The sequence below is a fragment of the Pelobates fuscus genome, chromosome 3, assembly GCF_036172605.1.
Source record: "Pelobates fuscus isolate aPelFus1 chromosome 3, aPelFus1.pri, whole genome shotgun sequence".
Taxonomy (NCBI): domain Eukaryota; kingdom Metazoa; phylum Chordata; class Amphibia; order Anura; family Pelobatidae; genus Pelobates; species Pelobates fuscus.
Window position 1 is genome coordinate 399610982 of NC_086319.1, and position 142714 is coordinate 399753695.

The 142714-nt window shown below is 41.6% G+C and overlaps 4 protein-coding genes across 4 annotated transcripts; all 4 read left to right on the forward strand.

The window, feature by feature from the left end:
* The first annotated feature begins 1059 nt into the window (after positions 1–1059).
* LOC134601909 (extracellular calcium-sensing receptor-like) lies at positions 1060–22120 on the forward strand. Its single transcript, XM_063446414.1, has 7 exons — positions 1060–1112; positions 2732–3023; positions 5396–6226; positions 10507–10545; positions 12719–12946; positions 19517–19640; positions 21198–22120. The coding sequence occupies exons 1-7, from the start codon at positions 1060–1062 to the stop codon at positions 22118–22120; spliced, it is 2490 nt and encodes an 829-aa protein (XP_063302484.1).
* A 10342-nt stretch (positions 22121–32462) lies between these two features.
* On the forward strand, positions 32463–67108 carry LOC134601910 (extracellular calcium-sensing receptor-like). Its single transcript, XM_063446415.1, has 4 exons — positions 32463–32822; positions 34495–34786; positions 61007–61079; positions 66849–67108. Exons 1-4 carry the CDS (start codon positions 32539–32541, stop codon positions 67106–67108), a joined length of 909 nt encoding a protein of 302 aa, XP_063302485.1. The 5' UTR covers positions 32463–32538.
* An 85-nt stretch (positions 67109–67193) lies between these two features.
* Positions 67194–85145, forward strand: LOC134601911 (vomeronasal type-2 receptor 26-like). Its single transcript, XM_063446416.1, has 4 exons — positions 67194–67394; positions 72129–72356; positions 72753–72876; positions 84088–85145. The coding sequence occupies exons 1-4, from the start codon at positions 67194–67196 to the stop codon at positions 84987–84989; spliced, it is 1455 nt and encodes a 484-aa protein (XP_063302486.1). The 3' UTR covers positions 84990–85145.
* A 13694-nt stretch (positions 85146–98839) lies between these two features.
* Positions 98840–121463, forward strand: LOC134601912 (extracellular calcium-sensing receptor-like). The gene is made up of 6 exons (XM_063446417.1): positions 98840–99060; positions 100847–101138; positions 105497–106327; positions 108606–108833; positions 118965–119088; positions 120559–121463. Exons 1-6 carry the CDS (start codon positions 98840–98842, stop codon positions 121461–121463), a joined length of 2601 nt encoding a protein of 866 aa, XP_063302487.1.
* The last annotated feature ends 21251 nt before the right edge of the window (positions 121464–142714 follow it).

Genomic DNA, 142714 nt, shown 5'->3' on the forward strand with positions numbered 1-142714 from the left:
AAAAACTGTATTTTTACTGTCTGTGATAATTATGTTAAACCATTGTGTAACATAATTATATCACAGGCAGAGGGGAGGATTTTGTGTGTAATTGCTGGGAGTGTTTCTGTAATATACGTGTATGATTGGTTGTATTGTAACACCCTGTGGGTGGTCCTATCTAAGGGAATCCGTCATAAACGAAGGTTCTTTTGGTGCCAATAAAACAGACCACTCCTTGACCCTCAACACAGAGCTCTGTCTCGTCTTTTGGGGGATTTACTGTATGCTGTTAGAGACTGATAGCAAGGAGTGTAAGCTGATTGTCTGCTTTACCTGTTCGTCTGCTATCAGCTATTCGTGAGGTTCCAGTTCGGGAGTTTGGAGTGCTATTTTGTATCCAGTTCGGGAGTTTGGTGTTCTGCAGTAGCTGTGCCTGTATCTCTGGAAGGTGAAGATCTACTAAACGGCGGTTTAACCCCTTTTATGCCTGGGGGTGCCGTTACAGTATGTATAACTCTGCACTACCATAAAAAAAATGTAAAAAAAATCCAATATATACATAAATAGCAAAATGTAAAAAAATAAAAAAATTAAATATATGGAAATCATTTGGAAAGCTTATCCAAAAATATAAAGTTAAGACCTATATAAGTATTGACAGATGTAACCCTATGCGGAATGCCTGCCACATCGGATATTACTAATGTTCTGACTCAGACACACTCCTATAACAATCCTTTACTGTACATTGATTACCAGGTTTGTTCCAACCAGTGGGAACCCTATACATGAAGCAGCTTAGTAAAATCACATATTATAGTCACAGTGAGCGATACAATTGCTTTTTTTGCTTGCAGTAAGTGACACCATGAAGTATAAGTTGTTGCACTCTTTTCTTCTAGTGGAATCATGGAGTTTAGTGTATATATAGTGATCTGGCACTTAATTGTGTTTGCCCGCATTCCGGTGTTTTACTCTGAAACCCAGCGATGCAGACTGCCTGTCACAGAACTTGGAGGTATGTCACAGCCTGGGGATATAATGGTAGGGGTGATATTACCTCTGCATATGGACAATATGAAGCAACAAGTCTTCTTCAATGAGAGGCCACCAATGACATCATGTAACAAGTAAGTGCTATAAATACTGCATGCATGTTTATTCATTTGGTTTAGTGTTAATTACACCAGTGGTCCCCAACCCAGTCCCCATGGACCAGCAACAGTCCAGGTTTTGTCAGTATCTCCATTTGAATAAAAATGAAAAATACATAAATCCTGGACTGTTGGTGGTCCATGAGGACTGTGTGTGGGACCACTGAATTACATCACTCCACATACTGTACTGAGTACTTTATCACTATTAATGTTTTTTTTCTGTATTTATAGACTATAACTGCAAACACACACATCCAACTATTTTATATTCATAAACTGTTCCTCAAGCACAAGTGAATTGTGCAAAACACAAACACATGATTTTTAAGGTTAAACCTCTTTAATTTAAAAAAATGTCCCTTGAGAGAGGCCATGATAACTTTATACAAATATATCGGGGGCCAAACCATTGAGTGGAAATCTATTCACAAACTGGACTTTACATAGGACACGAGGTCATGTGTTTAAACTGGAAGAAAGAAGATTTCATCTAAGGCAAAGGAAGGTTTTTTTACTGTACGAACAATGAGGATGTGGAATTCTGTATCCATTTTTTTTGTTAAAAGTAGTGGTAAAAATCCTTAGCTACAATCAGTTTTTATAGGTTTAAAATGCAGTTATATAGGGGCGTATAAATAAGGTTGCCTTACTTTAAAATAAGTGGCTATCATAGAAAAAGGGTAGTGGCTTAGTATCATTTGAAATGTATTATTAAAGCCATACATTATATTTAGGCGGTAAAATAGAAGTTACACAAAAGAAGATCTATATACATGGTTAAATTAATGAATAACTTTAGAAATGTGAGCCTTGGTAATACACAGAGAGTCTGGCTTGCAAAACTAGGTCAAAGGTTACTATAAACAGGCCTTCATCACTCTATCTTAACATGAACCATATGTGGTGACCATCCATATACAATGAACGTCTGTAATACTAGTTACATCCTGTGTCTAAAAGAAGTTTGAATAAAGACTTTATAATATTCATATCACAAAAACAAGATTCTACAACACATCAGATATTTTAAAGTTCATTAAATATTTCAGGGTGCTGTGAAGTAGCGGTGAGCTTAACACAAAATGGCCGTATGGTGGAACAGAATCCCCATAGTTTAATGAGATAGGTGATTTTTAAGTAACCTTATAAAATGTAAAACTGTATTTTCATGTGTGCACTGTTCCTTAATCTCTATTATGCATGAATTGTAATCTCTATGGGAGCAATACTACAGAGAAATGCAAGTTCCGTGTGTGCACACCATTCCCTTTTTGTCTTTGCTATTTACAAGAGCCAGACTTCTTTGATGCTGACAAAAAGTAAAGCCATATTTCCATTTACTGACTGGCATAAAAAAATCTCTTGATAGAAAGCTATAGAAACCAAACAAGAAGGCTCTAGGGTTACCCAGGTGTTAAAGAGACCTTTTTTGGTGTGTTTTTTGGGACACAGTGAGGTGTATTAGATTGCACTTTTAATTACATTGTACACCAACCTAGTATGACATAATTTCTAACCAGTACCCAACTGTTCCTCATCTGTCTCCAATACTCATCATATCATATCTCCTGTTATTCTCATTTGCCTTAAAGTTTCTACTATGAGAGCTATCAACATCTTCAAACCGTGATATTCGCTATTCAGGAAATCAACAGCAATCCAAATATTCTCACTAATATTTCTCTTGGATTTCAAGCATATGATGCTTGCAACAATTTGCAGCAGAGCATGCAGGGAACGTTTCAGGTACTGACGGGACGCAGTACGGCCATCCCTAATTACCGGTGCACTGGGAATGTCCCTTTAAGTGCTGTCATTGGTCCATCTGCTTCTACACAGTCTGTTATAATGGCACATATTCTAGGGCTCCACAGATTCCCACAGGTAAGAAATAAGAAAAAAGCATCAAATTGTTATATATCTGCATGCATTTATCCATAGGGAATTCTCACTGCAACTGTAGGAAGATCCTGCTCTACAAGGATAAGTGGTTTAAAGGGACACTGTTGTTCCAGGAATACAAAGCTGTATTCCTTGCACTACTGATCCCCCTGCCTCCCCCCTCCCTCCCGCGCCTCCTACCCAGTAAATAAAAGGCTAAAAACCCTTTATTTACATACCTTACCCAGCGCCGATGTCCCTTGGCGCTGGGTCAACGCTCGCCCCCTCCTCCATCCCACGATGAGCGGGGTCTAATGCCCATGCCTGGCAAATGCTGCACGAGCATTAGACCTCCCCATAGGAAAGCATTGAATCAATGCTTTCTTATGGGGAAAAATGTGACACTGGAGGTCCTCATGCAGAGCGTTTCGATTCCGGAAGCGTGCCCAGTTGCAATGTAAACATTGCAGTTCTCTGGAACTGCAATGTTTTACATTGCAGCACTAAGTGCAGAAAGGACACAGCACCCAGACTACTTTAATGAGCTGAAGTGTTCTGGGTGCCTACAGTGTCCCTTTAAGTTATCTCTATCATATTTAGAATGTGGAGGATTATGGCACAGATGTTTAATCAGAATGTAAAGTAATTATCCAAATAAGATATGTAATTTTATAATCTGTGGTATTTAATTGCAATGGGTCAGCTCTGGTTGCAGTTAGTTACTATTTTTCTATATATAACATACTGCATTCCATGTTACAATATATTCCACCTCCTGGTTCAAAAATATGAATAGCCAGCAGATACGGAATGTTCTCATAGACTATTGTGATGTTTTGCCAACTAAACAAGACATGACTATAATAAGTAAGTTTAGAGAAAATTAATGTTTTATCTTAAAGGAACATCCATTGGTAAAACAAAATCTCAATTTAGTATATATACTACCAATGAAAACATGCATGCACTTTGCAGCCCTCAACTCTTTCTTCAGCACAGACATCGAGTCATTGCTGCAGAATACTCCAATCAGAGGCTCCTCATTGATTGTGCCTTTTCTATGCCACTCAATGAGCTGTGTTACGACTTATTGAAAAGGAGCCTGTGACAAACTGTCATTTGCCACTGGCTTTCTATGTGCCAAACTGCTCTGCTCCCCTGGCTTATGGAGAAGCCTGCTTGCCAGCCTCTTGCCACATGACTATGGCCCTGGGGTGTATGGTCCTTTAAAACCATTACTTGGTCTCATGGACTTTTATTTGGACTAGTGCTGGCCCTTTAAAAACAGTGTATGGACATATTCAAACTTTTGGGACACTTTTTCTGCCCCTTTGAATCCATGGGAAGGTGTTCCTCTTCCTCTTCCCCTCCTCCTGTCCCATTGTTCTCCAGCAGGGCGTTGTCCCAGGGACCATGCCAAATCAGTTGGAACTGGCTGCTTTGCCCCTCCTCTGTCAAAATATGACTTCCACCTATCTCCTGAACCACTTAACCGATTCAAGTGAATTATGGATATGTTGGTCCCCAAATTATGCTGGTTATAAAAATATAAGTTTTATTGATATCGCATGTAAACTCACAAAGTTACAAAAAGTGCATAAAAGTATGTTTTTTAGCTTGGAGATAATTGAGTTGATACAGTAATTAACTCAATTATCTCCCAAGCAGAGGGGAGGATTCTCATTGTAAAAAGTAGTGTGCTTATCTTTTGTTGGTTGTTAGATTTACAGTTCCAGTGCCCCGCAAGGTCCACGTGGGTGGTAACCTTGCTGGGAAAGTTGTATATAAGCAGGAATAAATGCTCATTGGAGTCAGTTCTTCTTCACCCTCAATCTAGTGTCCTGTCTCTTATTGGGGGTAACCAGCTATATCACTACAAGGGATTGCTATGCTCTGCATGCTCCCTTGGATAATCACTTATAAGCTCTTTTAAGAGCTTGTTCCTGTTTCCCTCTCTTGGAGGAGAGGTTCACCCACTGGAGCCTGGAGCCTTGTCATAGGTCCAGGGTGGGTAGGAGACGGCGAGACCCCAACCAAGCTACGGCGGTTCATGGGGTCTGCGCTGGTTGTTGTGTCTGGCAGAGCACTTAGAGCCCTCTGGAAGCGCTAGGAGCATCCAGTAATGGAGGTACCCAGTCGGGGTGCCAGGTGGTCCGTTACAGAGCCACTACTTTTAGCTCTGTGGAGCTAGCAGAAGGAAGCCTCCACAGCTGCCTGATTGACAGCTGGGAGAGGTTTGTGCCCCCAATAATGAAAGTCAAGATTTCTATTGAACTTGTATAAACTGTCACATTTGTGATGTGAAATGATTTATGTTTATGGAGTGGTCTTGTAAACACTTATTTATTTTTAATTGCTTTCACATTTCCCAACAGATTAGTCACTTTTCAACTAGTCCCCTTTTGAGTGACAACAATAAGTTTCCATCGTTCTTCAGGACTGTCCCCAGTGATACCTTCCAGTCTGAAGGTATTGTTCAGATGGTATTGGATTTTGGATGGAAATGGGTGGGAATATTGGGTGTCAACAATGATTATGGTCAACAGGGAATTCAATGGGTGAAACAAGAAATAGTCAAGGCTGGGGCATGTGTGGCTTTCACTGAGAATATTATTACAAGTCAACCAGACCGAAATGCTCCCCGAATAGTTCAAGTGATGAAGGAGTCAACAGCCATGGTTGTGATAATCTTTGCAAGTGACCTAAATGTAATTCCTATTCTGGATGAGATGTTGTTAAGAAGAATTTCAAAGAAAATATTTGTTGCCAGTGAAGCATGGTCCACATCCACTCTTTTTAACATGGAGAAGTATTCTGGGTTTCTCATTGGCACTCTTGGGCTAGCTATTCCACTTGGGACAATACCAGGACTTAAAGGGTTCCTTAACAAAGTTCACCCATCTATGACTTCAGGAGGGAGCTGGGCAAAGCTTCTCTGGGAAAAATCTTTCAAATGCAAATATTTAGATGTTAAGAATGTTACAATGTCTACATACACTGATATAAAGCCATGTACTGGAGAAGAAACTTTGGAAAGCATCCAGAACAATTACAATGACGTATCTCATTTAAGAGGGACCTACAATATCTATATTGCAGTTTATGTTTTGTCCAGGGCGCTGGAAGATCTTAAGTCCTGCAAAAAGGAAAAAGGTCTATTTGTTCTTGGTAAATGTGCTGATATTTTGACATTCAAGCCATGGCAGGTAATTTTACACTTTAATTTCTCCATGCTCAGGAGTAGGATGAATTTTAGTATTACACATTATAAGTTTTCAAGATCAACATGTTAAATGTAAATATTATGAGTTGTAGACAGCTGACAAAATATCTGATGTCTCCATATTTACAAAAAATGTCTTCCTGACTATGAAAGAGGCCAGAATATTTTTGACATGTTTATTCTCTGTATTGGAGGTATTTTTTTCTATCTGTCCAGCTTTAAAGGTGAACCTGGAAAAGTTGGAACTTTACCAAGGTTCTATTTAGCATTTGTCAGCAGCTAACTACGACAAATCAAATTCTTACACCTCTCCTTACTCCATTCTTTATTTGGACATCTATATTACATCTAATCCCACCATCATATATAGATCCAACTACGCCTCTACAATAAAAAAAAAAAAAAACTTCAATGCAGATTAAAAACTTTGAATAAATAAACTTTCTCTAGAATTGGCAAAGTACACAGTGTGAAAACAAATATTTGAGTAGACATGTGTATATTTCAGGCACTGTCTGTAGCCCTCACTTCACAGGACCTATTAGTTCAGTAGTCATGTATAGGTTAATGTGTTAATGGCTAGCATGCAGGCACAAGGATTTGAGCTATATTGTACTGTACATATACCAAATCTATTGGGAAGGATGGTGGCTCCCAAGCCACATTTCATAATACCTACCCAAATGCAACCATGATATGTACTAATATGTATTTGTAGATGTGAATACCTAAATATCTGACTTTTGCCCCAAGATCTCCAACAATTTGGCTGTCAAGATGGAAGTTTTACACACACATTGCACATCTATACCCAATTTTAACTCAAGCTATCCTTAAACTGAACTTTTCTAATTGTCTCCCCTATATTCGGAAAGGAGTCACTGTTTCCAAGCCTATTACTGATGCTTATGGGGGGTGGGAGGGGACGACTAGAAAGTATGGGAATCCAAAAACTAGGACCAGTACACAGAAATGATGCACAGGTCAAATTTAATGATCTGTCACCTAGATAACGTTTTATTCTAAACAGTATTTTAATTTCATTCAAATCACCAAAGTAGGAAAACATTATTTAAAACTTTAAGCCATTAATGATATTCAAAGTTAATTTTAAGGTCAAAGTATCTAAATTGGAAATGTGAAATAATCCACAAGGCAACTATTCTTCCAGTTTGTCTCAAATTGGCTTTCAATCACCATAGCCACTAACGCACACAGTACTGTTTATGGCATCAAGAAAAAACTGTCTAGTAATGGTTTGACAACTTACTCAAGTCCATTCTGGTGCACAGTTTTCTATTTCAGATGTACATTTAAACATGTGATAGTATTCTCATGTTTGTTGTCTACTAATTGTACAATAGAACTGTTGATACTATATTTGCTGTACCCCCTCTGTAACGGACATGCCTTGTTATTAACATTTCTGCAAATATAAAGTTGAATAAAATATAGACATGCTATTCGTTTAGTTCCGAATTTAATTTCATCCAAAATTCTAACAAATTCAGCAATTTGGAAGCTCCTGAATTTCAAAATATTCTTAACAGAAATAAAAGGAAAACAAACAAATTTGTATCAAATTAAAACAAATTATTTCAGATCCATTAGTTTTCTTAAGCATAGCAAATTAGGGACTTATTTGGAAAAGGGCTTTTTTTTCTTAATTTTGATCTTTCAGCTGTTTAGTAGTTGGCTCATTCATTTGGTAACATTACATGGTGTCATTACATGAGATTGTCATGATTAAGGGTGCCAAATTAGGGACTTATCAACTGAAAGAGCAAGTTTAAGAAAAACTCCCTAATTGGTACCTTTACCTGGGATCGCCATATTTAAGGATAACAAATTAGGGCACTGTTTAGCAGATATCTCCTTTTTCGGTATACTTTAATAGGACATTCCCACATAATGACAGAATATCAAATTAGGGTGCTATCTACTAGACAGCTAAAGGACCAAAAACAAGAAAATCTCTTTTTCTTTCAAATTTGCTCTTTCAATTGGCTCCCCTCTGTCAGCCACAGCAATTCTGGACTTGCTGTCTGTTGGAGATAGGAAAATTCACCAAAAGGCAGGTTTCATCACTTGAGAGGTACTGGTAAGTCAATAAGGCAGCCTGAACAACCCAGGCAAGAGTTTCTCTTAACTGGAAGAAATATGATGTAATGGAAAGAGGGGAATTGGAAGTAGCATCTTGGTAAATCCTCCATTGATATATGCAAAAAAAAAAGGCCAGGAGGACAGAAGAGGTAGCAGGAAGATAGTGTAGTATTGAACACAACCATAAATGAAGTAGAAAAAGAGATTCATTAAAGAAAATGGAACTAAATAGCTTCTCTGGATAGTGCCTGAGCGGTATAATCCCCACACAAGGAGGTTCTGGTGCGTCACTTGATCTCAATATATGCTCCAGGAATATGGAAGGGAACACAGAGATGGACACTATATAGGGTAGTACTTTTAAGTGCTGTTGGTACCAACTTCCAATCAAGATGATAATGAGTTTAAGGAATAATGGTATGAACAATTGAAGAACTGCATTTTGGGACCAATGAGAATACATAGTTACATAGTTACATAGCCTGAAAAGAGACATGTATCCATCAAGTTTAGCCTTCCTCACATCTGTTTTTTGCTGTTGCTCCAAAAGGAAGGGAAAAAAAAAAAAAAAAACAGTTTGAAGCACTTCCAATTTTGCAACAAACTAGGCAAAAAATTCCTTCTTGACCCCAGAATGACAATTGAGCACAAGATGAGCTAAAACCAGCTTGACCTCTGAGCGGGGACCCACCAAAAGGCAGGCTATTTCAGCTGCTGTCCGTTCTCAGTATACTCTTGCGCCCTGTTTTTTTTTATATCTATATATATGTATATGAATCAATACACAATACAAAATCAAATATTCCCAAAGACAAAAATGCACAATTAAATTGTTAATTATACTAACTATTACATATCACCCAAACCACAGAGGGAAAAGAGAATTATTGTCAGAACAAACATTTTGAAAAGCGAAACTCCAATAGACAAAGGTTAAGAGAACCAACATCTCCTAACAAACTAATAAAGAGGAATCGCTTGTACACCCTGTCATCTGATTAAACTACAGATCTATAATATAATAAGATGATAATCTTTTAGAAATATATACCACCTAATACAGAGTAAGAAAAGAGCCCTATGCCCAGAAGTATAAGAAGTGGAAGAAGACAACAACAAAAAAGGAAGACTTGAGTAATAAAGAAGAGTATCATCCAACCATCTTCTAAAGATGCCTCAAACACTTCTGAAATACAAGATAATATTAAAGAAGGAATTTTTAATTATTCGCAAAGATCGCTAATTGTTACAGAAATAGCTGTCTCAATTAAACAATTAAAATATACTCCAACTTGAAATTTTAATAATTTTAAGGCATATATTGATAATAACAAAAACGTAAGACATGCCACCATTAAAATATTCTATGCATGCAACACTACTCAACAAGGAATATTAACCGCACTAATTTCAAGAACTCTCAGAAATACAAACAAATCTCAGACCCACATCAACATTTTATCTTTCCACCAGAAAATAAAAACAGCAAGTTTGATGAAAGTTATTTAACAAAAGAAGAAAAAGCAGACATAAAACTATAAGAGATGAAACTGACTGATAAAGATGGGTGTTTAGTAATATTGCCAGTTGAAATGTTTAAGAGTGAAGTATGTAACCAACTAAATGATATTTCAGTTTATAGTTACCTTACCTCAGACCCCATCTTAAAAACAAAAAGTATGTAAAAACAACTATTAGAAGAAGGAAAAAAAAATCAACAAATCTTAAACAATTATGAATACCAATACATAAAAATTACTCATCCATTCACTCAGGTGATCTATTTATTTTTTTTACAGAAAATTCATAAAAATGAAACCAACACCCAAGGTCATCCAATAGTTTCTGGGAACTAAAATCTTTTATCAAACTTCTCCAGCTACGCCAGTTTATTTATGGAGGAATGGAAAGACTCAGTCATCTGGATGAATAATCAGTGGGCAGCAAACTTGGTCCTCTAAAAATGATATAAAGATGATTTATTTATTTTTTTGGAACGGTCCTGAAAATTGTCTTAATAATATATATATATTTTTTTAATGAAATAGAGGCATAAAATTAAGTTCTGAATTCAATAAAACTAACATCAATTTTTTAGACTTAGAAATATATATTAAAAATAACATGATACCACACTAACATGTTTCACCTTATTGACAGGCTTTCTCAAAGTGTTCACTTGAGAAACCTGTCAATAAGGTAAAGCGCGTTAGTGTGTTACTCTTTTATGCTTTTACATTTTTTTGGGAACTCCTGTACACCTGCGTTTGTGGAGTACCTCATTACGTGTGCATCACAGAGAGCCAGTTGTGGGCTCAGTAAATTGTGAGTGAGCATCCTTATAAATACTTTTTTTATTTTGGTGTTTTGAACATACTACACTATATTGGTTCTTTTTGTTTTTGTTCTATATGATCAAGAGTTTCCCCATTGGATCAAGACACCAAGTGTATCAAAAGGTGGGGATTGTACTGATGAGGCACACACATTTTGAGCTAGTTATCAGCTCCAGAAAACTGTAAGTGAATTACTATTAATTTAATTCTCCTTAACTTCAACATACTACACTTTATTCTGCACTTTATCCTCCTTTCCTTTACATATTCACCTATCTGAATTTGGATTGGTGGACACCCTTAAGGCGCTGCTTCCCTCCCCTTTTATTCTACATTCTCTTTTATTGTTTTATTGCACTTTAAAAAAGATAGTAATACTCTGATCATCCTGGATCATCCTGTTTCATTTTGAAACCCAAAAATTTCCTGGACTTTGACCTCACCAAAGCCTTATGAAGTTAGCAAAACTTTACTTTGCTCCTGAAATAGTAAGTGAATTTTCATCTATTTCACCTGTCATATCACACAGTGTGCACTATTTTGCTGTTTTTTATCTTTTTATATATACCACGGAAAGGATACCACAGCACCAACATATCCTAAGAGTGGCGACCATACCACTCCACGCTGTTTGACGGAGCCACATTTTAGGCTCCAATAAATGTGAGTGTATTTCCTATTTTACTCAGTTTTAAAATACCAACATCACTGAAAAGCACTAAACTACACACTATATAGTGTCCATCTCTGTGTTCACTTCCAATTAAACTGTAAATAGCTCGCCCCTCCCCCGCACTCTAATTCCTCTCTTGCAACTGTCATCAAAACAATAAGTCTTCAGCAAATACTATTCTACCAACCTACTTTTCTACTCCTTCCCTTACCTTGTGCCACTCTACCCCACTCCATCTAGCATGTAAGCTCATTGAGCAAGGCTCTCAACCCCTCTGTTCTTGTGCGTCCAACTGGTCTGGTTACAATTACGTGTCTGTACCCATTGTACAGCACTGCAGAATTTGTTGGCGCTATATAAATAATACTAATATACCTGGACCATATATGTGATCAAAAGACATGCCAGGATATCCTCAGGCAGGGATCATACAGCTCAGGCGCTATCTAGAGGAGCTCTTTAGCTTCATTTCATGTAAGTGCATCTCTTATTCTTGTTCACTTTTGGTTGTGTTAATTACTACTCTATATTACCCTACCTCTCGTACCCTCTTTTTATTGTTGCATGTATCAGTGGAGGATTTACCAAAATGCTACTCCCAAATTCTCACCTTTTACTACCTTGTCTGTGGGAGACTCAGAGTGTCTGAATCAGCACCAATCATAGTGTATTAGTAATGTCATAGTAATGTCATAATGAAAACAGCCAGTAGATGGCGAGAACATACCATGCTCTGTTGCTTTATCTTAGAATTCCCCATGCCAATATCAGTACTGGTATTAACAGAGTGAAACCATTTGGATTAGGTTAAGGATTAGGATTAGGGTTTGGGTCAGGATAATGATTAGGATTAAGGTATTTGTGTGGAGTGTTATTGTACTCTGGAGATTTTGCTTAGTCAGTTAATATAATTGTATTATGGTGGCACAAAAGAAATTTAAAAAATAAGCAAAAATACAATATGTATGTAAAAATTTAATGTTATGCATTTTTGGAGTAATTTGAATATGTGCGCTACTGTAATCCCCCAAAATACACTGTTCACCAATCTTCCATTTGCTATTTAAATTGCAATGGGCAGGTTGTGCATTCAGCCCTGTATTAAAAAACTTGACAGGGGTATGTGAAGGGCTCATTCTGTAATTAGGAGATATATCTGAGCACAATGACTAATGAATGTCCTTTAAAAACAGTATATAGTATGGGTTGGTGCATTAAATGAGGAAGATGTAAAATGCTGTCATAGATGCTCACAGCAAAAAATACCAAAATGTCTTGTATCCCAAAGTACAAAACAAACAAACAAACAAACAAAAGCGGTGTCCATAAAGGGTTAATGAATTCCATATGCCTTCACTTACAGCTCTTGAATTACTTGAAGAAGGTGAAGGTTAAACTGAGCGACAGCAGAGAGCTTTACTTTGATAGAAACAGGAACCCACCTGCTGTTTATGACATTATAAACTGGCAGCTTGGCCTTAATGGAACCGTAAGGCATGTCAATGTTGGCAGTTATGACACATCAGCACTTCTTGGACAAGTCTTCACCATCAACACAAGTGCCATAGTCTGGGGAACTGAAGACCAACAGGTAACAACTAAATTCTTATCTGTACATCTTTTCCATTACTCATTGGGCATTAATCATTAAACCAGGAATTTTTACTTGTCAAACAAATTACAAAATTTAGGAAACAATTCACAAAATCAAATCCCTTACACCATCCAAATTGGACCTTCAAAACTTACCTAGAACGCTTTGGGAAGAATATGTATTCACTGAGCGATTTCTCTTATTACAGCATGTGGCAAAAGTAACCTCGCCAATGGGTTTTGGAGAGGCCTGCTTGCCAGCCTCTTGCCCTGTGACTATGTCCCTTGGGGTGTATTGCCTTTTACAACACTACTTGTGCATATTGGGACTTAGCACAATGCCCCTTTGAAACATGTGGCGGCGGCCATCTGAAATTGTCCAGCAGTGTTTTGTCGTTGAGTGTATGGAACTGTTTTGGGCATGGGACCATGGGCACGGTGGGACAAAAATCAGACTTCCAGGATATGTTATTCACCCAGATCGGGGCTATCAGGGGATGTGACTTTTGTGGGGATATGTTGCATTTCCGGTACTTTTGGGGGTTTGTAAAAATGTATGTTTTTTTCTGTTTAGCGTTAATTGAGTTAGTCCATTGTCTTTGTTAGTTGTATCACAGGCAGAGGGGAGGGTTTGTGTACATTATCTGGGAGTGTCTAACTGTACAATACTGTTTTGATTGGCTTTGTGACTTTGTGTCCTATGCTCCAAAAGGTCCATCTGGGTGGTAACCTTGTGGGGAAAACTGTATAAAAGACAATAAACCCTCAGATCTGCTGAGTTCTTGTTTTACCCTTAACATAGAGCCTCGTCTCATGTTTGGGGAAAAGGCTGAATCTACACTGGGGGACTCTGTATACTCCCCTGGACTATAATCACTAAGCTCTTTTAAGAGCTTGTTGCTGCTACTCTCTCTTGTAGGAGAGGTTCACCAATTGGAAACTAGAGCCCTGTCATACATCCAGGGTGGGTAGAGGACAGCGAGTTCCCAGCCAAGATGCAGCGGTTCATGGGATCTGCAGTGATTATGGTGTCTGGTGCGGTGCTGATGGTCCTTGGTAACCACTAGGAGCATCGATTGACGGAGGGTCCATCACATAGCAATTATATTCTTTAGCCCTAATAAACATCTTTCTATCCTGTTGTTTTATGCAGCAAATCATTAAGATACACACACTTTACAAGGATACTCAGCTGGACACTAACCAACAGCGGCAAGGAGTGGGTGCAACTGGAGGCAGACAATACATGTGTGGATCGTGAATTGATGGGGCATGACTCACAGATATCAACTCATTTGTGAAGGCTCACTGTGGCATTGCTGAGGCCCAAAATTCTTCCTGATGACGACCCAAGCCCACTGCTCTCCTTGAGGAACAACCCAGCCTTCCTGGCTGATGCCCTGGACCCCATGGGGAAACTACAAGGCGACAACGCTTACCCTCATGTAAGCATTGTTGCCTTGTAGATTCCCCATGGGGTCCTGATAGATCAGGAAGGGAAAGTGAGCCAAGTAGAGGAGCTATTCCTAGGCACGAACTGCATGTTCCAACATTCCATAGCAAAATCACAGATAGCTGATTATATCACCTCCATCCCGCAGAAACCTTGCCTCACCTTGGATACAACAGAATTAGAAAATGTATGCCTACAGGATTCAATGGGGCCCAAAAGTATCTCCACAATCTAGAACATGTTCATGGCTAATCTGTACCAACTACCCCCCCCCCCCCCCCCATGCCACAGAGGATGGGAGGAAGACCTACTCGTTTACAGAGACAGAATGGGACACGATGCTTCTCCTGATACAAAAAACCTAACATCAACACGAGTACAGGAGAACTCATACAAAATATTTACATGCTAGTACCTGACACCACTGACCCTCAATAGACATGACCCTACCACACCGGATACCTGCTTGTGCTGCAGTTGAATTTGGCTGTCCTGGGAGGTGATTAGCCAAGTAATCACAAAACTCTCAGAGGAGCCACACCTGGAGAAGCCTGCCATCTACTTGCTCCACCACTCCCAACTGGGGATGCAAGGCTACAAAAGCTCTGTGATTCCATGCCTTCTGAATGCTGCAAGAGCAGTGATTCCAATATACTGGAGACAACAACATACACCACCGCTGCACAAGTGGGTGGAGGAGGTCAAGGACATTAGACAGTTCGTAGACCGGAACCTTATCTCCACCGAAAACGATAAACCCAATGATGGCTCAACTGGATTGAATTCCTAACATCAGCCAAGAGCAGAGTAAGACCCACAACTATGATACAGAATAAACCTGTCCTGAAGAGCCATGATGGCCAAAGAACACTTCCCGATCAAGCCCCTATTCCTCCCCCTTATTTTTTTCTTCTTCCTTTTCTCTACCCCCTCCTCCCTCACCTTATCTATTTCTGCAGCTTTCCCCACCCATATGCCCCTTACTATAATTCTCATGCTGGGCAGCCAGTCGCTGCCCCTGAGCGGCACTGGAACACTCACAGAAGCAGACAGGACATCTTGAATCTCTGACCATAGGCATCCCACATAGGGAAGTTGGGTAGGCTGAGATTTGAGACAGGGAGAGCCTAAACTAGGGGAATGACTTCCTTACCAGAAGGTGGAAGACACTGATAAAATAATCAATCAGAGTTGAAAACATTGTGCTGCTTTACCACTCAATCTACTTTTGCATTGTGTTAGCGTCATTGCCAGTATGAACTAATTTCCATCTCCACATATGTTTCCTATTGTTGTACATTTCTCACTTATCACCCACTAGGGCTTATCATTACTCAGCACCCAACAAACATTACATATGTTCTGTCATATTATAATTTTGTGATGTGTAAGCGTTTTACATGCATACCGAAATTTCCACTTACAAACAAGTAATGCTCAATAAGACCACATATCACTCTGCTACAACAACCATGCTTACTCAAACGCCTACATTAGAATACACAACCAACCTAATTTGATATATGATTACAGGAAGCTGTTATATTCATTTAGGATTTCTCCTTATTGATATATAAATATTTGTTTTCTGCTGACTCCATTAGCCTCTGCGTGGGCACTTTTTAATTTCATTTCTTACTGTTTTTATTACAAACTAAATAAAAAAAACATTTAAAACAAATCATTAAAATAAATAATACACAAATATTTTGACACAATGGTCAGACTTACTAAACCTGTCAGTACTTTTGGAGAGTTTACTCCGCCAAAAGTTTAGATGTGGCAATGTTTGCAATGTTTTGCTTCTAGGCACACTTTATTTTACCTTCATTGTAAACATACCCCAAGCATGTAAAGGTTTACTTATGTGTTTAGTTTGTCAGTCTAATTTGTTTAGTTAATTCATCAAACAATCAGACATCGGCACTCCAGTTGTTTTGGACTGCAATTCCCATGATGTTTGCCACCATTATGGGTGTAAGAGCATTATGGGGGATGTAGTTCACAATACCTGGAGTGCCGAAGGTTGTCTATCCCTTCGCTAGACGATGCTAGTGATATATAACTGTAATCACAAAATTCCATCGACATCTTTTAAAAGGCACCTGTCATGCCCCAAATAACATATGCTCATTAGATTGAGCATAAGATTATATCTATACATTGTTCTAGCAGTTTTGCTAGCAAATGTATATATTAGGAGAAAGAAAACTATTTAAAAGTCATTTTCTCCCAGCTGTCAGTCAATGCCTGGGCTGCTGAGCAGGCTGAGGCATTGACTGACGAGGGAGAGCAGAAAAGACTTCAGGCAGGAGGTCCTTCTGCACTCCACCCATAGCAATCAAAGCGCATGCACTGTGGTTGCTAAGGAAGCTTCCTAGTCAGTGCTTTAGACCTGACATTACTCTGTTCAGATTCAGGCACACGGGAAATACAGTGTGTCGATGTTACTGATGAGATTTGCCCTGCTTGGGGATGCAACACATGCAGGCCAAATCAAAGAAGTCTTCGAGAGAAGCGCAAGTGGAACAGTGGATGGTCCGAAGGTGGTTGTTGCACAAAGAGTAATAACACGAAGCGGCGCTGGAATAGAGGAAAAGTGTGTAAATCAACATAGTTTGATTAAATACATAGTTTGATTAAATACACCATGCATTCAATGTATATGGGAGTGATTTCAGGTAACTTAACACACTTTAACTACTCTTTCTGTAATAAATCCATTACATCTACTTATGAAACTTCTTTGTAAAAGCTACTGTGTTTAAGGTATGAAAAAATATATACGCATTTACATATCATGGGTTCTCCATAAAATTAAAGATAACTTCTTAAACTGCTGAACATCGACCATAATAGATTTACTAACATTCAGACAGACTTCTTGGTAAAAGGTTTGTAATTTTTTCAGTAATTGGTGTATGATAGAAATAAATAGTTGGGGTCAAAGTATACTGCTGGGCAAAGCGTTCCATTCACTTTATTATTGGACCGAACGTTCGGGGAGAGCCGTTCAGTGATACACAGACAACGTGTTTCAAATTGGGTTACTACCAATGTATTAAAGGTCAGGCAAACATATTTATGGACAGAAGTTATAGCAAAAGTAACATGGCAAGATCTGGTCTGTAACAGGTTTCATGCTTAGCCGATATTTAACAATTGCTATTTCTAAAATAGTCTGTCCATTTATATACTTAATTTTTTAACCCTTTCAAAAATATTAGCTCCTCAGAAACACATCAAACCACTAATATTGTGCTTTCCTAATTGAATATAGAATTTTGCTGAATTCTTTGGGATTATTTTACATAAATACCGAATACATGTTCATGAATACAAAGCTGTTTTGCAAAGACTGTTCGACAAAAAAAAATTCTGCCAACCTAACCATTGGAGGCAAATAGATATTGTGCAAACATACATTCCTATTTTTTCAATTGTTATCAAATCCAGGTTCAGTGTGGTATGTTACATAGCTACATAGTAACATTAATGGTATTGAAGTCTCAAGCCCATCATGTTTAACTTGAAGTGATTGCCAATTATGTCACACAACAAGGAAACTTATTAACTCCATCATTGAATTACATTTCTCAATGAAATTTGCAATCTGCTCACATACATTTTGTTTCTAAAATTATTCAATAAGACATCCTCTTTGGAGGAGAATTCCACATCTTTATTGTTCACTCTACAAAGCACCATTTCCTCTGCTGTAAGTGACATCTGTTGCATTATCCAGGTAATGAGCATGTTAGCACATGGCAGTTTGTACTGATACTACATATATTTGTATTGTGCTATCCTATTCCCTCTAAGGTGCCTTTTTCTAAAGAAAGAAAACATTTTCTAGCCTTTTTTCATTACTAATGTTTTCCACCCCTTATTAATTTTCCAGCACACCTCTGCACTTTTTCTAGTTTGTCAATGTCTGTCTTTAAAACTTGTAGACAAAGTTCCACCCCATATTCAAGGCAGGGTCTTACAATTGATTTGTAAAAAGGCAGAATTATATTTTAAACATGTGATTCATTGCCCCTTTTAATATATGAAAGCACCTTACTAGCGTTTGCAATCACAGACCAGCATTTAATTCTGCATTTAATTCTGTTGCCTCGTTTGTGATCTATAAGTGTTCCTTAAACCCTTAAGGACACATGACATGTGTGACATGTCATGATTCCCTTTTATTCCAGAAGTTTGGTCTTTAAGGGGTTAAAAGTATTTTTCATTTAATGTTATCCTTAATTCAACCCTTATTTAATGTATTAGTGGCTCATTGGATCCTTATTCTAAAATGCACAACTTTGCATTTATCTGTATTGAATCTTATATGCCACTTTTCTGCCCAGTTCACCAATTTGCCCAAATCCCATTGAAGAGAAGTTATATCATGTTCAGACATCTTAGTTTTGTGTCAACTACAAACCATGACACATGACTTTCAATGCCCAATTCTAGACCATTTATAAAGATACTAAAGACAAATATTCTCTGCATGTCATAAGGTCAGTCCAAGGTGGGTACTCATAGCAGTATTTGATTGGAGAAGCACAATATTCTGATGCGCATGCGCTCTTCAATCCAATGCTTCTCTATAAGAAGCATTGGATTGGACAGGATTGCAGGTGACATCAGCATGCCTGCTGACATCACCGAAGGTGGAGCTGGTGGCTGAAGTAATGGAAGTGGAGTGAGCAATATTTATTTAGCCTAATTTTTACAAGGCAAAGGGAGGTGAACATTGCAAGAAGAGGGCCTATAGTCCCATAATAACAATTGTAATTTTCAAGGCTATAGATTCCATTTAACATGGTTATCTTATATTCTATATCATAACACATAAGACCTATCAAACTATTATTATGGGTGTTCTTTATAAATGTGTAGTGTGTGTTTACAACTCATGGGTCAGCAATTTCACTTCTGTTATGTTATTAGTTAATGTCTTGTCATTCTTCTCCCACTCACGTTTTTTTATTAAATTATTTAAATATTATGGTCAAACAATACATCCTTGACAACACATGCACAGCCATCAGTCTTAAACTAAGATGTCACTGATAGATATAATAACAGAAATAGATATTAATTAATATTCCTCACCTCCAGATCCCTGTCTCAGTCTGCAGTCAGAGCTGTCTCCCTGGTTTCCGCAAAGCACCTAAAAGAGGAGAGCCGGTCTGCTGCTTCCAGTGTGTCCCCTGTCCACAAGGCGAGATCTCCAATCAGACAGGCAAGTAATGGTCAATACTCCATTCTACACCTATATTGTGGGTTCAGAAAGTAAGATAGGCAGGAATACTTCATTGGAAGCAGACAGTTATTACCATTTTTATAGAACCAACATATTCCTTGGAGCTTTACAATAAGACATTGGGGATATAAAACAATATTTTTTCAGCTCTTCTTTTTTTTTGCTCTATTGGTTATCTTTTTCAATTAATCAGTGTACGGCAAATTGCAAAATATGTGTATCATTTTATATTTTGCAGTGCACTGATCGGAACATTTTTGCGTCCATTTAGTTTTCTTGAATTGTTATTCACCAAAGCGACTTCATGGTTGAAATTTGTTCAAGAGAAACTCTACATGGACGAATCCCAAACTGTCCAAAACTATTTTTTTTTTCAGACGAATCAATTCAGACGAGCCATAGTTTACTTTGCAAGCATGTTACCACCAAATTAGTGATCATACCAGGTGAGAGAGAAACACACTCCCACATAGTTTCACACGTGTTTCATGAGTACAAAACAGAATAGAGGTATTGACAACAGCAGCTAACCATGTTGCATCAATGTACGTTCCAGAGTTGCAACTCACAGGTTTGAGTCATGCTGTGCTTATATCCTGCGATGTGATGTCAAATTGTGCAATACAGGACTTAATAACCTGGTATCTAAAAATACCAGGAGAGCATAAAGAGCATGCAAATAAAACACAGACAGACACCTAAAGCTATTTATCAATAAAGGCTAACAGAATAGTAAAAAAAAGTCAAGAATGCATATCCAAAACAATAACCTAATGGTAAAATATTGTATTAAAAATAAAGATTGTTTTTAATGGTCAAGCTTCTTCTAATAAGCCATTCCTCTTACCATACTTTTTACCCTCTTCTGTAGGAGCTCATTATTACTTGGTGCTATAAAGTGATAATACTCACAGTAATGTATCTTTGAACTACAATAAACATGTGCAGAATACAGTCTGTGTAAATGCGTTGTATTGTTCTAAATGATGTTATAGTTGTATAAATTGTTATTATTAAGTCACCTAAAATTTCTCAGAACAACGTCATCCCTGGCCACATCTAACATGTTACGTGGTGTGATTTATTATCTTGCCTTCAGTGTCCACCAGATATTTATTATTTGTTGTATTATTAATATTTATTATATTCTTTATTGAGATTACAAAAGTCATACAATATTGAACACAAAGCAGATTATATAGAACAAAGAAATTGGGTCATGCACGCTACGTACATGTAGCAGGTGGTAGATAAGGTTAGAATATCAAAGTATGTTGATGATTATAGCATCTCTACATTTGCATTTGATGTATATTGCATTGTATCTATCATATTATTAAATATACTGTCTATCTCCTCCACATCATACTAGAATAACCTATTCCAGTTAATTATTAATTTACATTTATTGTAATATAAAGAGAGCTTTAAAATCATGTTCATTGTCCAGCAGTACTCCTTAGCAACTCCACATTGGACATATTGCAATATTGTGTTTGAAATATTATTGTGTAACCCTGTATTCCTGAATTAAAGATTCTATCAGCTGCACCAAGTGTCCGTGGGATCAGTGGCCAAATCCTCAGAAGTCGCAATGCCTTCCAAAACCCTTGGAGTATCTCTCCTTTGGAGACCCAATGGGATTTGCTATAATGACTGGGAGCATCACTTCCTCATTGGTTCCTGCTTGTATTTTAAGACTATTTATCAAGCATAAATCCACCCCCATTGTAAAAGCTAACAATTACACATTAAGCTGCATTCTTCTAGTATCTCTTTCACTTTGTTTCCTATGTGCTATGGCTTTTGTTGGTTACCCTCAGCCAGTGATGTGTCTTCTACGCCAGATTATGTTTGGCATGGTTTTTGCCCTCTGCATCTCTTGTATTTTATCCAAAACTATCATGGTGGTTTGTGCTTTCATGGCCACCAAACCAGGCAGCAATCTGATAAAATGGACCATGCCTTGGGTGTCTTACATTATAGTTAGTATTTGTTCTCTTGTACAATTCCTCTTGTGCATTACGTGGTTATCTTTTGTTCCTCCATTCCCTGAACTAAACACAGAATCCCAACCGAGAATTATCACTGCTGAGTGTAATGAAGGTTCACCCATTGCATTCTGGTGCATGTTGGGATATCTTGGCCTCCTGGCCACCATCAGTTTCATTGCTGCCTTCTTGGCCAGGAGACTTCCTGACAGTTTCAATGAAGCCAAGTTCATCACCTTCAGTATGCTGGCCTTCCTCAGTGTCTGGGTGTCCTATATCCCAGCTTCACTCAGTGCCCGAGGAAAATACACAGTGGCCATGGAGATATTTGCAATCCTATCTTCTAGTTGGTCCCTTGTAATCTGTATGTTTGTTCCGAAATGTTTTATTATAATGTTCCGGCCTGATAGGAACTCTAGAGACAATTTAATACGAAAAAGCAGAGATAAATTTATTGTAACTAAATAAATGTAGATTTGTGGATTACATCTCATGTTCTTATTTTGTATGATAAATTATAGATCCAGAATGCACTGCATTGTTATAATATGGTTCAGGCAAATATTAGACTTAAGTTTAGTTTCAGACAGAACTGTATTCTGTCTGAATTTTGACCAGTCTGGTGTCTGGCAGTATACCCAAATTTCCAAATCGGAAATATACCTGAATTACACATTAATTGAAATACACAAGGCTGCCCATGGCTCCAAAGACACAGATGATTGATATGGAAAAAAGATGATTGCTCGGAGACAGTAATATACTTTTAATCACAAATCAAGAGAAGTGAGCAAAGGAGGGAAGAAAGGGAGATGCAGCAAAAAAATCAATGTTCATTTATTTATATAGTATAAATTTAATGCATAAATATTTAATTTCAATTTTTTAAAAGCTCCTCCTGTTTTTTCCTCTGTTGCTTAATTTTTCTTAGTTTCCCAACCGGTGGGAAAATTCTCCTGTCAAAAATGTACTGCAAATTATATACAAATGTCTAAAATAAAAGGGAGGCTAGAGATCAATTGGATCAATGGTGAGCAGAAAACAACTAAGTATGTGCGCACCAAATGAATGAATATAAAAATATAAAAATGAAATATACTTTTTATAATAAACACAGAAATATGTCATCAGCATCCAGAATCACCATCCAGAGATGAGGTCTCACTTAGTGCCCATAAACACAAAAAACATAAACCAAAGTAACAATATGTATATAACAAGGAAAAAAAAACTATAAAAATAAATATCTCAGATGAACTTTCTACAGTTTCCAAAGTAAGGAAACAGCACAAAGCGGCTGTGTGACGCTGCCCCCCCCCCCCCCCCCTACAACTGGCTCAAATAAAAAATCCAATGTGTTTTTTCGTTAATGCCACATTTGTGCTGTTTTGTGTTGTAAAAATGAAGGTTTGTGCTGCTTTTATTATTAAAGGGACACTATAATCACCTGAAAAACCTTAGCTTAATGAAGCAGTTTTGGTGTATAGAACATGCCCCTGCAGCCTCACTGCTCAATCCTCTTCCATTTAGGAGTTAAATCCCTTTGTTTATGAACCCTAGTCACACCTCCCTGCATGTGACTTGCACAGCCTTCCATAAACACTTCCTGTAAAGAGAGCCATATTTAGGCCTTCTTTATTGCAAGTTCTGTTTAATTAAGATTTTCTTATCCCCTGCTATGTTAATAGCTTGCTAGACCCTGCAAGAGCCTCCTCTATGTGATTAAAGTTCAATTTAGAGATTGAGAGATTGAGATACAATTATTTAAGATAAATTACATCTGTTTAAAAGTGAAACCAGTTTTTTTTTTTCATGCAGGCTCTGTCAATCATGGCCAGGGTGATGTAGATTAATTTAGAAATAAACAAATATGTTTAAATGTCTATCTGTTCCTGTCCAAATCTGAGATGATTAAATTGCGTATACGCAGAAGTAAGTTCACACTGACACACGAGAAAATTAAAAGCACTTCGAGAAAATTTAATGGCATCTGATTAAAAGCGGGCTCGCAGACCCTTATAAGAGCAGAATTACATCATCATTGAATATCGAGATTACAGTAAATAAACATCATTAATTGGATTAAGTGTTAAGTGGTTATGTCAATGTCCACCCATCAATATTATTAATTGGCTCAAGAACTAAGTGGTTAGCTAGGTGTCCTCCCACCGGGAGGTGGCGTTATTCTGGACACGGGTGTGGACAGATGGCTCATGCGCCATCTTACCCAGCACGAGGCTTACTCGGTGGGAAGGGGGGCTTGGGCGTCATTTTGGGTAGTTAGTGATGTCAGACTCGTGGTCAGATTCAGGGTCCTTTTTATGAATAGAACATTTCATTAGGGCAGCTTTCTCATGGCCTTGGCTATACTTTGTTGCATGTTACAGGAGCTCAATAATTCCGGTGTTAGTCATGTCTTTCTAGAAAATACAGTCTCTATTCATTATACTAAATGCTGTTAGGAAATTCTGTCATGTAATGTAGTCAAGATGGAAGATCTGTCAGGTAATGAGATTAAAATGGAGTTAGTGCAAAAATTCAACACAGGTTTAATACAGGGTTTTAATAATTCTACATCAGTCCCCCCTATGAAATGTTAGATTCTAAAAAAAAGATAAACTTTATTGTGTTAATACCAGAAGACGTGTTCGCCTAAAGGCACAGAAACCCCGTGGCCGCTAGCTAGGTGTTATTGCAAAGTGCAATCCTGTCCCTCAAGCTGACCCTAGTAGGCTATCTCATCCGTCAGTACGGCTCTCGAACGCTTCACTCCCATGGGTATCCCACGGTGGCTAGCCCACCACTTCTCCACACGGTAGACTTTTACCTATACTGACGGATGCTATCCCTAAGCTGGTCCCTACCTAGAACTCTTGCACTTTATCAGTATAGGGGATAGTTTGCAGCGGTATACAGGGTGAGTTGAGATCTTGGAAATCTTGGTCATCAACTGTTAGATGTGCGAAAGTGGGTGCCGCTTGGTCTACAGTCTTCAATAGGAATTTTCTCAGACAAGGGAGGACACAACAAACGAGAAGAGCAAAAATAAAAAGAGAAATTAGTATTGCCATACCAATATGCATTAAAGCTTTTTGCCATCCCGTCATCCAACCAAACCATCTTTCCCAGGGATCTTTTATCCCAGAATTCCTTTTAACTCTTCAGAGAGCTCATTTAATTTTTCTATGGCTAAGGTGACTTTACCATTAGGGCCTGTGTTTTCTGGGATGTAAGTACAACATGTCATGGTGTCGGGCAAAATTTTACATACACCCACTTTTTCAGCTAGAATCATGTCTAAGGCCATTCTATTCTGGAAGGACATTTGGGACGTAGCCTGCAGCTGTTCGGCTAAACCCTGGAGGGCATCCCTGGTGTAGTTAACAAAGCGTTGTTTGTTGTAATAAATGTAATTTATCCAATTTAAATTCTTGTTTGCAGTAACTATGGTAAAAAGTGATTCAAATCCTGCTGCAACTTCATCTCTTGCTTTAAATTCATTGGGTACACCCCTAGGCACCCCAATGGCATCAATGTAAATGTGAGGGTCAAAACTGCCTTTTACTGGGGTTTCACGCTTAACCCTGGTTGGTGTGTGTGTGGACTCATGTGTGTCAGGGTGTGTGTCAGAGATGATATGTATGGGCATGATGGCTTTAGCCAGAGTACACTCCCCCCACCATTCTTTGTCCATCCTGGATCTTAATTGTAAATCCCCACACAACCAGTAAATATCCCCCAATGACCTAGTATGAAACTGTAACAGGTACATAGGAACAGTTCTGTAGGTGGCACAATACCCTTTAGAGAAGTTACCCAAGAATTTACCAATTCCATCATAATTAGCATAAGAGGTGTAATTACCTTTATAAACTGTAACACCTTCTGGGGGTTTGACATCCTTGGTTAGGAGAGGGTACTCCACTGTCCATGCTTCGCAGAGGGACCTATTATAGTTGTAATGGTAGGCAAAAAGACTCAAAACACATTCTTCTATATCTACTGGTAAGGTTAAAGGTACGGTGCCGAGGTGAGGCCGGGCACCACCACACACATAGCATGCAGTTCTGTTATGTTTGTTGGCATTATATTTCATCCATTCTAACCATAAATTAACATCATTAAAACCTGTCTCAGCGGCCATGGTATCTTCAAAGGTGGGGTTAGCAATGGCCATCATGTCTTTAAAGGACTGGATGTGTGGTTTTAATGGATTTGGGACCATATGGGTGGCCCTTGCCACTCTGGGGAGTGGCACATATCTTTCAGGTAGAAGTGCCCTAATTTGTTATAGGAACCTTTCTTCCAATACATTCCCATTACATACTGGTCTGCATCTGTTGGGCTGGGATGCTCAATATTTAGGATTAATTTCATGGGTGTACCTCCTCCAGGCTTCCTTAGGGTCATTCTTTGGAGGAGGGATCTACCATGGTCATCTACCTTAGATAAGGTACTTTTGGGTTTGTAACCCCAGGCAGGCCCAGCATTCCACCCTGCAGCCCCCCAATGGTTACAGTTATGCCCCCATTGTTTGTCAACTACACAAACATAGGGGTCCTTTACATGAGGGATATCTCTATAGATATTTTGAATTTGTGACGTAGGGAATGGGCAATCTACAATGTCACAGTAATCAAAAGTGTATGTAGCCACACGGGTACATGAAGAATTGTACCAGAAGGTATACCCACTGGCATCTTTGGTGATGGCTACTTGTTGGGCCTTAATTAGGCTAATTAACGAGATGATGTACCAGAGGTACATGGTTGTGCGGTATCTGCTTCCTCTGGGGCAGGAGTCTTCTTGCAATGGGAAGCGTGGATCCAATGTGGCCTGCCAGCCAACTTGACGGAGGTTGAAGTGATCAAGAGAACTTGGAATGGTCCGTCAAATCTTGGTTCCAGGGTGTGTTTCCGCATAAAATTAGGGATGGCCGTACTGCGAACCCAATCTCCGGGAAGCAGGTTGTGAGTACCTGTATCAGATTCAGGATCTGGAATTGAAGAGAAAACTTGGGCATGTATTTTGTTCAAGGCACTTGTAAGTTCAGTTACATAGTCTACTAAAACATCAGTTTGAAGCTGCAACTGTTGTGGGTAATAACAACCTAGTCTGGGTGCAGTCCCAAATAGAATCTCATATGGGGATAGTGAGTGCTTCCCTCTAGGTGTGTGCCTAACGCTAAATAAAGCTATTGACAGGCTTTCTGGCCAGGGCATCTTTGTTTCTTGTGACATTTTTAACATTCTGGCTTTTAGAATGCCATTCATGCGTTCTACTTTGCCACTACTTTGTGGGTGGTAAGGGGTGTGAAAATCTAGAGTCACTCCCAGAGCATTCCACATTTCTTTAGTCACTGTTGCTGTAAAGGCTGGGCCCTGGTCACTTTCAATAACTTCTGGTAGTCCAAATCTACATACAATATCTGTGAGTAGACGTCTTGCTGTTGTTTTGGCAGTAATATTGGTTACTGGATAGGCTTCTGGCCAGCCTGAAAACATGTCCACTATTACTAGTGCATATTCATGAGGCCCACTCTTGGGCATTTGTATGTGGTCAATCTGAATTCTCTGGAATGGTTACATGGGCTTAGCCAGGTGTTTCAAAGGCACTTTGGTTGGCTTTCCTGGGTTGCATTTTGCGCAAATGACACAGGCCCTACAAAAGCTGTTGATCAATGTTGTGATTCCAGGTGCTTCATAATACTTTTGTATGAGGGCGGCCATTGAGTCTTTTGACAGATGTGCAGGTCCATGTGCCAATTGGACAACTGCTGGATATAAATTCTTAGGAAGGCAGAATCTAAAGTTGTTGTAATATACTCCATCCTTTAGGACTGCTCCTTTCTTCTTCCATTTCTGTATTTCTTCGGGGGCAGTTGTTGCTTGCTGTTCCCGTAGGATTCTTAAGTCAGTAGGAAGAGTCTGCAAGGTGAAAATTGGAATTTCTTCGTGTCCGGACACTTCTTCATCCACTTCCTGCAAATTTCTTGCTGCTTGCTTAGCAGTTTGATCAGCTAAGTGGTTGCCCTTTGCTTCATCTGTATCCAACTTCCCATGTGCCTTTACTTTCAAGATGGCCACTTCTTTAGGGAGTAGGAGGGCATCCATTAGTTCCTTGATTGCAGAGCTGTGCTTGACTGGTGTACCGGCAGTGGTAAGAAATCCTCTTGTTTTCCAAATTAGTCCGAAGTCATGTGCCACACCCAGAGCATATCTTGAATCTGTGTAGATGTTGGCACGTTTTCCTTCGGAGATCTTGCATGCTGAAGTCAGGGCTTGCAATTCAGCTTCTTGTGCAGACATTGCTGGTGGTAAAGATGATGATTTGATAACTTCATCTGTTGTGGTTACGGCATATCCTGTGTGGTATTTTCCTTCTTCATCAGCATACCTTGAACCGTCCACAAACAGAGTGAGATCAGGATCTGTTAATGGATTCTCATGTACAGTAGGTAGATGTATTGTCTCCATTTTCATCTGTTCAAAACAGTCATGAGGTGTCTCTGGGTCATAATCATTCACTATGACCAGATCTTGAAATTCATTTTCCAGGAAGTGGCGTGGCCATGCTTCTAGATGGTCAGTTGTTGGGTATTTGACAATGCCATTTTCCTGTAGCTGTGATTCATCCATGGTGGCCCATAATTTTGCCATGGGCCCAAGATCATTCCATGATTTTGTTTTCAACTTGGTGACAGGGACATGTGGAATAGCAGTATCCCAATGACGGTACAAGTATTTGAGTTCTGAAGGTAGTTGAATCAAGGCCATGCTGTTACCTTCAGAGTCACAGTAGAAGTCTTGTGCAGTGAGTTTCACCTCCACCAGGTGATAAAGCTCATCTTCGTAGCAAGGTTCAGGAGTGATGTTTGGCTTATACCACATGGTACAGAAGGCATACCCTGGTCCCTCGCAGAGAGGAGTTTGTTCATCATGAAAGGATAAATCAGGATGCATTCTCTTGATGGTCCCAGCAAGAAGGTAGATGTAGGTTTCATCCATGATAAATCCATAGTGGATACCCCCCTCAGGTAGTGGGAGAAGAGTGGACGGATTGAGAACTTGACATCTTTGTATGGTAATGTTGTCAGGTAGCAGGAGATGACACTGTAGACGTAGGTGTCTTGCAGGAGACACATGCTTGAGTTGAACTTGGTTGATGATGGCAGAAATGTCATGAGGTACCAAGACAACTAGAGGGTGGCCAAGGACCAGGTCTGCAGTTCTTTCAATTAGTTCCCTGGCTGCAAAAACAGCCCGAAGGCAAGAAGGGGTCCCTCTGGCCACAATATCCAGCTGGCAGGAGAAAAATCCAATAGGCCTTTGACGGCCTCTTAAGTCATTTGTTTGGGTAAGGACTCCTGTAGCGTGGCCTTGTCTTTCAGAGACAAACAACTTGAAGGGGTTGGTATAGTCTGGTAGGCCTAGAGCAGGAGCAGATGCAATGGCACGTTTTAGTGTGCTGAAGTTGTCATATGCTTCATTGGTCAGGCAGAATGGGTCTGACTTGAGTGCATCATAGAGTGGTTGCATGAGCAGAGAGGCTTCTGGGATCCATGCTCGGCAGTAGGAAATGAGGCCTAAGAAGGCATGTAGAGATTTTGAAGTCCTTGGAGGTGGAATATCCAGTACTGCTCTAACTCGGTCACGAGTGAGATGTCTGGTACCCTGAGAAAGACAACGTCCAAGGAAAATTACTGTAGGTTGACAGAATTGCAGCTTGAGAAGTGAAGCTTTGCATCCCTGTTCTGCTAAATAGCAAAGGAGACTAATTGAACATTCTTCAGTTGTGGGTATGTCATCTCCTCAGAGCAGCAAGTCATCCACATACTGGAGCAGGACAACTTTTGGATGGTCTGCTTGCCATGGATCAAGGATGGAGCACATGGCCTTTGCAAATTGACTTGGAGAGTTTTGTGCCCCTTGGGGCATGACAGTCCATGTATACTGTTGCATTTCATGTGTGAAAGCGAACAGGTATTGGCAGATTGGATCCAGGGGTACACTGAAGAAGGCATTGGCCAGATCAATGACTGTGAAGTATATTGCAGAGGGTGGGACCCCAGAGAGCAGAGTGTGTGGGTTTGGCACAATAGGGGTGTCCAGGACTGTTGCTTCATTCACTGCACGAAGATCCTGAACCATTCTGTACTTCTCTGGTTCACCTTTTGGAGTTTTCTTCTTCACAGGAAATAATGGGGTGTTGCATTTTGATTCACATTTCACAAGAGCACCCTTCTCCAAGAGTGCTTTGATTTGAATTGAAATAGCTGCAGCTTGAGCTGGTTTTAAAGGATATTGTGGTTTCCTTGGTAGTTTTGCTCCAGGAATGAGTTTTACCACCACAGGTGGAACCTTTAGGTGACCTATGTCCTCTGGGCCTGAGGACCACAGTTTTGCAGGAACTTGTGTCTTCAGTGAATCAGGAAAATTGGACCTCGGTTCCTTTGCTTCACCATGGGGTTCTTCTAAATGGAGCATCAAAGGCAGGGAGCACAAGGCTGAGGTGTCTGATACAGATAGAGGGGTGGATAGTTCTACTTGTCCGTCTGGAGTGAAGGTGATAGATGCCTGCAGGCGTGAGAGGACATCTGCGCCTAACAGGTTAATTGGGCATGTGGAGGATACTACAAAACGAGCAAGCAAGCTAGGATAGTTGCCAACTCGTAATGGAGTTGTTAAGGGGTTGTGTCTTGGTTGGCCATCCACCCCTACACAAGAGACATCAATATTTGATAGAAATGATGGGTCTGGCAGGTCTTGTTCTCGTAGAACACTTTGGGCTGCACCTGTGTCAACAAGAAATGTAGTAGGTTGTCCTTCAATTGGTAGAGTCACAGTGGCAAGTGGCCCTCCCTTATCCCCTGAAGACACTGCCATGACAGGGGTTAATGACACAGGCTTGCCAATTTCCTATTCATCAGGTTCCTCAACTATTGGAACTGTCTTTGCGGCCTTGGGGCCAGGGGCAGGCTTGGACATCTTCTTGGGTTCAATCATTTTTGAAATGTCCTTTAGCTTTGCAATTGAAGCAATATCCATCCTCGGGTTTGGTGCCTTTATGGACAGGTCCGGTGCGGGACACCATGAGAGGAGCTGAAGTGGGCCTTCTAGGAGTCTGGGCAGATTCCAGACCCCTAGCAACTAAGAGTAAGGTATCCAGAGGGACTACCTTATATTCAGGGCGTGCAGCAATGATTCCCTTGCGTATGGAGTCTTTAACACCTTGGACAAAAGCACCAGACAGCATTTGAGAATGGATCTTATCTGTGAGATCAAATCCCAAATCTGTAAACAATTGAAACAGTCTTGCATGAAACCTTTCCACTGATTCTCCTTTGTCCTGTACAATATCAGTAAGGCCAGCAGCCTCATCTGCAAGTTTGTCCTTAGCCCACTCTTTTAGTTGGTCGCAAAAAGTTACTCCGGAGGGGTAACTATGTATATGTGAACGCACAAAAATATATATATGTGAACGCACAAAAATATATATATGTGTTACTGTGCATTTATATGTGTGTATATGAGTTCATGTGCATGTATGTATATGTGTTTATTTATATATACATGTGTTTGTGCGTTCACATATACATATTTATGTGTGTGTGCATGTATAAAGTGTACCATCCTCTGCACTGTCTGCTTGTTTGTTTTTCTTTTCCCTCTCTACCCCCTCACTCTGCTCTTCAGAAAGATATTTATGACCCTCTACAAAGATGGTGTCTATTTTCTACCAAACCTGTGTCTTATCTACACTCATGTCGCTTTAACCCCTGTATCACAACTCAACTTTGAATTCTATGTGTCGTCTTGCTCAGAAATGCTTCAGACTTGTGAAAGGGAGGTTATCCCGAAAGCTTGTCATTAAAAAATTCTGTTAGTCCAATAAAAAAGGTATTACAAGATACAAATTTTATCTGTTTTTTACATCTATATATATATATATATATATATATATATATATATATATATATATATATATATATATATATATACAAAGCGCCCATGTATGTATGTTGCAAACAGGAGGATGCGGAAAATGTGTACACAAATTGCACGCATTTAACATTTCCCCCCCCCCCCTTTTTTCCCTAAAAATGAAAAAAGCCACAACAAACTGGTTTCAACTGTCGCATCATGTACTTGCATTGTGCACTGGGGCAATAGAGGAGGCAATGTTATTTTAGGAGAAATTACTATCTACCTTCAACTGTATATCCTTAAGCCGCTGGATGTTCAGAAACCTGCTGTATGCCTCAATGTTTGCTAAAACAATGTATCCTTGTTGCTTGAACTCAATATAAACGATAGATGAGAAAGAAAAAAAAGCAGTTTCACTCTGGTTGGAAGGATTTTTTTTTACCCTCATTCAAAGAGGGAAATCCCATCTGCACAATGAATAGTATAATTTGCTACAAAGGGACAGTCTGGTCCCCAGCATTGAGACAGTAAATGTCCATTGAGTATCCTGTTCTTTGGCTCTTGGGGATACAGATGGCGATTGTGTTTATAATGGGCTGTGTGCATTTACTGAGGACATAAAATACCTGTATTATCTCACACCTTAAAAAGGACAGACTCTGCAAAACAAAGAGCCAGTATGAGGTATTGTGAATACCAACAAGACACAGATTTGTCCGTCTCCTTCCATTATGAAAACTACTATTCCTGTTTTTCATGCACATTATATTACTGGGTGCATCTTCTTGTTACTGCAGTTCCAGTACATACATCCCCACAATACTCTCTGATCTTCCTGTGCTGCTAACCAATGCACTCTGTTATCTCAGTAGTGACATCCACAAACCTATTCTGCTATTCCAATCCTGACAACCCCAAAATACACACTACCATTCCTGTACTGACACCCTAACAAAGCAAATGCACACTGCTGTCCCAGAACTGAAATCTATGAAATGCACTTGGATTTTGTCTAGTGTAAGCATGAGTCTCGGTCTGTACAAGGCAACCAGGAACTTGATCCTCTTACTCCTTATTCCAAAATTCTCTTCGGAAGACCAGCAATGCAGACTGCCCGGCACAGAGCTCAGTGGGATGTCACAGCCTGGGGATATAATGGTCGGGTTGATATTACCTGTGCATATGGATAACTTGTATCAGCAAGTCTTCTTCAATGAGAGGCCACCTGTGACTACATGTACCAAGTAAGGGCAGATTTAACTGTGTGTGTCATTATTCATCTGGTTTACGGTTAATTACACCACACCACACACTGTGCTGAATACCCTATGACTACATCCCACTATTTGACATCTCTAAATTATTCCTTAGGCACAAGGCAATTGTGTAACACACAAATACATTAACTGAAAGAGAATCATGGCTGTAGTCATTTAGAGATGATGATGTGAAGTATGAACATGTAATGTTTTTATAAAAAAAAAAAAAAAACAGTGTTTAGCAGGATGGAGTGAAATATTGTTTCATCTTACTAGCAAGAGTGATTAGTGTAAAAAAAGTTAAAACTGAGCATGAGAGAAGTGGTTAGAAAGGGGGAGAGTTGTGGCACAAACAGAAAAAGATTAAAGGAAGATATTCATACACTGATTTAAGTGAGCCAGGCAATTTTTATTTTTGGTAAAACACTCTTAACTAATAACTTGATAACTGCGTTGTGAGATCGGACATCTAGCGACAGTGATATTAACCCTTTCATTGCCATTGTGGGAAATAAAAGATGTTAAAACAATACATGCTGTCATCTTTTAGAACCAAAGCATAAAATAAAAAGAGTTGACTATTGGATCAAAGTTACCGTAGCTTTATTATTATTATTGGTTTTAAATTGATATTTACAAAGCGCCAACATATTCCGTAGCATTGTACAGTAGGTACATTGTGAATCATTTTCCCTAGCACCTCTCTTTCATATCCTACTGTCCCTTACCTGCACAGAATGTTTCCTATCGAGGACTTTGGGGGGCTGAAATGACGGATGTGAGACTCTTTAGCAGTTTACAGTTAGGGGAGTGTGCAGGCTGATATTAGTGTGTTTTTTGTGTGTTTTTTTTAAAATTTTACATCAAACTTCTGCTTCTCAAAGTGGCCTCCTATTATAAAAAAGAACAATCAGTACTATTATGGTGGAATCTCGGTAAAAAAAAATTTAGTAGGCCGAGATTACCACGTGGCATGTGTACGTGCATATGCTGACGTATCGATCAGCACGAGGCAAGATACGATCAGTAGTGTACGGAGCATGTGCAAGAATACAGGATGTAGTATTCCCCTCCTCCATTGTGCTGGACAAGCCATGCGGTCAAACAGGAAGTTAATTCTTATGTGTATTGATTGGTCAAGAGAATGTGCGGGTGGAGCTTAATATGGGAGGAGTTATGTGCCTATATAAGGAGCCTGCACTATTGTCCGGGGCTCAGAACTTGTGGTATTTTGGTGACGCTAGTCCCTCTGAGTCCCGATCGGTGATCCAATAAAGAATCTCTTCCTTCCTGAAGAAACCTGTGTCCATCTCTCTGTGCTTCGCTTCCGTCAGTTTCTCCGGTATCACTATAATATTCTATTAGGCTATGGAATGGTGTAGGGTGGTGGGGGGGGGGGGGGGGTGCAGAGAAGATGACTATCGGGAGGTGCTGTTAAGGACCTGAACTTTCCAGCACACCCCTCTTTTAGCTATGTATCATGGTGTGCTTGTTACCATAAATGCTTTCATTCATCAGTAGCACATGATAGATGTGGACCATAGCACAGAAACGTGGGGATATGTCACCTCTTTAAAGGTGGAGAAATCATCTAACATTGCTCCTGCTCACCTGACTTTACTGCTTATTAACCCTATTATTCTCATTGGCTTTAAAGCTTCTACTACGAAGGCTATCAGCAGTTTCAAACAGTGATGTTTGCTATACAGGAAATCAACAGCAATCCCGATATTCTCTCTAATATCTCCCTTGGATTTCAAGCACACGATTCTTGTGGCCTTTTACAGCAGAGCGTGCAGGGAACCTTTCAGGTACTTACGGGACGCAGTACGGCCATCCCTAATTACCGGTGCACTGGGAATGTCCCTTTAAGTGCTGTCATTGGTCCATCTGCTTCTACACATTCTATTATAATGGCACATATTCTGGGGCTCCACCAATTCCCACAGGTAAGAGCTGAGATAAAGAGATCACATTATGACATGTCTGCATGCAGCTATGCATATGGAAACCCCTACTGTAACAACATTAAAATGCTGTCAGTGTTAGTGTTTCCAGAGCATTGTCAGATAATAAATTGGAGAATTATAGAGCAGGTTTAACATATTACGTTATTTTATTATCCAGGGTATTTGCCTGTAGGTCAGGGATGAGCTATTGTCCGGGCTAGTTACCGTTTCTGTAAATAAACATAGCTTATGTCACCAGAGAATTGAACAATGCAGTGAGGCTCAGCAAAGCTCAGGAAAGCTACTATTATCATAACATCCAATTGGAGAGATTTGTCAGAGTGTTTCAGTAGAAAAGGCCCTTTCCAAGGTGTTCCCAGCGAGCAATGACCCTGCTAAAGTTGCCTCTGCCACCAAGCGTGCCCACTATCGGACTAAATATGATCACTCTGGCTCCTACCAGGGAATGTTTGTGCGAACTAAACACCACTAGAAGGGCTCAACTTAACCCCTTCAGGACGGAGTCAATAGTGCACGTTCTGATCAAAACAAAACAAAAACTGGAATTTGCGCTATGTGTCTGTTCACCCAAGTTCCCCTCTTTCAAATTATATGCACCCACACTTATTATATATCATTTTGTTCAGGAGAAACAGGGCTTTAATCTATCATTAACTATTCATATATGGAACATCATTTATTATGAATAAAAGTAAAAAAAATGTGAGAAAATAAGATTTTTTTTTTAAATTTGCATTTCCGCCTGACATTTTAACTGTGAATGTCATAATACTGTTAGGTTTTACTGCAAAAAAAATGCACATATTTGTAATCAGCGATGTCTCACGAGTACAACAGTACCCCCCATTAACAGGTTTTATGTTGTTTTGGAAAGTTACAGGGTCAAATATAGAACGTTCCATTTTCAAATTGAAATTTGCCAGATTAGTAATGTTACCTTTGAGACGGTGTGGTAGCCAGGAATGAGAATTACCCCCATAATGGCATACCATTTGAAAAAGTAGACAAGCCAAGGTATTGAAAGTGGGGTATGTTTAGTCTTTTTTAGTAGCCACTTAGTCACAAACACTGGCCAAAGTTAGCGTTCATATTTGTTTTTGTGTGAAAAAAGCAAAAAACAAATATTTGGCCAGTGTTTGTGACTAAGTGGCTACTAAGAAAGACTGGACATACCCCACTTGCAATACCTCGGGTTGTCTACTTTTGCAAATGGTATGCCATCATGGGGGTAATTCTCATTCCTGGGCTGCCATACGCTCTCAAAGGCAACATAACTAATCTGGCAAATTTCAATGTGAAAAAATGAAATGCAAGCCTTATATGTGACTCTCTAACGTTCCAAAACACCATAAAACCTGTACATGGGGGGTACTGTTATTCTCGGGAGACTTCACTAAACACAAATATTAGTGTTTTAAAACAGTAAAACATATTACAACAATAATATAGACCATAAAAGTGCAGTTCGCTTGTAAAAAATGCAAAAAACGTCACTTTTACTTAAAATATCATCGTTGTAATACAATTTACCAGTTTGAAACACGAATATTTGAGTTCAGCGAAGTCTCCCGAGTAAAACAGTACCCCCTATGTACAGGTTTTATGGTGTCTTGGAGAGTTACAGGTTTAAATATAGTGCTTGCGAATTAAATTCTCTGCACTTTCTCCCTGTGTTGTCATGCATGTCAATCAAATTTTAATTAATCAAATCACATAATTACGTTAAAAGATTATTTAAATATACATGTAGAATTTTAATATATATGCATTTATAGGTATTTAAATTCTACGTGTATACTAATGTAATCTTTTATGTAATTATATGTATTTATCTATATATATATATTTGCGGTTATTTGTATTTTATATATATATAGATATATATAGAATGTCATTCTAAGTGTATTTTGTTACCGATATATATATATATATTAATAACAAAATACAGTTAGAATGAAATTACATATGCATATATAATTTATATTAAATTTTGTTTCAATATTTTATTTATTTATTTTATTATTTAATTTATTTATTATTTTAATTATACGTATTTATATATAATATATATATGTACATCTATTATATATATATAATATATATACATATTATATATATGTAACGTCATTCTAAGTGTATTTTAATATTAATATATATACTTATATTAATATTAAAATACACTTTGTATGACGTTACATATATATAATATGTATATATATTATATATATATAATATATATACATATTATATATATATATAAAAATATATTTAATTTATTTTTACACTTGTCTTTTATTTATTTTTTATACTTCCCACCAGCAGGGGGACTGTCTGATATTTTAAACAGTCCCCCTGCTGGCAGATCCACAGCCAGCTATAGGGGGCCATGTGATCGCTCTTTGAGAGCGATCACATGGCCCCCGGGGGCCTCATTTGCCGTGGGAGGGCTGCCTGGGCTGTGAGGCAGTCCTCCCGAAGCGGATCGCGGCGGAGGTAAGTATAACTTACCTCCTGGGGCTGCAAGCCGTTACGGCGTGCTATGCCGTCATAACGGCTTTAAAGCCCACTTAACCCGTGACGGCATAGCACGCCGTAACGGCGTTAAGGGGTTAAATCATCCAAAGGCAAAAAGACCTCCAAATGTGGCTTGGTTGCTGCTTCTAGGTGCTGCTTCAAATTGTGTGCATGGAGATATTCTGGAGAGTTTTACTGTTTCTTCAACTGTCTAAGATTTAGCTTTTTACTGTTAAGATGTTACCGTTTCTTTTTAAAGGTAAGATTCATCTATAAGAAAAGGTTAATACAAATACAAAAAGAGAAGTCCTGCGCTCACTCCCAGAACTAATGGGCCGGCAGCAATATGTGTATTGTAGTCATTGCTGCCGGCCCATTAGTTATGGGAGTGAGTGCAGGACTTCTCTTTTTGTATTTGTATTTACTTTGTATCACACAGCCTGGTTACAATGCTGCCGCCCATCCCATGTGTTCCCTATTAAGGGTTAATAAGTATAAAAAAAAAAAATACCCCTCTCTGTCTCATTGGAGATATCTTTGCCAGAAGCTCAAGGAAGCAGGCTGAAGGGTCAGTGTTAGGACCCGCTTAGGGGGGTCTGCCTTGACGTTGGCAGGCAGGCATTCCCTTCTGTGCCCATTGGAGCAACTAAATGACCTCCATTTGTCTAGATATGCATGGAGATTAAGGAGAGAGCGCAGGTAACTTTTTCTTTTCTTTGGTTTTTACTATATATTGGGGCTGATGTGTACTGTAGTCATTGCTGCCGGCCCAGTAGTGATGGGAGTGAGCGCAGGACTTCTCTTTTTGTATTTGTATTTACTTTGTATCACACAGCCTTGCTACAATGCTGCCACCCATCCCATGTGTTCCATATTAAGGGTTAATAAGTATATAGGGGTGTATATAAAAAATACCCCTCTCTGTCTCATTAGAGATATCTTTGCCAGAAGCTCAAGGAAGCAGGCTGAGGGGTCAGTGTTAGGACCCGCTTAGGGGGGTCTGCCTTGACGTTGGCAGGCGGGCATTCCCTCCAATGGCCATTGGAGCAACTAAATGACCTCCTTTTGTCTAGATATGCATGGAGATTAAGGAGAGAGTGCAGGAAACTTTTTCTTTTCTTTGGCTTTTACTATAAGAAAAGGTTACTGATTGCACAAGCTTTGATTTCCTGTTGGTTATTGGTAAAGTATTTGATTTGATTAGCTAGATTGTTGGTTAATTAGCTATTGTTTTCAAATAATCATAGGCCCACCCAAGTGTTAAACATTCCCAGTGGGTGGTGCTTTTAGGAGTTTTATAAGGGTTGTGGTCATTAGCATGGCTAAAAAAGCTTGGTTGCTGCTTCTAAGTGTATGCTTGGAGATATTCTGGAGATAAACTGGAGGTAATCTGAGATATACAGGAGGACAAAAAAAAAAGTTAAGATTTGTTTGATTTAAATTACTCACCTCATTAAAATGGCATACTTAGTTAAGTGTAATAGTTGTTATGCACTTGTTTCACGTTCCACTTTTTGGAGATTTGGATGCTGTCCAATCTGTAGACAGTTCTCTATATCGCGGCAGGAGATTGTATTTTTGAAGTCTGAGATTTGTAAATTATCCGTTAAACAAACTCAGGAGGGAACTGTTGCAAAGCCACTGGTGCAGAGACGGCAGGTGGATTACTGTAGCATCTGGTAGACTTAGAGTTGTGGATAAAATGCATAATGCACAGTCTGTTGCTCTACATAATTCATTTTCAACACGTTCAGAGTGTAGTGGTGTTATGGAGACAGGCTCAGGCACCAAGTGTAGTGGTGTTATGGAGACAGTCTCAGGCACCGAGTGTAGTGGTGTTATGGAGAAAAGCTCAGGCACTGAGGGTAGGGGTGTTGTGGAGACATGCTCAGGCACTCAGTGTTGTGGTTTTGTGGAGACAGGCTCAGGCACGGAGTGTAGTGGTGTTGTGGAGATAGGCTTAGGCATTGAGTGTAGTGGTGTTATGTAGACAGGCACAGGCACTGAGTTTGTGGAACCACCATCCTCTATGTCAAAGTTGAGAAAGTCTGCAGTCAAAAACGATAAGGTGAGGCCTGATAGAAAGCAGTTGTTGTTGGGGGATTCTATCATTAGATGTGTGGAGCTGGACAATAATGGACGTGTGAGATGTCTTCCTAGAGCTACTGCTCACAGAGACAGGAGCCGTATTTGTAATATTGTTAAGCGAGTAAAGCAGAAAGGGGAATTGGATGTAGTTGTCCATCTAGAGGCAAATGACTTGGGTTGCAATGAGTTTTACAAAGTGAAAGCCTAGTGTAAAGATATCTGGGCAGTGAAGGGGTTAACCCTACGTGGAGATTGGTTGAGAGTTGGCTTGCAATGAGGTTTCAGAAGTAAAGGAAGTTTTTTTGTGCTTTTTTGTTTGTTTCCACACTGTTATTCTCTGGAGTTCTGCCTGTGCATAACACTCAGAACGACAGGTGGATGCGTATTAGGGACTTTAACTTGTGGCTTGGTGATTGGTGTCGGGAGCAAGGATTTGGCTTAATTTCTCATGGTAGCTCTGTTTGGAATGGAAATAAACTGTACAGAAATATGGCTTGCATCTTTCTCAAAAGGGAACAAATGTTCGCAATTCAGAGGTTTTGCCAGGATGTATTTAAACCCGACAGGGGGCAAAAGTGTGATAAAACATCAATCCAAGTACCCTCCAAAACAAGGACAGAAGGTGCCTGCAGAAGGTGCTTCGAGTCATGTCTACAAATGCTCGCAGTTTAGGGAATAAGATCCATGAACTTATGGCAATAATGGCAACTGATAGTGTAGATTTAGTCGCTGTTACTGAGACATGGTATAATGAGAAAAATGACTGGGACATAGCAATACCAGGGTACTCTTTATATAGAAAAGACAGGGAAGGCAAGAAAGGGTGAGGGGTAGCCCTGTATGTGAGTGATAGCATAAAATCTAGCCTAATTAAAGTTAGTGAGGTGAACACAGAGTCTGTTCGGGTTACGTTAGAATTTGGTAATCACACAGTAACTCGCGTATGTGTGATTTTTAGGCCCCCAGGGCAAATAGAAGAGTTAGATAATCTACTAGTTGAGGAAATATCTAAAATGACAATGAAGTCAACATGGGCGACTTTAATCTTCCTGATGTGAACTGGAAAACCAAAATAGCTGCTTGTGCCAGGAGCACACATATTCTAAACTCCCTACTGGGATGGTCTCTAAAACAAGTCATTGAGGAGCCAACTCGTAAAGAGGCCATAATAGATTTAGTGTTAACAAATGGAGATTTGGTAACAGATACTACTTTAGGCGAAAGTCAGTGACACCGCACAAAAACAAAAGGTTTAGACTTTAGAAAAACAGACTTTTCTGAAATTAGAATATGTTTAAATGAGTCATTATCAGACTGGGGCAGTTTCAATTGAGTCCAAGAGAAATTGGATTATTTAAAAGTTGCCCTGTTGAAGGCAACAGTAAATTGCATTAGGCTTGTCAGTAAAAGCAAAAAATGTAAGAAACCAGTGTGGTACTGCGCAGATGTGGCCAAAATAGTAAAAAACTAAAAGTTAGCATTTAGTAATTATAAAAAAAACAGAGTGAGGAAGATATACAGATCTATAAGATTAGGCAGAAAGAGGCTAAGAGCTTTCAAATCACACACAGAAGAGAAAATAGCACAGTGAGTAAAAAAAGGGGACAAAATTATTTTTAGACACATAAATGAGAAAGCGAAAGTAAAATAAGGATTAGTTAGATTAAAAACAAAGGAAGGAAGGTATGTAGAAGAGGCTAAAGGTCTAGCTGACTGCCTCAATGAATATTTGTGTGCAGTATTTACAGATGAAAATGAAGGAAATAGACCTCAGTTAGGAAAAAGGACAAATTAGTCATTTGTTACATGTGAGTTTACAGAGGAAGAGGTTCTATTTCAACTGTCAAAAGTAAAGGCAAATAAGTCAATAGGTCCAGATGGAATACACCCAAAGTTATCAAAAGAGCTTAGTGGTGTAGTAGCAAAACCATTAACAGATTTATTTAACTAATCATTGTTAACAGGAGTAGTCCTAGAAGATTGGAAGTTAGCAAATGTTGTGCCCATTCACAAGAAAGGTAGTAGGGAGGAGTCGGGAAACTATAGGCCAGTAAGCCTTACTTCAGTAGTGGGGAAAGTAATGGAAGCCATGTTAAAGGATAGGACTGTTAAACATCTAAAATCACATGGAATTCAAGATCAGAGACAACATGGGTTTAATTCAGGGAGATCATGCCAAAATAATCTTAAATATTTTCTTGATTGGGTAACTAAAATAATAGAGCAGGGTGGTGCAGTAGACATAGCTTACCTAGATTTCAGTAAGGCTTTTGACACTTGCACATAGAAGGGTTATCAATAAACTGCAATCTTTAAGTTTGGATTCCAATATTGTTGAATGGGTAAGGCAGTGGCTGAATTACAGGCAACAGATGGTTGTAGTCAGTGGAGTATATTCGAAGCACGGTCTTGTCACCAGTGGGGTACCTCTGGGATCTGTACTAGAACTCATTCTCTTTAATATTTTTATTAGTGATATCGCAGAAGGTCTTAATGGTAAGGTATGTTTTATGCTGATGATACTAAGATATGTAACCGGGTTGATGTTCCAGGAGGGATAAGCCAAATGGCAAATGATTTAGGTAAACTAGAAAAATGGTCAGAGTTGTGACAGCTGACTTTTAAAGTGGATAAGTGCAAGCTAACGCATGTTGGACGTAAAAACCCAAGTACAGAATATTTGATAGAGTCCTAACCTCAACATCTGAGGAAAGGGATTTAGGGGTAATTATTTCAGATGACCTAAAGTTAGACAGACAATATAATAAAGCAGCAGGAAATACTAGGAGAATGCTTGGTTGTACAGGGAAAGGTATTAGCAGTAGAAAGAGGTATGTGCTCATGCCATTGTACAGAACACTGGTGAGACCTCACTGGGAGTATTGTACTGGAGACCATATCTACAGAAGGATATTGATACTTTAGAGAGAGTTCAGAGAAGGGGTACTAAACTGGTACATGGATTGCAGGATAAAACTTTCAAGGAAAGGTTAATGGATCTTAACATGTATAGCTTGGAGGAAAGACAAGACAGGGGGATATGATAGAAAGAGTTAAATACATAAAGGGAATCAACACAGTAAAGGAGGAGACTATGATTAAAAGAAAAAAAAAACTATCACAACAAGAGGACATAAATAAGTCTTAAGTTAGAGGGGCAAAGGTTTAAAAATAATATCAGGAAGTATTACTTTACTGAGAGGGTAGTGGATGCATGCAATAGCCTTCCAGCTAAAGTGGTAGAGGTTAACACAGTAAAATAGTTTAAGCATGTGTGGGAAAGGCATATGGCTTTTCAAGCTATAAGATAAGGCCAGGGACTAATATAAGTATTTAGAAAATTGGGCAGACTAGATGGGCCGAATGGTTCTTATCGGCCGTTACAGTCTATGTTTCTATGTTAACCTACATGCAACACAACCTGCTCCTCTCCTGTCACTCCTCAGATGAGGACAACTGCCTACCTTAGCCCCTCAAAATACTTGATGAGTAGCAAGCAGATGCCTCTGGATCGGACAATGATGTTTGGGATTTCACTGTGAGGTCAGACTCCATGTTTGTAAAAGAAACCTTCCTGGGTGAGTCCCAGGTGCTGGAGGGTCATTTTAGATGCTACGGACCAATGCATGTTCCACCCACGTAACATACACTAACTCTGCTCTAGGGATTGAACACTGTCTGGATGCCTCTCGAAATGCATGCACATGTGGCTAAGGAAGCCATTGGAGAAGACGGTCTGAATGTCTGCAACCTTCATAGCTGGACAATGATGTCCTGATGCCAAAAATTGACCAGCTGATGTTGACTTTCATGACCCGGGGACGCTGAGACACACATAAAGAGGTTTCAAAGGTGTGCAGGACAAGTTCCTGGACAGTATTGGGTCTCTCGCATGCATAATGTGTCCGGCAGATGATGTCTATTCTCAAGCTGAGTCATTTGATGTGGACATGGTGCATGAATGAGTGCATAATATTAGAGAGTGAGCACAAAGATGCTTCTGTTTCCTAGAATTTGACCAACTGATGTTGACTTTCATAGCCCTGGGAGGCTGAGACCCATGTAAAGAGGTTTCAAAGGTGTGCAGGGCAAGTTCCTGGACAGTATTGGGTCTCTCGCATATATAATGTGTCTGGCAGATGATGTCTATTCTCGAGCTGAGTCATTTGATGCGGGCATGGTGTGAATGGGTGCATGACATTAGACAGTGAGCACAAAGATGTTTCTGCTTCCTAGGAAACACAAATGTAGCACTCTCATCAGAGAGATGCAAAGCAGCACTCTTCCACATTGATAGAAAACTGTTAGATTTAGGGGCTAAAGAACTCTGCCCTCAGGCACAAGGTCTTTGGGATAGCCTTCAAGAAGAGCTTATAAACATGTGAAAGTTTCATGTCCCTGAACAAGGTACAAACTTCCATGAAAAATGTCTTCATGGTTATACATGATCAAGTTCGAGGACATCCCTGTCCAGTGTCAGCCATCCTGACATTTTGCGTTGGCCAACACCAATCTTATCGATCAGAAGCTTCAGGTATTGCGACTAAAGCATTCCATACAACCTGCCTCAGAGGATAGAGGCTTCCTTAGCAATATGTTCATGGTTCTGAGGAAAACAGATTATTTTCAACCTGCAATAAACCTCACATCATTTACTGTCACTTTTAGATGGAGTGTGTGGCAAATGTGCCTATGCCACAATCTCTTGAAGGAGCCTGCGGGCTAGCCTCCTGCCCAAGGACTGTGGGCCATGTAACCATAAACTACTTGATTTGTGTGTTTTCCCTTTTCTGTTCGGAAACCGAACAAATGCACGAATTGCGGACAACCTCTGAGCTTGTTAACCCCTATTAACCTCTCCTGACACCTCCATCATCATTTTCACACTATGTATCCTATGTGTTCGGCTGGGTGGCCGCTATTCATATGCAAGAACACATGGGAACTGAGTCAGCAGCCATCTTGTCATACGAACGCAGGCAGCGGTGTTTGGTTGTCGAGTGCATGGAACTAAATCGGACATATAAACTCGCGAACACCGCTTAACTTTTATGACTATTTTTTTTTTTTAAAACTTTAAGGATGACTTTAAGGAATTGTGCAAAATTTAAAGCAAATGGATTTTTTCTTTAGATTCCTTGGCCCCTAAAAAACTTAATTTAGATTTCGAACTTACTCATTTTTTGTAAAGATTTTTTTTTACTTTTTATTATTTATTTGTTCCCAGATATTCCCTGTCTTTTTCTTGCCTTTGCTTTCTTTTATACATATCTTTTTTATGCACTGAGCTTTATTCCCCTTCTAATTGCTTAGTGATTTTTATTGTTCTTTATATATATATATATATATATATATATATATATATATATATATATATATATATATATATATATATATATATATTATATCAAAGTTTCCCTTTTGATGTATGTTTGAGATGTATGTTCTTTTGCTATATTTATATTGTGTTATGGAGACTTTTTTGCCCTTACCTAAAATGGGACTCTATTTCATTTGCCCTTTCTTTATCGATCTCAACCAGGAAGTGACACATGACAGAACGCTCTCCGGATGCGAAATTATGACGTACGCACACCACGCCGGAAAGAGGAAGTGACACAGCTGAGTCTATCTGAAGCCTTACTAAGATGGAGAGAACATTGCAGCACTTAAGAAGACTCCAGGCTATATGCCTTTTTATACTTCTTTATATTTTCTATCACTGCTTACTTTCCCTTTACATATATAATTTAATAAAACATATTGTGGCAAATCTGCCTACGCCACAAGCTCTGGGAGGAGCCTGCTGGCTAGCCTCCTGCCCAAGGACTATGGGCCATGTATCCGACCCCTTAAAATACTTGGTTTGTGTGTTTTCCCTTTTCAGTTTGTGAATCGAACAAACTCCTGAATTGAGGACAACCTCTTGGCTTGTTAACACCTATTAACCTTACCTGACATAATTTCACACTTTGTATTATAAGTGTTCAGCTGGGTGGTCGCCGTTCGTATGCACAAACATATGGGAACTGTTGGTTGCCATCTTGGCGCATGAATGCAGGCAGCGGATAGAAAATCCAAACCACCAAATCTGAGTGCTTTTTGGATTTGATAGGCTATCTGGATGTGCCTCTTGAGAGTGTGATGTAATTCCAGTAAAATACAAGTTTAGCAGGCTAAGATTGCCACAAGGCATATGTATGTATATGTGTTTGTAGTATCAGTTAGTTAATAACACGTAGCTAAGATACTGTCATCACTGTACTGACCAGGTGCAGGAATGTAAGAACTGGAATTACGCGTCCCTCTCCTTTGTATCAGATGAGCCACGTGGTTAGACCGGATGGATGAGTTTAGACTCTATTTATTAAATAGGTTAAGGGTATGTGTGGGTGTAGTTAATTGTGGGAGGAGCTACAGTGCTATATAAGGAATGTACTCTATGTATTCAGTACTCAGACTTTGCTGTATTTTGGTGACGCTAGTCCCTCTGAGTCCCGATCGGTGATCCAATAAAGAATCTCTTCCTTCCTGAAGAAACCTGTGTCCATCTCTCTGTGCTTGGCTTCCGTCAGTTTCTCCGGTATCATTTGGTGCGTTGGCCGGGAAGCTCATCGTTCAACGGTAGCTGAGAGGCAGAGGCGTGAGACGGTCTATCTTTGCCCACGTTCTCTACGGCTGCACCCCTGAACTTCTGCGTGGACCTCCCTTCGTCTCGGCGCCACTGGTCTGTTGTCCAGGAGATCATCGGCCTCTACGTGAGAAGTGCTGGGGTGTCCCCGTCGATGAGTGTGAACTCAGGTTCAGGAACGAGGAGGTAAGATAACTGCTGTTTTAGACGGCAGGACCCGCTAGGGGTATACCGATTGTGCGGTAGGCCCAAAGGGGTTTTTGAATCTGTATCTGCCCCCTCTGTCGGAGGGAAGGAGCGAAGGCGCACCGCTCGATCGAACGCTCTTTAGTCAGACCGTTTGATTTGGTTAGTCAGGCGGGGTCCTGGTGTAAGATAGCCCTAGCCGGACACCGGTGTCTTGTCTAGACTAGCGTTCTAGGGTGTATATTACGTTCGCTAGGTCGGAGGGACCGGGAGACTAAGCGGCGCCTGTGTAAATTCGGTTCGCTAGTTCTCATCCTATCTGGGCTAAGTGGGAAGGCGTGTAAATTTGGAACCCACTAGACTTTTGATAGTACGACTAAGAGGCGCCTGTGTAAATTCGGATCTCTAGCTCGTTGTATAGTGCGACTAAGAGGCGCCTGTGTAAATTCGGTTCTCTAGCTCGCTATGTATATGTGGTGATTGGGCAGTGTGGCTAACCAAAACGGGTGTATATAGTTTTAGGTAGTCCATTCAAGGTACTGGCCAATAGTTTAGTTGGGAATTGTAAATGTGTTAACGATTGTTTTAGTAAAGTGTATATCTTGTTAGATAGCGCGAGCTCAGCCGTCTAGCGAGAGTGTTAATAGTGTGTTGCTGTATTATAGTGCACGGTACCATAACCCTGTATATTTACTGACATTATATAATAAGTACTAATCATTGTCGTCCATTGCATGTTTAACACCATAACCACTAATAATTGTATTGTGACCTTAACTTGTGCTTTGACCTATGCTAACCGTACTGTAACCGCTATTTGTAAAAGACGATGTTACTGGGGTGTGTTATAGACGGGTAATTCGTATATAGAGAATTATAGCGTGGGTGACTGTGTAGTTACGCCAAAGGGCATAATATTGATTATATAGTGACTGGTGTAGCAGCTGTGTGTGTACGGGAATTCCCTGAGTGTTTATTGTTATTGTGTACGTTTCACTTGGTAACCGTACCACGTGGTGCTGTTGCCAGAGGAAACGGGTGTGACTGTTGAATAGTACGCGTGTATAGTATTCGTTGTCGACGACGTTCCATTGTTAAGTATGGGTGCGTCGCAGTCAACGATTCCGGATCCCTTAGGATGTATGGTTAAGAATTTTAAAAAGGGATTCAAAGTTTGTGATTTTGGGGTAAAGATGTCTCCTGTACGTTTGGTCACTTTGTGTACTAGGGAGTGGCCTACTTTGGTTGCGGCATGGCCGCCACGTGGCAGTTTGGATCCAACTCTGGTACAGCGCTTACACGTGGCTGTATCGGGTAGGCCTGAACTTTACGGCCAGTTTCCTTATATTGACTGTTGGAGACAGGCCGTAAATGACTCGCCAAAATGGCTCCAGACATGCCACGAGGAGCAGTGTCGCCTCATGGTAGCTAGGACTTGCTCGTCCACTAGGACTGGTGTTAGGCCCATTTTGGACACGCCCCCTGAGTCCGAGATCCCTTTGCCGCCCCCTTACTTTCCGGTAAGAGGAAGTGACGCAAATACAGGAAGTCCTGTAACCCTTCCCTCATTACCCTCATCCACTTCCGCTTCCTCCTCCAGTGCAGGATCCACCCCCCCTCGTACTAAATCCCCCCTTCCGGAACCAGATAGACCAACCTCCATTAGAAACGAATATCCTGATTTGGCGCCACTTCAGACTTCCGGTCAAGCTTCATCTAGCTCGGCCCGAAGTGTTCTATTCACTACCTTTTCCCAAAACCAAACTCCCACATCCCCATACCCTATTTCTCCCCGACCGGAACCCATGACTGACGCCTCTCTACGTAGCCCCATCCAAACCCGACAGTTGACTGGTGCCCAACAATTAAAGCACTATCAGATGCCTCTTCGTCTGAATCCCGGGTCAGCTTATATCGATGCCGCAGGTCAAATGGCACACGCTGACCCAGTCTTCGTATATGTCCCATTTACCACAACCGATCTTTTAAACTGGAAGACCCATAATTCCTCGTATACTGAGAAACCACAAGCTATGACTGATCTGTTCACCTCAATAGTACAGACGCATAATCCGACATGGGCTGATTGCCAGCAGTTACTAATGACTTTATTTAACAATGAGGAAAGGACAAGAATAAATCAAGCAGCCATTAAAGCATTAGAGGATAGAGCCCGTGCTTTGAACCAAGCCAATCCAGCAGCATGGGCCGCGACACACTATCCCAACACCGATCCCGATTGGAACGTAAATGGTGCTGATATGGTTCAACTCAGAGCCTATAGAGACGCTATAATTGCTGGCATGAAAGCCGGAGGAAAGAAAGCCATTAACATGTCGAAGACAGTTGAGGTGATCCAGAAAAGCGATGAAGCGCCCAGTGTCTTTTATGACCGATTATTGGAGGCGTACCGCTTGTACACCCCCTTTAATCCGGAAGACGCAGACAATTCCCGAATGGTGAACTCCGCCTTTGTCAGCCAAGCTTACGGAGATATTAAGCGCAAGCTACAAAAGCTAGAAGGGTTTGCAGGTATGTCAATCACCCAACTAATGGAGGTAGCTAATAAGGTGTATATGAATAGGGAAACAGAAAGCAAGAAAGAGGAGGAGCGCAAGATGCGTAAAAAGGCTGATATGCTAGCGGTAGCGATCGCAGGCGTAGATAAACGGGGCCCAGATAGAGGCAATAATAGATGGAGTAGGGAGCCTTTGAGTAGGGATCAGTGTGCGTATTGCAAGGAAGAAGGGCATTGGAGGAACGAATGTCCGCAAAGAGAGCAGTACGAGAGGGTCCTACCCAGGGCAGGCTACGGAAACTTTAGAGGCAGAGCGAGAGGTAGAGGAGGCCCCGGAGGGAGTAATGGTTATAGAGGGAGTAATGGGAACAGAGGAAGTGTTAGGGAAGACAGATATATTCCAGCAGCGCAAAGGTCCCGCGATAGAGAAGGTAGGGACTTCGTAGGATTGGCTGACACGGTCATGGAGGACTATTGATACCGACCGGGCTCCATCCCCCTTGGTCGAGCGGAGCCTATGGTCGATGTATCAATAGGGGGGAAAAGGAGTGCGTTCATGATCGACACTGGTGCTGAACATTCAGTGGTGACTAATCTAGTTGCTCCTCCATCTGGAAGGACTATTACTGTGATAGGAGCAACTGGAAGAAGTGCTGAAAAACCGGTTCTTAAAAGTCGACTCTGTACATTGGGAGGCCACGTAGTAAAACACCAATTCCTTTATATGCCTGAATGTCCAGTCCAATTGCTGGGACGTGATATGCTATCCAAATTACAAGCGCAGATTACGTTCCTACCAAATGGAACAACATCCTTAAAGTTTAATGGACCTTCAGGTATTATGACTTTATCCATACCAAAGGAAGAAGAGTGGCGACTTTATACAGTGTTGACTAGCCAAAACCCTAGGAGTGATGAGACATTGTTTAACATACCAGGAGTTTGGGCAGAGAACAACCCACCAGGACTGGCCCGCAATATTCCACCAATAAAAATTGAACTGAAACATGGGGTTTATCCAGTGAGCCTAAGACAATATCACATTCCGCAGAAGGCTAAGAAGAACATCCAATCCTATCTGGATAAGTTCATACGGTATGGTATCCTAAAATTCTGTACTTCCCCCTGGAACACCCCATTGCTGCCTGTTCAAAAGCCCGGCACAGATGAGTATCGACCTGTGCAGGACTTAAGAGCAGTCAATGATGCGGTTGTTAGCATACATCCAGTTGTACCCAATCCATATAACCTGCTTGCTTTAATTCCGGGCGGGGCTACTTACTTCACAGTCTTAGATCTCAAAGATGCCTTCTTTTGCCTCCGAATTGCCGCACAAAGCCAATGTATTTTCGCTTTCCAGTGGGAGAACGCTGTAACGGGCTCAAAACGCCAAATGACTTGGACAAGACTGCCCCAAGGGTTTAAAAATTCACCTACCCTATTTGGTTCAGCTCTAAGTCAAGATCTACTGGATTTCGAGTCTATCCCAGGAGAATGTGTATTGTTACAATATGTAGATGACTTGTTGATAGCAGCAGTTACAAAAGAAAAATGTCAGCAAGCAACGCACGATCTACTACATATTCTCTGGAAGGCAGGATACAAGGTGTCCAGGAAGAAGGCTCAGTTGTGTTTGCCAACTGTCAAGTATCTGGGATTCCATATCTCTGAAGGTCAAAGGATTATGGGGCCAGAGAGAAAAGAAGCTGTCTGCCAAATACCAATACCCAAGAATAGAAGACAAGTGCGAGAATTCTTGGGGGCAGCAGGCTTCTGTAGGATATGGATTCCCAGCTATGCGATACTGGCAAAACCTCTGTACGCAGCCATCAAAGGTACAGAGCACGACCCCTTCTTATGGACCCAAGAACAGCAAACGGCATTTGAAGATGTGAAGAAGGCTTTGATGAGTGCCCCAGCATTAGGTCTACCTGATCACACACGACCATTCTACTTATATGTACACGAGCAAAGAAGAATGGCTGTGGGAGTATTGACACAGTACTTGGGATCATGGCAAAGACCTGTTGCCTACATGTCTAAGCAACTGGATGCAGTGGCCAGCGGACTTCCACCTTGTCTAAGAGCCGTAGCTGCAGCCGCCCTGCTAGTAGCTGAAGCCGATAAACTCACTCTGGGTCAAGAACTTTATGTACGAGTCCCACATGCAGTACAGACGTTGTTGGATTACAAAGGAAATCATTGGTTTAGTAACAGCCGTATGACCAAGTATCAAGCAATGTTGTGTGAAAACCCAAGAGTGCATTTAGAGACTGTAAACACCTTAAATCCAGCTACCCTTTTGCCACAACCTACTGAAAGTCAACATGATTGTTTGGAAGTAATGGATGAAGTATTCTCAAGTAGACCAGATCTTCGTGATTTTCCCATCCAGAACCCCGATGTTCAATATTACACCGACGGCAGTAGTTATGTGAAAGAAGGGATCCGCTATGCAGGATATGCAGTAACAACCATAGACAAGGTGATAGAAGCTCGGCCACTGGCGAAAGGAACATCAGCACAAAAGGCAGAATTAATAGCACTAACACGAGCGTTACAATTGGCTGAAGGTTTAAGAGTAAATATCTATACGGACTCTAAGTATGCGTTTTTAACCACTCATGCCCACGGAGCTTTGTATAAAGAAAGAGGACTACTGAATTCAGAAGGCAAAGAAATCAAGTACGCAGCCGAAATCCTACAACTATTGGAAGCAGTGTGGGAGCCGAAAGAAGTCGGTATCATACATTGTCGAGCGCATCTGAGAGGAGATGGTGATGTAACCAAGGGAAATCGGATGGCAGATAGTGCAGCTAAGCGTGCTGCTGAATCAGGAAGACAGGAGTATGTGGGGCATATAGCTGCTCTTATACCAACTCCACTGTCCCAATGGACTCCAGTTTATACAGCTCAAGAAGAGGAGTGGTTAAAGACTGAACCGGGAAAGTATCTGGAGAACAAGTGGTATCAGCTAGAAGATGGAAGAATAGTTATACCAGCATCGCTAGCGGTAGAAATTGTCCAAAATTATCACAACGGGACACATTCTGGGAGAGACAGTACTGAAGAATCTCTTAGAAAACATTTCTACATACCAAGATTGTCCAACTTGACTCAGGCCATTGTACGCAGATGTGTAACGTGTGCTAAGAATAATGCAAGACAAGGACCAGTAAAGCCACCAGGAGTTCAGTTTATGGGGGGACTCCCCATGTCCGATCTACAAATAGACTTTACAGTGATGCCTAAATCGGGTGGACATCGTTACCTGTTGGTAATTGTGTGCACCTATTCAGGCTGGGTAGAAGCATGTCCTACTCGTACAGAGAAAGCAGGAGAAGTTGTAAGATTCCTGCTACGAGAAATAATACCCCGATATGGACTACCCTGTTCTATAGGATCGGACAATGGTCCAGCTTTTGTTCATCAGTGCCTACAACAACTGACTCATATGCTTGGTATAAAGTGGAGGCTTCATACTGCATATAGACCCCAGAGTTCTGGTAAGGTAGAGAGAATGAATAGAACTATAAAGAACCAGTTGGCTAAAATGTGTCAGGAAACCCAACTTAAGTGGAACGTTCTCTTACCCATAGCTTTATTGCGAATCCGCAGTACCCCTACCAGAAGGATGGGCCTCTCTCCTTTTGAAATCATGTATGGGCGACCACCTCCCGTACTTGGTAACTTAAGGGGGGACTTGAGTCAGTTGGGAGAAGGAATTACCCGGCAGCAGGTTGTAGAGTTGGGTAAGACTATGGAGGAGGTACAGAAATGGGTACAAGATAGATTACCTGTGAATATTTATCCCCCTGTTCATAGTTATCATCCAGGAGATCAAGTGTGGATTAAAGAGTGGAATAATGTACCGTTAGGGCCCAAGTGGAGAGGTCCTTATGTTGTTCTTTTGTCTACCCCTACAGCGATAAAAGTAGCCGAAGTAACTCCGTGGATACATCACTCCAGGGTTAAACCAGCAGCAGTCGATTCTTGGCAAATTACAGCAGATCCAGAGAATCCCTGCAAGATCCGGTTGAAACGCACTACTCAGTCGGAGTAACGAGGAATTATTGTGGATTACAAATTTTATTGTTACAGGTGTGAGTGAGAAGGCCATAATAAAGCCTGTCCGCTTACCATCACATAGTGTATAAGCCAGGAAAGTCTCGAAGGGACACCTGTGAAGATGAGCAGAACTCCATTCCCTGCAGCCCTCACATCCTGGAAGCTGAGGTTCCATCGCACGGACGAAGACTGAGGATGACGGCGAAAGATGTGCTTTTGATTGTGTTTATTTATATGTGTTTTTATATTCAGGAAGGTAGAGGTACCGACACTCCTAGCTGTGAGGTATGCATTAAGACTACGAGAACAGGTAACCATATTTCCCAAACCCTAATTTGGCATTCACAATACGAATGTAAAGGAGAGGTATCAAGATGTAGATACCTAAATATAGACTATAGTGTGTGCCATTTAGGAGTAGGAGAACCTAAGTGCTTCAGTCCAGAGTATCAACCTCGTACAATTTGGTTGACTCTCAGGAATGGAGATCCTCAGGGGACCCTAATTAATAAGACGGTGTTAGAATCCGTACATTCTTCGGGTGTTCTGCTATTTGATGCATGTAAGGCGATATCAAGTGGTAGAAAACCGTGGAATGTATGTGGGGATCTTAGATGGGAGAGGACGTATGGGTCTAATGATAAATATATTTGTCCCAGTAGTAAAAATAAATATGTGAGTCCTAGATGCCCAAATAAAGACTATAACTTTTGTCCATATTGGTCTTGTGTGGGGTGGGCGACTTGGGGACAGACAGTAGATAAAGACATGATAGTGACTAAGTTGCCGACTAGCCCTTATTGTAAGTCTATGGAATGCAACCCAGTCCATATACTCATTAATAACCCCGACAAGTTCTTAGATAAGTATGGAAATTTATTTGGGTTTCAAATATACGGGACGGGTTTAGATCCTGGGACATTATTGTTTATAGGAATAGAGACTGATACGGTATCCTCCCAGACTCATCAAGTATACCATTCCTTTTATGAAGAGATGAGTATAGATAATAAGATCCCCCATAATGCTAAAAACCTGTTCATCGATTTAGCTGAAAGTATTGCCGGTAGTCTTAATGTTACCAACTGCTATGTGTGTGGAGGTACTAACATGGGAGACCAATGGCCTTGGGAAGCAAAGGAGGTAATGTCCGGTTCTGAGGCAGTTGACCAATTAATATCTACACAAGCCGATTATCATATGAGTGTTAGAGGTAAATCTGAGTGGAGATTAAAGACCTCCATCATAGGTTATGTTTGCATAGCAAGGAAAGGAATAATGTATAATACTTCTGTAGGAGAATTAACTTGTCTAGGGCAAAAAGCTTATGATGATGATACAAAGAATACAACTTGGTGGTCGGCTTCAAATGTCTCAGAACCATCTAACCCGTTTGCTAGATATGCCAATTTAAAGGATGTGTGGTTTGATCTATCCATCACATCTACCTGGAGAGCCCCAGCAAATTTGTACTGGATCTGTGGTAAGAAAGCCTATTCGGAGTTGCCACAGGACTGGGAAGGGGCATGTGTGTTGGGTATGCTCAAACCATCCTTCTTCTTGTTACCGATTGAAACAGGTGAGACTTTAGGTGTTAAAGTGTATGATGTGAATCATAGGAAGAAAAGGGGACCCTTAGAGAGAGGCACCTGGGAAGATAATGAATGGCCTCCCCAGCGTATCATAGATTATTATGGGCCAGCCACGTGGGCAGAAGATGGTACCTTTGGTTATAGAACCCCAATTTATATGCTCAACCGTATTATAAGATTACAGGCGGTGGTTGAGATTATTACTAATGAGACCTCACAAGCACTCAATCTTCTAGCGAAGCATAATACCAGGATGAGGACAGCAGTCTACCAAAATAGATTAGCCTTGGATTACCTTTTGGCAGTAGAGGGAGGTGTATGTGGGAAGTTTAACCTGAGCAATTGCTGTCTTCAAATAGATGACGAAGGGCAAGCAATAGCTGAGCTTACTAGCCATATGGTTAAACTAGTGCATGTGCCTACTCAGGTATGGAAAGGGTACAATCCAAGTAGTTGGTTTGGTAGCTGGTATGAGTGGTTTGGAGGGCTTAAGGCAGTGGTAGGTGGAGTCCTACTGATTTTACTGTTGTGTCTACTCCTACCGTGTCTTATACCCTTAGTAGTTAGGTCTGTGCAAAGCCTGATAGGAAGTATAGCAGAGAGGAAGGCTGCTGCACAGATAATGGCGATATATAAGTATAAGGCTCTAGATCAGGGAGAACCAATGCAGGAAGATGAGTGTTAAAAGATTCACATCATAAGATAAGTCTGGTCTGGTTCATGGTAACCTGAGGTATATGCAAACCAAGGTTAAGTGATGCCTCAAGTAATTGTGAAATATCAGAGGCATCAAAGGGGGGAATGTGATGTAATTCCAGTAAAATACAAGTTTAGCAGGCTAAGATTGCCACAAGGCATATGTATGTATATGTGTTTGTAGTATCAGTTAGTTAATAACACGTAGCTAAGATACTGTCATCACTGTACTGACCAGGTGCAGGAATGTAAGAACTGGAATTACGCGTCCCTCTCCTTTGTATCAGATGAGCCACGTGGTTAGACCGGATGGATGAGTTTAGACTCTATTTATTAAATAGGTTAAGGGTATGTGTGGGTGTAGTTAATTGTGGGAGGAGCTACAGTGCTATATAAGGAATGTACTCTATGTATTCAGTACTCAGACTTTGCTGTATTTTGGTGACGCTAGTCCCTCTGAGTCCCGATCGGTGATCCAATAAAGAATCTCTTCCTTCCTGAAGAAACCTGTGTCCATCTCTCTGTGCTTGGCTTCCGTCAGTTTCTCCGGTATCAAGAGGTTCCATGTATTTTGGGGTGTTTACATTTTTTTAGACTTTTCTGTACCTGGAGATGAGTTTGTACAGTTCCTGACACAATTATTTCTGAGGCACAGGGGAGGAGTTTACTGTGCGTATAGCTTGAGAGTGCTTGCCTGAATAAATCAGTTCTACTCCCAGCATTAAGTCTCAGCTAATGTGTGGGGGGAATGCTATAACAGCTATAATTACTACACAGCTATACTCTCTGCCGGAGAGCTTTGATGAACACTGGAAGCTGGAACCTGTGCCAGGGTGGGAAGCAACATCGAGACCTGCAGTGGCTAGGGGCTGAAGTACGATAGCTTGGAAGCATGTTTTGTGGAGGTACTCAGTTGGAGTACCAGGCAGTCTGCCAAAGAGGGTAAAACTACTAGATGGCAACTGGTTTACACACCTGGACATAAAAAATGCCTCTCTTCATCCATGCTCAGATCAATGCCATCCATTTCTTTGACTCTTATGGTGGGGAAAGCCTTGACAATTCAGTTGCCTTCCCTTCTGACTCAGTTCGACCGCTTGGTGCTCAAAGATCCTGAAGCCGGTGGTCGCCCATCTTGAGGCCTATTGGGATCCACCGCTTAATTTATCTGAGCAATATCCTGATCTTCTGTTCAGACAGGACAAGACTGAGGGGCCGCACCTGATATACCTATTAGTATCTCTAGGTTTCGTAGTGAATCGGTCCAAATCCAGAAGTTTTCTTACAGACAGTTCAGTTGCTGGAGTTTGAGATCAATTCGATGATGTGTACTCTAAGACTACCAACCTCACAGGTCTTGTCTATTTGAAAGGAGATTTGCAGGGTTATCCATCATGATTCCATCCCGCTCCGCATGCTCACATAGTTTGTGGAACTGTTGTCTTCCTCAATTCAGACGATCTTCCAGGGTCCACTGCACTACCGAGCTATGCAGTGACTGAAGGCCAAGTTCTTTAGGAAGAATCTAATTTATGATTAACTGGTCCCAATGACAAACCTGGTGTGAATGGCATTGCCAGCCTTTGGGGCCAGGGAGTGACTAATGAAGATCTCTTCACAGAAGGGTAGTGGATGGCTTAAGAGCTCTCTATGCACAGCAGTTGCTTGGACATCCTAGCGGGATCATTCTCCATCTGTATCTGGTGAAGGGGAGTTACAACTACTGCATTCTGCTCCGGATGTATTTGCAGTGCGTTACATCAATCACCTTGGGGGCGCTGGTTCTGTTGATTCTCACAAAGGAAATTTAGATTTTTGTCTTCCCTGTAGCATATCGTTGTGGGTGGAATATCTGCTGGGGAAGACCAACCAGTGGATTGGTCCTCATGCCATTGGAGGTACAGCAGCGACTGGAAGCCGCATACACTGGGTTATGCTGCCATCACATACTGGAGGGCCTCTACTGGTTGAACCTGTTTGCCTATTGTAACAATCACCAAACTCCAGACTTCTTCAGCTTGCTACTGTATCCACAGAGCAAAGCAGTTAATGCATTTCTACTACACTTTTTCCCCCTTCACAATGCTCATAATGGTCTTTCATAATGTCTTGTCCCAACAGGTGATGTTAACCCTGGTTGCTCCTCTGTGGCAGAGTCAGCCTTGATTCATGGACCTTCTGTAATTGTCTTGTGAGGGCCCGTTCCTCTTACCATCATGCCAGATGATCATGCCAGATGATCCTAGTGGTAGCCACCCTGAGAGAAGAGGGGGAAGATGTCCTTTCCCCCTAGTACAGGTAATGCTGTAGTATTCCCAAGTAGTAATCCAAGCAGTAATAAAGCGAATATAGCTGTTCCCTACAAGCATGAGACGGGGCTCTATGTTGTAGGTGAAATAGAACTGAGATTAATGGGGATAAAACACAGCCTTTTATGTGAATCCCCATGCAAGGGGCCTACTGTTACATATTCCAGGGGCATTCCCCACTGGACCTGAGAGGGGAGTACTACAAAGTACACAGCTTAATTACATTACATCTCCGGTCCAGGACATGTACAGTAATCACACCCCAAAATACACCTTTAACAATAAGGTACCCCTGAAACGCCACCAGGGTATAGTTTAGAGCAACCACATATGAGGCGCCTGCACAAAAAGGTTCCATGGATTAAGGTTGAGCAGTCGGTCTCTTTCGAGAGTACAAAATACAACAAAACCACGAATATAACAGTTTTTGCGTACGCTGGTCATGTGTCCCTTGTTCGGGAGTGTGTTCCCACTGAACGCCGATCTTCCCAGACGAATATAGCCAAACCTGCATGGAGATGGAAGTCTCCGCAGTCTTTGCACCGTCAGGTGCCCGATTATAGTTCCATACACTCGACGACCAAACACCGCTGTACGCATTCGCGGCCAAAGATGGCCGCCGCCACATGTTCGTCCATACGAATGGAGGACACCCATTCTGTTCCGAGGTGGTATCTTATTTCTCTTGTTCCCTTGTAAATATTTTACGTGCAGCAGATTGGTCTTGGGAGGATACTTTTAAGTTAAGTAAAGAAAGATATGCAAAATATTTGCCTACTGTCAATATTACAATTAAAGCAAACATAGTCTTCAATTTTGAGAAATGATTACATGATTATTAGGCCCCCTAAATATGATACACATATGTCCAAATAGAAGCATGTTTTGTTTTTGTTTTTTGTTTTTTAAATAAGCAGGAGATGAAACATGAAAATAAGAAACAGTAACATCTTCAAAGATAATTTTGTTCAATTCCAGGAACTTTGAATATAATTTGTAAAGAAAGCACTGTATGAATGTAATAATAATAATAATAATAATAATTAGAGATGTCCCGAGTAGTTCGCTGGCGAATAGTTCCTCCTGGCGAACATAGCTTGTTCGCGTTCGCCACGGCTGGCGAACATATGAGATGTTCGGTCCGCCCCCTATTCATCATCATTGAGTAAACTTTGTATGACCGGGGTGCTAGGACAGCCTCTGTGGAGCTGGGAATTTTTTGCCACGTTACTGGACGCTCATGCGCAATGCCTATGGGCTCATGCATCCTTTCGAGGAGGTGACAAACCTAGTAAGTCGCACCGAAGGCACCATCAGCGACATCATACCATTTGTTTTCTTCCTGGAGCGTGCCCTGTGAAGAGTCCTGGATCAGGCCGTAGAGGAAGAGTTGTAGTCACCATCACCACCAGAAAAAGCCTTATCGCTTGCTGGACCTGCGGCAACGCTGGAAGAGGATTGTGAGGAAGAGGAGTCAGAGGAGGAATGTGGCTTTGAGGAGGAGGAGGAAGATAAACCACAACAGGCATCCCAGGGTGCTCGTTGTCACCTATCTGGTACACGTGGTGTTGTACGTGGCTGGGGGGAAGAACATACCTTCAGTGAGATCACTGAGGACGAGGAACGGGACATGAGTAGCTCGGCACCTTGTGCAAATGGGGTTTTTCTTGCTGTCGTGCCTGTTGAGGGACCCTCGTATAAAAAGGCTGAAGGAGAACGACTGGGTGACGCAACTAGACTCCCGGTATAAGCAGAAAGTGCCTGAAATGTTACCGAATTACCACAAGTTGGAAAGGATGCAGCAGTTCCAAAATAAATTAAAAAGTATGCTTTACACAGCGTATAAGGGTGATGTCACAGCACAACAGGAATCTAACATGGGAAGAGGTGAAAGTAATCCTCCTCCTCCCACGACGACGCCGGCAAGGACAGGACGCTTTACAGACGTGTTGTTGATGGAGGACATGTGGAGCTTTTTAAGTCCTACGCATCGCCACAGCCCTTTGGGGTCCACCCTCAGAGAACAACTCAACCGACAGGTAGCAGACTACCTCGCCTTAACTGCAGATATCGACACTCTGAGGAGCGATGAACCCCTTGACTACTGGGTGTGCAGGCTTGACCTGTGGCCTGAGCTATCCCAATTTGCGATAGAACTTCTGGCCTGCCCCGCTTCAAGTGTCCTGTCAGAAAGGACCTTCAGTGCAGCAGGAGGTATTGTCACCGAGAAGAGAAGTCGCCTAGGTCAAAAAAGTCTATATTACCTCACCTTTATTAAGATGAATGAGGGATGGATCCCGAAGGGACTGACAGTGGGTGATACATTCGACTAAAAAAGGCCTGATGAGGGTGACGTAACAGGGATTAAACTGATAAGAATAGTACTACTTAACACACCACTCCTATCTGGTGGCACATTAGATTGCACGCGCAGTGCCCCAAATTTGAAGTAGGAGGATCGACCAAGCATCTTTTTCCATCTCCCGGTACCTAACACAGCAGGCATCCCAGGGGGCTTGTTGTCACCTTTCGGGGACCCTTGGTGTTGTACGTGGCTGGGTGGAGGAAGAGACCTTCAATGACATCAGTGAGGACAAGGAACGGGACATGGCTAGCTTGGTCTCCAACCTTGTGCAAATGGGGAGTTTGCGGTTGTGCAAATGGACTGTTTGCGGTTGTTTGCGGTGCGTTAAACGGGGAGTTTCGTCTGTCACTGTGAAGCGGGCGTAACCATAACACTACCTGATCGATACAACATCATACCTGATGTTTTAAAGCATGTTATTACAAACAATTTAGGAATGTTAGGTGATTTATGCCCTTTATGGATTAAAACCAGACTCTGCATCAACTCTGTAATTTTCCATGGGAGTTTTGCCATGGATCCCCCTCCGGCATGCCACATCCAGGTGTTAGTCCCCTTGAAACAACTTTTTCATCACTATTGTGGCCAGAAAGAGTCCCTGTGGTTTTTAAAATTCGCCTGCCTATTGAAGTCTATGGCGGTTCGCCCGGTTGGCACCTTTCGCGAACATTTGCGGAAATTCACGTTCGCCATTTGCGAACGGAAAATTTTATGTTCGCGACATCTCTAATAAGCATAATAATAATAATAATAAAATTAATTATTATTACTATTATAGTTATTATTATTATCATTATTTCATGAGGAGCTTCTGATTGACACAGTGTACTAATTACCACGAATGCAATCTGGTCCCCCAAATTTTCCATATGTAGAAGCATTGGATTGGCTGACATCATCAGCATTCATGATCTTAACCATCAGAGCTGGGTAACTTTAGAAAGACTGGCATGCAAGGGGGAAGAAAGGTGCATAAAATGCTTTTTTTGTACTCAGGGGAGAGGGTGCTGAAGGTAAAATAATATTAAAACACTATAGTATTAGGAATACATGTTTGTATTCCCAACACTATAGTGTTCCTTTAGTAAACAACATATTCTAAATGTCCTTAAATATTTTTTTTATTGTTTGCCTACTAAAGCAGATCTGCTGTAGATTAATTAATAATTGAATCAAATGAGAAATTAATGTTTTATCTTAATACTTGCTTACATTTTACATTTCTGTTTCAGATCAGTCACTTTTCGACTAGTCCCATTTTAAGCGACAGCTATAGGTTTCCCTCTTTCTTCAGGACAATTCCCAGTTGTCACGATTCGGGGAACCCAACACGCTAACATACACACAGACACTCACACAGAAAGTGTGCAGTACCGGTCCTTAGAGTGGCCGGGCTAAGCACACACAGAATAGTCAGGAGACAAGCCGAGTAAGGGGAACCAGAAAACAGAATAACGAGAAACAAGCCGAGGTCAAAGGGTAGGAGAAAGTCACAAAGTCAGTATAACAAGCCAGAGAGTACGTAACCAGAAATCACACGTTCAGCATCAATACTATAAAGCAAAGACCACAACAGGGCAGGGAGGAACAGGAAAGGTAAGTATATAAACCAGAAGGTTAATTCTGATTGGCTAATTTCCAATCAGAATTAACAATCACACGTGGGAGATATCTAAACCTCCCACTGTGATTGAGGCACTGTGCCTTTAACGCCGGGTCAGGTGACTGACCCCGGCGTGTAACAAATTGGCCGGTCTCCCAGCGTGCAGCGTCATGCATGCTGCCACTGGGGGACCCGGAAGAAGACGCGGACGGCACCCGTGGCTGGGAGGATGCCGCCCGCCGAACACCTGGCAGGAAGGGGACCGTGGACGGCTGGAGGGTGAGTGCCGCGAGCGGACTGCAGCCTCCCCTTGCAGCCGCCCGCGGGGTCCTGACATTACCCCCCCCTCGAAGACCGCCCAGAGGGCGGGAAGCAGAAGGCCTCAAAGGAAACCGGGCATGAAAGGAGCGGATCAAAGAGGGAGCGTGCAGATCAGAGCACGAAACCCAAGATCGGTCCTCAGGGCCGTACCCCTTCCAATCCACCAGATATTGCAGCCGACCCCTAGAAACACGAGAGTCGAGAAGGGCAGCCACTTCGTACACATCACTGGGGACAGCGCGAGGGGAAACAGGCCGCCCGAGGGGACGAGAGAACCGGTTGCAAAGCAAGGGCTTCAAAAGCGAAACGTGAAACGTGTTCGGAATGCGCATGGAAGAGGGCAAGTCCAGGGAGTAGGAAACGGGGTTAACCCTACGTAACACCTTGTAGGGACCAAGGAACCTGGGAGCGAACTTCATCGAGGGAACCTTGAGGCGGAGGTTCCTAGAGGACAACCATACCCTATCACCCGGAACATAGGAAGGGGCCGCACCCCTATGGCGATCAGCAAACTTCTTCTGAGCAGCCGCTGAACGGGACAGCGCAACATGGACCTGATCCCACATCTTCCGCAAAGAGGCGAGGTGCTGGTCCAAAGCGGGCATTCCCTTGTCGGAGAACGCACCGGGAAGGACGGAAGGCCGAAACCCATAAGCAACCTCAAAAGGACTTAAGCCAGTAGACGAATGAGACACCGTATTCCTGGCAAATTCAGCCCACGGAAGGAGGCGAGACCAGTCATCCTGGTGCGCATTAGTGAAGCAGCGCAAATACAATTCCACAGACTGATTAGCACGTTCGGCTGCACCATTAGATTGCGGGTGATAGGAGGAAGTAAACGACAAGGAGACCCCCATCTCGGCACAAAAACCCCTCCAAAACCGAGAGACAAATTGAGGACCCCTGTCAGATACAATATTCTCAGGTACCCCATGCAAGCGGAACACTTCCTTGGCAAACACCTGAGCAAGCTGAATCGCAGAAGGCAGTTTCTTAAGCGGAATAAAGTGCGCCATTTTAGAGAACCTATCCGTCACAGTTAATATCACTGTCTGACCATCGGAAGGAGGAAGGTCTACAATAAAATCCATGGATAAGTGGGTCCATGGTTTATTGGGTATCGATAGAGGCATCAGGAGACCCTGGGGTCTCACATTAGGGGACTTACACTGCGTACAGACCCGACAAGCCTGCACAAAATCCACCACGTCTCGCTTGAGTGAAGGCCACCAGAACTGTTGAAGGAGGCCCTTATAAGTCTTGGTAACCCCTGGATGACCAGCAGTTTTGGCGGTGTGAAATAAAGTTAATAACTTCTTTCTGTCATTCACTTTAACGTATAGTCTGCCAACAGGCGTCTCAGGGGGTGCTTGAGTTTGGTATGTCTTAATATTATCAAGAACAAGAGACGAAACAACCAAACGGGTAGCAGCTATTATCTGAGACGCAGGTACAATAGGTTCAGGGGTCGAGTTAACAGATTCTAGAGGTTCATACTGTCGAGAGATAGCGTCAGCTTTGGCATTACGGCAACCAGGTCTATAGGTAATCACGTATTGGAAGCGTGAAAGAAATAGAGACCATCTAGCCTGCCGGGCGGACAACCTTCTAGCATCAGCTATATAGGAGAGGTTCTTATGATCTGTTATAACCATAACTTTGAGTCTAGAACCCTCTAATAAGTACCTCCATTCCTTAAAAGCTAACACAATAGCTAATAGTTCCCTGTTCCCAACATCGTAATTCTTTTCTGGATCAGATAACCTTTTTGAAAAGTAGCAACAGGGATGGAGGGGTTCGTCATACGATGATCTCTGTGACAGTACTGCTCCCACGCCTGATTCAGAAGCGTCCACTTCCATAACAAAGGGAAGGGAAGGATCAGGGTGGCGTAGTACTGGAGCAGAGGCAAATGCCTTCTTGAGAGTTTCGAAGGCCTTAAGGGCTTCAGGAGTCCATACCCTAGGGTGTAGACCTTTCTTAGTCAGCTTCGTTATAGGGGAGATAAGTGGTGAAAAGTTTCTTATAAATTTCCTGTAATAGTTGGCAAATCCTATAAAACGCTGGATAGCCTTAAGACCTTGGGGAAGCGGCCAGGATAGTATGGCTTCTAACTTAGCAGGATCCATACTGAAACCCTGTTCGGAAATTATATATCCTAGAAATTGCACCGAGGTCTGATCGAACAAACATTTTTCTAATTTACAATAAAGTCCGTTCTGTAATAACCTTTTCAGCACCATCCTAACATGATTATGATGTGTCTGCAAATCAGGGGAATATACAAGGATGTCGTCAAGGTACACCACGGCACAGACATGCAATAGATCCCTGAGGACATCGTTTATGAGGTCCTGAAACACAGCGGGAGCATTACACAGTCCAAAAGGCATGACTAGATACTCGTAATGTCCGCTACGTGTATTGAATGCTGTTTTCCACTCATCATTCTCCTTTATACGAACAAGGTTATAAGCCCCCCTGAGGTCTAATTTAGTGAAGTATTTAGAACCTTTGACCCGGTCAAATAACTCCGTGATGAGGGGAATAGGGTAGGCATTTTTAATCGTTATATTGTTCAGGCCCCTGTAGTCTATACAAGGCCGTAGGTCACCCTCCTTTTTGGCAACAAAAAAGAAACCAGCCCCAGCAGGAGAGGAGGACCTTCTGATAAAACCTTTACTTAAGGCTTCCTTTATGTACTCCTCCATTACCTGGTTCTCTTTTTCAGAAAGAGGGTATACCTTACCCCTAGGTGGCATAGTACCAGGTAAGAGGTTTATGGCACAATCATATTCACGGTGCGGGGGTAGTTTATCTGCCTCCCTTTTTTCAAACACCATAGCTAGGTCCGCATACACAGGAGGAACATTAACAGAAAGTGGTTTGGCTGTGGGTACATTAAGCAAGCCAACAGGACAAACACGAGTCATACATTCCCTTTGACAAGATTTCCCCCAGGAGAGAATCTCCAAACAACCCCAATCAATCATCGGATTGTGTTTAACCAACCAGGGGAAGCCCAAAACGACAGAGGCTGTAGGGGAGTTGATTATTTGAAAGGACAATCTTTCCTTGTGCAAGGCACCCACAGACATAACCAGTTCTTTGGTCTCATGGGTCACCAGAGGTTTCTCCAGTGGTCTACCATCTATGGCCTCCACAGCCAAGGGAGTGACCTTTTGGATCAGAGTCAAAGATGCGGTTTTAGCAAAACTCTCATCCATAAGATTGTCAGCAGCCCCTGAATCTATCAAGGCTTTGGTAATCACGGTAGTATTACCAACAAAAAGGGTAACCGTAATAAACGGTCTAGTAATGGGGACGTGAGGGGTAAACGACATAACACCCGAGGCCGACCCCTCTATAGGCCTTGGGTGCTGCAGTTTTCCCCGCAATTCAGGGCAGGTTCTTAGAAGATGTCCCCTTTTCCCACAGTAAAGGCATAACCCTTCCCTTCTTCGGTATGATTTTTCTACCTCAATTAACCCAGTAACACCCAATTGCAAGGTTTCAGGGGGAGGTTGGCTAGAAGGGGGTAATGCCAGTAACGCAGTACTGGGTAAAGCAGGTAACATCTGAGTATACATACGCCTCTGACTACGTCTCTCTCTAATACGATTATCAATACGGATGATATAATCTATAAGATCATCCAGAAGGACAGGCAATTCCCTGGAGGCTATTTCGTCCAGGATGTAAGCGGCCAAACCCTCCTGAAAGGCTGTAACGAGGGCATCATTATTCCAAACCACCTCAGCTGCTAGAGTGCGGAATTCGATAGTGTAATCCGCTACAGATCTGTTAACCTGTCGGACCCTAAGCAGAGCTTTGCCAGCAGAAGCAACCCTGCCGGGTTGATCAAATGTGCGTTTGAAAGCGGTCAAAAAGTCTGCAAAGGACATTGGGGAAGCATTCTCCCACATGGGATTAGCCCATGCTAAAGCTCTCCCTGACAAGTGGTTTATCAAAAAGGCTATTTTAGATCTGTCAGTGGGATAGGAACGTGGATTCATCACCAAATGGATGTCAATTTGGTTGAGGAAACCACGACACAATGCCGGGTCACCGCTGTAGCGCTGTGGCGGCGTCATATGCACTACATGGGCAGGAACGGGTGCCGGAGTGGGAATGGGCTCGGACACAGCAGCAGCAACCTCCTGAACGGCAGGCTGCAAGTGTGCAGTGCGAGCCAGTATGGTTTGCAAAGCTTGAGCAAACTGATCCATACGGTGGTCCAAGCCATCCATTCTAGCCTCCTGATTAACTAGGAGCTGTGGTATGTCAGCAGGTTCCATTATGGCCCTGTTGTAATGTCACGATTCGGGGAACCCAACACGCTAACATACACACAGACACTCACACAGAAAGTGTGCAGTACCGGTCCTTAGAGTGGCCGGGCTAAGCACACACAGAATAGTCAGGAGACAAGCCGAGTAAGGGGAACCAGAAAACAGAATAACGAGAAACAAGCCGAGGTCAAAGGGTAGGAGAAAGTCACAAAGTCAGTATAACAAGCCAGAGAGTACGTAACCAGAAATCACACGTTCAGCATCAATACTATAAAGCAAAGACCACAACAGGGCAGGGAGGAACAGGAAAGGTAAGTATATAAACCAGAAGGTTAATTCTGATTGGCTAATTTCCAATCAGAATTAACAATCACACGTGGGAGATATCTAAACCTCCCACTGTGATTGAGGCACTGTGCCTTTAACGCCGGGTCAGGTGACTGACCCCGGCGTGTAACAAATTGGCCGGTCTCCCAGCGTGCAGCGTCATGCATGCTGCCACTGGGGGACCCGGAAGAAGACGCGGACGGCACCCGTGGCTGGGAGGATGCCGCCCGCCGAACACCTGGCAGGAAGGGGACCGTGGACGGCTGGAGGGTGAGTGCCGCGAGCGGACTGCAGCCTCCCCTTGCAGCCGCCCGCGGGGTCCTGACACCAGTGATACCTTCCAGGCTCAAGGTGTTGCCCAGTTAGTTCTGAATTTTGGATGGAAATGGGTGGGAATACTGGGTGCTGACAATGATTATGGTCAGCAAGGAATTCACTGGGTCAAACAAGAAATAGTTAAGGCCGGGGCATGTGTGGCTTTCACTGAGAATATTATTACAAGCCAACCTGACCGAAATGCTCCCCGAATAGTTCAAGTCATGAAGAACTCAACAGCTACAGTTGTGATCATCTTTTGCAATGACTTAAATTTGATTCCTATTCTGGATGAGATGTTGCTAAGGAAAATTTCAAAGAAAACATTTGTTGCCAGTGAAGCATGGTCCACATCTACTCTGTTTAACATGAATAAGTATTCTGGGCTTCTTATTGGTACTCTTGGGTTAGCTATTCCACATGGAACAATACCGGAACTTCAACAAAGTACACCCATCTATGACTTTTGGAGGTAGCTGGGCAAAGCTTCTCTGGGAGAAATCTTTTGGATGCAAATATATAGATGTTATGAATGTCACACTGTCTACAAACACTCAAATAATGCCATGTACTGGAGAAGAAACTTTGGAAAGCATACAAAACAATTACAATGATGTCTCTCATTTAAGAGTGACCTATAATATCTATATTGCTGTTCATGTTTTGGCCAGGGCACTGGAAGATCTTAAAACCTGCAATAAAGAAGAAGGTCCATTCATTCTTGGGAGATGTGCAAACGTTTGGACATTCAAGGCATGGCAGGTAGTTTTATATTTTATTTGCTTTGTTGTAAAACTAATTTTTAAATAGTTACATAGTAATCTAGGTTGAAGAAAGACAAACATTCATCAAGTTCAACCTTTAAAATCCATTCCTTTATGATGTTAAACTAAAAGAAGGCACAAAAAAACAAACAAAACAATTCTTCCCTTGGTTCAACAACATGGCCTCATACTTAATAATTATAATCTTGAATATTCTGGAGTTTTTTTAAGTTAAAAAAATATATATGAAGGAAAAACAATCAAGTAACTATACAAAATGAATCCCTGCATTTAAAATCCCAGTACTCTTTGCTAGCATCAATAACTATAGTACACATCAGTCCCAATACACATAAACTGCTCAAAAAATAAAGGGAACACAAAAATAATGAATTTAATTAAATATTCTTCTGAAATACTTTGTTCTTTACATAGTTGAATGTGCTGACAACAAAATCACACAGATATTAAAAAATGGAAATCAAATTTTTCAACCCATGGAGGTCTGGATTTGGAGTCACACTCAAAATTAAAGTGGACAAACACACTACAGGCTGATCCAACTTTGATGTAATGTTCTCAAAACAAGTCAAAATGAGTCTCAGTAGTGTGTGTGGCCTCCACGTGCCTGTATGACCTCCCTACAATGCCTGTGCATGCTCCTGATGAGGTGGCGGATGTTCTCCTGAGGGATCTCCTCCCAGACCTGGACTAAAGCATCTGCCAATTCCTGCACAGTCTGTGGTGCAACGTGATGTTGGTGGATGGAGCGAGACATGATGTCCCAGATGTGCTCAATTGGATTCAGGTCTGGGGAAAGGTCGGGCCAGTACATAGCATCAATGCCTTCGTCTTGCAGGAACTGCTGACACACTCCAGCCAAATGAGGTCTAGCATTGTCTTGCATTAGGAGGAACCCAGGGCCAACCGCACCAGCATATGGTCTCACAAGGGGTCTGAGGATCTCATCTCGGTACCTAATGGCAGTCAGGCTACCTCTGGTGAGCACATGGAGGGCTGTGCGGCACCCCAAAGAAATGCCACCCCACACCAATACTGACCCACTGCCAAACCGGTCATGCTGGATGATGTTGCAGGCAGCAGAACGTTCTCCACAGCATCTCCAGAATCTGTCACGTCTGTCACATGAGCTCAGTCTGAACCTGCTTTCATCTGTGAAGAGGGGCACAGGGCACCAGTGGCGAATTTGCCAATCTTGGTGTTCTCTGGCAAATGCCAAACGTCCTGCACGGTGTTGGGCTGTAAGCACAACCCCCACCTGTGGACATCGAACCCTCATGGAGTCTGTTTCTGACTGTTTGAGCAGACACATGCACATTTGTGGCCTGCTGGCGGTCATTTTGCAGGGCTCTGGCAGTGCTCCTCCTGTTCCTCCTTGCACAAAGGCGGAGGTACTGGCCTTTCTCCTGGTAGCGCCTCCATGCTCTGGACACTACGCTGACAGACACAGCAAACCTTCTTGCCACAGCTCGCATTGATGTGCCATCCTTGATGAGCTGCACTACCTGAGCCACTTGTGTGGGTTGTAGACTCCGTCTCATGCTACCACTAGAGTGAAAGCACCGCCAGCATTAAAAAGTGACCAAAACATCAGCCAGGAAGCATAGGAACTGAGAAGTGGTCTCCTTTATTGGGGTGTCTTGCTAATTGCCTATAATTTCCACATGTTGTCTATTCCATTTGCACAACAGCATGTGAAATTGATTGTCACTCCGTGTTGGTTCCTAACTGGACAGTTTGATTTCACAGAAGTGTGATTGACTTGGAGTTACATTGTGTTGTTTAAGTGTTCCCTTTATTTTTTTGAGGAGTGTAATAAAAACCAAAGAAAAATTTTACTTGCTCACTATTCCACATCCCTATGCACATTTATTTAACAGGCTTTTTAAAAAAAATAAAAATAACTCCAATGGCCATTTTAGAGGTTTTGCCTTGACATTTCAGTGATACTAAAAAAACCTTCAGTTATTTAAATGTGCATAAGAATTTGGGATAGTGCTCAAGTACCATTTTTGTTTGGTTTTAATCAAGTAGCCATGTTCAGGATTCAGATTTTTTGTATTGCTTTTTTTATTAATCTATATGGTAAATGTAACCGTTATTATTATTATTATTATTATTATTATTATTAATTATAAAGCGTCAACAAATTCTCCACCCCATCTGTACAAACCACTAACATGAATCCAAATATGACCATGATCATATTTTTGCTAACCCTTTTCTCACTCTCTTCATGTTTTCATCACTATCCCCATAAGCACCACACACCTCAAACTGGAAAACAAATTATTATACACCATTTTTAAAATTATGTAGAACGAATCCTATGAGTTGATTTGTTTAAAAAAGAGAGATTGTGGTGATGTCAATTTTGTTTCTTTAATATTTACGAGTGAAAACATTCTGGTACTAGAACATTAGCTAATTTTTTTCAGTTTTTAACCTCATCTTCTGTTCTTTCACCCTTTCTGTACCTCTCATTTAATACCTAAATTTTGAGTTATCTTTTCTTCTGATTTCCATTACTTTCTCTGTTGTTTATTAATATAGTTACATAGTTAGATAGCTGAAAAGAGACTTGCGTCCATCAAGTTCAGCCTTCCTCACACCTGTTTTTTGCTGTTGATCCAAAAGAGAAAAAAAACAAAAAAAAAACAAACCCCAGTTTGAAGCACAATTTTGCAACAAGCTAGGACAAAAAATTCCTTATTGACCCCAGAATGGCAGTCAGATTTATCCTTGAATCAAGCAGTTATTACCCTACATTGAAAGATTATATCCTTGAATATTCTGTCTTTGCAAGTATGCATCTAGTAGCTGTTTGAACATCTGTATGGACTCTGATAAAACCACTTCTTCAGGCAGAGAATTCCACATCCTGATTGTTCTTACAGTAAAAAAACCTTTCCTTTGCCTTAGACGAAATCTTCTTTCTTCCAGTCTAAACGCATGGCCTCGTGTCCTATGTAAAGTCCGGTTTGTGAATAGATTTCCACACAATGGTTTGTATTGGCCCCGAATATATTTGTATAATGTTATCATATCCCCTCTCAGGCGACGTTTTTCTAAACTAAATAGGTTTAAATTTGTTAACCTTTCTTCATAGCTGATATGTTCCATTCCTTTTATTAATTTTGTAGCCCGCCTCTGCACTTTTTCTAGTGCCATGATATCCTTCTTTAGAACAGGTGCCCAAAATTGCACAGCATATTCAATATGTGGTCTTACCAGTGATTTATAGAGAGGCAAAATGATATTCTCGTCCCGAGAATGAATGCCCTTTTTCATGCATGACAATACCTTACTGGCCTTGGCCACTGCTGATTGACATTGCACATTGTTGCATAGTTTGTTGTCTATAACAATTCCCAAGTCCTTTTCGTGTGTTGTTATCCCTAATTCGCTATAACTCCCTTACATTGAGTTTTAGTGATGTCCCGAACGGTTCGCTGGCGACTAGTTCCTGGCGAACATAGCTTGTTCGTGTTCGCCACGGATGGCGAACATATGCAGTGTCCTGCAGTTGAGAGTCTGAGATGCGGTTGTTAGAACAGGTAGTCAGCTGAGCAAATAGGCTGAGGTTAAGCACATCTGCTAATAAGGGAGAAAAGGCAGGGGTGCAGTTATGGAAAGCTTTGTCAGTAAGCACAAGAACTTTGAAGTGAATCTTGAATGAAATATTAAGCCAGTGTGGAGACTGACAGAGCGGTAAAGTGTGAGAATTACTTTTCGTAAGGTAGGTGAGTTTGGCAGAGGTGTTCATTGCAGACTGTAGAAGAATCTCATCACTTTTCAGTCTTACAAGCAGAGGGTTACAATAATCAAGGAGGGAAACTACAAAACCATGGACAAGGGTTTTAGTTGCATCTTGAGTGAGAAAAATGTGAGCTGTTTCTAAGGTGAAAGCAACAGTGTATGGTGACAGATTTTATGTAAGTGGTGACGAAAAGGTTGCAGTCAAATAGCACAATGCAACTGTGAATTAGAGGTAATGTTTGCACCATTGACCTTAACGGAACAGACCAAGAGGTAGCTTTAAGGAAGGAAAGTTGAGGTATTTGATCTTGGATAGGTTAAGTTTTAGGAGTCGCAAAGCTATCTAGTCAGAAATATCAGCCAAGGATAAAGTAGATTTGAGTATCATCAGTGTACCGGTGATAGTTAAAGCCATAGGATGATATCAGGTCACCATGTAGTGTAAATTGAAATAGGAAGAGGTCCCAGTACAGACCATGGAGGAACTCCAACTGAAATAGAGTTACCAGAAAAGCCTAAGGATGTCCACCTCCACAGAGCTAGAGTAAGAGAGATAAATTAATTTAGAAATATACATTACAATAGATCACACAGAAGATTAAAATACATAGAAAATCATATCTCCCATGAATCCACACACGTTGGCCTTGATACCTTTGGATAAGCACTTCAAATTATCATAATGTATTACAACAACTTTTCAAATGATTTATCTACAAAAGATCCCTTTAATTGTGACTCCTGTGGATAAATTATTTGTGAAGTTTTTTTCTAACAGATTGTGATCATCATTGAAGGGCTTGTCCTAATTGTTAAATCAAAGCTTTTACCTTTTTTACCTATTTTATTTTCTGTTTCAGTTTATGACATTTTAAATTAATAATTTCACATTAACACACATCCGTGACTATTCCTTCTACCTGCAATTAACAATATTCATCTTCTCGTTCAGCTCTTGCATTACATGAAGAAAGTGAAGGTCAAACTGAGCAGCGGGAGGGAGCTTTACTTTGATAGAAATGGTAACCCACCTGCTGTTTATGACATTATAAACTGGAAGCTTGGCACAAATGGTACTGTAATGCATGTCAGCGTTGGCACTTATGACACGTCAACATTTTTTGGACAAGTCTTCAACATCAACACAAGTGCCATAGTCTGGGGGATTGAAGATCAACAGGTAACATAATAATTACATGTTTGTGTTTTCTATGACTCATTGGGCTTTAATTACTAAATCCGGAATTGTGGAGAACTGGCAAGTAAATGATAAGAATTAGGTTACAATTAATCCTGAGCTGTTGATGTTTTTAAGAATTATACAAATTTTACAATATGCAATGAGTTATCTGACCTGGAGCTTAGTCCTTAAAACATGTCTAAAACTTCACTTTCAAAGGCAAGCATATCAATTATACTTTTAATATCCATATCCATTACTTTACAATTGTAGTCCCTTTCTTATTGCTAGTATGGGTACTAGTCCATTCTTCTCTACTACATCCATAACAACACATTCACAGTTATTATTAGATATTTAATGACAAAAAAGCTACTAATCCTGATTCTTTCCAAGGTCCCTGTCTCAGTCTGCAGTCAAACCTGCCCTCCTGGTTTCCGTAAAGCACCTAAAAGAGGAGAACCAGTCTGCTGTTTCCAGTGTGTCCCCTGTCCACAAGGCGAGATCTCCAATCAGACAGGCAAGTGATTGTCTTAATGCTCCATTCTACACCTATATCTTGGGTGGGCAGAAAGTGAACTCAAATGAGCTCACATTCTAAATGGATGAGGGTCAAATATTTAATGGTAAATAAGGGAATTGTGACAGAGCTCCCATTCTCTGACTGGGTACCTCTGTCAGGTCAGCTTCCTAGCTACTATCAGGGACCCTTTAACAATACAGCCCCAGTCACCAAAACTTCACTGGGGTTTGCTGAGGACATCTTCCACCCTAGCATACCTGCTTCCAGGCAGGTATCTTTCCCTCTGCCTCTTCTGTTCCTCTCCTAGGCAGGTATCACACCTCTGCCTACAGTGTCTCCAGTTACTGCCTTTGCAAAGGCACTTGTGGCTCTTAGGCCTGGCTCTGCTTTTTTTTAAGTTGTCCAAAGTTGACCAAAGCAGCTAGCCAACAGGTCAGAAGACTCTGTTACTGGTATCCATATATGAACCACACAGGGAACAGAGTTCCCAATGGAACTAACACGCACTGTTTTATTTTCATTCACAACTAGCCCCTATCTGCGTTACATTTAACTTATGTCGACACACTCAGTATCATAGAGATAACCAAACCATATGGGAAATCATACAGGAACTCATAATAACTCAATAACATGGTTATAAAGTGGTGGTAAATACAATAACAACAACAAAAAACATGTTCTCTGTTTGCAGAAACCATAATATGCAAATCCCCCTAAATATGCAAATTAACGAGCCTTGCTATTCAGATAGTGCAAATAGCAGTTTCAAGATCTTCACAACCAACAGATGGAGCTGTACAGACCAAATCCACCTTGTTGCTAGAAAGCATCAGCAGGACTGGAGAGCACACACATTATTTAACTCATAATATACAACCTATAATGGGCACAGGGGAACTTAAACATAGTGTTTTAACACAGTAAAGGAGTTTAAGCATGCATGGAAAAGGCATAAGGCTATTCTAACTATAAGATAAGGCCAGGGACTAATGAAAGTATTTAGAGAAATTGGGCAGACTAGATGGGCCAAATGGTTCTTATCTGCCGTCACATTCTATGTTTCTATGTTTCTATGATGGTGACTACCATCACATGATTTAAATCATTTGAATGTATCAACAGATGGAAGAGAGGAGGGAGGAGGGAGCACAGTCGGTGGGAAACAGCAGAGGCAGGTTGAACGGGATGGGTAGTTACAGGGAGAGCTGACAGGCTACTCTAATGAAGGGTATTTTGGGGGATTATTTAAGAGCTGCAGAGACAAGGAGAGCCAGATGTCCTTTAAGAAGGCATTCAATAAAGAGGGGGCAATGCTGGAGAAGTCCTGCAGTTGAGAGTCTGAGATGCGGTTGTTAGAACAGGTAGTCAGCTGAGCAAATAGGCTGAGGTTAAGCACATCTGCTAATAAGGGAGAAAAGGCAGGGGTGCAGTTATGGAAAGCTTTGTCAGTAAGCACAAGAACTTTGAAGTGAATCTTGAATGAAATAGTAAGCCAATGTGGAGACTGACAGAGGGGTAAAGTGTGAGAATTACTTTTCGTAAGGTAGGTGAGTTTGGCAGAGGTGTTCATTGCAGACTGTAGAAGAATCTCATCACTTTTCAGTCTTACAAGCAGAGGGTTACAATAATCAAGGAGGGAAACTACAAAACCATGGACAAGGGTTTTAGTTGCATCTTGAGTGATAAAAATGTGAGCTGTTTCTAAGGTGAAAGCAACAGTGTATGGTGACAGATTTTATGTAAGTGGTGACGAAAAGGTTGCAGTCAAATAGCACAATGCAACTGTGAATTAGAGGTAATGTTTGCACCATTGACCTTAACGGAACAGACCAAGAGGTAGCTTTAAGGAAGGAAAGTTGAGGTATTCGATCTTGGATAGGTTAAGTTTTTAGGAGTCGCAAAGCTATCTAGTTAGACATATCAGGCAAGGAGAAGTAGATTTGAGTATCATCAGTGTACTGGTGATAGTTAAAGCCATAGGATGATATCAGGTCACCATGTAGTATAAATTGAAATAGGAATTTCCCAGTACAGACCATGGAGGAACTCCAACTGAAATAGAGTTACCAGAGAAGGAGAGAATGAGCAAGAGAGGGAGACACTGTAGGAGCAGTCAGAGATGTTGGAAAATTACCAGGAAACAGCATTGTCACTGAAGTCAAGGCCTCAAAGAGTGAAAAGGAGAACAGGGTGATCAACAGTGTTCAAAGCAGTAGAAAGACCAAACAGAATAAGTAGTGAGTAGTAGCCTTTAGATTTAGAATTAGTTACTTTGGTCAGGGGATTCTCAGTGGCATATTGGGAATGGAAGTTCGAGTGGCAGTTCAAGTAAGGAATTGGAGTTCAGACTGAAAGTCAAGAATGAACAAATCTTTCAAGCAATTTGGAGGCAAAAGGAAAGGAGCTAGCTAGGCAAAGCATCAGGGTCAAGAAAAGTTTATTTTTTTGTTTTTTTAGTATGGACATGATTACCTTGTATTTGAAGGATGAATGGAAAATGCCAGTAAAGAAATAAAATGAAGATTTTAGTCAAAGATGAAACACACAGAGTTTATGTAAAGTGTGAGGTACAAGGATCAAGGTGAATGTAACACATACACATCTAATTATTGTGGACGATAAACTGTAAACACAATATAATACAAACTGGGCAGCTACTCACCACTTAGAGAGACTAGAAAGAAAGAAATCAAAACACATAAAAAGTAAGAAGCACAGCTAAAATGAATAATATCAAATAACACTTAATTAAAGCATAAAACATTATGGTACTAAGCACAATTAACCTCAATGGCAAGACTGTAAACAGACAACAAATCCTTCAAAAAATAGTTACAAAGAGATCATAACAACAATCAATCAATCAAACAATCAATTATGACAACAATCTGTAACACAGCAAAATAGTTATAACAAATGATAAATGGTAAATAACACTATCTGTGCTGAAATAGGTGGCACTAGCAATGCTGAGGAGAAAATCTTATAAAGTGTGGATGTGATGAGAGGTTTGAATTTGTGAGTCTGAGAGATAGCATAGATAAATATCATCATGGCATTTTGAAACCAACATTAGTGAAATTTTAAAAGATAAAACTAGAATTAGACTTAACATTAGCACCAAGAATGTAATGGAAAACAAGGGTCCAATTTTCTCCACCATCTTTAATGAAGCCTAATAGAAAAAAATCGATACTGTGCTCAAACTCCCACTACTCTTGGGCGGTAGCAACAACCACAGTACACATCGGCCCCAATACATACAGTAAAAAACAAACAACCACAGTACACATCAGCCCCGATACATACAGTAAAAAACAAACAACCACAGTACACATCAGCCCCGATACATACAGTAAAAAACAAACAACCACAGTACACATCAGCCCCGATACATACAGTAAAAAACAAACAACCACAGTACACATCAGCCCCGATACATACAGTAAAAAACAAACAACCACAGTACACATCAGCCCCAATACATACAGTAAAAAACAAACAACCACAGTACACATCAGCCCCGATACATACAGTAAAAAACAAACAACCACAGTACACATCAGCCCCGATACATACAGTAAAAAACAAACAACCACAGTACACATCAGCCCCGATACATACAGTAAAAAACAAACAACCACAGTACACATCAGCCCCGATACATACAGTAAAAAACAAACAACCACAGTACACATCAGCCCCGATACATACAGTAAAAAACAAACAACCACAGTACACATCAGCCCCGATACATACAGTAAAAAACAAACAACCACAGTACACATCAGCCCCAATACATACAGTAAAAAACAAACAACCACAGTACACATCAGCCCCAATACATACAGTAAAAAACAAACAACCACAGTACACATCAGCCCCAATACATACAGTAAAAAACAAACAACCACAGTACACATCAGCCCCGATACATACAGTAAAAAACAAACAACCACAGTACACATCAGCCCCAATACATACAGTAAAAAACAAACAACCACAGTACACATCAGCCCCGATACATACAGTAAAAAACAAACAACCACAGTACACATCAGCCCCGATACATACAGTAAAAAACAAACAACCACAGTACACATCAGCCCCGATACATACAGTAAAAAACAAACAACCACAGTACACATCAGCCCCGATACATACAGTAAAAAACAAACAACCACAGTACACATCAGCCCCGATACATACAGTAAAAAACAAACAACCACAGTACACATCAGCCCCAATACATACAGTAAAAAACAAACAACCACAGTACACATCAGCCCCAATACATACAGTAAAAAACAAACAACCACAGTACACATCAGCCCCGATACATACAGTAAAAAACAAACAACCACAGTACACATCAGCCCCGATACATACAGTAAAAAACAAACAACCACAGTACACATCAGCCCCAATACATACAGTAAAAAACAAACAACCACAGTACACATCAGCCCCGATACATACAGTAAAAAACAAACAACCACAGTACACATCAGCCCCAATACATACAGTAAAAAACAAACAACCACAGTACACATCAGCCCCGATACATACAGTAAAAACAAACAACCACAGTACACATCAGCCCCGATACATACAGTAAAAAACAAACAACCACAGTACACATCAGCCCCGATACATACAGTAAAAAACAAACAACCACAGTACACATCAGCCCCGATACATACAGTAAAAAACAAACAACCACAGTACACATCAGCCCCGATACATACAGTAAAAAACAAACAACCACAGTACACATCAGCCCCGATACATACAGTAAAAAACAAACAACCACAGTACACATCAGCCCCGATACATACAGTAAAAAACAAACAACCACAGTACACATCAGCCCCGATACATACAGTAAAAAACAAACAACCACAGTACACATCAGCCCCAATACATACAGTAAAAAACAAACAACCACAGTACACATCAGCCCCGATACATACAGTAAAAAACAAACAACCACAGTACACATCAGCCCCAATACATACAGTAAAAAACAAACAACCACAGTACACATCAGCCCCGATACATACAGTAAAAAACAAACAACCACAGTACACATCAGCCCCGATACATACAGTAAAAAACAAACAACCACAGTACACATCAGCCCCGATACATACAGTAAAAAACAAACAACCACAGTACACATCAGCCCCGATACATACAGTAAAAAACAAACAACCACAGTACACATCAGCCCCGATACATACAGTAAAAAACAAACAACCACAGTACACATCAGCCCCGATACATACAGTAAAAAACAAACAACCACAGTACACATCAGCCCCGATACATACAGTAAAAAACAAACAACCACAGTACACATCAGCCCCGATACATACAGTAAAAAACAAACAACCACAGTACACATCAGCCCCAATACATACAGTAAAAAACAAACAACCACAGTACACATCAGCCCCAATACATACAGTAAAAAACAAACAACCACAGTACACATCAGCCCCGATACATACAGTAAAAAACAAACAACCACAGTACACATCAGCCCCGATACATACAGTAAAAAACAAACAACCACAGTACACATCAGCCCCGATACATACAGTAAAAACAAACAACCACAGTACACATCAGCCCCGATACATACAGTAAAAAACAAACAACCACAGTACACATCAGCCCCGATACATACAGTAAAAAACAAACAACCACAGTACACATCAGCCCCGATACATACAGTAAAAAACAAACAACCACAGTACACATCAGCCCCGATACATACAGTAAAAAACAAACAACCACAGTACACATCAGCCCCGATACATACAGTAAAAACAAACAACCACAGTACACATCAGCCCCGATACATACAGTAAAAAACAAACAACCACAGTACACATCAGCCCCGATACATACAGTAAAAAACAAACAACCACAGTACACATCAGCCCCGATACATACAGTAAAAAACAAACAACCACAGTACACATCAGCCCCAATACATACAGTAAAAAACAAACAACCACAGTACACATCAGCCCCGATACATACAGTAAAAAACAAACAACCACAGTACACATCAGCCCCTATACATACAGTAAAAAACAAACAACCACAGTACACATCAGCCCCGATACATACAGTAAAAACAAACAACCACAGTACACATCAGCCCCGATACATACAGTAAAAAACAAACAACCACAGTACACATCAGCCCCGATACATACAGTAAAAAACAAACAACCACAGTACACATCAGCCCCGATACATACAGTAAAAAACAAACAACCACAGTACACATCAGCCCCGATACATACAGTAAAAAACAAACAACCACAGTACACATCAGCCCCGATACATACAGTAAAAAACAAACAACCACAGTACACATCAGCCCCGATACATACAGTAAAAAACAAACAACCACAGTACACATCAGCCCCAATACATACAGTAAAAAACAAACAACCACAGTACACATCAGCCCCGATACATACAGTAAAAAACAAACAACCACAGTACACATCAGCCCCGATACATACAGTAAAAAACAAACAACCACAGTACACATCAGCCCCGATACATACAGTAAAAAACAAACAACCACAGTACACATCAGCCCCGATACATACAGTAAAAAACAAACAACCACAGTACACATCAGCCCCGATACATACAGTAAAAAACAAACAACCACAGTACACATCAGCCCCAATACATACAGTAAAAAACAAACAACCACAGTACACATCAGCCCCAATACATACAGTAAAAAACAAACAACCACAGTACACATCAGCCCCAATACATACAGTAAAAAACAAACAACCACAGTACACATCAGCCCCGATACATACAGTAAAAAACAAACAACCACAGTACACATCAGCCCCGATACATACAGTAAAAAACAAACAACCACAGTACACATCAGCCCCGATACATACAGTAAAAAACAAACAACCACAGTACACATCAGCCCCGATACATACAGTAAAAAATAAATGGAGGTTATTTAGTTGCTCCAATGGCCATGAGAGTTTAGCCCACGTCAAGGCAAGCCTCTCAGGTGGGCCCTACACTGACTTTTGACCTTGCTTCCTTGAGCTTCTGGCAAAGACATCTCTAATGAGACTGAGAGGGGTATTTTTATAAACCCCTACATGCTTCTCAACCCTTAATAAGGAAGACATGGGTTGGGCGGTGGCCTTTAATGATATTAAAGCAATTTTACAAAAACATTGGCCTATTTTAACCCCTTAAGGATGGCGGGTATTGTATGCTATTCATTTTAGGGTGTCTCTAAACGCTGGAAAGCGGCATAGAATGTCCCCGCCTTCCAGGGGACTGATCGGTCCCCGCCGATCCCACGCCGGTGGTCGCAATCCTGGGGTCTGCTCGAATCGGCCCTCTCGGGCCAAGTGATTGCAGGTCCTTGCGATCACATGGCCGGAATAGCCGGCTTATGCAGTGCCTGCAGAGGGACTGCCTTAGCCCTCAGGCTGTCCCCCTCATGCCTGCAAAAAAAGTTTAAAAAGTTAATAAAGGTTAATAAAAAGTTTAACAAAGTAAATAAAAGTACTTGGATTGTATATATATATATATTTATATATGATACCAGTAGAGAGCACTCAGGAGTCTTTCAAGGTAAACTTCATCTGTTACTTTATTGAAATTACAGACTGAAACGTCGACTGGAACATTGTGTGAATTTGTAATTGCTCAATAAAGCAACAGATGAAATTTACCTTGAAAAACTCCTGAGTGCTCTCTACTGGTATCGTATACAATTTGGTTGGAGACAGCACCGGAGCATTAAAAGACCGGAAGCATTGAGTGCTGTGACCTGGGACGTATATATTTATATATATATATATATATATATATATATATATATATATATATATATATGTGTGAATTAAGTACTTTTATATACACATACACATACAAAAAACATTAATCTAAGTGCATTTTAATATTAAAATATATATAATTATATATATTCAACAACTTCCAAAGATAGCACTCCAAGGTCTTGATAAAAAATAACTTTTATTTTTCTTGCTAAAACGACAAAGTGTCAACGTTTCAGCCTGATCCCCTCAGGCTTTCGTCAGGACTGAAACGTTGACACTTTGTCGTTTTAGCAAGAAAAAGAAAAGTTAATTTTTATCAAGACCTTGGAGTGCTATCTTTGGAAGTTGTTGTATATTTTGGCTGACAAGCACCGGGCATTGAACTACTGGACAGGTGGAGTGCAAGATTCGTTGGTTTTTTGTAATTATATATATTAATATTAAAATACACTTAGAATGATGTTATTTTTTTTTTTATATATATATATATATATATATATATATATAATAAAAATAATCAATAAATAAATAAAAAAAACTGACAAAATAAATAAAAATAAAAATATATATATTTTTTTTATTTTATACCGGTTTAAATTTGTTATAACTGTATTTTAATATTAATATACATATGTATTAAATTCAAAATACATTTAGAATGACATTATAAATACATATATGTATCTATCTATCATCTATCTGAGGTGCCCTCACAGGTCTTGTTCCAATGTTTCTTTTATTTAGTTGTGCAAATTACATGTGCAAAATCAAATAATTCCTGATCATACATATATATATATATATATATATATATATATATATATATATATATATATTTAAATTCTACAAATATTTTTATATAATATTTTTACATAATTAAGTCATTTTATTAATTACAATCTGAGGAATCTGGCTGACAACCCAGGCAGAAAGTCTAGAGAATTTGGCTTGCAATACCTATATTTTACCCTGTAACTTTCCAGGACACCATAAAACCTCTACATGGGGGGGTACTGTTTTACTCAGGAGACTTTGCTGAATATAAATTCTTTAAAAACAGTAAAACATATCACAACGATGATATCGTCAGTGAAAATGCATTTTTTTGCATTTTTCACACACAAACTGTACTTTCACTGACGATATAATTGTTGTGATACATTTTACTATTTTTAAATACAAATATTTGTGTTCAGCTAAGTCTCCCAAGTTTAACAGTACCCCCTATCTACAGGTTTTTTTGGTGTTTTCAAAAGTTACTGAGTCAAATATAAGGCTTGAATTTCCTTTTTTTCACATTAACATTTGCCCAATTGGTTATGTTGCCTTGAGACTGTATGGTAGCCCAGGAATGAGAATTATCCCCATGATGGCATGCCATTTGCAAAAGTAGACAACCCAATGTATTGAAAATGTGGTATGTCCAGCCTTTTTTTAGTAGTCACTTAGTCACAAACACTGTCCAAAATTAACGTTCAAAATAGTGTTTTGCATTTTTCACACACAAACAAATATGAACGCGAAATTTGGCCAGTGTTTGTGACTAAGTGGCTACATAAAAAAAAACTGGACATACCCCAGTTGTAATACATTGGGTTGTCTACTTTTGCAAATGGTATGCTATCATGGGGGTAATGTTCATTCCTGGACTACCATACAGTCTCAAAAAAGGCAACATAACCAGTCTGGAAAATTTCAATGTGTATAAACTGAAAAATGTAATGTGGTATATTTGGCCCTGTAACTTTCCAAAACACCATAAAACCTATACATAGGGGGCACTGTTTTATTTGTGAGACATTTCTGAATATAAATATGTGTACTTTATTACAGTTACAGTTAACATTGTTATGACATTCACAGTTAAAATGACATGCAGAACTAAATTAAAAAAAGATTCTTAATTTCTAACTTTTTTATATTTTATTCATATTAAATTATGTTTAAAGGAACACTATAGTCACCTAAATTACTTTAGCTAAATAAAGCAGTTTTAGTGTATAGATCATTCCCCTGCAATTTCACTGCTCAATTCACTGTCATTTAGGAGTTAAATCACTTTGTTTCTGTTTATGCAGCCCTAGCCACACCTCCCCTGGCTGTGATTGACAGAGCCTGCATGAAAACAAAAACTGGTTTCACTTTCAAACAGATGTAATTTACCTTAAATAATTGTATCTCAATCTCTAAATTGAACTTTAATCACATACAGGAAGCTCTTGCAGGGTCTAGCAAGCTATTAACACAGCAGGGAATAAGAAATCCTTTATTAAACAGAGCTTGCAATAAAGAAAGCCTAAATATGGCTCTCTTTACAGGAAGTGTTTATGGAAGGCTGAGCAAGTCACATGCAGGGAGGTGTGACTAGGGTTCATAAACAAAGGGATTTAACTCCTAAATGGCAGAGGATTGAGCAGTGAGGCTGCAGGGGCATGTTCTATACACCAAAACTGCTTCATTAAGCTAAAGTTGTTCAGGTGACTATAGTGTCCCTTTAATATATAAATATTGATGTAACATGAAAGCCCTATTTCTCCTGAACAACATGATATACACAATGTGTGGGTGCATTTAATATAAAAGAGGTGAATTACGGTTGAACAGACATGTAGAGCAAATTCCAGGTTTTGTTTACATTTTGTTTTTATCACAACTTGGCTCATTCTTTAAAGGGTTAAAGTTAGACCCTTGGTTGGCTCCTAGTGTACCCTCCTGCTTGTGGTGCGCGTACCCCAGGTTGAGAATCCCAGTGTTGGGGGATTGGTATACTGAGAGGATGAAACAATCAGTTATCCTGATATTTATCTGGTATACCATGCTAACAGAAACAGTAAAGGCTAGAAGAATAATCAAATTCAGTAATGCCTGGGCAAAAGGATAACCTGAAGAATAGATATGTTTTTAAAATTGTCACATTTAATGAGCCAACTGTTTGTTTGTTTGTTTGTTTTTACTTTTGGTAAAATAAAACTACAAGTATTCTTATTTCCATTATTGTATCATAGTTAACATATCTCACATATTTATGCAATATTTAAACAATGCAGGTTATAGAGAAAAAGAAAGAAATGAGACAATAAGGTACACATTGCAAAGTATGTGGATAATAAAACAACATATATACATCCAGTTACATATTAAGCATTCTACCATCTTGATACTTAGATTTTATAATTAAATAAACCAGTCCAGTGAATTAGTATTAAAATGTAACACTATATCGATAATTATAAAGCTGTCTTAAATGTAGAACAGTATTCATTAAAATCTCCTTAATAGACATAATAGTATATCATGTTTGAAATATAATAATATACAATATATATGTATTTTATTTTTATTCCAGATTCCATTGGTTGCATCAAGTGTCCATGGGATCAGTGGCCAAATCCTCAGAAATCACAATGCCTTCCAAAACCCTTAGAGTATCTCGCTTATGAAGACCCAATGGGATCTGCTATAATGGCTGGGAGCATCACTTCCTCATTGGTTCCTGCTTGTATTTTAAGACTATTTATTCAGCATAAATACACCCCCATTGTAAAAGCTAACAATTACACATTAAGCTGCATTCTTCTAGTATCCCTTTCACTTTGTTTCCTATGTGCTTTTGCTTTCGTTGGTTACCCTCAGCCAGTTATGTGTCTTCTGCGCCAGACTATGTTTGGCATGGTTTTTGCCCTTTGTATCTCTTGTATTTTATCCAAAACGATCATGGTGGTTTGTGCTTTCATGGCCACCAAACCAGGCAGCAATCTGAGAAAATGGACCATGCCTCCGGTGTCCTATATCATAATTTGCATTTGTTCTCTTTTACAATTCCTCTTGTGCATTACGTGGCTATCTCTTGTTCCTCCATTCCCTGAACTAAACATTGTGTCTCAACCCAGACTTATCACTGTTGAGTGCAATGAAGGTTCATCCACTGCCTTCTGGTGCATGTTGGGATACCTTGGTCTTCTGGCCACTATCAGTTTTATTGTTGCCTTTTTGGCCAGGAGACTTCCCGATAGTTTTAATGAAGCCAAGTTCATCACCTTTAGCATGCTGGCCTTCCTCAGTGTCTGGGTGTCCTATATCCCAGCTTCACTCAGTGCACAAGGAAAATACACGGTAGCCATGGAGATCTTTGCAATCCTATCTTCCAGCTGGGCCATTATAATTTGCATGTTTCTCCCTAAATGTTTCATTATAGTGTTCCGACCTGATATGAACTCCAGAGAACGTGTACTGCGAAAAGAGAGATAGATGTAGTCAAATAAATAAAGACCTACTGATGATCTCTCATACCCATAATTTGAATTATACATTCCTCACTCGGTATGCATTGCTTTGTTATAGTACAGCCTAAACAAATGTCGAATTGCTAATGTGGCGGACCGCCTGCCACCCCGACTGGGTACCTCCGCCAATCGCTACTTCCTAATATCAACGAGTACCATAAGCACCACACCGGACACCATAAGCACCGTAGACCCCTTGCCACAGCAGCTTGGCTGGGGTCTCGTTGTCCCTTCCACCGATTTTGTCACATGCATTCCTTCGTATCACCTCCCTGGGGGAGTTTGATACACTGTACCTACAATATCTCTTCTTCTTACATTCCTTATTGTAACTCCATATGCCTCCACTATCCAGCTATGTCTAGACTTTGGAGTTAAGCAATTCTCTAGGGGGTTTATCCCTTTAAGGTAAGATGGCACCTGGGAGTCCCATTCTGCATAACAACTTCATTGTGATGAACTTGTTATGGTGTCCTTGACTGTCTCTTCAACTGCTGTTAGGATTACATGTTAACAACAACTGAACATACTGAGCAAACTGTGTGTGTTTATGTGACAATTACATAGTTACATAGTAAACTAAAGTCAAATCAACTTCTAGAACACAAAGCTAAAAGAGCCCTGTTTCTTAAAATTCATACCTTTTATTCCTAGATGAATAATGCAGCAGGCTATTGGCTAAAGCCCGTTGACAAACCAGGTTGGACACATATATACACATATATACACTCAAAGTCAGGAAACACATCTCCAAACACATCATCAGCATGTTAAGATGGTATTAATCAGATTGTTCCAAAATGGATTGTACTGTAAGTTAGAAAAATGCCTTTTCGATCAAACTACAGTACAATTTTGAGGTTATGCCATCACTGATAAAGGTTTTAGTATGGATCCTACCAAACTAGAAGCTATAATGTCCTGGCCGCTTCCCCAAGGACTCAAGGCCAATCAACGATTCATTGGGTTTTCTAATTATTATAGGAAATTTATAAAAAAAATATATCTTCTAAAATAAGTCCCATTACTCACATGACTAAAAAGGATGCTAATCCACGTGAGTGGAAACCAGAAGCTCTTAATGCCTTCCAATTCTTGAAATAAGCATTTTCCAAAGTTCCTGTGTAATGACATCCTGATCCATCGTTACATTTCATACTAGAGGTAGATGCTTCTGAATCCGGTGTAGGAGCAATTTTTTCTCAGAGAAAGACTCCTAAAGATCCCCTGCCCACATGTGGTTTCTTTTCAAATAAATTATCCGACTCTGAGAAGAATGACGAAATTGGTAACAGGGAACTTCTAGCTATAGTGTTAGCATTTAAGGAATGGAGACACTTACTAAAGGGTTCCAAATATCCTATTCTGGTGATAACGGATCACAAAAACCTCTCTTATATAGATGAGGCTAAACGTTTGTCTTCCAGACAAGTAAGATGGTCCCTGTTTTTGTCACGCTTTCAATACTCGATTACATACAGGCCTGTCTATCGCAATGTTAAAGCAGGTGCCATCTTCAGACAATTCGAACTACTGAAAATAACACCCACTGAACCTGACACCATTGTACCCCCTTCCAACATCATTGCAGCCACTCACCTTACTGTTTCTTCCCTTTTACTAGACCATATTAATTCATACCAGAATCAGGTACCTCCCGATAAACCTGATGATTTATTATATGTAAAAGAAAGGGACAGATAGGGACTATTGTCTTTATTTCATGATTCCAAGATAGCCGGTCATCCTGGTATACGGAAAACATTTAAAAGTATCACACAAAAGTTTTGGTGGCCTTCAAGGCAAGTCAAGGATAATGTACAGGCATCTTGTAAGTCTCTTAAATCCCAAGTGAAACAATGATCAGAGCCCTTGGTTACCCAAACATCAGCCGAGACTTGATGAAGGGTACAACAGGAATATCTATTTATTTGGTTACACATGGCTTTTATTCACAGACCCCTATAAGGGGTCTCTCATACAACATTACAGGAATTTCCCTCCCAAGATCCTCTGTGCCTGAGATATAATTGCATGAGGTGTAGCGGAGGTACAATATTCTCCTAGTTATCTCCGCTTAGAATCCAAGTGAGGCTCAGGAACAAGGCAATTGTAAATCCACAGGCAAGGTTTCCAGCAGGCAAAGTAATACAGCAATATCCCAACAGCAATCCCAATAACTGGAAGACACACAGTTTTAGGAGCAGAACTGACAATCTTTATTCCACAGTGCCTTATAAAGCATGCTCCCATGCAAGGGAGGGGTTTTCAACAATTACTACAGTATCCAATCTGGGATTAGTAACCTCCCACACATCTCTTCCCCTCAGCTTACATCATAATCCCCTTATTACAGACACAAATTCCCTGGGTTTCTGGATGTACCCCTAAACATAGGGTTACCCCTTTAAATGTTACATCCCCTGGTAGCCCTGATATGGGTGAGGCACATATCCAAAAATCACCCAGATCGGACCAGGGGTTCGGGAATTATGGAGGGTTAAAGTTTTGACCGACCGCATGGCAAAAGCATCCGAAAATAGTTCCATGCATTTTGGCCCTGCGGTCGGTCACAGAAAAGGGAATAAAACATACGAATTGCCTGGGTTATGGAGCCTGGTGAGGATTCGAATGAATCCCCTAGTTCGTGGGGTTCGGTAGTTTCTACACGAAATACTGGAAACCTGGAGGTCTCAGCAGTGTTTGCCTAGTCGAGTGTCCGATTTTAGTTCCAGACACTCGATGGCAAAACACCGCTGTTCGGGAGTTTAAGATGGCCGCCGCCACTTGTTCGTTTCTCGAATGGCGGCCACCCAGAGGACAAAGACCACACTGCACTGATGGTCAATTACCCGTTTGCAACATTGTTGCCACGAGTAATTGAAGGCACACTTCACACAAGGGAGGTCTGCTTGTTCGGTAGTTTCATTCCCTTACTTTATTCGAATGATTCTACCGAACAATCAGAGGAATACACTTCTTTTAAAACACATAGAAACTGGCAATGTACACGAATACAGTTATTCACATGAAATTTGTAGGACAGCCCAGGGTCATCCGCTACATGAGGAAACTTCTTTAATTTAATTATCCCTCAGGTACAGAAACATCTACAATAGTTCCAAACACCGCACAAACACATTTTTATATTTCAAAAGGGGTTAATTGATTGCATGGAAGGCCAGAGCTTACAACTTAAGTTCCTCTTTGAAGCGGGGACCCCAAACAGAGCTATTCTTTAAGGTGTGAGAAGTTGCACATAAGTGGCCTGGACTCTGTACAAACCAACTCTCACATCTGCCATATGTCTTGCTTCCCTTTCAGATAAGAAGTCCTTTAATATGGTAATGATCATTAGCTTTAAAGAAGAACAAAAAAAAAAAAAAAACCCTTGTGTTTCAATATGATATCCAAAAGAGATATTTGCTTAGCCTAATTATCCCCAGGCACTAGAGTTACAGATCATAAAACAAACTATTAAAGATACATTCCACACATATAGGAACCCTAAAAATAAACCAGGGAAATGGCTTGGGAATAGAAGGCAAAGTATTAATTTCGGCACAATGTATATGGCCCACAGTCGGTGGGCATGGGACTAGTTTCCACACTCATCCAGGAGTTTGTGGCAAACGTCCAGGGTAAGGAGCATTCGTCACTCTCCTCTTTACCCAAGCACAGATAACCCTTATTTATCCCTGGGAGACAGGGTGCATTTCTCTCACAGATCTCACCTAAGCCATACCTACAATTGAGAGATGTTCTGAGTAAGCAGAGCCATGACCACTACATGCCATTCTCACACATAGATGTCATACAGTCGTAGACCAATTTGTATATACAGAAGTTTAGCATTTCTTGATATCTCTACCTTCACACTAAAAGGGCTCCCGACATCCTACAATTTTTGGATCCTTATGTACAAACCAAATGACTACTGCCAAAACACTTTAACTCTGCTACGGAATGATACATTCTCATATGCTGCCAAGTGGATGTCAGACTTCGGTTTCTCAATATCCCCAAAGGAATGGCTAAAATATCTTTCTGGTGACTTTTCAATCTGCTTTCAGTGATAGGGAGTGCATTTTGATGAGGTGGTTGTGGCAAAACCAACCTCGCCACTGGGCCCTGGAGAAGCCTGTTTGCTAGCCTCCTACCTGCTGACTATGGCCCCTGGGTTATTTGGGGCATATTGTACTGTATATTGCTGCTACTGGCCCTTTTAACAGCATCTATGGACATATTGGGACTTTTGGGACTACTGTCCCTTTAAGACTGTGATACATATTCTAGTGTACTGCCTGTAATATTATATGTGTATTAAGTTTAACCTGGGATATGTATGCAGCATTCACTGATTGTTCGGTAGAATCACTCCATTTATTATATTGAGTGAAACTACCGAACAACCAGACCACCCAGGAATAAGTGTGCCTCCAATTACAGTTTGCAACAATGTTGCAAACGGGTAATTGGCAATCTATGTAATGTATTCTTTGTCCTCTGGGTGGCCGCCATTCGGGAAACAAACACGTGGCGGCAGCCATCTTAAACTACCGAACAGCGGTGTTTTGCCGTCGAGTGTCTGGAACTAAAATCGGACACTTGACTAGGCAAACACCGCTGAGACCTCCATACTTCCAGAAATTCGTATGGAAACTACCGAATGACCCGCCGTTCGGTAGAAAGAACCCCATAAACAAGGGAATTCATTCAAACCCTCTCCAGGCTCTATAACACAGGCAATTCGCCTGTTTTCATTCCCTTGTTTGTGACCGACCGCAGGGCCAAAATGCATGGAACTGTTTTCGGATACTTTACCCATGCGGTCGGTCAAATCTTTGGAACCCCATATCTCACGAACCATTCATCCGAATTACTTGAATTTTGGATATGTTGTCCCCCTGAATAAGGGCTATCCAGCGATGCTGGATTTAAAGGTGTACCCCCGGGTTTTGGGGTACATCCAGAACTTGGCTGAAAAAGTGTACCGGATAATTGAGTTTAATGTTATCTGAGGGGAGGGGATGTGTGGGCTGAACCATGTATGTGATTGGTTATTTTATGCCTCCCCCTGGGTGTGGCCTGTATGTGGATTAGTGTAATAAAAGCCAGGCTGGATGAGCCAGTCCAGAGTTCCTGTTTTACCCTCAAAGTGATGTGTCGTCTCATTATTGGGGGGAAGGATTTATTGAGTGCTGTTCCAGTTGACTGCTAGGAGTACAAGCCTATTCGTATGGTTCCTATTCAATGGTCTACAGCATTCATATGCTTGGGAGAATTTAAAAGGTTTCTCGGATTCGGTGATTGTGGTGTCTGCCAGAGTGCTTGGAGTCCTCAGGAAGCACTAGGAGCATCCATTAACGGAGGTACCAAGTAAGGGTGCCAGGTGATCCGTTACATTGGTGGCAAGCGGTGGGATGGCGTCCTAGTGCGAGGTAAAGCAGCTCGGAGACACAGTGCGTTTGGATTTACAATTGAGGGCGACGCTGGTGTGCATACAGCGTCCCTGTTTACATAAAGATTTGGGAAAATGGGGTTCGTAGACCCCTGGGCAACACACACACCTGAGGAAGAGAGTGAATTAGAATGGAGAGATAATGCCCGGATAGAATTATGGTACGATGCCCTGGAGGAAGTCCAGTATCAACGGCAGCAGCGCCTTCCTGGTGTCGCATACCGGTTGGAGGAACAAATGGCCTGGCGGATGCCACTTCTGGGAGACCAACCTGGAGGGCAGCGGGTAAGACAACTCGAGTACCTCGTGGAAAGGGAACTGAGCTTGGACACCTCATACCGGGCACTGTGGTGGTGCACTGTCCAGCCAGAGACGTGGAGGGCAGAGGGCATCCAGCCAGAGGGGGAGAACTACACGAGCCCTGGCCTGTTGTGGAAAGCCTTAGTGGAGGATGTCGACTTCGGCAGTCCAGCAGAGTCACGGTACTGGGCTATCTTTCATTACCGAGGTGAGATGATACAGGGCCCGAGATCTATTGGACTGGGACAAGACCTCCGCCGTTTCGCTGCCATGGAACGAGAGCTGGAGATGGACTATGTAGAACTATTAAATTCCTGCCAGCCGCAGAGCAGGGACGCAGACCGGGAAAACTGGGTGGCAGACCCAGACCTGCTAGCCTACAGCTGGGAAAAGGTGGCTGAGGTACCCCCTGCTTCACTACCAGCTGCAGAAGTTGGGGACCTCATAGACTGGTCCTGGAGAGACCCACAGATGGCAGGTGAAGATGGGACCGAGATCTCTCTACCGGCCCTACAGGGATGCTGGGCAGTTGGCCCAGATCCCCAGCGGCAGTCTACGGTTCAGGGAGAGGAGCCTGTTATTACCTCTCCCCAGCGGCAGCACAGCTCACAAAGGGGAGACAGAAAACCCATCACCAGCGCAGATGGGACCGTGGTCTCTGCGCCCAAGTTACAGGGAGCTGAAGGGGCCGTCCTCCCTCCCCAGCGGCAGTGTGATTTGTTGGGAATTGGGAGCCCAGTCTCCATTCCCCAGCGGCAGTGTGAATCACAGGGAATTGGGAGCCCAGTCTCCATTCCCCAGCGGCAGGCTGAGTTACAGGGGGCAGAGGTAGTTGGTCCTTCCCCCCAGCAGCAGAGTGATATGCCGGGAAGGCAGTGTGAAGTGCAGGGAGAGGAGAGCAGCGTCCTCCCTCCCCAGCGGAAGGCTGAGTTACAGGGGGCAGAGGTAGTTGGTCCTACCCCCCAGCAGCAGCATGATTGTTTGGGAATAGAGAGCCCAGTCTCTATTCCCCAGCAGCAGGACACTGAATTGGGAGGAGAGACAGTCGGTCTCCCTCCACAAAGACTGAAAGTAGGCATGGGAGAGGAGATTGTTACCACCTCTCCCCAGCGACGGATCATCGATCGGCAGAGTGTTCGAATGGGAGAGGAGCTGGTTACCACCTCTCCCCAGCGACAGCTTAATGTACCAGGGGGAGACTGTAAGCCCCACACCTGTGCAGATGGGACCGTGGTCTCTGCACTTCCAGCACAGGGGGTAGGGACGGTCGGTCCTGCCCCCCCACAACAGGGCTGTTTAGCCAAAGGGGAGACAGTCTGTCTCCAGCAGCAGAGCTGTGTAACTCAAGGGGAGACAGTCGGTCTCCAGCAGCAGAGCTGCGCAGCTAAAGGGGAGGCAGTCGGTCTCCAGCAAGGCTCCAACCAGACTACTCCCGGGGTAGTGCTGGCACCAGGGCAGAGTACCGCTGGGCTCTGCCCACTCAGCAACCCACCAAAACAGCCTACCAGTCCCCCACACAGCCATGGTGAGGCACCTGGACCTGGACAAGTTTTTCTCTTACTCAGGTGTAGTAACCATTTATTGTGGGTGGGCTGTACTGCTGTTTCTGTTTTGTGGGTGGGCTGCTGGACTAACAAGGGCACTGACCGGCAAGAGGTCAGGTACCCTGTTAGTCTGTTTGGAAAAGGGGAGAAATGTGGCAAAACCAACCTCGCCACTGGGCCCTGGAGAAGCCTGTTTGCTAGCCTCCTACCTGCTGACTATGGCCCCTGGGTTATTTGGGGCATATTGTACTGTATATTGCTGCTACTGGCCCTTTTAACAGCATCTATGGACATATTGGGACTTTTGGGACTACTGTCCCTTTAAGACTGTGATACATATTCTAGTGTACTGCCTGTAATATTATATGTGTATTAAGTTTAACCTGGGATATGTATGCAGCATTCACTGATTGTTCGGTAGAATCACTCCATTTATTATATTGAGTGAAACTACCGAACAACCAGACCACCCAGGAATAAGTGTGCCTCCAATTACAGTTTGCAACAATGTTGCAAACGGGTAATTGGCAATCTATGTAATGTATTCTTTGTCCTCTGGGTGGCCGCCATTCGGGAAACAAACACGTGGCGGCAGCCATCTTAAACTACCGAACAGCGGTGTTTTGCCGTCGAGTGTCTGGAACTAAAATCGGACACTTGACTAGGCAAACACCGCTGAGACCTCCATACTTCCAGAAATTCGTATGGAAACTACCGAATGACCCGCCGTTCGGTAGAAAGAACCCCATAAACAAGGGAATTCATTCAAACCCTCTCCAGGCTCTATAACACAGGCAATTCGCCTGTTTTCATTCCCTTGTTTGTGACCGACCGCAGGGCCAAAATGCATGGAACTGTTTTCGGATACTTTACCCATGCGGTCGGTCAAATCTTTGGAACCCCATATCTCACGAACCATTCATCCGAATTACTTGAATTTTGGATATGTTGTCCCCCTGAATAAGGGCTATCCAGCGATGCTGGATTTAAAGGTGTACCCCCGGGTTTTGGGGTACATCCAGAACTTGGCTGAAAAAGTGTACCGGATAATTGAGTTTAATGTTATCTGAGGGGAGGGGATGTGTGGGCTGAACCATGTATGTGATTGGTTATTTTATGCCTCCCCCTGGGTGTGGCCTGTATGTGGATTAGTGTAATAAAAGCCAGGCTGGATGAGCCAGTCCAGAGTTCCTGTTTTACCCTCAAAGTGATGTGTCGTCTCATTATTGGGGGGAAGGATTTATTGAGTGCTGTTCCAGTTGACTGCTAGGAGTACAAGCCTATTCGTATGGTTCCTAATCAATGGTCTACAGCATTCATATGCTTGGGAGAATTTAAAAGGTTTCTCGGATTCGGTGATTGTGGTGTCTGCCAGAGTGCTTGGAGTCCTCAGGAAGCACTAGGAGCATCCATTAACGGAGGTACCAAGTATGGGTGCCAGGTGATCCGTTACATTGGTGGCAAGCGGTGGGATGGCGTCCTAGTGCGAGGTAAAGCAGCTCGGAGACACAGTGCGTTTGGATTTACAATTGAGGGCGACGCTGGTGTGCATACAGCGTCCCTGTTTACATAAAGATTTGGGAAAATGGGGTTCGTAGACCCCTGGGCAACACACACACCTGAGGAAGAGAGTGAATTAGAATGGAGAGATAATGCCCGGATAGAATTATGGTACGATGCCCTGGAGGAAGTCCAGTATCAACGGCAGCAGCGCCTTCCTGGTGTCGCATACCGGTTGGAGGAACAAATGGCCTGGCGGATGCCACTTCTGGGAGACCAACCTGGAGGGCAGCGGGTAAGACAACTCGAGTACCTCGTGGAAAGGGAACTGAGCTTGGACACCTCATACCGGGCACTGTGGTGGTGCACTGTCCAGCCAGAGACGTGGAGGGCAGAGGGCATCCAGCCAGAGGGGGAGAACTACACGAGCCCTGGTCTGTTGTGGAAAGCCTTAGTGGAGGATGTCGACTTCGGCAGTCCAGCAGAGTCACGGTACTGGGCTATCTTTCATTACCGAGGTGAGATGATACAGGGCCCGAGATCTATTGGACTGGGACAAGACCTCCGCCGTTTCGCTGCCATGGAACGAGAGCTGGAGATGGACTATGTAGAACTATTAAATTCCTGCCAGCCGCAGAGCAGGGACGCAGACCGGGAAAACTGGGTGGCAGACCCAGACCTGCTAGCCTACAGCTGGGAAAAGGTGGCTGAGGTACCCCCTGCTTCACTACCAGCTGCAGAAGTTGGGGACCTCATAGACTGGTCCTGGAGAGACCCACAGATGGCAGGTGAAGATGGGACCGAGATCTCTCTACCGGCCCTACAGGGATGCTGGGCAGTTGGCCCAGATCCCCAGCGGCAGTCTACGGTTCAGGGAGAGGAGCCTGTTATTACCTCTCCCCAGCGGCAGCACAGCTCACAAAGGGGAGACAGAAAACCCATCACCAGCGCAGATGGGACCGTGGTCTCTGCGCCCAAGTTACAGGGAGCTGAAGGGGCCGTCCTCCCTCCCCAGCGGCAGTGTGATTTGTTGGGAATTGGGAGCCCAGTCTCCATTCCCCAGCGGCAGTGTGAATCACAGGGAATTGGGAGCCCAGTCTCCATTCCCCAGCGGCAGGCTGAGTTACAGGGGGCAGAGGTAGTTGGTCCTTCCCCCCAGCAGCAGAGTGATATGCCGGGAAGGCAGTGTGAAGTGCAGGGAGAGGAGAGCAGCGTCCTCCCTCCCCAGCGGAAGGCTGAGTTACAGGGGGCAGAGGTAGTTGGTCCTACCCCCCAGCAGCAGCATGATTGTTTGGGAATAGAGAGCCCAGTCTCTATTCCCCAGCAGCAGGACACTGAATTGGGAGGAGAGACAGTCGGTCTCCCTCCACAAAGACTGAAAGTAGGCATGGGAGAGGAGATTGTTACCACCTCTCCCCAGCGACGGATCATCGATCGGCAGAGTGTTCGAATGGGAGAGGAGCTGGTTACCACCTCTCCCCAGCGACAGCTTAATGTACCAGGGGGAGACTGTAAGCCCCACACCTGTGCAGATGGGACCGTGGTCTCTGCACTTCCAGCACAGGGGGTAGGGACGGTCGGTCCTGCCCCCCCACAACAGGGCTGTTTAGCCAAAGGGGAGACAGTCTGTCTCCAGCAGCAGAGCTGTGTAACTCAAGGGGAGACAGTCGGTCTCCAGCAGCAGAGCTGCGCAGCTAAAGGGGAGGCAGTCGGTCTCCAGCAAGGCTCCAACCAGACTACTCCCGGGGTAGTGCTGGCACCAGGGCAGAGTACCGCTGGGCTCTGCCCACTCAGCAACCCACCAAAACAGCCTACCAGTCCCCCACACAGCCATGGTGAGGCACCTGGACCTGGACAAGTTTTTCTCTTACTCAGGTGTAGTAACCATTTATTGTGGGTGGGCTGTACTGCTGTTTCTGTTTTGTGGGTGGGCTGCTGGACTAACAAGGGCACTGACCGGCAAGAGGTCAGGTACCCTGTTAGTCTGTTTGGAAAAGGGGAGAAATGTGGCAAAACCAACCTCGCCACTGGGCCCTGGAGAAGCCTGTTTGCTAGCCTCCTACCTGCTGACTATGGCCCCTGGGTTATTTGGGGCATATTGTACTGTATATTGCTGCTACTGGCCCTTTTAACAGCATCTATGGACATATTGGGACTTTTGGGACTACTGTCCCTTTAAGACTGTGATACATATTCTAGTGTACTGCCTGTAATATTATATGTGTAATAAGTTTAACCTGGGATATGTATGCAGCATTCACTGATTGTTCGGTAGAATCACTCCATTTATTATATTGAGTGAAACTACCGAACAACCAGACCACCCAGGAATAAGTGTGCCTCCAATTACAGTTTGCAACAATGTTGCAAACGGGTAATTGGCAATCTATGTAATGTATTCTTTGTCCTCTGGGTGGCCGCCATTCGGGAAACAAACACGTGGCGGCAGCCATCTTAAACTACCGAACAGCGGTGTTTTGCCGTCGAGTGTCTGGAACTAAAATCGGACACTTGACTAGGCAAACACCGCTGAGACCTCCATACTTCCAGAAATTCGTATGGAAACTACCGAATGACCCGCCGTTCGGTAGAAAGAACCCCATAAACAAGGGAATTCATTCAAACCCTCTCCAGGCTCTATAACACAGGCAATTCGCCTGTTTTCATTCCCTTGTTTGTGACCGACCGCAGGGCCAAAATGCATGGAACTGTTTTTGGATACTTTACCCATGCGGTCGGTCAAATCTTTGGAACCCCATATCTCACGAACCATTCATCCGAATTACTTGAATTTTGGATATGTTGTCCCCCTGAATAAGGGCTATCCAGCGATGCTGGATTTAAAGGTGTACCCCCGGGTTTTGGGGTACATCCAGAACTTGGCTGAAAAAGTGTACCGGATAATTGAGTTTAATGTTATCTGAGGGGAGGGGATGTGTGGGCTGAACCATGTATGTGATTGGTTATTTTATGCCTCCCCCTGGGTGTGGCCTGTATGTGGATTAGTGTAATAAAAGCCAGGCTGGATGAGCCAGTCCAGAGTTCCTGTTTTACCCTCAAAGTGAAGTGTCGTCTCATTATTGGGGGAAGGATTTATTGTATGCTGTTCCAGTTGACTGCTAGGAGTACAAGCCTATTCGTATGGTTCCTATTCAATGGTCTACAGCATTCATACGCTTGGGAGAATTTAAAGGTTTCTCGTATTCGGTGATTATGGTGTCTGCCAGAGTGCTTGGAGTCCTCAGGAAGCACTAGGAGCATCCATTAACGGAGGTACTCAGTCGGGGTGCCAGGCGATCCGTTACAGTGGTACCTTCTGGTAAAGTAGAGTAACACAAGGAACATTTCCCTGTATCTAGTGGACCTGTATTTCACTGTATCTGCCCCCTTATAATACCTTACTGGAAGGCAATTCATGCAGCAATTGAAAAAAGTGTTGCAAACACGAATAAGATTCTTTCCAGAATGAATGCTGCTACACCAGGATGATATCCCACACAAGTATAAGCATTAAGTGATGTTTCACATGATCACAACTGCTAAGGCACTCTTTGCATTACACTGGAAACAAACCCAACAACTAGCATTAAAATAATGGTTAACCTCGGTAGAACAAATTAGGAAAATGGAAGAACTGGTCACTTGGGAACAAAATACAACAGATACTCAAAGATATGGACCCTATGGCTTACTTACGTAACTACTTCATGACATATAGTTATTGAAGAACTTGTTTGGTAATCATGATCCTTGCCTACCATGCATAACCACAATTGTCTATTCTCTCTTATTGGCACTGTGTTCTTTAATTCCAAGAAAGATGGACCAACCAAGTCCATCTATCTTGATAATATTATGTAGAAGACACATAGATCTGCTTGTCAACATGTCTTGACTTTGACAATGCTGATATCTACATTAATGTGTATCTCAGAGCATTGACTCATCAACTGCATTGTCAATTATTAAATAAGAGGCACTTGTTAGTTTATTCTATTTGTACCTTCCATAACAGCAATCAGATACCTAATTGGATCAACAATCTGTTTACATACATATGAATGATATCCTTGAATGTACTGTTTTTGCAAAAAAACAACAACATTTATTCCTTTATTTAAAAATATGTATATAATCTGATATCACGTCCATGTCATTGTGTTGCTGAGACTCTAATTTAATTTCGAATCATGTTTATGAATGAACCTCTAACACAAGTTCTTTTAAACTCAGGGCATCCACATGCTTTTTTACATTACTTGTTTTTTCTGTATGTAGAAACTCACTTACACGCTACCATCTTTCTTTAGTGAAAGGTTATGATGAGGTGCATGATGGAAATCCCATCTGCACAATTAAAACTATAATTTACTATAATGGGACAGTATGGTCCCTGGGATTTAAACAGTGATATTCACTGAGGAGACAGCAGTTTGACACCTGGGGGTATGGGTTGCGACTTTGGATATAAATCTGTGCTATGCCCAACTGAATGGCATTTTCTGCACAACATAGGCATAATATGAGGTATAGTGTTTTTCTGTTTTATCTCTGTCATACACACAATTCCTGTACTGAAATTTAATGTATACAAATACTTAATAGATTTTCTTACTGACATCCTCAAATGCATTCTTATATTCCTTTACTGACATTCCTAAAATATATATTATTATTCCTCTAAAAACCTCCGACAGATGCTCTCTACTATTCCAGCATTTAAACTCCTAAAATGCAATCTTACATCCCCCAAATAAGATTGGCCGTTCTTGTAATGACCCCTCAAAATATAATGTGCCCTGTTCTGATACCCAAATTGACATCTGCTATTTCTGTGGTGATATGTCTTACATACAATGTTCCAGCACAATCTTGCACTCTTTCCAAATTAATGTAGTTATTGTCTTTCTATATTAGTGGTATTAATGGAAAATAAAAATGACTGGTGCACTGACTGTTATGATGCTTTCTGTAAATTGGGTCAATAGGTCTGTCCGGGACATTGGAGACATGGGGCCCAGTCTGCATATAGTAATTTGCCAGCTGATTGTGCTCCTTCTCATGCCAGTATTCTACTCTGAAGACCAGCAATGCAGACTGCCCGTCACAGAGCTCGGAGGGATGCTACAGCCTGGAGATATAATGGCCGGGGTGATATTACCTGTGCATCTCGATAACTTGTATCAACAAGTCTTCTTCAACAAAAGACCACCCAAAACAACATGCACCATGTAAGGGCAGATTTTACTATATGTGTGAGTGTTTATTTTATTATTTATCATTCTATTATTTCTATTTTATATTATTATCACTGACTATATACACTGTCACTACACCTCAATCCTGCACTGCAACCTGCCGCATATCCCTGTACTCTCCAACCATACACACTGTCACTACTCCACAATTTGCACTATAACCTCCTTGTGTTCACTGACCATAAGGGCCTCCATTCTGCCCTGTAACCTACCTCATATCTTTAAATACAGTGATCATGCACACTGTCACCTCACCTCCATCCTGCACTGCAACTTACAGGAAATCCCTGTACTTACTGACTCGGTAGACTGCCTCATATTCCTGTTCTCGTTGACAATACACACTGTAGTCTACCTCTTACCCTTATACTCACTGACCATATATACTGTCACTGCACCTTAAATCTACCTCATATTCCTGTATTCATTGACAATACACAGTGTCACTAGGGCTCCATTCTGTAACCTACCTCACATTCTTGTATACAGTGATCATACACACTGTCACTGCACCTCCATTATGAACTGTACCCTACTTCATATGCTTGTACTCACTGACCATATACACTGTCACTGCACCTCAATCTGTGCTGTAATCTACCTCATATTCCTGTTCTCGTTGACAATACACACTTAAACTTACCTCAAAACCTTGTACTCACTGACCACTGACTTGTCACTGCACCTCAAACCTACCTCATATTCCTGTATTCAGCTGAAAATACAGTGTCACCGGACCTCCATCCTGCACTGTAACCTACCTCATATCCCTGTACGTACTGACTATAGACACTTTCCTTTCTGCTTTGTAATCTACCTCATATCCCTCTACTAGTTGACAATACACACTGTAGCCTACCTCATTCCCTTGTACTTACTGACCATATATAGTGTCACTGCACCTCCATTCTGCACTGTAACCTACTTTATATCCTTGTATACAGTGATTATACACACTGTGACTGCACTTCCATTTTGCACTGGGACCTACCTCATATCCTTGCATCCAGTGATCATACATGCTGTGACATACCTCCATCCTGCACTGGGACCTACCTCATATCTATGTACTCACTGTATAAACTGTGACTGGACCTCCATCTTACACTGCAGCATTCCTCCATATTTTCTGTCAGAATGCTCTCTTCAGTACCTCAAACCTACTCCCTGTTCCTCATCCTACCATAACATTTAGCAAAATACACCATTTTCTATGTTTCTATACTGGTTCATGGATTGCAGGATAAAACTTACCAGGAAAGGTTAAAGGATCTTAACATGTATAGCTTGGAGGAAAGACGAGACAGGGGGGATATGATAGAAACATTTAAATACATAAAGGGAATCAACACAGTAAAGGAGGAGACTATGTTTAAAAGAGAAAAAACTACCACAACAAGAGGACATAGTCTTAAATTAGAGGGACAGAGGTTTAAAAATAATATCAGGAAGTATCACTTTACTGAGAGGGTAGTGGATGCATGGAATAGCCTTCCAGCTGAAGTGGTAGAGGTTAACACAGTAAAGGAGTTTAAGCATGCGTGGGATAGGCATAAGGCTATCCTAACTATAAGATAAGGCCAGGGACTAATGAAAGTATTTAGAAAATTGGGCAGACTAGATGGGCCGAATGGTTCTTATCTGCCGTCACATTCTATGTTTCTATGTTTCTATGTTTCTACACATAGTTTTTTTGCCATTGTATCCCTAAATAATTGTTAATTCAGATGTGTTTTTTTTTTCCTTATTCGCCCTAAAGCTTCCACTATGAGAGCTATCAGCAGCTTCAAACAGTTATATTCGCAATAGAGGAAATCAACAGGAATCCTAATATTCTCACTAATATCTCCCTTGGATTTCAAGCATATGATTCGTGCAGTATTCTGCAGCAGAGCGTGCAGGGGACCTTTCAAGTACTGAGCGGACGCAGTACGGCCATTCCTAATTACCGGTGCACTGGGGACGTCCCTTTCAGTGCTGTCATTGGCCAGTCTGCATCTACACACTCAATTATACTGGCACATATCCTGGGGCTCTACAGATACCCACAGGTAAGAGCTGAGAGAGTGAACACACTATAGTATATATCTGCAGCAGCTATGCTTATGTGAAACTTTATTCTTACTGCAGGAAGATCCTGCTCTGAAACTGTGTGTTCTATAAAAAGATTCTGATTAAAGATTCTGGTACAATTCTAACGTCAAAGTGTGAAAACCTTTGCTTAAGCCCTAAGACATGTATATTTATTATTAATTCTTCAGATAAAGACATAATCTTTAGAGAAAGAGGTCAGGCCATTTATAATTTCTTTAAAGAGAGAGTGTCCGACCTGCCTGGACAATAGACCAACCATAAATATATTATTGACACAAGGATTATGCCTAGTACCATTACATACCTCGCAACATTTCAAATTGACAAAGAGGCGCACTTTAATTTTAGGGGTGTGGTGGGGGGGGGGGGGGGGTGTAATTACAGAAGGGGTTATATTGTGACATTTTAGGAGACTTACTAATAACAATTTATATAACTAAAATGTAATTTAGAGCAAGAGCAATGTATCTAATTGATGAAGACTTATTTCTAAACACATTTATTATAGTTTAAAGACACGTTACTGTGAGCATTATTGCTGTGGAGCTCTGTTATACACTCAGACACATTACTGGGAGTATTATTGCTGTGGAGCTCTGTTATACACTCAGACACATTACTGGGAGTATTATTGCTGTGGAGCTCTGTTATACACTCAGACACATTACTGGGAGTTTTATTGCTGTGGAGCTCTGTTATACACTCAGACACATTACTGGGAGTATTATTGCTGGGGAGTTCTGTTATACACTCAGACACATTACTGGGAGTATTATTGCTGTGGAGCTCCGTTATACACTCAGACACATTACTGGGAGTATTATTGCTGTCAGGCTCTGCTATACACTCAGACACATTACTGGGAGTATTATAGCTGTGGAGCTCTGTTATACACTCAGACACATTACTGGGAGTATTATTGCTGTGGAGCTCTGTTATACACTCAGACACATTACTGGGAGTTTTATTGCTGTGGAGCTCTGTTATACACTCAGACACATTACTGGGAGTATTATTGCTGGGGAGTTCTGTTATACACTCAGACACATTACTGGGAGTATTATTGCTGTGGAGCTCCGTTATACACTCAGACACATTACTGGGAGTATTATTGCTGTCAGGCTCTGCTATACACTCAGACACATTACTGGGAGTATTATAGCTGTGGAGCTCTGTTATACACTCAGACACATTACTGGGAGAATTATTGCTGTGGAGCTCTGTTATACACTCAGACACATTACTGGGAGTATTATTGCTTTGGAGCTCTGTTATACACTCAGACACATTACTGGGAGTATTATTGCTGTGGAGCTCTGTTATACAATCAGACACGTTACTAGGAGTATTATTGCTGTGGAGCTCTGTTATACACTCAGACACATTACTGGGAGTATTATTGCTGTGGGGCTCTGTTATACACTCAGACACGTTACTAGGATTATTATTGCTGTGGAGCTCTGTTATACACTCAGACACATTACTGGGAGTATTATTGCTGTGGAGCTCTGTTATACATTCAGACACATTACATGGAGTATTATTGCTGTGGAGCTCTGTTATACACTTAGACATACCAACAAAATGGAGCTCCTAGAAAAGAGGGACATTAGGATGGCATAGAGGGACAAAGAGATTTAGGCCCAAAATAGAGACTGTGCCTTCTAAATTGGGACACTTGGGGGGTATGCCATTACATCCAGTGAGTTCATCTCTTTGGTGTGTAAAGAATGCCTCCTGCACATTCTTGATACCCTTAAAATTCATTGATGTCTAAAAGATTAGTTAAGGCCATGTTGTTTGTTAAAAGAAACCAATTATATTGCTCCTAACTCTAGTCATTTGTGGATGCTATTCTTACAACCTTGCTGTAGGTTTCAGAATGATGAACATTTGTATAACACGTGCAATTGTATCCGTATACAACAGTTAATTATTACAACAAACCGTTCAAAGATCCATTGCCACTGACTATTTCTGGGGTTATTTTATAGATGGAGGAGATTGTACTCCATGACCTGTCAGTTGCTTCATGGTAAATTACTTTTTACACACTATTTGCCCCCTATTGAGTTCCCTCTCGACAGGCCACCTCCCTGGTCCTTTGTCAGAACTCGTGATGCCCCTTACAAAACCACATTCCCGGACACATATGGGTGCTCATTCTATTGCATCCAGAGCCATATTCACAGAAACTGTTTATTCTTACACACACTCATTCATGAATATATTAAACATGGTTGGTATATAGGCATTCACTTTTACCCTGAGGAGAGTGGATTCCTAGCCTAGTTGGCTATCAGGCTGTATGCAGACTCAGAGTAAGAACTCCACTTCTTTTCACTCCTGTATTGCTTCCTTACAGTATGTGATATAGCATCACATGACCCAAATCTGTTGTACAGGAGTGGGAAATACTGCTGCCGAGGGCCCCAGTCCACCAAAATACAGTCTAGTTAAGGAAGATATTTACATCACCCCAACCAGACCACGTAACAAGTGATTGGGCTGGGTCCCTGAGCTCGGTCTGGCCCTTACCTTGTGCATACTCCATTTATGCCAGTGGGCACTAGTTTACCAGGGCTCTGCTGATAATAATAACTCTTCCTCATCATGAAACTCATGGTACTGCTCAAAGCAAAAACCACCTCGCATGGCAGTGTAGTGGAATGAATCGGAAGTAGTGCAGTTAGAAAGCAGGTGAGAAACCTCTGCTACTGGAATCCCTGAAAGAATTAGGCAAAAAAAAGTTCTTAATGAAACTGCTACTATGTTCTTTATTTCCACCCAGGACTAGCCCTTATCAACTTTACATCTAACTTATGGTGATACACCTAATACAATAGTTATTTATTTATTTATAAAATATTTTACCAGGAAGGATACATTGAGATTTCGCTCATTTTCAAGTATGTCCTGGGTCCACAAAACATAATACAATAGTTAAAACATATCCATATGATGACTCATACAGGCAGCCACATATCACAATAAAATATTGTGAAGTTAGGAGAACATTAACATTTATAACTTAATTTGCAAACATATTCAAATTGGAATACCAAGTAAGATATTCTGTTACGCCCCTAAAATTTATGGATCCCCTATAGGTAGCCAAAAAACTAACTTTCCATAATTCAGATGCCCAAGAGAAAGAATAATGAATATGTGAGCCTCCCAAGTGATTTATTTCTGGGAGATATGCTATATTTATATCTAAAATATTTAAGAATTTAGTTACAAAAGTGATCAGGGCATCTTTTATTTTAATGTATAAGGAGACAAACACAATAAAACAATTTTTTTTATGCTGGAAATCTGCTAAACATTTGTCTGTATTCTGAGAGAAAAGCAGTGTATTAAAAGATAGTAGTATCTTTAAAATGACAAACTTTCACAATATGTACAGATATTTTATGATTACCGTATTTTTCCGTGTATAAGACTATGTTTTTTCAAATTTTTTTTAGTCTAAAATTGGGGGTCGTCTTATAAACGTAATGTTTTTGCAGGGGTTAGAAAAAAAACACTTATGTGCGGGGCCTGACAGCCAACCGAGCTAATCGCATGTGGCTGGAGCTCTTTCAAAAATCTAATTATTAAGCCAAATACTTATGGTACCTACTGACAGAACACTCAGTTGACTGTTGGGTTCACTACTGCCAGGCTCCTGCAGGCATAGGCTGTGTTATTTGATCGATTGTGTGCGCGGGTCTGAGAGATCTTGCACAACCGCATGTTCCCTCACATCACTCTGGACCATGCCAAGACCTGACAGCTCCGGACTACAAATAGACGCCGCAGGGTGAGGCCTTGCCTCTGCATTCCCTGTAGGGTACCGTGGGCAGAGGGCATCGTTGCCACCAATAGCAGGATTGCAGTCCAGGAAACCAGTGTCAGGAAGTGGCTGGACCTTGGGGATTGGCCTACTAGAGTGTGAGATGGCCTGGGACCGGTAGGGGATCCTGATCAGCCAAACTGAACTTCAGTGCTATAGAAGTTTAAAATATGTATTTCTTACTTTTGGGCTCAAAAATAGGGGTTGTCGTATACATGGGGGAATCTTATACACAGAAAAATACGGTATATATATATTATAGTTCTATTTTGTTCACATAATCTTTCAAGATTGTACAGCTTTTTCTGAGTGATTTTATAGTATTTCATAATTTGTTTTGGCAGCTACATAAAACAGTGTGCTTTATCAGCTAAACTGGATATTCTTCAGGTTATTAATTAGTAAATGAGTTTAGTAAAATTAATGCTTTTACATAAATGACTGATTGTTTTTAAATATTTTTTAACTTCCCAACAGATTAGTCACTTTTCAACTAGTCCCCTTTTGAGCAATAGCAATACATTCCCCTCATTCTTCAGGACTGTCCCTAGCGATACATTCCAGGCTCAAGGTGTTGCCAAGATGGCTCTGAATTTTGGATGGAAATGGGTGGGAATATTGGCTGTTGACAACGATTATGGTAAACAGGGAATTCAACTGGTCACACAAGAAATAGCCAAGGCTGGGGCATGTGTGGCCTTCACTGAGAACATTGTTAAAAGTCAACGTGACCGTAATGCTCCACAAATAGTCAAAGTGATGAAGAGTTCAACAGCCAAGGTTGTGATTGTTTTTTCTATTGACTTGGATTTGATTCCTATTCTGGATGAGATGTTGTTAAGGAAAATTCCAGGGAAAATATTTGTTGCCAGTGAAGCATGGTCCACATCAACTCTTTTTAACATGGAGAAATACTCCAGGCTTATTATTGGCACTCTTGGCTTAGCTATACCTCGTGGAACAATACCAGGGCTTAGAGAGCACCTAAACAAAGTCCACCCGTCTATGACTTTTGGTGGTATTTGGGCAGAGCTTCTCTGGGAGAAATCTTTTGGATGCAAATTTGTAGATGTTAAAAATGGCACAGTATCTGCAAACACTCAAATAAAGGAGTGCACTGGAGAAGAAAATCTAGAAAGCCTCCAGACCAATTACAATGATGTATCTCGGCTAAGAATCACCTACAATATCTACACTGCCGCTCATGTTTTAGCCAGAGCACTAGAGGATCTTAAAACCTGCAATAAAGAAGAAGGTCCATTTATTCGTGAGAGATGTGCAGATATTTTGACATTTAAACCATGGCAGGTAATGTATAATTTCTAAATGTAAAGATGAACTATCACTTGTTCACTTTTAGCACAACCAAGTAGCTAACTAGAAGTTAGCCATTGCTTATGCTAAAGTATTTTAAGTTACATGCTTAGCTGGTCAAGACCTGGTGTAAATTAGCTAACTTTTGTGGTGCTGTATGCACAGCGCATACAGAAAGAAAATGCAGGAACATTTCTGGGGAGTTAGAACAAGGAGCTGCCACTTCTCTGAAAGTGACAATTATTCTCGAAGTACTCCTTTTAACTGTAGGTTAAGATTAAAACTGAGTAGTAATAAGAACCCCAAGACCAGTTGTCATATGCATTTCAATTAAAGTACTGTTTTACCCAGAGCAGAGTAATAATAATTTAGCTTATTATGAAAATATCATTTAAAAATATATATCAGCTGATCTTACAAAACAACTTTAATTGTTGATACATTCAATATTATATCTGGCATGATTGGGGAACATCCTTCCTGTAGCATGCCTATGCTGACTTTGACACTAATGTGGTTATTCATTAAAGTCCAGAGATCACTGCCCACCCTCCTGCTCCCATCCACGGCAACGGGTGGTAAATATTTAATAAAATAAATGGGGGGAACATCCTTATGTCCCACCCACTGTAGTCAGCGGGTGGGGACTATTATTATAATATTAGAGGTAAACCTAGTTCTCCTCCTGGACTCCACCTATTAGTGGCAGAACGGGTGTTCAACATCTAGGAGAGGGACCTAAAGTGGGCTTTCTATCTATCTATCTATCTATCTATCTATCTATCTATCTATATTTCTCTTTGTGTGTGAGAGTACACAAATCTTAGGATCAGAGAATTTTCTCTATTAAATATCCTACTGTATTCTTTATATTAGACTGAAATAGAAATAGTGGGATTTTGAACTAACATTTCTTCATATGCATCACATACCACACTGTCCTGGCCATGGCTAAGGATGCAATGCAACTGAGCTTGACTCCTATGGTACCATTTATGTAGGCCCATTAAATAGACATATGGCAGTATGTTACAAATGTCCAAGCTCGTATATCCTCTATCCCTTGCATATCCAAGCATTCATGACTGTGCCTAGAGCATCTGTGGAACACGTAGATGCCAAGTCATGGAAATGCTGGGGAAGTAATTGTGTTTTATCCTGATAGCTAGGGGACCACTCAACAGAGTAAATGTTGCAACAGCATTTATGGGGAAATAATAAATAAATAACTTCCAATTACTATTTTTAGTGGCATTTATATAGCACTAACTTATTCTGAAACACTTCACATTACCACAAAGGGGGGATTTAACAATAAATTAGACAATTACAAAATATTACAGGAACAAAAGGTTGATGAGCTTAAAATCCAGAGGAGGTGGGGTATAAAAAAAAACACAATAAGAGGAGCATCAAGGGGGAGAGCAGCCAAACGACGAGTTGGGGAAGTAGCTGAACTGAAACGGGTGAATGGTGTGTGGCACTCTAGAAGGCAGGTTTGTGGAATTGAAGTTACTCAGGGTTGCTATAAACTTTTCTCAAGAGATGGCTGTTGACAGACTCCTAAATTGATTGCAAACAAAGGAGGGTTCTGCACTCTCATCACTTGTAGACCTCAGTGCACTGTACCTAGAGCCAGCAAAATTATTGATTACTTTGGTAGCATCTAATAGGGGTTGACAGGCTGTTCCATATATAGGGCTACCCGAGAGAGGTTCTGCAAGCTTGAGTCAGCAGTAAGGACAGGAGAAGATCACCTGCAGAATGGAGAGACCAAGAAGGGGTGTATACCCTTCATGACACATTTGTCAAGGGACAGGGGAAAACAAAGCTCTGCATTTATGGACTGTTTTTCGACTAACATCAAAATAAAATATATACAAATATGATTTCAGTTACTCTTGGGTTAGGGGAGAGGATAATATACAACATCAATAAATATGCAAAAATATACAAGCATGTTAGTTACAATCCCAAATTATTACAAATTTATGTTTCAGTGTTTTATTCTCCAGAGAAGTGCCAGTTCCTGTTTAAGTAAGACTGAGTCAGGAGTACACGTGCAGTGAAGGGTGTAATGGTTGTATCAAAAATGAAAATTGAGACAAAATCCTCATTTTACAGCATCTAGAAAAAAATTAAACAGCTTTGTCTCTTTTCACTATTTTAATCATGCTCAAGCCATTTCAGATAAATGCATTTAAAATTGAAATACAGCTGTGACTAACTCATCTCTGACTGGCTAATAGGCTTAATCTGCCTTCTCATTTAGCTCTTGCATTATATGAAGAAAGTGAAGATCAAACTGAGTAGTGGGAGGGAGCTTTATTTTGATAGAAATGGGAACCCACCTGCTGCATATGACATTATAAACTGGCAGCTTGGACCAAATGGCACCATAAGGCATGTCAACGTGGGCAATTATGACACATCAGCATTTCTTGGACAAGTCTTCACCATCAACACAAGTGCCATAGTGTGGGGAACTGAAGACCAACAGGTAAAATACTTACCTGTACATCTTTTGCTTGACATAATGTATCCCTTCAATAGACATGATGCACTTACGGTGTCCAACAATGTTCAGTTGTCCTGTTTTTCATAAAGCGTAAAATAGTTAAATATGAAAAGAGATAAGCAGAGAGAGAAGAGCCTTTTTTTTTTTAAATCACCTTTTTAAAGGACACAAACACTAGTCCTAAGATACACAAGAGGACAATATTTACATTGCATGTATTATAGGCAGAAGCATTGCAGAGTGGGGCGAGTCATAACTTAGACTTCTGTTTTTCTGCCACCTAACATCCTTTTCATATATCTTTCCAAATATATCTGACTAAACAATATTAACGCAAGAGGTACTACCAAAAATATATTCTTGAATTTGAGTGCTAAAACAACAAAAGCAGTCTTTATTTTTCCCATATAGGGTTGCAAGAACATCAAATCTACTTCTTACAGATAAGTGAACAATCTCACATCAGGCAAATGTAGCATATTTAGTAACAGTTGTACTTAAAGCATGATTGCAACCTCTTCTATTCTTTTGTCAAATTGTATTGTTCTCACCACCCTTTTGTCATTCTTTACTAACTTCATGAATACTCTTGGGTTCATTTAACAATTTAGGGTCTCAACAACAAACAACATTATCTAAAATTTCTGATCATCTCTAGGTAGTACGTTCAATTCAACAAAATCACTCCTCTCACTCTCCACTGCACTCTTCCTTGGATGTCCTAATTGTTACATGTATCCTCAGAAGCAGATTGATGCCTGACAGTCTCTTACCAATTATACACAATTTTTAATATAACATACAACTATGTTTTTTATAATGTAAACTTTTCTAGAGCAGGTCCCTCATCACCTCTCCATCAGTTCATCTATTTATATATTTTATTCGCCCATTGGACAGTATTGCTGAAAATAACACTTTGAATTTAGAAATAATAATAATTGAAATATGTGAAAGCAACATCTTAACATCCATCTTCTCTGATAGACCCATTGAGTTTGTCAAAAACATTTTTGTATTGACTGTATTCATGGTTTGGTATTGCTCTATTTGAAATGTAATAATTTAGTTAATATACTAATCGATTATGCTTTAATTAACAAATATTGTTCTTCACAAGCACCATAAAATAGTTATGTGACTGATCACCTGGCACCCCTACTGGGTACCCCTGCCAATCTATGCTTCCTAGCTGACGCTGAGGACCATAAGCACCACACCGGACATGATAAGCATCGTAGACCCCAAAAAACGCCACAGCTTGGTTGGGGTCACAAACTTACAAACCAATAAGAACAGTGATTAAATGCACGACACTCCCATAACAAACACACAATCCCTTCTCTCTGACTGGGAGATAATTGAGTCAGACCCTGTATCTATTCAATTATCTCCAGGCAGAAAAAAACACATATTTCTAAAAAGTCCAAAAAGTACCCCAAAACACATAATATCCTGACAAATCCCCTGATAGCCTTGATCGGGGTGACCAACATATCCAAAAATCACCCAGATCAATTTAGGGGTTCAGAAATTTTATGGAAGTCACGTATTTGACCGACTGCAGGCATGGTCCCATGCCCAAAACAGTTCCAGAGAATCAGGGCATGCGGTCGGTCAAGTTCGGTAGTTTGAAAACGAACAAACTACCAAACAGAGTCTGCTTATCTCTTTTCTTACCCTGGAGCTTGTTCCCTTTATCCAGATGAATGACCTAACCGAACAGTGCCTTTCTAAGCTGAATAGAATCGAATGCAGGTGATGATGAAAGTCCAGTAGTGTTCGGGAGTTTCTGTATCCGATTTTAGTTCCATGAGATTCATGCACAAACACCGCTGCTTGCGTTCATGCCAACAAGATGGCTGCCACCTCGTGGTTGTCCATAGGAATTGCAGCCACCCAGACGAACAATTAGAACACTGCGGTGAGAAGTTGTTAATAGGTGTTAACAAGCTCCAGGGTGGTCTCTGGTTCATGCGGTTGCTTGATAATTTGAAGAGCCGCTTCAAATTTCTTCAGCAGTTCGAAGTGCTGCTTCACAAGTCCAAAGAGGCACAAACAGTGTTTTCAAATAGGGTTTAACACAGGAGCCATAGTCACAGGGTAGGAGGCTGGCAAGTATGCCTCTCCAAGGACCTGTGACGAGGTCCAGTTCGTCACAAGTTACATTGTGTGTTTCAGATTGAATATAGAATTCAACCTGCTTGAAACAAAATAGAGTGTGCTCACTACTATTGTGGAGCTATGTACACAAAGTTAAAGAGAACCTATAGTGTTAGGAATACAAATCTGTATTCCTAACACTATAGTACCATCTGGTCCCCCCTTCCCTCGTGGCCCCCTTTATTTACTCACTCGATTCTAGCGCTGATATCCCTTAGCACTGTGTTAGCACTCTGCCTCCTCTGACGTCATCCACCGGGGAGACCTAATGTGCATACGCGTCAAGCTACATGAGCGTGAGGCCTACACCATAGGAAAACATTAATTCAATGGGGATTTCACTAATGCTGGATGTTGTCTGGTAGACAACCGCTAGAGGCTGTCAAAACTGCAATGTTTTGCATAGCAGAACTAAGAGGGGCAGGGACGTTGCACCCAAACCACTTCAATGAGCTGACGTTTTCTGGGTGCCTATAGTGTCCCCTTTCTGAAAGCCTTGCTACATAATTGGTCAATAGCATTGGTGTAAACGCTAACTGCTCATTTAGAGAATTGAGAATGTCTTTCACAGACATAAATATGTGACTCTTCACAAAAGGGTGTTTTGATGGTAACTCACATATTTGCATAGTTGTGTTAGACAATATTCTTGGTTCCACAGTTGCTTAAAAAGTCCAATGAGAGTTTTTGTTTCCATGGAAGATTCATCAACCATGAATTTCCAGTTATCCATCAGATTTTGAACAACTAAGTAATGTTTTACTTGTCCAACTCTATTTCAGAGTAAATATTTTTTGTTTTTTGGCTAGCTTGTTTTCACCCTTAGGAGCATTGTGTTTTCAGTTCTAGCTGTCTTATTTGTTTTTGCATCAGCCTCGGTGACACTAGAATGAAACACCAAGTGGAGACACTCCTTTAACCTCGTAGTCAGACTGTTGTAGACGGCAAATCAAGAATTATTATTCATTATTAGTGATGTCGCAAACATAAAATTTTCGGTTCGCGAATGGCGAACGCGAACTTCCGCAAATGTTCGCGAACGGGCGAACCGGGCGAACCGCCATAGACTTCAATGGGCAGGCGAATTTTAAAACCCACAGGGACTCTTTATGGCCACAATAGTGATGGAAAAATAGTTTCAAGGGGACTAATACCTGGACTGTGGCATGCCGGAGGGGGATCCATGGCAAAACACCCATGGAAAATTACATAGTTGATGCAGAGTCTGGTTTTAATCCATAAAGGGCATAAATCACCTAACAATCCCAAATTGTTTGGAATAACGTGCTTTTAAACATCAGGTATGATGTTGTATCGATCAGGTAGTGTAAGGGTTACACCCGCTTCACAGTGACAGACCAAACTCCCCGTTTAACGCACCGCAAACAACCGCAAACAGTCCATTTGCACAACCGCAAACTCCCCATTTGCACAAGGTTGGATGCCAAGCTAGCCATGTCCCGTTCCTTGTCCTCACTGATGTCATTGAAGGACTCTTCCTCCACCCAGCCACGTACAACACCAAGGGTCCCCGAAAAGTGACAACAAGCCCCCTGGGACGCCTGCTGTGTTTGGTCTTCCACCTCCTCAAAGCCTCCTTCCTCCTCTGACTCCTCTTCTTCAGACTCCTCTCTCTGCGTTGCCTCTCTCTGCGTTATTATAAGGTGTGTTAAGTAGTAATATTCCTATCAGTTTAATCCCTGTTACGTCCCCTATCAGGGGACGTGTATATAAGGCATCAATTTTAGGAAGCGGGAGATGGAAAAACATGCTTGGTCGGTCCTCCTACTTCAAATTTGGGGCACTGCACTTGCAATCTAATGTGGCACCAGATAGGAGTGGTGTGTTAAGTAGTACTATTCTTATCAGTTTAATCCCTGTTACATCCCCTATCATGGGACGTGTATATAAGGCATCGATTTTAGGAAGCGGGAGATGGAAAAACATGCTTGGTCGGTCCTCCTACTTCAAATTTGGGGCACTGCACGTGCAATCTAATGTGCCACCAGATAGGAGCGGTGTGTTAAGTAGTACTATTTTTATCAGTTTAATCCCTGTTACGTCACCCTCATCAGGCCTTTTTTAGTCGAATGTATCGCCACTGTCAGTCCCTTCGGGATCCATCCCTCATTCATCTTAATAAAGGTGAGGTAATCTAGACTTTTTTGACCTAGGCGACTTCTCTTCTCAGTGACAATACCTCCTGCTGCACTGAAGGTCCTTTCTGACAGGACACTTGAAGCGGGCAGGCCAGAAGTTCTATCGCAAATTGGGATAGCTCAGGCCACAGGTCAAGCCTGCACACCTAGTAGTCAAGGGGTTCATCGCTCCTCAGAGTGTCGATATCTGCAGTTAAGGCGAGGTAGTCTGCTACCTGTCTGTTGAGTCGTTCTCTGAGGGTGGACCCCGAAGGGCTGTGGCGATTTGTAGGACTTAAAAAGCTCTGCATGTCCTCCATCAACAACACGTCTGTAAAGCGTCCTGTCCTTGCCGGCGTGGTCGTGGGAGGAGGAGGATTACTTTCACCTCTTCCCCTGTTAGATTCCCGTTGTGCTGTGACATCACCCTTTACGCTGTGTAAAGCATACTTTTTAATTGATTTTGGAACTGATGCATCCTTTCCGACTTGCCGTAATTCGGTAACATTTCAGGCACTTTCTGCTTATACCGGGGGTCTAGTAGCGTGGACACCCAGTACAGGTCGTTCTCCTTCAGCCTTTTTATACGAGGGTCCCTCAACAGGCACAACAGCATGAAAGACCCCATTTGCACAAGGTTGGATGCCAAGCTATTTATGTCCTGTTCCTCGTCCTCAGTGATCTCTCTGAAGGTATGTTCTTCCCCCCAGCCACGTACAACACCACGGGTACCAGATAGGTGACAACGAGCATCCTCCTCCTCCTCAAAGCCACATTCCTCCTCTGACTCCTCTTCCTCACAATCCTCTTCCAGCGTTGCCGCAGGTCCAGCAAGCGATGCTGATAAGGCTGTTTCTGGTGGTGATGGTGACCACAACTCTTCCTCTTCACGCTCATCTACGGCCTGATCCAGCACTCTTCGCAGGGCACGCTCCAGGAAGAAAACAAATGGTATGATGTCGCTGATGGTGCCTTCGGTGCGACTGACTAGGTTTGTCACCTCCTCAAAAGGATGCATGAGCCTACAGGCATTGCGCATGAGCGTCCAGTAACGTGGCAACAAAATTCCCAGCTCCGCAGAGGCTGTCCTAGCACCCCGGTCATACAAATACTCGTTAACGGCTTTTTCTTGTTAGAGCAGGTGGTCGAACATTAGGAGTGTTGAATTCCAACGTGTCGGGCTGTCGCAAATCAAGCGCCTCACTGGCATGTTGTTTCGCCGCTGGATATCGGAAAAGTGCGCCATGGCCATGTAGGAATGCCTGAAATGGCCACACACCTTCCTGGCCTGCTTAAGGATGTCCTGTAAGCCTGGGTACTTATGCACAAAGCGTTGTACGATCAGATTACACACATGTGCCATGCACGGCACATGTGTCAACTTGCCCAAATGCAATGCCGCCAACAAATTTCTTTCAGACATAATCCTGTTATCTACATCCTCTGGCAATAATGGTTGCGCATCACTCATTTCTTCCAACTGATGTGTAAATAACTCCTCTGACATACCAAGTGAAGCGGCTGTGGTGCTAGTGTTGGTGGTGGCGGCAGGCGGGCGAGTGGTAACTTGAGAGGTGCCCGAAGCTAAGCTGGAGGAGGATGGTGTGTCGAGGTTCCGAGCGGAAGCTGTAGAAGATTGGGTGTCCTGTGTTAGCCAGTCAACTATGTCCTCAGAACTTTTCAAGTTCAGGGTACGTGGCCTCTGAACACTTGGCATCATTCTAGGGCCAAAGGGAATCACAGAAACATGACCACGACGGCCCCTGCGGGGTGGCCTGCCTCTGCCTGTCATTTTTGGTACTATGCGTGCAAGCTACTGTGACAACAGATATGAGTGGCACTGGTGTGACACTGTGCCCTGGCAGGCCCTAAAACGCACACTCGTGAAGGAAACTGACTGCTATTATATTTCAGTCCAAAAAGTTTCGTTTTTATTAAATGCAAGCTATTGGGACACCAGCTATGAGTGAGTGGTGGCACTGGGCAGGCATTGAAATGCACACTGGTGAAGGAAACTGACTGCTATTATATTACACACCAAAGAGTTTAGTTATTTTTAAATGCAAGCTATTGGGACACCAGATATGAGTGAGTGGTGGCACTGGGCAGACCCTGAAACGCACACTCGTGAAGGAAACTGACTGCTATCATATTACAGTCCAAAAAGTTTTTTTGTTAAATGCAAGCTATTGTGACACCAGTGAGTGAGTGGTGGCACTGGGTAAGTGGGCACAGTAAATAACAAGAAAAAGGAAACTCAAAAGGCTGGAAAGTGGGGGGGGGGGAGGAAAAGACACTCCCGTATCCCACTGCCGAGCCTCCAGAGTATAGAGGTCACCTGGACTGGTTAAAAGGGGGTAACCCTGGAAATTGTAGAAAAAAGGAAGAAAAAACCCAAAAAGGGATGTCTTATATAAAGACCGCCCAGAGGGTAAATACCCAGTCCAATCTCAACAGTAGTGTAGTTGCCAAAAAATAAAAAAGCCTTTATTGAAATCTATTAAAAACCTGGGTTATCAGTGATGGACAGAATAATATGGGGAGAAATATGTATGGTAGGAACAGGGCTAGTCAAGAGCCTAATAGCCAAAAGGAACCCTCACAAAAAAACGGAGAGGGGATAGAAGGCAATATGTACCCCATACATAACTCAGGTAACAAAGCAGTAGGAGAGAACAGGGAAAGGAAGAAACACACACTCCCAACCAAACAATAGTGCTATGCTAATACCCTATCTCCTATAAAACACCTTCGTGGGTGTTCTAATCTAAATGATAATAAATGGTATCTTAAGTTATGCCTGTATATATGTATATATTCTTTATTTATTTCTATTAATATTTGGTGTTCATATGTCCATTCACTTTACTTGTATTATAGGTCTAAGAGTTTAGGGGTCTGTTTTGTGTTTGCAAAACTAATGGGTTACTATTTACAGTGGCAATAAAATAATTGTCGGCTTCTGTGTGTGATTGCCCATATAGCCATTGTACTTATCCCTTACTGGTTTACAACGGTTATAAGTTGTTTCTTTAATTGTACTAAAGTTACACAATACAGCCATAAGAATCAATCCACATACTTGGCCTATATGACACAATTTGGACATTCCAAGGGTTAACGGTTAAGCTATGGATATTGCCCTTTAGACATAGTAAGTATCCATTTATATCTGTCCCGGGCGGGGCACTCAAAGGGTTAATTCCCTTCCACCTGATTATGTTCAGCTTTCTGTTCTGGCCACCTCTGACATAGAAATGTGGGCTGACACTATGGTGTGTTACACCACACCCCCACAGCCCCATTCGCAGGAGGACCAGAGCAGCTTAGACACAATCACAGGTGATTACAATAAAGCTTATGAGCTTAAGGTATAAATTTACCACCCGGACAGTTTCTGCTCACTGCTGATACCCCTGAGGACGGCGTGTGGTCACGCCGAAAAGTACGTCGGGTTCTTCTGTGTTTTTAATACTCTTTGAGCACTTTGCTCTGAGCACCTTTTTCATTTATGTTTTTCTAGCATGTGTGTGTAACCTGGGGCTTCAGATTTTATGACAGCATTTAGATTAGAACACCCACAAAGGTGTTTTATAGTAGATAGGGTATTAGCATAGCACTACTGTTTGGTTGGGAGTGTGTGTTTCTCCCTTTCCCTGTTCTCTCCTACTGCTTTGTTACCTGAGTTATGTATGGGGTACATATTGCCTTCTATCCCCTCTCCGTTTTTTGTGAGGGTTCCTTTTGGCTATTAGGCTCTTGACTAGCCCTGTTCCTACCATACATATTTCTCCCCATATTATTCTGTCCATCACTGATAACCCAGGTTTTTAATATATTTCAATAAAGGCTTTTTTATTTTTTGGCAACTACACTACTGTTGAGATTGGACTGGGTATTTACCCTCTGGGCGGTCTTTATATAAGACATCCCTTTTTGGGTTTTTTCTTCCTTTTTTCTAAGTGGGCACAGTATACGCTGTGAGCCTGACACACACGCTGGCAGACAACTAACTGCTATTCAATCTATCACAGTCAAAATTGTATTTGCACTGGTGTGACACTGTGCCCTGGCAAGCCCTGAAACGCACACTCGTGAAGGAAACTGACTGCTATTATATTACAGTCCAAAAAGTTTAGTTTTTTTTAAATGCAAGCTATTGGGACACCAGATATGAGTGAGTGGTGGCACTGGGCAGGCCCTGAAATGCACACTAGTGAAGGAAACTGACTGCTATTATATTAGAGTCCAAAAACGTTTTTTTTTTGTTAAATGCAAGCTATTTTGACACCAGTGAGTGAGTGATGGCACTGGGCAAGTGGGCACAGTATACGCTGTGAGCCTGACACACACGCTGGCAGACAACTAACTGCTATTCAATCTATTACAGTCAAAATTGTATTTTTCTTTAAAAATGTACACTACTGTTACACCAGATATGAGTTGCTCTGGTGTGATACTGTGCCCTGGCATGCCCTGAAACGCACACTCGTGAAGGAAACTGACTGCTATTATATTACAGTCCAAAAAGTTTAGTTTTTTTTAAATGTAAGCTATTGGGACACCAGATATGAGTGAGTGGTGGCACTGGGCAGGCCCTGAAACGCACACTCGTGAAGGAAACTGACTGCTATTATATTACAGTCCAAAAAGTTTTTTTTTGTTAAATGCAAGCTATTGTGACAAAAGATATGAGTGGTGGCACTGGGCAAGTGGGCACAGTATACGCTGTGAGCCTGACACACACGCTGGCAGACAACTAACTGCTATTCAATCTATTACAGTCAAAATTGTATTTTTTTTTTTAAAATGTACACTACTGTTACACCAGATATGAGTTGCACTGGTGTGACACTGTGCCCTGGCAGACCCTGAAACGCACACTAGTGAAGGAAACTGACTGTTATTATATTACAGTCCAAAAATATATATATATTTTTAAATGCAAGCTATTGTGACACCAGTGAGTGAGTGGTGGCACTGGACAGGCCCTGAAACGCACACTAGTGAAGGAAACTGACTGCTATTATACTACATTAAAAAAAGTTTTTTTTGTTTAAATGCAAGCTATTGTGACACCAGTGAGTGAGTGGTGGCACTGGGCAAGTGGGCACAGTATATGCTGTGAGCCTGACACACAGGCTGGCTGGCAGGCAGGCAACTGCAACTAGATTACACAGAAAAAAAAAAAGCAGTCTGATGTTCTAGCCCTAAAAAGGGCTTTTTTGGGGTGCTGTCCTTACAGCAGAGATCAGATGAGTCCTTCAGGACTCTAGTGGACACTAAATACACTAGCCTAGCTATCAATTTCCCTATCAAATCAGCAGCAGCTACACTGTCCCTACTCTCACTAAGAATGCAGCTTCACAATGAATGTAAAATGGATGCTGTCCAGGAGGTGGGAGGGTCTGGGAGGGATGGTCTGCTGCTGAATGGCTGGAATGTGTCTGCTGAATGTGAGGTACAGGCCAGGGTCAAACTTTACTCAATGATGATGAATAGGGGGCGGACCGAACAGCGCATGTGTTCGCCGTCCGTGGCGACGCGAACAAGCGATGTTCGCCGGGAACTATTCGCCAGCGAACAGTTTGGGACATAACTATTCATTATCTTTCCCAAGATGTTCTTCTAACAATTATCTGGCAAACAGGAGAGAAAGTAAAGAAACAATATGGATAATTTCCCTGCACAACATGTACGTTAGTGCAGGATCATCAAAATTACCATAAAATTACAATGAGGTGTATAATAATGCAAGGGAATATTAAACTATATACCAAATAGCGTATAATAAACTTTAAATGTCTACCAGGTTCCTGTCTCAGTCTGCAGTCAGAGCTGCCCCCCTGGTTTCCGTAAAGCAACTAAAAGGGGAGAACCATTCTGCTGCTTCCAGTGTGTCCCCTGTCCGCAAGGAGAAATCTCTAATCAGACAGGCAAGTGAAGGCCTTAATAATCTATTCTACACTGATATTATGGGGTAAGAATTCAAGAAAATAGAATGCAAGGGGTCATATATTGGAGAAAAAAAGGAAAAAGAAAGAGAAACATGTTGAAGGAAGCTATATGGTTAGAGAGATAAATTAATAAAAGCAAGGAAAAGAGAGAGAGATGCAGAAGACAAGTTAGAGAAGTAGTGTGATAGTCATATCCATCAGGAAAATGTTATATCTGTGGATAAGGGGGATATGGAGTGCAAAGGTCTGTAAGCATTCCCATCATGAAACTATCAGACAAGAGTTAATCTCATAGTATCTAAGCAATTTGTTATAATGTTCTAGTGGAAACAGTAAAAGCTAACAACATAATCATATTCAAAACTGTGCAGATGGATGAATAATTGAAATAAGAAATTAACTTTCTAAGTAAGTCAATTGTGCTTTATAATGCCTAAATCTTTATTTTCCAGGGTAAAATAGTCCTATTATTAATAGTAATTTTGTTAATAAAGTCTCATTATATTCCATATTAACATCATGAAAGGCATACAATTGATTTAGGATAATCCTATACAAATAACAAAAAGTTTTTCCTGTTTGGAAGACTGTAGGTTTCTAAGCAAAACAGTTTTTTTTCTACATTCAAGAAGTTTCCCAAAGGATAGCATAGGCATATTATTTATTACATACCAGTGTCCAAATGTAAGAATATAACAGAGGGCGGAGACTTCGGAGCCATATAAAGGCTCTGTTTGTCAGCAGCCAGCATCTGTCAGAATGCCAGGGGACAGCATGTCCAGAGGAGGGCAAGGAGCGTGGATGCAGAACCTCCGGCATGTTTACAAGCCGCACCAGAATGCATCATACCAGAGTGTGCCTAGTGGACTCCATGATACCATGCTAGTTTGTTAAAAAAAAAATGGTTTCTATGAAGTATGGAGGCTCTTTCATTTTGGGAAGAGTCTAATGAAATTGGTTTGCAGAAGTAAGGTTGATGCTAGTGAACATGAAAGAAGAATCACAGGGTTTCCGTTTAAGAATGGGTCGTGTCATGTATGTCATTTGAGTAACATTGGTCTAGTACGATGTAGCTGTGCCAAATTTTAAAGTATGTTGATACAACAGCATATACTTATGTGTACTGAATCATGGTATGTAAGTAATCTTTATAATTAGATAACCCATATTATTGAATTATTTGTTACGCTGTTCAATTTTCTAGAGCTTTGGCTCTCAACCTAGTCCTCTGGGCAAAGCAACAGTTGCTGATCAGATAGTTACCAATTCTGTTCCAACGAGAATCTTGACAAAACCTCAATCACTGATATACCTTGAGGACTTGTTTGATAACCACTAATTGAGAAAATTACAAATTGACTAAAAGTCACCAGGCTTTTCATGTACATACTAAAAATCAACAGCGGAAAATATTATTCAGAAAAATAATGGTATATGCTTCAATTACAGATTATATTGGCTGCATCAAGTGTCCGTGGGATCAGTGGCCAAGTCCTCAGAAATCACTATGCCTTCCAAAACCCTTAGAGTATCTCTCCTATGATGACCCAATGGGATCTGCTATAATGGCTGGGAGCATCACTTCCTCGTTGGTTCCTGCTTTTATTTTAAGACTATTTATTCAGCAAAAATCCAGCCCCATTGTAAAAGCTAACAATTATCCCTTAAGTTGCATTCTCCTAGTGTCCCTTTCACTTTGTTTCCTATCTGCTTTGGCTTTCATTGGTTACCCTCAGCCAGTGATGTGTTCTCTGCGCCAGACTATGTTTGGTATGGTTTTTGCCCTCTGTATTTCTTGTATTTTATCTAAAACAATCATGGTGGTTTGTGCTTTCATGGCCACCAAACCTGGCAGCAATCTAAGAAAATGGACCATGCCTCGGGTATCCTATATTATAATTTCTATTTGTTCTCTTTTACAATTTCTTTTGTGCATCACTTGGCTGTCTCTTGTTCCTCCATTCCCTGAATTAAATACTGAAACCCAACCCAGACTTATCATTGTTGAATGTAATGAAGGTTCACCCACTGCCTTCTGGTGTATGGTGGGGTACCTTGGTTTCTTGGCCACTATCAGCTTCATTGTTGCCTTCTTGGCCAGGAGACTTCCTGACAGCTTTAATGAAGCCAGGTTCATCACCTTCAGCATGCTGGCCTTCCTCAGTGTCTGGGTGTCATATATCCCGGCTTCACTCAGTGCCCGAGGAAAATACACAGTAGCCATGGAGATCTTTGCAATCCTATCTTCTAGCTGGGCCCTTGTAATCTGTATGTTTGTTCCTAAATGTTTCATTATAGTTTTCCGACCTGATATGAACTCCAGAGACCATCTAATGCAGAAAGACAGAAAATAGTTTCCTGTAATTAAATCAACACAGATCTATTTTTCACATGTTTATACTTTGTAAATTATACACTTATCATGTATTGCACAATTTATTAATTACTTCTCTCAGAGCTGTTACACAATCTACATTTTTTCTTACACTGCATGGCGTAGCAAAAACTGCTTTAAAACAAGCCATTGTGTTCATGGATGAATTCCTCTTCACCTTCTAAACAGAACCTTTTATGTCAATCATGGATCATTTACTGAACAGAGAATAACAGACGAGTAACAGTAATCAAGGAGGCTGCAATGTATTTGTGGAGGCTGGGGAAGCTTTCAGGTAGTGGGATGGGGGATTTCACTCCTTAAATTTGACTGTGCCCCTTGACTTGTTGGGCTCTCACCTCCTTAACCCTTTAAGGAACAAACTTCTGGAATAAAAGGGAATCATGACACGTCACACATTTGTATGTGTCCTTAAGGGGTTAAAGGGACACTGAAGGCACCCTGACCACTTCAGCCCACTGAAGTGGTCTGGGTGCAAACTCCAATCACCCTTAACCCTGCAAGTGTAATTATTTCAGTTTTTCTAAACTACCAGACAGCCACTAGAGGGACTTCCGGGTTCTTAGATGACTTTTGGTCATCTAAACGAATCCTGGACATCCTCAAGCTATGAATTAAGAACTCCAGCGTCACCGGAATCCCAATGGGAAAACATGAAATAATGCTTTCCTAAGGGGAGATCTAATTGCTGCGCATGCGCATTAGGTCTCCCCCGCTGGCGAAGGTCTCCAGGGGAGAGCGTGGGCAGAGCCTGACCCAGTCCAGATGGCCTGAGAAAGACATGGCCGGCCTTTACCGGAAAACAGTATGGCGTGAAACCCCCACCATTTGGCAACCCCTGACGCACACGTGGAAAACGCTGTTGTCTCGTCCACTCAGCCTCCTTCTGAGCTGGGAGCTCAGCTGGAGGATCTACTCCACCAATATCCATACACCTGGGGGGAAAAAAGGAATCCAGAAAACCCTCAGCCCACGATCCTGATGATGGGATCAATGGACATGTGATAAGGGCACCCATCAAGGCCTAAAGCTCAAGGCGGCTCGCAGCGGAATGCAGAGAGGAGGGTTGCCCGATTACAGGACCCCAGCAGATGACCTTGCAGAGCCATACGGAATCACTGCTGCGTTTGGGGCTGGTGAGACATCCCCCCACAGCCCACTGGCCTTCCTCAGAGACAGCACCATCTCACCGTCTGGCGTGGGATGAGTTAACATGTGGACATGTGGCGAAGCACATTGACCATAGTTACTGCATATTATTGCTATTCGGGCATAGTTAGACTTAGAGTTTTATGTAGCATAGTTTTGGGTGTTACCTGTGAGCTTTTTACTCCGATCTAATGGGTATTCTAAGTCAGTCATAGGCTGAACCAGCTACTAACACTATATCACGGGCTGGTTGATGTCCTGTAATCTACTTACACTATAACATATACTCGTGCGCCCAGTAGTAACTACTACCGAACAATCTGTCAGTTGTTACAGTCAGATATATTTAGGCATCTAAATGTTTGCAGCTGGCATCTTATAGTCCCGTCCAGTTAAATTAGATAACATATAATACTATTTATGTTCACCATGTTGTAATTAACTGCTGAGAAGCAGGACCCTTGTGCCCAGTCTCTTGTGCCTCAGCAAGTTAAATAGTTATACTACAGATGATATCTCACCCTATATTAGACTATAACTTGCATTTTGAAGTCTTATGTTTACTTACACTCCACATGTCTAGCGGGCACTTTAAAGGACCACTATAGGCACCCAGACCACTTCAGCTTAATGAAGTGGTCTTGGTGCCAGGTCTATCTAGGGTTAACCCTGCAGCTGTAAACATAGCAGTTTCAGAGAAACTGCTATGTTTACTTTAGGGTTAATCCAGCCTCTAGTGGCTGTCTCATTGAAAGCCACTAGAGGCGTTTCCGCACTTCTCAATGTGATTTTCACAGTGAGAAGATGCCAGCATCCATAGTAAAGAATTGAAAATGCTTTCCTATGAGACTGGCTGAATGCGCGCGCGGCTCTTGCCGCGCATGCGCATTCAGCCGATGACGTCAGAAGAGGGAGGAGAGTCCCCAGCGCAGAGGGATCCCGGCGCTGGAAAAAAGGTAAGGGATTAACCCCTTCCTCCCTCTTCAGCCCGGCGGGAGTGGGACCCTGAGGGTGGGGGCACCCTCAGGGCACTATAGTGCCAGGCAAACAAGGATGTTTTCCTGGCACTATAGTGGTCCTTTAAGTGTTGTTTACTGCCTAAACAAATACCAGATTATTTTGCATGCCTACTACTGCAGGGTCATCCTAGGCTCAGACATGTTGACTTTGCTACCTTATTCTGTTTTTGTTTGTTATATATTAAAAATGAGGCTGATCTGCTCAAGGTTATGTTGTATGCTATAACGGTATAACGGAAATATGTTCCTCTGCAATAACTCATTATTTTTCTTCTGTAACGTTATCATTTGCCTCAATAAAAGAAAGATTGACAAAAAAAAAGCATCCTGGCCTTTTTATTTACATATTCATAGCAATCGGATAAGATCACCTGGTTATGTAAAGAACGCTACATCTTCATTATACTTACTGTAAAGAACCCTTTTCTCTGCCTTTCTTCTAGTCAATGTGTGACCTTTTGTCTGATGAATATATGAACAGGTTAGTACATAGCGCAAAACTGAATACAAAGGTTTAATGTGTACAAAATGACTCGAAACAAGTAGCAGCTCACCAGAGAAATAAATAATATCCAGAGAAATAAATAATATCAATCAGTTAAAACAGCTATAAATAGTGAAGCACTACAAACAGAAAAGAATGGACTGGAAGCAAGGGGATACACTCATATAGGAGTTAACCCTTGGGGAACTACAGTAGTAGTAAAGAAGAAAAAAGGAAAAAGTGAGTGCCCTTATGTGTTAAAATATAGCTTTTAATAGTATAGTTTAAAAAAAATTATTGGAAGGCTATACAAAATGAATAAAGTGGATACTATGTACAAGGATCTGTCTAATATATGGATATACCTAATAAATAGGGGTACTGAGTGAACAGTTGTCACTAAAATGACACAAAGTGTAAAACAATTTGTTACAATAGTCCATATAAAGAGAATGTCAGTAAAGGAAACAAAGACTCACACTTAGTCTTTTGCTACGATCTAGGTCAGGGGTAGGCAACCTAGGGCACTAGTGCCATGCACGGCACTCGAGGTGTCTTTCCACGGCACTCAAGGCTGCTAGAGCCAAACAGGGTCTGGCCTATCAGGAGTCTCAGTGAAACTTCAGATATCTGCTAATACAAAGAGGTAGTGAAGGACAATCCTCAATTTATGCATTACACACTTAGAGGAAGTGATCACAGATCACTTCCTCCCAGCACTTGTGAATGGGAATCCACACTGTAGTAGAGCAGCCCACAGCTGATGTTGCAGCTCCTGTCCTTGACCTGTACCTGCCCAAGCTGGTCCCCAGTGGAACCCAGGGAAGCCACCCACACTGCTAGATATACACAGACCTGCAGAATAAGCCTCCCCTCATACAAATAATATGAACAGCCCACACCCAAACATACGCACAATCCCCACAAACGCAACATCACTAACAATCTACATACATGCACATTTTACCCCATTTGCAGCCTCTCACATGCAAAACCCTAAACAGCCCCCATACACTACCTAACACACAATGTGACATATCCACCCACACACAATTCCACAAGCAGCCCTCATACACAGCCCACATTCATATGTATCATACACAATACCATAAACTACTAATGAACATATACAATACAATAGCTCAAATACAACGATACAAAGCAATTACAGTATATATAACACAAGCAGAATATGGCAGCACACACACCTCAATTTAAAAAAATAGGAACGGCAGGGCCGTTTGAAGGAATTTGGGGGCCCCAAACAAAATGGACATTACTCCCCCCCCCCTGCCTCTTTATGTTCTTCTCACCTCCCCTTCCCTGTAGCGTGGCCGAGCTCAGGGTGCACTTCCTGTCAGTCCGGCCGGGAACAGGAAACTGAATCTCCTGTACCACGTGGTACCCGGCCAGACTGACAGGAGGAAGAGGAGCTCGGACACGCTACAGGGAAGGGGAGGTGACGAGAGAGGCAGTGCTGCAGCCGCCTGAGGCTCTCTATAGAGCGCTCAGGCGGCTGCAGCCTTATAGGAAGCGCCGGCCCTGCTTGGGGGCCCAGGCCAGCTCATGGCCCCAAGTAGTTGCTTGGTTAGCTTGCCTGGTAGCGACGGGCCTGAGGATCGGCACGCTACGGGACATCACAATCCTATATCGGCACAGTGCTGCTAAAAGGTTGCCTACCTCTGATCTAGGTCAACATAAGTACTGGCTGATGTTGAATTTATCTAATATTCTGCCTAGAGGTATACTATATTATGGTAGTAAATAAGTAGGTCCTGTTCAAAAGTTTTCAGGATCCTTCTCCTAATATTGTATGCAAAAAACAAAAGGTTTTGCAATAAAGTAGCTAGGCATTTATCAATAGGTATTGATATATAGTGAGTGGAATCCTTAAAATAACATTCTAGCTATATACAACGGTGATCAAGATTGATTTCCCATGCTTGGTTATAATAAATATACAAGCATAGAATGTGTATATAGCAAGTGCAGACAGAGATATGTCTGCACGATCAGTAGCCACATTCACAGTGCTTCATGATTGTAGGAGAGGCACTAGAATGTGTGCAAATGGTGCAAGAACAGATATGACTGCACCAAGTAAAATAACTCCGCTATAGAACTTGGGGAGTGATTACTAAATAAATCAAGATTGCGGTCAAAATTAACCTCCCACGATTGTAGCCAGAATCAAACTCTGGATCCAAAGATTAGTGCGATATGAACTGGTCTTAGTGCAAACTACAGGGAGTGCAGAATTATTAGGCAAGTTGTATTTTTGAGGATTAATTTTATTATTGAACAACAACCATGTTCTCAATGAACCCAAAAAACTCATTAATATCAAAGCTGAATATTTTTGGAAGTAGTTTTTAGTTTGTTTTTAGTTATAGCTATTTTAGGGGGATATCTGTGTGTGCAGGTGACTATTACTGTGCATAATTATTAGGCAACTTAACAAAAACAAATATATACCCATTTCAATTATTTATTTTTACCAGTGAAACCAATATAACATCTCAACATTCACAAATATACATTTCTGACCTTCAAAAACATAACAAAAACAAATCAGTGACCAATATAGCCACCTTTCTTTGCAAGGACACTCAAAAGCCTGCCATCCATGGATTCTGTCAGTGTTTTGATCTGTTCACCACCAACATTGCGTGCAGCAGCAACCACAGCCTCCCAGACACTGTTCAGAGAGGTGTACTGTTTTCCCTCCTTGTAAATCTCACATTTGATGATGTACCACTGGTTCTCAATGGGGTTCAGATCAGGTGAACAAGGAGGCCATGTCATGAGATTTTCTTCTTTTATACCCTTTCTTGCCAGCCACGCTGTGGAGTACTTGGACGCATGTGATGGAGCATTGTCCTGCATGAAAATCATGTTTTTCTTGAAGGATGCAGACTTCTTCCTGTACCACTGCTTGAAGAAGGTGTCTTCCAGAAACTGGCAGACTGGGAGTTGAGCTTGACTCCATCCTCAACCCGAAAAGGCCCCACAAGCTCATCTTTGATGATACCAGCCCAAACCAGTACTCCACCTCCACCTTGCTGGCGTCTGAGTCGGACTGGAGCTCTCTGCCCTTTACCAATCCATCCATCTGGCCCATCAAGACTCACTCTCATTTCATCAGTCCATAAAACCTTAGAAAAATCAGTCTTGAGATATTTCTTGGCCCAGTCTTGACGTTTCAGCTTGTGTGTCTTGTTCAGTGGTGGTCGTCTTTCAGCCTTTCTTACCTTGGCCATGTCTCTGAGTATTGCACACCTTGTGCTTTTGGGCACTCCAGTGATGTTACAGCTCTGAAATATGGCCAAACTGGTGGCAAGTGGCATCTTGGCAGCTGCACGCTTGACTTTTCTCAGTTCATGGGCAGTTATTTTGCGCCTTGGTTTCTCCACACGCTTCTTGCGACCCTGTTGACTATTTTGAATGAAACGCTTGATTGTTCGATGATCACGCTTCAGAAGCTTTGCAATTTTAAGAGTGCTGCATCCCTCTGCAAGATATCTCACTATTTTTGACTTTTCTGAGCCTGTCAAGTCCTTCTTTTGACCCATTTTGCCAAAGGAAAGGAAGTTGCCTAATAATTATGCACACCTGATATAGGGTGTTGATGTCATTAGACCACACCCCTTCTCATTACAGAGATGCACATCACCTAATATGCTTAATTGGTAGTAGGCTTTTGAGCCTATACAGCTTGGAGTAAGACAACATGCATAAAGAGGATGATGTGGTCAAAATACTTATTTGCCTAATAATTCTGCACTCCCTGTAATACAGATGTCTCTGAGGATCACCAGAGGACCCCTGACGCACGCGTTTTGCCCACAGCTCATCAGAGGGGAACCGATGTGCAGGAAGTAACCAATGTTATAAAGGTAAGTGGACAGTTCTGACTGGTTTAATTTGAAATCGGTCATTCGTTTTTTAGCCAATCTGAATGGGGCTGGGGAGTGACTTAGCTAAGTTTTCCGAGTTCACCCGAACCTCGGTATCAGGAAATCTATTACAGAACTGTGAAATGGAAACTGTATTTAACCCCTGTATTTAACCCCTTCAGGTCTTTATTACAGAACAGTGATATGGAAGCTGTATGGGTTTTACTAAACTATACAAAGATAGTCAGTGAGAGTCAAGAGGGACAATAAGAAGTAAATGAATGTACTGTTAGATGGAAAAATATTTTTGCTCTAACGATAACTTAACAAAAGCTGAGCGTGAAGCACTTAGGGACCTTAGTAACAACAAAGATCTAATTATCAAACCTTCGGAGAAAGGAGGAAACATAGTGTTAATGGACCAAGAAAAATATTTTAACATGTGTATGGAACATTTGGAAGATACCACTCATTATAGAGTACTTCCTCAGGATCCCACTATGTCATTCCTCACCGAACTTAGAACTTTACTAACCTAGGCACTAGAAAAATATATAATCAAAAGGGAAGAGTACCAGTTTATGATTCCCAATAACAGTCCGACCATCTCAACTTTCTACTGCCTTCCAAAAGTCCATAAGTGCCACACAAATCCACAAGGAAGGCCGATTATTTCTAGCAACAACTCTCTGAAAAAAAGACTGAAAATGTCAGCAAATTTCTAGAGAAGTTACTCCATCCATTCGTCACCAATCTAGACTCATACGTCCAGGACACCAAGAAAGAAGTATAAGCCTTCGATCTACCAGACCAACTTCCACCAACCAGCTGATTAGATGCATTGGCACCTTCGATAAACAATGGCAACCAATTAAGGAAATATTCACACAGCACTGGCCAATTTTGCAGTATGACACTGACCTAGATCCAAAATCAGTTGCCTACCCGAACATCATGGCAAGTAGGTCCCAAAACTTCCGGGACATTTTGGTACAAAGCCGCTTGGAAAGAAAATTACCTTCAAAAAATTGGCTAACTGCACCAATGGGAATCCACAAACTTCGGGACTTCGGAACGTCTCTTGAAGCCGCTTGGTAGATAACTCCCTAATTCCCACAGTATTAGGGAATTATCTACCAAAAGGCTAAAAGATCTAAATTGGTCTTTCAGCCAAATTTACTAATACTAAGTAAAAATTACTAAGTATTAGTAAATTGTGCCCCTACTCGCTATACCGCGAGTAAGGGCATGTCTAATAAACAGTGAGCAGCCCAACAAATTTAACAAATGGGTCCCCCCTCCCGAGCCCCCACCCGTAACATGCGAGTGGGGGCTTTTAAACTAAAGGGGGGGCTATTGCCCCCCCAGCTCCCACCCCTGAGCGGCGGGTGGGGCCCTAAAGTAAAATAATGGGGGGGACCTATTGTCCTTCCCACCGGCCCCGACCCCTTAGCGGCGGGTGGGGGCCCTAAAGTAAAATAATGGGGGGGACCTATTGTCCTCCCCCCGGCCCCCACCCCTGAGCGGTGGGTGGGGGCCCTAAAAACGAATTGGCTCCCACCCCTGAGCGGTGGGTGGGGGCACTAAAAACTAATTGGCCCCCTCCCCTGAGTGGTGGGTGGGGGCCCTAAAAACGAATTAGGGGGGGACCTAATGTCCTCCTCCCTGGCCCCCACCCTTGAGTGGTGGTGATACCGGAGAAACTGACGGAAGCCAAGCACAGAGAGATGGACACAGGTTTCTTCAGGAAGGAAGAGATTCTTTATTCGGTTCACCGATCGGGACTCAGAGGGACTATTGTCACCAAAATACAACAAGTTCTGAGCCCCGGACAATAGTGCAGGCTCCTTATATAGGCACATAACTCCTCCCATAATAAGCTCCACCCGCACATTCTCTTAACCAATCAAAACAAACAAGAACTAACTTCCTGCTTGACCGCATGGCTTGTCCAGCACAATGGAGGAGGGGAATACTATATCCGGTATTCTCGCACATGCTCCGTACACTACTGATCGTATCTTTGCCACGTGCAACCAACCGACCGATACGCCAGTATATGCACGTACACATGCCACGTGGTAATCTCGGCCTACTAAATTTATTTTTACCGAGATTCCACCACATTCCCCCCTTTGATGCCTCTGATATTTCACAATTACTGAGGCATCACTTAACCTTTGTTTGCATATACCTCAGGTTGCTATGAACCAGACCAGACTTTTCGATGATGTGAATCCCTCAACATTCTTCTTCCTGCATTGGTTCTCCCAGATCTAGAGCCTCATATTTATACATGGCCATTATCTGCGCAGCAGCCTTTCTCTCTGCTATATTTTCTATAACGCTCTGCACAGACCTAACTACTAAAGGAATAAGACATGGTAGGAGTAGACACAACATTAAAATCAGCATGACTCCGCCTACCAATGCCTTAAGCCCTCCAAACTGCTCATACCAGTTACCAAACCAACTACTTGGATTATACCCTTTCCATACCTGAGTAGGCACATGCGATAGTTTAACCATATGGCTAGTAAGCTCAGCTATTGCTTGCCCTTCGTCATCTATTTGAAGACAGCAATTGCTCAGGTTAAACTTCCCACATACACCTCCCTCTACTGCCAATAGGTAATCCAAGGCTAATCTATTTTGGTAAACTGCTGTCCTCATCCTGGTATTATGCTTCACTAGAAGATTGAGCGCTTGTGAGGTCTCATTAGTAATTATCTCAACCACCGCCTGTAACCTTATTATGCGGTTGAGCATGTATATTGGGGTTCTATATCCGAAAGTACCATCCTCTGCCCAAGTGGCTGGCCCATAATAATCTATAATACGCTGGGGAGGCCATTCATCATCTTCCCAGGCGCCTATCTCTATGGGTCCTCTTTTCTTCCTACGATTCACATCATACACTTTAACTCCCAAAGTCTCACCTGTTTCAATAGGCAACAAGAAGAAGGATGGTTTGAGCATACCTAACACACATGCCCCTTCCCAGTCCTGTGGTAACTCCGAATAGGCCTTCTTACCACAGATCCAGTACAAATTTGCTGGGGCTCTCCAACTAGTATTGATAGATAAGTCAAACCACACATCCTTTAAATTGGCATATCTTGCAAACGGGTTGGGTGGTTCTGAGACATTTGAAGCCGACCACCAGGTTGTATTCTTTGTAGTATCATCATAAGCTTTTTGTCCTAGACAAGTTAATTCTCCTACAGAAGTATTAAACATTATTCCTTTCCTTGCTATGCAAACATAACCTATGATGGAGGTTTTTAATCTCCACTCAGATTTACCTCTAACACTCATCTGATAATCGGCTTGTGAAGATATTATTTGTTCAACTGCCTCAGAACCGGACATTACCTCCTTTGCTTCCCAAGGCCATTGGTCTCCCATGTTAGTACCTCCACACACATAGCAGTTGGTTACATTAAGACTACCAGCAATACTCTCAGCTAAATCTATAAACAGGTTTTTAGCATTAAGGGGGATCTTATTATCTACACTCATCTCTTCATAAAAAGAATGGAAAACCTGATGAGTTTGGGATGCTACAGTATCGGTCTCTATCCCTATAAACAATATTGTCCCAGGATCTAAACCCGTCTCATATATCTGAAACCCAAATAAGTTACCGAACCTGTCTAAGAATTGTTCAGGATTATTTATAAGTATATGGACTGGGTTACATTCCATAGACTTACAATATGGTTTGGTAGGCAACTTAGTAACAATTAAATCCTTGTCTGCTGTCTGTCCCCAAGTTGCCCACCCCACACAAGACCAATATGGGCAATAATTATATTCCTTATCTGGGCATCTTGGACTTACGTACTTGCTTTTACTACTGGGACAATATGATTACCTGTTATAGTAGTCTTAATGCAAACCTCACAGCTAGGAGTGTCGGTACCTCTACCTTCCTTAATATAAAAATACACATAAATAAACATTATCACAAATACATCTTTCGTCGGCTGCATCCTCAGTCTTCGTCCGTGCAATGGCACCTCAGCTTCCAGGATGTAAGGGCTGCAGGGAATGGAGTTCTGCTCGTCTTCACAGGGGTCCCTTCGAGACACCCTGGCTTTTAATACGTTGGTGAGTGGTCAGGCGTTATTATGGCCGTCAAAACACTCACTTACCAATCTCTGTAAAAACAATAATTGTAATCCAAAATGTTTCCTCGTCACTCCGACTGAGTCGTGCGCTTTAACCGGATCTTGCAGGGATTCTCTGGATCTGGTGTAGCTTGCCAAGAATCTACTGCTGCTGGTTTAACCCTGGAGTGATGAATCCACGGAGTCACTTCAGCCACTTTTATTGCTGTAGGGGTAGACAAAAGAACAACATAAGGACCCCTCCACTTAGGCCCTAACGGTATATTATTCCACTCTTTAATCCACACTTGGTCTCCTGGATGGTAACTATGAACAGGGGGATAAATATTCACAGGTAATCTATCTTGTACCCATTTCTGTACCTCCTCCATAGTTTTACCCAACTCTACAACCTGCTGCCGAGTAATTCCTTCTCCCAACTGACTCAAATCCCCCCTTAAGTTACCAAGTACGGGAGGTGGACGCCCATACATGATTTCAAAAGGTGAGAGACCCATCCTTCTGGTAGGTGTACTTCGAATACGTAACAGAGCTATAGGCAAAAGAACATTCCACTTAAGTTGGGTTTCCTGACACATCCTTGCCAACTGGTTCTTAATAGTTCTATTCATTCTCTCTACTTTACCAGAACTCTGAGGTCTATATGCTGTACGAAGCCTCCACTTAATACCAAGCATATGAGTCAGTTGTTGTAGGCACTGGTGAACAAAGGCTGGACCATTATCCGATCCTATAGAGCATGGTAGTCCATATCGGGGTATTATTTCTCGTAACAGGAATCGCACAACTTCTCCTGCTTTCTCTGTACGAGTAGGACATGCTTCTACCCAGCCTGAATAGGTGCACACAACTACCAGTAGGTAGCGATGTCCACCGGATTTAGGCATAACTGTATAGTCAATATGTAGATCGGTCCTTGCCTTGCATTATTTTTAGCACATGTTACACATCTTCGTACAATGGCTTGAGTTAAGTTAGACAATCTTGGTATGTAGAAATGTTTTCTGCGAGATTCTTCCGTACTATCTCTTCCAGAATGTGTCCCGTTGTGATAGTTCTGGACAATTTCTACCGCTAGTGATGCTGGAATAACTATTCTTCCATCTTCTAACTGATACCATTTGTTCTCCAGGTACTTTCCAGGTTCAGTCTTTAACCACTCCTCTTCCTGAGCTGTATAAACTGGAGTCCATTGAGACAGTGGAGTCGGTATAAGAGCAGCTATATGTTCCACATATTCCTGTCTTCCTGATTCAGCGGCACGCTTAGCTGCATTATCTGCCATCCGATTTCCTTTGGTTACATCACCATCTCCTCTCAGATGCGCTCGACAATGTATAATCCCAACTTCTTTCGGTTCCCACACTGCTTCCAATAGTTGTAATATTTCAGCTTCGTACTTGATTTCTTTACCCTCTGAATTCAATAGTCCTCTTTCTTTATACAAAGCTCCGTGGGCATGAGTGGTTAAAAACGCATACTTGGAGTCCGTGTAGATGTTCACTCTTAAACCTTCAGCCAATTGTAATGCTCGTGTTAATGCAATCAATTCTGCCTTCTGTGCCGATGTTCCTTTTGACAGTGGCCGAGCTTCTATCACCTTGTCTATCGTTGTTACTGCATATCCTGCATAGCGTATCCCTTCTTTCACATAACTACTGCCGTCCGTATAGTATTGGACGTCAGGGTTCTGGATGGGAAAGTCACGAAGATCTGGTCTACTTGAAAATACTTCATCCATCACCTCCAAACAATCATGTTGACTTTCAGTAGGTTGCGGCAAAAGGGTCGCTGGATTTAAGGTATTGACAGTCTCTAAATGCACTCTTGGGTTTTCACACAACATTGCTTGATACTTAGTCATACGGCTGTTACTGAACCAATGATTGCCTTTGTAATCTAGCAACGTCTGTACTGCGTGCGGGACTCGCACAGGGCGGCTGCAGCTACGGCTCTTAGACAAGGTGGAAGACCACTGGCCACTGCATCCAGTTGTTTAGACATATAGGCAACAGGTCTTTGCCATGATCCCAAGTACTGTGTTAATACTCCCACAGCCATTCTTCTTTGCTCGTGTACATATAAGTAGAATGGTCGTGTGTGATCAGGTAGACCTAATGCTGGGGCACTCATCAAAGCCTTCTTCACATCTTCAAATGCCTTTTGCTGTTCTGGGGTCCATAGGAAGGGATCGTGTTCTGTACCCTTGATAGCTGCATACAGAGGTTTCGCCAATATCGCATAACTGGGAATCCATATCCTACAGAAGCCTGCTGCCCCCAAGAACTCTCGCACTTGTCTTCTATTCTTGGGTATTGGTATTTGGCATACAGCTTCTTTTCTCTCTGGCCCCATTATTCTTTGACCTTCAGAGATATGGAATCCCAGATATTTGACAGTTGGCTGACACAACTGAGCCTTATTCCTGGACACCTTGTATCCTGCCTTCCAGAGAATGTGTAGTAGATCATGTGTTGCTTGCTGACATATTTCTCTTGTAACTGCGGCTATCAACAAGTCATCTACATATTGTAATAATACACACTCTCCTGGGATGGACTTGAAATCCAGTAAGTCTTGACTTAAAGCTGAACCAAATAGGGTAGGTGAATTTTTAAACCCTTGGGTCAGTCTTGTCCAAGTCATCTGGCGTTTCGAGCCCGTTACAGCATTTTCCTATTGGAATGCAAAGATACACTGGCTTTCTGCAGCAATTCGGAGGCAAAAGAAGGCATCTTTGAGATCTAAAACTGTGAAGTAGGTAGCCCCGCCCGGAATTAAAGCAAGCAGGTTATACGGATTGGGCACAACTGGGTGTATACTTACGACCGAATCATTGACTGCTCTCAAGTCCTGCACAGGGCGATACTCATCTGTACCAGGCTTTTGAACAGGCAGCAATGGGGTGTTCCAGGGGAAAGTACAGAATTTTAGGATACCATACCGTATGAACTTATCCAGATACGATTGGATATTCTTCTTAGCCTTCTGCGGGATATGATATTGCCGTAGGCTCACTGGATAAACCCCAAGTTTTAGTTCAATTCGAATGGGTGGAATATTGCGAGCAAGTCCTGGTGGGTTGTTCTCTGCCCAAACTCCTGGTATATTGAATAAGGATTCATCACTCTTAGGGTTTTGGCTAGTCAACGCTGTATAAAGTCACCACTCTTCTTCCTTTGGTACTGATAGTGTCATAATACCTGAAGGTCCATTAAACTTTAAAGATGTTGTTCCATTTGGCAGGAACGTTATCTGCGCTTGTAGTTTTGACAGCAAATCACGTCCTAGCAACTGGACTGGACATTTAGGCATATAAAGGAATTGATGTTTCACTATGTGGCCTCCCAATGTACAGAGTCGACTTTTAAGAACCGGTTTTGCAGCACTCCTTCCAGTTGCTCCTATTACGGTGATGGTTCTTCCAGATGGAGGAGCAACTAGGTCAGTCACCACCGAATGTTCAGCACCAGTATCAATCATGAATGCACTCCTTTTTCCCCCTATTGATACTTCGACCATAGGCTCCGCTCGGCCTAGGGGGATAGAGCCCGGTCGGTATCAATAGTCCTCCATGACCATGTCAGCCAATCCTACAAAGTCCCTATCTTCTCTATCGCGGGATCTCTGCGCTGCGGGATAATATCTATCTTCCCTAACACTTCCTCTACTACCATTACTCCCTCCGGGACCTCCTCTACCTCTCGCTCTGCCTCTATAATTTCCATATCCTGCCCTGGGTTGGTCTCTCTCATACTGTTCCCTTCGCGGACACTCGCTTCTCCAATGCCCTTCTTCTCTACAGTATGCACACTGATTCCTACTCAGGGGTTCCCTATTCCACTTACTATCACCTCTATCCGGTCCCCGTCTGTCTACGCCTGCGATCGCTACCGCTAGCATATCCGCCTTTTTACGCATCTTGCGCTCTTCCTCTTTCTTAGTCTCCGATTCCCTGTTCATATAAACTTTATTAGCTACCTCCGTTAGTTGGGTTATAGACATCCCTACAAACCCTTCTAACTTTTGTAGCTTGCGCTTAATATCTCCGTAGGCTTGGCTGACAAAGGCAGAGTTAACCATTCGGGAATTCTCAGGGGCTTCCGGATTAAAGGGGGTATACAAGCGGTATGCCTCCAATAATCGGTCATAAAAGACACTGGGCGATTCATCACTTTTCTGTAACACCAGCCGTCTTAGACATATTTATAGCTTTCTTTCCTCCGGCTTTCATGCCAGCAATTATAGCGTCTCTATAGGCTTTTAAATGAATCATATCTGCGCCATTAATATTCCACTCGGGATCAGTGTTCGGATAATGTGCTGCGGCCCATGCTGCTGGATTAGCTTGATTTAATATACGGGCTTCTTCTTCCAGCGCTTTAATGGCCGCTTGGTTTATCCTAGTCCTCTCCTCGTTATTAAAAAATGTCATTAGGAGGCGGAGCCAAGCTGCAGAGGAGAGAGGTCGCATGGCACCGTAGCTCCTGCGATCTCATGCAAAACTGCCTGATTTCAGCAATAAACATGGCCAAACAGCCACAAATCCTGGGCAACAGCAGGGGACTCGATATGGGCCGGAAAAATAAAAAGCCAAAGCCCGACGAGCCTAGACTTGGCCTCGATATCGGAGCCATGTGGCGCCAAGCCCGCGGAGCAGCTAGGCCCAAGATGGCCGATTTCCCGGAGACTTACTCTGAATTGTCGGATGATCTCTCCCAAGAGGATGACATGTATCCCTCTCCTAACCCACCGGCATCCAAAGCCACTCCACTAGACCCTGATAATGCACCAGTCACGACTGCGGTGCTCAAGGCATTGCTGGCGGGCCTGCAGACCACGATCCAGGCAGAAATGGCAAGCCTGCGCACGGACCTCCAGGGAATGACCGGGAGACTGAGCACACTGGAGAGCACGACCGCTACTCATACTGCCGATATCACCGCCATGCAACAGGAGATTAAGAGCCTGCGGGTCACAGCAGAGACCTTTGAATGGAGGTTTGCAATGATGGAAGATACACGAAGAGCAAACAATATAAAGGTACGGGGTGTATCGGACGACCTACCGGCAGAAGAACTCCCGCATTTCGCGCGGAGGCTCCTGGCAGCCCTCATGCCCGCGCGGCAGGTCAAGGCAATAAACCTAGATGGGGTTCACAGAGTCCCCAAATCGGCCAAAGGGACGTCATACTTTGCTTCCAACGCAAAGCAGACAGGGCCGCAACCATGGCAGCGGTCAAAAATACTCCCCAATACCCCAATACTCTTTCGAAAACATGTCCCTCTCCTTTTTCACGGACTTGTCCGGCAGCACCTTGGCCTGGAGGCGTTCACTCAAACCCCTTACGACGCTACTCCAGCAAAACAACATACCTTACCGGTGGCGCTTCAATCGCTCCCTGCAAGTGGCACATGGCAGGAACACCCACGAGATACACGACCTGCAGAGGGCACGGGAGTTGCTACCCACACTAGGGTTACCTCCAGATGCCGTACGGCCCGCGACAGCCTCCGAGACCGTCAAACCGCGACACAAGTGGAACCCGGAAAAGGTGAAGAGCTTCGTACCGAGAAAACCCATCATGATACCCCATCATGGCGCCCATCATGATACCCCGACTTGAAAGACCCACGGACTGTGCACACTGCAAAGATATACATGCCGGGACTGTAAGACCTTCTTGCCACGGAACTGGCGCTGCTCATCGTACCTGAGCTACCTTATTTACTTACCTGATGACATAGACTTTACTTTAACTTGTTTTCCTTTGTGTTCCCTATTTTTATCTCACCAGTACTATCACAAGAAAAATACCTCTCAGACACAGGTTTTACTACCCTCCCCCCCCCACAAGGAAACACATTACCCCGACCGGTGGACAGGCAGGGATATAACACGACCGAGACCTACATACATACTGAGCTGTGTTAATACCCACAGATGAGAGTAGGGGGTACAACTCCGAACATTACACTGTACTTCCTATCCCAACACCTCCTGACCGCTCAAACGACCACAGGTGGATTCTCCTCACAGTATACACGCTGACAGAGCAGCTCACATTATCAAGCCTAATAAACATCATGGGCCCTTAGGCCCTCCACAGCCATTGGCAGGAGCCCATTTTTTAAAACAATAGGTCAAATTACTAATATCATGCTGCCCGGCTATAACATATACACATGTATTAGGGAGATGACTCCACGACGGTTAGCCTATTTTATAAAAGTTAAATGCGCATCATTTATCTGCTCAACTCCCTCTGGATGCATACAATTTTTCTTTTTATGGCCACACACTAGCTAGCATCACTGATGTAAGTCAGCCAGTATATAAAGTTTTGATGTTTGCCGTGCAAGAATATCTTACACTATATTCTTGCCCCTTAGGAAAAACAGTGCGTGACTTCAGTTATCTTGCAATATACAAAGTTGATGTTTATGTAATATGCAAATCAATGCTTTAATCGACGATTACGCTCCAGGAAACCAACGTATTTTCAATTAAACTTGGAGCTTAGTTATACATGACGATAACAAAGCCTGACTCCAATAGAGCGCTTGTAACCAATTTATGCCATTACCTGATTAAGTATCATGCATGCAATCTACAATTATTATTCCTATATTCATTTAAAAAAAATGTGCTCTCAATTAATGCCATGATATTGTTATACATTGTGATATTTCTGCGGCTTATATCGACCATCGTGGCGCAAATCGCATAACTTGGCGCAAATCTTGTCCCCATGGCAGTACCCTCTATCTGTAGGTAAAACTGATCATTGCACCAAAAATAATTGTGAGTAAGAATTAATGCGATACATTGAATCAAGAAATCAATTTGGTCATTCTGTAATTCTGAGTATACTGCTAGTGAATATTGGGTAGCCTCACATCCTTGTAAGTGTTCTATTACCGCATATAGTGAGGTGACATCCGCTGTAACTAAAAACATATCTTCTGTCCAGTTAAAATCGGCCAAAATATTTAAAATCTGTGAAGAGTCTCTTAGATAAGATTTCTGAAATCTTATCTAAGAGACTCTTCACAGATTTTAAATATTTTGGCCGATTTTAACTGGACAGAAGATATGCCCTGACTATCCCAAGAGAGGACACTCTGAAGAAGAAAGAGAAGAACCCAGACACATACCAATCAACACCTGCTTTTATAACCAAATTTAATCACCAATCACGCACTATAGAGAAGATTTTACACAAACATTGGAATGTACTGAGGAGTGATCCTACACTCACCAATATTTTAGATCCCAAACCAAGAATTATCTTCACAAAAGCATCTAACCTGCAACTCATGTTGGCCCCAACCTTAAAATCCTCCCGTGACATCCAGGACAGTACAAGGACCAAAGGCTTTAGAAGATGCACCAAATGTATAGCATGCAAGAACAACCCCTCCTTGGAACTTGAAGTCACTAAGTTTAAATCCACAAATAATATGGAAGAATACAATCTACAAACCAATATGAGTTGTGACACAGTAGTTACTTGATCACATGTCCCTGCGCCAATATTTATTTTTATATCTATTTTATTTTTATTTTTATATGTAATTTTTTATTTTTTTTTTATTTTTACCTATTTTTATTTCGATTTCTATTTTTATTTTTTTGTATTTTTATTTTTATTTTTATATTTATTTTTATTTTTTATTTTTATTATTTCTATTTTTACATTTATACTTATTTTATTTCTATCTCTATTTTATTTTATTTTTATATTTTTGTATTTTTATCTTTATTTTCATATTTATTTTATTTTTATTTTCATTTTTATTTTTATTTTTATTTCTATTTGCATTCATTCATCTTTTTTTCTCATTTTTTCTTACCTTTTTTTCTTATCCATTTCCATATCCATGTTTCTCTTGTCTTTTAATTTATTAGTAGGTTGTGTGTTGTCTTCTAGTTTTACATCATCCAGTCCTCATGTATATAGAAACCCTTTATATTCTAAGTATTCCATTGGAATAATGCACTATTCGTACTTTACATCTAGGTTCTCTCCCCTGCTTCCATTACAGCCCCCCAGTAATAACTTGCTCTCACGATTCACATAACCATTTAAGACCCCATACAATTAAACCCTGCACCTTAGCAATGTAAGGATTTTGGGTATCCGCCAATATACCTATTACAATGTCCTCCCATATGTGCACTTTATGCACACGTTTTTACACTATCTTCAGTAAGTCCACTATCACTACTACTAACCCCAACTTCCATCCTGAATCTCACTTTGGAAGAACAATTTCCACGAGTATATAAAAGTATCTGCAACACGTATAGTATACATCGACTTTTTCATTTCTTATTAATGTTTTTATTGCTCCCTCAAATGTATTCTCAATCTACACAAAGCCTCACGGACCTACTCTATAGGCACCCTGAGCGTCATTTATGGTCTCTCCATTTGTTAATCCCAATATTACATTTGTATACTAAAAATATTTGTTCAAATTGGCATACTACGATCAACAGCTTAGTATACCATCCCCCAAATCAACTGTTACTGAGAGCATAAGCACATGGTTCCCAATCGGTCCAATTAGGTTGAATTGCATTACATATCAGGGTCACCTAATACAATTTTGGGTATGTGCAACCACCTCCACTACAAGTTTCCTATATGAGTATCCTTTTAATGTGTACATTCTTCTGCTAGCTCCACGGGATGTTTTCAAAATTTTTATCCATCTATGGTTTTTTCCTTTATTTATTATTCTCGATTTTCCTCCCACATCCATAACGATATCTATTTATTTATTTATTTATGTATTTATTTCCAACACGTTTAATGTGAATTGATCCATTTTTCCATACTTCATGAGTATTCTGAATGTCCTCTAGCAAATATAGTACCCCATAGGTATAATATATATCTCTGAAGGTTCCTTATGGTCCCAATATTCTAAAGTCTTCAATGATTCTGAAGTCTCCAATTATTCTAAAGTCTTCATTTATCTAGATAACTCGAATGATGAATTTGTACATCCTAATAACATGTCTGTATTTATATATTTCTATATTTGTATTCTTATATTTATATTTGTATTCTACCTTTTGTTCATGTATATACATCACATATTTATGTATATACACCTTAACTGCATATTCATGTACATAACATAATTAACAATGTAGTATACCACCCTCTGAAATAACCACCAAACTATCATGAATTGATTCAAATTGTTTTTAATCGGTTCCAATTAGTTGAAATTGTATTTAAACCAAGATATACCGATGAATCCTCATCTTGTCTCTGATGAAGTGGGGCTGACACCCACGAAACGCGTTAGACCACATCACAACCAGCAGGGTACGGACGCAGATTGTAGAACCAGCAGCTGTTTCTTCCACCAAGCACAGAGCACTTTGAGACCGACCGGCAAACAGCGTGCAGCACCCAGAGTGAGGTCTGGGACGCACGCCAACCTCACGAAAAGCCGGCAGATAGTAATTGTTTCTGCAACATACTATCCACATCCATCCAGGTCGGTCCCTGTGGTTAGATCGGAATCACCAATACAGATGTGCTGGTAACACTCTTGCAAACCATCCCTGGCTGTTATTTTTATATTTTTATATTTTTATAATTCTCATTGATTTTAGTACTTTGTATACCTTTGGCACAGTCACTTCTGCCTAAATAAAAAGTTGTATTTTTGCAATTCTCATCTATTATCTTTTTTCAATATAATGGATGTTATTTTTCAATATATTGGATTTTATTGATTGCACTATATCATAGAATACAGCTAATCACACTGCATTTCTACCTTATAAGATCTTTGGATCACAAAGTAAGCTATTCGGTATACACTCCACTCACTATGTGCATACGGATTTAAAGGTGTATACACCATAAATTACCGTGTTAGTATACACTAATTTTCACACCCAATTTCAGCACAATTGAGGAAACCGTTTCTCATACTGTTGTCCTATACATGAAATGGTCAACATCTTTGCCATATAAAGTATAGCATTTGACGTGTATCAAATTGATTCTGTCTATAGCATATTTAAAGGTACACACCCCATAAATACAAGTACCGCCCTCCGTCCTAAAAAATCAACCAAAGCCTTTTTTATGGACCAGCTCCTGGATTCATCACACTGATCCCATGGTGTTAATCTCAATATTTCACATCCAGTCTTGAGCGTCTCCATTTACCAGTCAGACTCCCTCATCCCTGTGTGTTGCATTAGGCATACCAGACTAACCTTATTTTAAGTCTCTACATTTACCTGTCACAGCACTCTGATTGGTTGGTTTGAAATCCACCAATCAGAGTGCTCTGTGTCATTTTACACAGCGTGGGAAAGTTCTTTGGAATTTACTTAATCCACCAATCAGAGAGATGGCTTCTGAAGAAGCCACTTATGGTGAAATGCGTTTATTGTTATTTACTCTTGTATTTTACTGTGAATGTTTACATGGTGTGTTCAATAAAAACATGGCAACATTTCATTCTTTGTGTGTTATTAGTTTAAGCAGA

Coding starts and splice junctions, on each gene's coding strand:
- LOC134601909 (XM_063446414.1), top strand. CDS start 1,060: ATGAAGCAACAAGTCTTCTTCAATGAGAGGCCACCAATGACATCATGT. Junction 1,113..2,731: donor CCAATGACATCATGTAACAA/GTAAGTGCTATA, acceptor TTTGCCTTAAAG/TTTCTACTATGAGAGCTATC. Junction 12,947..19,516: donor GGGGAACTGAAGACCAACAG/GTAACAACTAAA, acceptor CCTCACCTCCAG/ATCCCTGTCTCAGTCTGCAG.
- LOC134601910 (XM_063446415.1), top strand. CDS start 32,539: ATGCACACTGCTGTCCCAGAACTGAAATCTATGAAATGCACTTGGATT. Junction 32,823..34,494: donor CCTGTGACTACATGTACCAA/GTAAGGGCAGAT, acceptor TTGGCTTTAAAG/CTTCTACTACGAAGGCTATC. Junction 34,787..61,006: donor GGCTCCACCAATTCCCACAG/GTAAGAGCTGAG, acceptor TTTCTGTTTCAG/ATCAGTCACTTTTCGACTAG.
- LOC134601911 (XM_063446416.1), top strand. CDS start 67,194: ATGCCATGTACTGGAGAAGAAACTTTGGAAAGCATACAAAACAATTAC. Junction 67,395..72,128: donor GGACATTCAAGGCATGGCAG/GTAGTTTTATAT, acceptor CTTCTCGTTCAG/CTCTTGCATTACATGAAGAA. Junction 72,877..84,087: donor CGAGATCTCCAATCAGACAG/GCAAGTGATTGT, acceptor TTTTTATTCCAG/ATTCCATTGGTTGCATCAAG.
- LOC134601912 (XM_063446417.1), top strand. CDS start 98,840: ATGGGGCCCAGTCTGCATATAGTAATTTGCCAGCTGATTGTGCTCCTT. Junction 99,061..100,846: donor CCCAAAACAACATGCACCAT/GTAAGGGCAGAT, acceptor TTCGCCCTAAAG/CTTCCACTATGAGAGCTATC. Junction 106,328..108,605: donor TGACATTTAAACCATGGCAG/GTAATGTATAAT, acceptor CTTCTCATTTAG/CTCTTGCATTATATGAAGAA.